Source organism: Vigna umbellata, chromosome 5 (assembly GCF_029865625.1).
Source record: "Vigna umbellata cultivar VRB3 chromosome 5, Vumbellata_1.0, whole genome shotgun sequence".
Classification (NCBI taxonomy): Eukaryota; Viridiplantae; Streptophyta; class Magnoliopsida; order Fabales; family Fabaceae; genus Vigna; species Vigna umbellata.
Genome location: NC_142169.1, coordinates 62,325,333 through 62,469,511, shown reverse-complemented (window position 1 = coordinate 62,469,511; position 144,179 = coordinate 62,325,333). Strand labels below are relative to the sequence as shown.

The 144,179-nt window shown below is 30.2% G+C and overlaps 14 protein-coding genes, 3 long non-coding RNA genes, 2 other non-coding genes and 1 pseudogene across 25 annotated transcripts in view; 14 read left to right on the top strand and 6 right to left on the bottom strand.

Moving 5' to 3' along the window:
* The window catches only part of LOC124845392 (transcription factor MYB108-like), a 2,318-nt gene extending 353 nt beyond the window's left edge, over window positions 1-1,965 (top strand). The window contains exons 1-3 of the mRNA XM_047322481.2: window positions 1-24; window positions 584-713; window positions 892-1,965. The exon at window positions 1-24 is cut by the window's left edge and continues 353 nt beyond it. Coding sequence (XP_047178437.1) covers window positions 1-24; window positions 584-713; window positions 892-1,603 — 866 coding nt within the window. The 3' untranslated portion in view covers window positions 1,604-1,965. The remainder of the gene's footprint in view (window positions 25-583; window positions 714-891) is intronic.
* A 20,944-nt stretch (window positions 1,966-22,909) lies between these two features.
* LOC124845407 (gibberellin 2-beta-dioxygenase 2-like) lies at window positions 22,910-28,025 on the bottom strand. Its single transcript, XM_047322501.2, has 3 exons — window positions 27,599-28,025; window positions 24,088-24,457; window positions 22,910-23,536 (listed from the first exon to the last, which is right to left on the bottom strand). Exons 1-3 carry the CDS (start codon window positions 27,958-27,960, stop codon window positions 23,264-23,266), a joined length of 1,005 nt encoding a protein of 334 aa, XP_047178457.1. The 5' UTR covers window positions 27,961-28,025; the 3' UTR covers window positions 22,910-23,263.
* A 12,604-nt stretch (window positions 28,026-40,629) lies between these two features.
* Window positions 40,630-41,952, bottom strand: LOC124841507 (uncharacterized). The gene is made up of 2 exons (XR_007029116.2): window positions 41,778-41,952; window positions 40,630-41,429 (listed from the first exon to the last, which is right to left on the bottom strand). It is a non-coding gene; the product is annotated as an uncharacterized LOC124841507 (long non-coding RNA).
* Window positions 41,953-47,945: 5,993 nt separating this feature from the next.
* On the bottom strand, window positions 47,946-50,023 carry LOC124841513 (uncharacterized). Of its 2 annotated transcripts, none has more exons than XM_047317812.2 (4): window positions 49,848-50,023; window positions 49,375-49,680; window positions 48,606-48,830; window positions 47,946-48,278 (listed from the first exon to the last, which is right to left on the bottom strand). In XM_047317812.2, the coding sequence occupies exons 2-4, from the start codon at window positions 49,621-49,623 to the stop codon at window positions 48,033-48,035; spliced, it is 720 nt and encodes a 239-aa protein (XP_047173768.1). In that variant the 5' UTR covers window positions 49,624-49,680; window positions 49,848-50,023; the 3' UTR covers window positions 47,946-48,032. The 2 variants fall into 2 exon arrangements, with proteins under 2 accessions (XP_047173768.1, XP_047173756.1); XM_047317800.2 differs by having other exon boundaries at window positions 49,375-49,668; window positions 49,848-50,019.
* A 7,684-nt stretch (window positions 50,024-57,707) lies between these two features.
* LOC124841544 (uncharacterized) lies at window positions 57,708-59,258 on the top strand. Its single transcript, XR_007029126.2, has 2 exons — window positions 57,708-58,137; window positions 58,838-59,258. It is a non-coding gene; the product is annotated as an uncharacterized LOC124841544 (long non-coding RNA).
* Window positions 59,259-60,486: 1,228 nt separating this feature from the next.
* Window positions 60,487-61,949, bottom strand: LOC124841536 (uncharacterized). The gene is made up of 2 exons (XR_007029125.2): window positions 61,532-61,949; window positions 60,487-61,192 (listed from the first exon to the last, which is right to left on the bottom strand). It is a non-coding gene; the product is annotated as an uncharacterized LOC124841536 (long non-coding RNA).
* An 11,842-nt stretch (window positions 61,950-73,791) lies between these two features.
* Window positions 73,792-75,675, top strand: LOC124841552 (F-box family protein). Its single transcript, XM_047317850.2, has 2 exons — window positions 73,792-74,165; window positions 74,266-75,675. Exon 2 carries the CDS (start codon window positions 74,276-74,278, stop codon window positions 75,356-75,358), a length of 1,083 nt encoding a protein of 360 aa, XP_047173806.1. The 5' UTR covers window positions 73,792-74,165; window positions 74,266-74,275; the 3' UTR covers window positions 75,359-75,675.
* A 4,367-nt stretch (window positions 75,676-80,042) lies between these two features.
* Window positions 80,043-85,428, top strand: LOC124841565 (Chaperone DnaJ-domain superfamily protein). Of its 2 annotated transcripts, none has more exons than XM_088116585.1 (10): window positions 80,043-80,339; window positions 80,563-81,449; window positions 82,186-82,315; window positions 82,494-82,939; window positions 83,137-83,217; window positions 83,300-83,398; window positions 83,976-84,134; window positions 84,312-84,398; window positions 84,546-84,617; window positions 84,889-85,428. In XM_088116585.1, exons 2-10 carry the CDS (start codon window positions 80,643-80,645, stop codon window positions 85,222-85,224), a joined length of 2,217 nt encoding a protein of 738 aa, XP_087972711.1. In that variant the 5' UTR covers window positions 80,043-80,339; window positions 80,563-80,642; the 3' UTR covers window positions 85,225-85,428. The 2 variants fall into 2 exon arrangements, with proteins under 2 accessions (XP_087972711.1, XP_047173818.1); XM_047317862.2 differs by having other exon boundaries at window positions 80,044-80,247.
* A 966-nt stretch (window positions 85,429-86,394) lies between these two features.
* LOC124841587 (Translation elongation factor EF1B/ribosomal protein S6 family protein) lies at window positions 86,395-89,758 on the top strand. Its single transcript, XM_047317885.2, has 5 exons — window positions 86,395-86,774; window positions 87,109-87,163; window positions 87,303-87,359; window positions 88,379-88,456; window positions 89,094-89,758. The coding sequence occupies exons 1-5, from the start codon at window positions 86,463-86,465 to the stop codon at window positions 89,549-89,551; spliced, it is 960 nt and encodes a 319-aa protein (XP_047173841.2). The 5' UTR covers window positions 86,395-86,462; the 3' UTR covers window positions 89,552-89,758.
* Window positions 89,759-92,428: 2,670 nt separating this feature from the next.
* LOC124841596 (desiccation-like protein) lies at window positions 92,429-93,804 on the bottom strand. Its single transcript, XM_047317897.2, has 3 exons — window positions 93,432-93,804; window positions 93,092-93,317; window positions 92,429-92,914 (listed from the first exon to the last, which is right to left on the bottom strand). The coding sequence occupies exons 1-3, from the start codon at window positions 93,764-93,766 to the stop codon at window positions 92,534-92,536; spliced, it is 942 nt and encodes a 313-aa protein (XP_047173853.1). The 5' UTR covers window positions 93,767-93,804; the 3' UTR covers window positions 92,429-92,533.
* Window positions 93,805-97,864: 4,060 nt separating this feature from the next.
* LOC124841604 (Rab5-interacting family protein) lies at window positions 97,865-101,574 on the top strand. 4 transcript variants are annotated; one of them, XM_088092023.1, is made up of 6 exons: window positions 97,865-98,022; window positions 98,934-98,989; window positions 99,320-99,455; window positions 99,774-99,969; window positions 100,767-100,817; window positions 101,256-101,574. In XM_088092023.1, the coding sequence occupies exons 3-6, from the start codon at window positions 99,346-99,348 to the stop codon at window positions 101,265-101,267; spliced, it is 369 nt and encodes a 122-aa protein (XP_087948149.1). In that variant the 5' UTR covers window positions 97,865-98,022; window positions 98,934-98,989; window positions 99,320-99,345; the 3' UTR covers window positions 101,268-101,574. The 4 variants fall into 4 exon arrangements, with proteins under 4 accessions (XP_087948149.1, XP_087948150.1, XP_087948148.1 ...); XM_088092024.1 differs by lacking the exon at window positions 98,934-98,989 and adding an exon at window positions 98,592-98,611 and having other exon boundaries at window positions 97,867-98,022; XM_088092022.1 differs by lacking the exon at window positions 98,934-98,989 and having other exon boundaries at window positions 97,871-98,022.
* Window positions 101,575-103,746: 2,172 nt separating this feature from the next.
* LOC148198786 (uncharacterized) lies at window positions 103,747-104,235 on the top strand. The gene has a single exon (XM_088092169.1). It carries the CDS (start codon window positions 103,760-103,762, stop codon window positions 104,117-104,119), a length of 360 nt encoding a protein of 119 aa, XP_087948295.1. The 5' UTR covers window positions 103,747-103,759; the 3' UTR covers window positions 104,120-104,235.
* A 4,753-nt stretch (window positions 104,236-108,988) lies between these two features.
* PAPS3 (poly(A) polymerase 3) lies at window positions 108,989-114,151 on the top strand. Its single transcript, XM_047317918.2, has 11 exons — window positions 108,989-109,118; window positions 109,291-109,519; window positions 109,624-109,701; window positions 110,534-110,641; window positions 110,822-110,884; window positions 110,967-111,128; window positions 111,318-111,431; window positions 111,671-111,733; window positions 111,823-112,125; window positions 113,048-113,212; window positions 113,546-114,151. The coding sequence occupies exons 1-11, from the start codon at window positions 109,027-109,029 to the stop codon at window positions 113,771-113,773; spliced, it is 1,605 nt and encodes a 534-aa protein (XP_047173874.1). The 5' UTR covers window positions 108,989-109,026; the 3' UTR covers window positions 113,774-114,151.
* A 1,026-nt stretch (window positions 114,152-115,177) lies between these two features.
* Window positions 115,178-115,249, top strand: TRNAW-CCA (transfer RNA tryptophan (anticodon CCA)). Its single transcript has one exon. It is a non-coding gene; the product is annotated as a tRNA-Trp (tRNA).
* Window positions 115,250-116,548: 1,299 nt separating this feature from the next.
* TRNAW-CCA (transfer RNA tryptophan (anticodon CCA)) lies at window positions 116,549-116,620 on the top strand. The gene has a single exon. It is a non-coding gene; the product is annotated as a tRNA-Trp (tRNA).
* A 573-nt stretch (window positions 116,621-117,193) lies between these two features.
* On the top strand, window positions 117,194-119,535 carry LOC124841631 (cell wall / vacuolar inhibitor of fructosidase 1-like). The gene has a single exon (XM_088091626.1). The coding sequence runs from the start codon at window positions 117,908-117,910 to the stop codon at window positions 118,526-118,528; it is 621 nt and encodes a 206-aa protein (XP_087947752.1). The 5' UTR covers window positions 117,194-117,907; the 3' UTR covers window positions 118,529-119,535.
* Window positions 119,536-119,707: 172 nt separating this feature from the next.
* On the bottom strand, window positions 119,708-122,271 carry LOC124841622 (uncharacterized; annotated as a pseudogene). Its single transcript, XR_015779773.1, has 4 exons — window positions 122,227-122,271; window positions 121,099-122,019; window positions 120,183-120,327; window positions 119,708-120,058 (listed from the first exon to the last, which is right to left on the bottom strand). The product of XR_015779773.1 is annotated as an uncharacterized LOC124841622 (transcript).
* Window positions 122,272-132,455: 10,184 nt separating this feature from the next.
* LOC124841409 (uncharacterized) lies at window positions 132,456-133,393 on the top strand. The gene has a single exon (XM_047317676.2). The coding sequence runs from the start codon at window positions 132,555-132,557 to the stop codon at window positions 133,194-133,196; it is 642 nt and encodes a 213-aa protein (XP_047173632.1). The 5' UTR covers window positions 132,456-132,554; the 3' UTR covers window positions 133,197-133,393.
* Window positions 133,394-137,065: 3,672 nt separating this feature from the next.
* LOC124841418 (uncharacterized) lies at window positions 137,066-137,721 on the top strand. Its single transcript, XM_047317686.2, has one exon. It carries the CDS (start codon window positions 137,101-137,103, stop codon window positions 137,719-137,721), a length of 621 nt encoding a protein of 206 aa, XP_047173642.1. The 5' UTR covers window positions 137,066-137,100.
* Window positions 137,722-143,279: 5,558 nt separating this feature from the next.
* LOC124841488 (uncharacterized) lies at window positions 143,280-143,969 on the top strand. Its single transcript, XM_047317770.1, has one exon. The coding sequence runs from the start codon at window positions 143,280-143,282 to the stop codon at window positions 143,967-143,969; it is 690 nt and encodes a 229-aa protein (XP_047173726.1).
* The last annotated feature ends 210 nt before the right edge of the window (window positions 143,970-144,179 follow it).

Below are 144,179 nucleotides of genomic sequence, written 5' to 3'. Positions count from 1 at the left end.
GGAATTCCCTTGCACGTTCTGCCGGTAACATAACATAACATAATAACTTTCTTTTTCTTTCTTAGATTTTTCATCCCAATATAATAAGAACTACTATACTAGTAGTGATGCACATATTTGATGATTGCAATTGTTGACGGTAATTAGTTCCACTATTTTCTTCAAGCACTGGCTCTCTCTATCTTCCACACCTATATGATTGTGAAAAGCTCTTAACCTCTCATCCCGTTTCGTCACCAATCAATTTGTTGGGTGGAAAAGCCAAAGTTTGCGGTTTTCTAATATATAAGTAGAAGGGCATGATGATATGGTAGTGGATTATTTTGGGTACGACTTTATAATGGCATATACTTGTTCGTGGTGGGGGCATAAAAATGAAATATGTAATTATAGGTTGTCGATACTTGCTTGGCCGCATCCCCATTTGCCAAAATTCAAAAAAGATGTGTGAATTGATACCACAACTAAAAAATCGCACACTCAAAATATAAAGTACCGTAAAGAAAAAACAAAATGCTCTTTCTTTATTTCCTTCGTTACTTCCTCAAGACTTTACCAATTCAAGCAATTTCTTGTATTGCAGGACTCAAACGAACTGGCAAGAGTTGCAGATTGAGATGGTTGAATTATCTCCGCCCTGATGTTCGTCGTGGCAACATCACTCTTGAAGAACAGCTTCTCATTCTCGAGCTCCATGGCCGCTGGGGAAACCGGTACGAAAACAAATCAAATATCTATAATTAACATAAATATCTTCTGCCTTTTCTCTATCTTTGCATTTACCATTTTTCGAAAGTCTGTACTCATGCAACCAAACGTTTGGCCACTTTTTAAGTTAAATTATATTTTCAGATTTTGATGATCATTTGCTTTTTTATATTCATTCATCAGATGGTCTAAAATTGCCCAATACTTGCCTGGAAGAACTGATAACGAGATCAAGAATTACTGGAGAACTCGTGTTCAAAAGCACGCCAAACAGCTCAAATGTGACGTGAATAGCAAGCAATTCAAGGATGCCATGCGCTACCTTTGGATGCCGAGGCTGGTGGAACGCATTCAAGCCGCCGCCGCCGCCACCACCGCTGCGGCCGCCGTCCGTTCTCCCACGGCTTCTGCCAGTGCTACTACAACCATCACCACCAACAACAATATAACATACAACTACGGCAGCAACAACAACCTTAACAACAGTTTTGAGGTGCACAGTGGGGACATGATGTTGAGTCCAGCAATTATGAACAACAACTTCGGTGGTTCACAAAGTTACACTCCGGAGAATAGTAGCACGGGTGCATCATCTGACTCGTTTGGGACTCAGGTTTCACCTGTCTCGGAGTTGGCTCAGGATTACTACAATAATGTCACAGTTAGTAACAGTAACAGTCACAATAACCCTAATCCTGATTACTACCAACAAGCACAAGATCAACTCAGTTTTTTGGATTGCATCACAAGCCCATCGGGGTTGTTCTCTCAGCAGCTGGATTTCCATTCCATGGAACCAAACACCCCATGGATTCAGAGTAATGGGGACACATCCAACGGTTTCTGGAACGTTGAAAACATGTTGCTGTTCCAACAACTCACTGACAACATATGAAACATTGGTCGGAGACGGGGAATTTACATAAGGGGTGAAAAAAAACAGAATGGGCAAGATCGTGAAATTTACAGAAGATAAAATCATATAAGTGTAGCTAGAAAAATGAGGAAGGAAATAGAATAAATTCATATGTAGGACACAGAGGTAGGATCCACGATGAACATAGATTTTAAACTAAGGATAATATTATAAGGGAAAAGGGAAGGAAAATGTGAATTACTTTACTTTGTACCAACTTTTTATTGTTCTTTTAGTTTTTCCTTAATTTAGAGGGGGTGTGGGAAATATTTGTAATTTGAGTTTTCTTTACAAGAGATTTCATTCTTTGAAATTATTAATCTTGTTCGGTTTTTATTTTATTTGATTCCGGCCATCTTAATACCCTAGCAAGGTAGCTAGCAAGAGCATCATGGATGCATGACAGTACAAGTAAATTAAATTATATGATAGCCTAAAGACGTGTGCATAAATGATTCCATAGCCGAACCCTTTTCTCATATGTGAAATCCCCATTATAAGTGTTATTTATTATATATAAGTAATAAGTAATCCCACTTGAAAAACCTTGTCCATGGGACCTGAACCAAAGCCCGCAAAGTGTTTCTAGATCGTTAGAAAAGAGGTGGAAAGCAAATGTAATATATTAAGAGGTGGTGTTGTATTATTGGCACCCAACGTTGAAGTTAGCCCTCGGAGACAAAACATAGAAAAGTTAAAACATAAGGCTCCATTATTAGGATGGTTAATGATCATAAAGGTTAAATTGCCACCTAAGTACGATTCCAACTCTCACGCCTTGTTGGATTTCGTACGAACACACCTCCACTGTGATCCAAAATCACCAACTTTCAGTCCAATCCATACAAACCAAGATGCCCTCAGGGGTTCTTTCGTAAAATCCTACACTGCACGTGCAGACTGTGAGTTGCAAAACGTGAAGGAATAGTAGAGAGAGAAACAAGATGGTCGTGGCGGCGCGGTATCTTTGTAGGCCGCGTGCCTACACCACAACCCTTCAATGTGGTCCCCAACAAAGCTCTTCAGAACTTGCCACCAGTTCCATTCTATTATATTAATATTATATTATATTCCCACTAAATCATAAAGTAAAGCCCAATTTTTATATAATAATGTAGAAATTTTTATTTTTTAGTTAACTTTGAATTCCTATCATTTTCCTCCAATATAAAATATTTTTCTAATAAAAAAATTTCTTCACTCATAAGACTTATGCTCAAGACTTTTCTTCAGAATTACGTGTGCCTACAATCCAAACTAATAACCACGTGCTTGTAAAGAAAATAATTATGTATACAATAATCATAAAATAGAATGTTTATTTCTTATATAATCAATGTTTTCGTAACGAATTGCAAAAAAAATGAATTTTTTTATAATTGGAACGTGACAAAAAGTATTATTCTTTTCCTATCGTCCAAAATAATAAACCGAGTCAAGGTGAATTAGCGGCGGCTAGTTCATTATATTAAGGTAATACTACATGGCTTAATTTATTCAAATACAGAAAAATGTGATTTAAATATTTGTTTATCTCGAGCAAATATGTTGAATATTGAGCGTTTATTGTTTATTTTACATTACATGAATTAATATTAAAATTTAGGAGTGAGAAAGGTATAAGAAACGTATTCGAGTGGTACAAAAAGAGGAAATACATAACTGGACTCCACATGAAAACAAAGAACAGTGCGAAGACTTTTTAGGCATTTATCGTGGAGCCACGTTTGCGTCGTTGCAATGTTATGTTTGTAGCTCACGATTCTAGCAGGAAGATGATGAGTTGGGAGTCAAAAAATGGGGCCCACAGAGGAACCACGTGTGCATCGAAGAAGCTAAGCAGAGCGGCGAGGAAGATATGGAAGTAAAGTTTGATTGCAGCATTAAGGTATCTGAAAATACTATGTATGATGTTATGCCCACACAACACAACATACATTCTTCCATCTGAACACTGTTGGAAAGACACTTCCCCACCGTTCCTTACAATGAACCTGCGCCCTTTAAACTTATCATTCAACCACACTCACCTGTCGCTTTCTTTTCCATTGCAACATAATAATACCACCTTTTTTATTTCTTTTTTAATTTCAGTTCTTTGTTTTCCTTTACAGTCATCAACCCTCCTAAGAATAAACCAACACTTCTTTTTATTAAAACCAACACCTTGCTTATCTTTAATTGATTCTTCGTTACCAGTAACCACGACTATTGGATTTTTAAAAATCATTGTTTTAAGAATTTGATACTTTTTATGTCAGAATTCAGCATATCAGTTTACGCAATCTACTCAAACAACTGAATTAGATTCCTTAATATTTTAAGAATTTCATGTCTATTTTTAATCATGTAAATCTAATCACGATCATTATTAATACTATTATATTAAAAATTATAAATATGTAAACTAACTAACTTATCCTATCAATAGTTTGTTATTATATCCTAATGTAAAACTACTTTATACTGTTAATTCGTAACTTTCTCTATTTAATCTAAATCACAATTCTCTTACAAGAAATCATATTTTATCAAGATAAAGACTGTTAGGAGTGTCTGAGGAGACTTTTTCAATATATTACGAAAATTGTACTATATATTAAAATTTAAAATTCAAAGTAACAAAATGAACCTAAACATTCACATGTAAGTTGATCATAACATTTAATGAAATAGAATCAATAGGTGCGAACCGAATGGCACTCTACTTTTGTATAGAGAACCAAAAGGAACATTTAGTCAATAAAAACTGCATATATACTCTTAAATTTTGGAATAATTTGACACAGCACAGTAAAATTTCTATAAATTAATAATAGTTATTTTATCGAGTTTTCTATAAATTTTCAAAGAAGTGTTAATTGATTTAATAAATTCATGATTTTTAATTTTTGAATATATTATTTTGCAATGGACCTCTTTTCTTGAAATCACTTTTAAATTTATATTAAAGTACACCTTTCTAATATCACTTGTAAATTAAATATTTATAATTATTTAGATATAATAGAAGAAAATATAGTAATATAACACCCAATGTAAATATATAACAGGAAATAAATATAAAACTAGTAGTAGGTAATCTATGTTACTGATTAATAAATTTATATTCATTTAAACAGAAATAATAAAAGCTAGTGTAAGAATATAATTATGTGTATATATAATATTTTATTTTTATATAAAAGGTCCGTCGTTCTCTTCTCTTCTAGTGGGCATTACTAGTCGGCGTGTTTCCTTTCAACCGATGGCAAAGGGAAAAGGTCCCCCGGTTCTGGTCCCTGGTCCCTTCCACTTTTCAACGATATTTATATAAAAATATGTACACACTTCTATTAATTAGTAGTGTATAATTTATAGACACAAATTAAATATGTATAATAATACGTATTACTAAATTATAATCTTTAAAACACATATATATAATTCAATTACGATGGGCTTAATTCACAGCAGATTATTCACGGGTTAGTCAACTGTAATTAAATACACTCGGGTGAGAGTACCCCATCCACTCATATATCTTTTTTTGAAACAAAAAAGAAAAACTCAGTCCACTATTTATTAAAAAAATCATAAGTACATGTATATATAAAGTAACTTATATATTTTATATTATATAATTAGTTATTATATTATACAACATAATAATGAATTTAATAAAATTATAATTATAAAAAAAATTAATAATAATCAGGATAATTTAACTATTTTATGATTTTTAAAAAAATCAATAAACTTAGTGATAATGATCAGTATTTTTTTTTTGTTTGAAAAGAGAACAACCATAATGGCGGCACATTGAAAAGTTATATTAATTTTGGGATATCTGTGGGACAGTTATAGAAGAAATGGATCCACACTATGCAACTAGGCATACAAATTTCTGAAAGCTTCACAGCAAATGGTTACAGAAATTTGGAAACATGAAATTTTTATTTCAAATGACAGAAACGATTTTTTTTGAGTGACATGCTTGACTTTTGATTGGAAGCAGTTCATCGTCACTTTCTCTTGTGTATCCGTCAAGTAGTATACGCTCGGTATTATTAACTACAAACAAAATCTCACATCAAATAAAATAAAAAATGAACATAAGTTTATATACACATAAGATAATATTATTAATAAGAAATCTAGTGACCCGTAAGATAATATCACTTCCGTGAAGTTTTGTGATCAAACAATCATAGGTAAATAAATAAAAGTGTTGAAACTTTTTGTAACATTTATCACATATTTTCAGGTGTGCTAATATATATGTTATCGAGTCAGCAAATACTGTGAATTAAAAATAAATAAAATCATGCCATCAAATTAAAAAACCTTATTTAATTATAAATAAAATAACAATTAAGCATGTATGGTTTTAGTTATGGGCAATTCAGGTCCTCTCAAACCTTCACGGGCACAAGTATACGCTAACAACAGTTAATGGTGACAAACTCTTTGTCAACTTTCATTGGTCATTTCCTCAAAATGTAGGAAAGTTGATTCCTTCCCGTAACAAAGAAAGCGGATGCTTTCCTCGGCCTTTCCTCTAAAAGGAAAAATATATTTTGCAATTAGTATTTACTTATCATTACATTCAAGCATATACAAATCTATTAAATGTTATGTATATTTTAATTTTAATTCAATTTTACAAAATTAATTTATAAACTGAAGTTGAAGCTTGAGACTAAATATTAATATGATCTAATAAATATATGGATTAAATATTAAAACTAAACATTAGTAAATGATTTTATATAGCGGTTAGAATAATAGACCCAACAAATAATAAGTTTTATTGCAATGTATGACGGTTCGGTTAATCTGGGACTGAATAATTTATACAGGAAAAAAACATCAATGAGACCAGCTAGTATCCGAGCAGCTATACCAAACAAGCCCAACGCTCACCCTTAAACAACGATTAGACTTGGTTAACACCAATTGGGCCATGAGGTCTTCAGTAAAGTTCATCGTCAAATCTATAAATACAAGTTTGAGATAAAGAAGTAGGGGATTGCATTTATTACCTATTAACTACTGAACTCGTTGAATCTTTACTGACTTTGACATAAGAGTATCTTCTACATGTAACCTCGGTATGAAGTCAAATTTCAGTCCGGACTTCGGTAAAGATGAACATCGGTACACTTAGAACTTAATAAACACATAACCACAACCCACAACTCTAATGTTAAGAAATAGATTTTAAGTTATCTAACTTTGTAAAATAAAATTTACACCAATTTATATAATGATAATGGACTTTTTTGTAATTGATGTGTCATTCTCAACTCAAAAAAATAATATGTTTCGGTTAAATTGGTCTCAGAGTCGATCGTCCTTCTTTGCTCTACTCTTTTTTGATTTTCAATCCTCTCCGATAATGCAATCCACTTTGATGAGTTGTTGACCTGCAAGAAGACACTCTGACGCTCAAGTCAGATATGTTTGATAAAGAGAGGTCATTATTTTATTATGATAGAAAAAAAAGATGATTGTACCTTGACATCAATTGTATATTTGACACGTAAGTCCATTGATTAACCTTTGCAATATAATTAACCATTAACCATTAGTGTCCAATATATTTTCAATATATTTTTAGGCAATCAAACCCAATAATACCATATATTTTTAAAGCGTAACATAATGTGACATATTAATACCTGTTAATTGTTCATAAATGACAATTAATTCCGATCGGTATATTTCAGATAGTATATAATATATCATAAACTTTTAAATAACTTTAATATCATTTTATAGGAAGACTTTAAATATAAATTTAATTTATATATATATATTATATTATTCAATAAATTACACAAAATTATTGTCTTATGATATATTTTGAAAATTATTATTATTATTGAGTGGTGGGTTTATATTAGACACAAATACTTGTCATGCAATGAATCCAAAATATCAGGATTAGGTGGTGGAAATGTACCACTATAGATTAGAATGAAATTCTTTTGTCCAATCTCTATGTTTCCTCCAATAGTATTTCTTTTTCTCTTAGTTGTTATTTCTCAATTATAGTGTGTTGTTTTTAGTCGACTTTTCACATCTACCTGCATGAGATATTTTTCTTATTTGCCTATATTTTGGATTTAGCTTCTCCAAAATAAGAAAAGTGCACTTCAAATTAATTGTAAATTAGAAAAAGTTATATATATCAACATCTATGAATGTTTTTGAAGAAAAATACAGATACAAATCTTACGAGAAAAAAATCTCTATTTATTCGTAATCCATCTTCATTGCTGCTAATGTTTTTTTACAGAAAACATTGTGGCCAAGCAGATTCTGGTCTATTATGCAGATTCTATCTTGTGCTTAGCCAAAAGGGTAGCTTAATGAAGTAAAAAGAAATAAACGTAAAGTAGATTAATTGGTACAACAAAAGGAAATAAAACCATGTTTTTATGCGTGATTAGTTGGGAATTAGGGAGACGTGTTCTTGGCCTGCATAAGGTTTTGATTAGATAAGACCGAAAAGAACTTTTATAGTCTTATTATTACGTGATGAAACTACTAGCTATTCACTATTCAGTTACGTCTTCTCCAATTCTCCCTTAATCCTAATTAAGATCATAACTAATCCTTTTAATTAGTTTGGCTCCAGATTAAGGATGCTCATCTTCGTACGAAATTACCATTTTAATACACAAGCTTATAACGTAACTATTTGAACCAAAACCCCATTATAAAAAAATATCCTCCTCAGACTCAGTATTAAATATATAATACCTACCATTTAGAACTGTTTGTTATAGAATCTCAAATTAAAACAATTTAATAATCATTGTTTAAAATGATTTAAATTATTTAATAACCTGGGTAACATAATAAATAATGTGTGGGGATAAGAGAGTAATATTTATTGTTTTTCCTGTTGTATGTGTTTTCATTGTCATCGTCGCTTTTCTGTTAGCATTTTGTCACCCCTTTTCAACAACCATTCGTACAATAAACTTCATAACAAGACAATGTTGTGATCCAAACTTTTCTTATATCATTCATAAAAGTTGAGTTGCCAACTCTCAAACCAGTCTTTTATTCTAACAAATAAAAAAATTCAATGCAAGAGATCCACCACACACAGAATTTTGATAAATATGTCTTTGAGCTTTACATATTTAATTAAAAGATACATATTTATATCACCTTGTTACTTATATAGGATATCTCTCTTTGAGCTTCAAAAATAAGAAAAAAAAAATTAGACAAATTTAAGTATGAGTTTAAATAACTTAAACAAAATCTACCTACATTAAATCATGAGAGATCACTTTACTGATCATCAAATTTACGGGTCAAAAATAAGATGGAACAAATTGGTATTTTTTTTTTAATATTATTTTTTATATTATATTTCTTTAAGGTGCTAATATATAACAGTATTTAGCTTAAATTATTAGCAATTACAACTAAATTATAATTATTAATTATAATAAAATAGTTTAACATATAAATATAGCAATTATATTAATTTATTTAATTAAAAATATTAATCAATCAATTAAAAACTTAAAAAATATTTATATGATTAAATATATTTTTAATATTTATATATATATATATATATAAATATTTTAAAATTTTAAAAAAATATATTGTGGGCTAGACCGTGAGCTTGCTAGCTCTTCTTCATAGAAGATCACTATTCCTTTTTATTATGATGGATCCATCTTTTGATTGTCCAATAAGAAACTAAACCCAAATGTATTAGACTAACTCGTTTTATTATTTCTATTTATCTGGGATCCTCACGAAGTTTATAATTACAATTTGACTTTCTTAAAAAAATTCTTATGATGTAAGGTATAAAAGGAATTTGTTATTCTATGTAATGGATACTTTTCTTAAATATTTTTTAACTTATTTAAAAGATTGTACACTTGCTAAACATATAAAAAAAAAATCCAAAAGTTGATATGCTTGGCAAAAGATCAATAAATGTGCAAGGATTATTGTGTTAGTCAACCTTAGAATGTGTATCAGCAGGCGAGGTTAAAGTCAAGTTGAATGAAAAGTATACAAACATTCAATTGATGTCATATGGACAATACATTGTTTTTAATTAAAAAATAATAATTATGTAATTTAATGAATTCAAAAGTAAATATTTCTTGGCCAATTTTAGAGACAATTAGGGAAAATGAAAAATACGTGGTCTGAGTTTTGACTAAAATTGGAAAAAAATAGTGATAGTTGGATACTCAAACAAAAGAAACTCTCCATTTATTATATATTTTACTAGATAAATTCATTCTTTTAAGAGAAAAATCATCATTTAATCTGTCTGTTTCAAAAGTTTAACATTCGATCCAATTTAAAAGGATTTTAATTAAATTGGTTTTTTATTTATTTCTTGCTATTATTTTTTAGAAATACTTCTATCTATTTATTTTTAATTATCGAAGAATCCAGAGGTTTATCTTCACACTTTAAATCACTTCTCGTGACATTTATTTTCTATCTTCCACTATGTTTTACCAGATCTTCTTCGTTGAGGTCTAAATTTGAACGAAATGGTACATTTCAAAGGCACTTTGACCCAAGTTAGTTTTCATTTATTTCGATTGGTTAGTTAGTTCTCAAATGTTTAATAAATACAATCACGTACCTTTCTTATCCAATATTTCAAAAACATTTTTTTATCTTATTAATCAAATTGTGTCATCCTAATATATAAGATATCGTAACCAACACAGTTCATGACCATTCGGCCAATATTGTTTTGAGAATTTCTGGAGTTAAAGTTCTAAATAGTTAACCAACCAGATTGCGTTGATCGATTAATCTATACAGTACAGCTAAATTTATAATTTTTGAATATTTCATTTCACTTTCTTTTATATTGAATCTGTTTATCGACACCCCAACCACTTATACTCAATCAGTATAAAATTATAATCCATTTCTACACTCTTCTTGAAAATAAGTGTAGGTATGTTTTTATGTTAACTGTAAACTTACACTAAACTCAACTGAATTGTAGGTAATTTATAAAGTTTGGTATTTTGAATTGAAAATTTTATTTTCATCTAATTCAATGTTAAAAATATTTATTTATTCTTGTTTAGGTAGTTTGTTTTTCGTTAATAAGGTGATGTTGTGACTGCATTTTGTTTATAATACTTAATTTATCTAATAACCCTTTTGACTTCGTTTTCTTTCGACTTACCTATTTAGTGGCTCAGTCCATATTCAAGAGTGGATAGTCAAATTGGAAAAAAATTGAAATAAAGAGAAGCAAACTGATAGACAAGTAAGAAACGGGAAGAAGGAAATGAAGATGAGATTTTCTTATTGGTTGCAAAACCATTTATTTTCGTAAAAAATCCAATTAAAAAGATCGAAACCAATAAAATATATAATAAAATTATGAACAACATTATAAAAAATGTGTTGTGATTAGTAATTAGGGATAAGATTAAGATGAGTGATGTTTGACTAGAAAGAAAACATAGTTGAGTGGAGACTTCTGTTTAACACCTAAAACGCGGGTCAAGCAGCGGATAAATTTCTTAATTCATATATGAATCATTGCTTACGTCATAAAACACACTAACCAACCACAGTTTCATTCTTAATTCTCACGTGCTTTGAATTATGCACCATACCTACACTAAATTCCTCTTTTGCCTCATAATACAAAATAACCATTCTTATTAAATTCACTTTTTTTTAGTTAGGTATATTTTCATTCAGCTATGGAATTCCACACATTTTTCATTTTTTTTAAAATAACATTGTTAAATACATTTAACGACTTTAATTAATACTTTTCTTTTTAGTTTAATATCAGGCACTAAATTCTGGATCATTAAGAGAAATAATTCGATATCACTTCTTAGTTAAATTGTGGATTTATATAAATATGGCGATTGTCAATTAAAAAATATCTAACCATTATTATTATTATTTTCTTAAATCTAAAGTTGCATATTAGAAGATAATGGGCCAGCATGATGGTCCCAGCCCAGGCCTATCTGGAGTGAAATACGAGTGGGCCATAAGAGTTGGAAGACACGTTCAACTCGCAATTACAGCTTGGGTGTTGCTCCCTCCACCACCACAGCCTTCTCCCTTCACCTCCCCTTTACTATTTTGCCTTTCAGTAAAATTTTATTTTTAGAATTATTGTTTTTTAATTTTATTCATTTATAACATATTTCACTGATAACCTACGTAGTTCCTTGTATGAGTAAAATATTTTTCTGCAAAGCTCAGTGATCGTGAAAAGAATTATCAAGCAATCTTCCTCTTGCTTTCGGTGCAGTACGTGGTGCAGTGCGTTTGTGGTGTAATGTGCTTGTCGTGGTTCCTCTCCAGGTACGTAGTCATAATCCTTCCAATAATCCTAAACCCTAAACCCTAATCCCTTCCAATAATCCTTCCAATAATCTTTCCAATAATCCTTTAACCCTAAAACGTAAAATGAAAACGAAGCCTAAACGGATGACATCCTTCAACGGATGTCAACATCCGTTTAAGGCAAAACGGATGTCGACATCCGTTTCGCCTTAAACGGATGTTGACATCCGTTGAAGGATGTCATCCGTTTAAGCTTTGTTTTAATTTTATGTTTCTGTTATTATTTTATTATATATTTTAATATTTTGATTTATTATTTTTGAATATCTTTTTAATGTATTTTAATAATGTATATTTATATTAGTTTATATTTAAATATTAAAATATTAAAATAATAAAATAATAAAAATAAAAAATTTTAACTTTAAGGATATAATTGGAATTAAAGATAATTGGGGAGGTGGAGGGAGAAGGGTGTGGAGGTGGAGGGAGCAACACCCTTACAGCTTGAGTGTTTGATCTACACTTTCGATATCTTATCTTGCATCTTCAAAAGTTTCATTTTTTATCTTTTGAGATATACACCTTCAACTTTTCGAAAAAATTTATTTTTTAATAAATATATTTTTATTTTCTTCTCTCTTATTAAACACACTTTAATAAATATCTTTTTTTTCTTATTAAAGTCCCTCTTGAACTGTCTTAATAATAATCTAATTTAATTTAAAATTTAAATATTATTTAATATAATTTTATTTTTAATAATTATTAAAATATGATTTATATCATAATAATAGTTGTATTAAATAAATAAAAATCAAATAACTAAAATAAAAGTAATAATGATAAAAATAAAAAATAAAAAAATAATAACAATAATACAAAATTCAATTTAATATATTCAAATATATTAAATTATATTAAAATATCACAATAAATTAAACAGTTATTAAATTTTAAATAAAAACAAAATTTTTAAAAACTTATTGATTGGATATCGTAAAATATGTTAATAGTTTTTTATTTAAAATTTAATAAATATTTAATTTAATTAAAAATAATATTATTATTTATTATATTGTTCTAATTTAATAATTATTAAAATATTATTTATATCTTATAATAATTTTATTAAAAAAGAAAAATAATAATAATGAAAATAAAAATAGTATTCAAAATCACATTAAAAATATTTAAATATATTATATTATATTAAAATATTAATTTAATTAAATAATTATTAAAATTTAAATAAAAAATAAATTTAAATTTGTTAATCGATACAGAAATCCGATAATATATGAATCGGATATGATATCCGATTAAGAATCTTTCTAAATTTTTTTTTATTTAATTTTAATAATTATTTAATTTAATTTAATAATTTAATATAATTTAACTTTTAAATATTATTTTTATTTTTATTATTATTTTTATTATTATTATTATTTTTATTATTATTATTATTTTTATTATTGTTATTTTTAGTAACTTTAATAAAACTATTATAAAAATATATATTATATTTTAATAATTATTAAAATATATATTATATTTTAATAATTATTAAAATATAAAAATATAATAAATAATAATATAATTTTCAATTAAATTAAATATTTATTAAGTTTTAAATAAAAAAACTGTTAGCGTATTTAAATTTTTTGTTTCTATTTAAAATTTAATAATTGTTTAATTTATTTTAATATTTTCATATACTTTAATATATATTAATATATCAAATCAAATTTTACATTATTATTATTATTATTATTTCATTTTTAATTTTTAATTTTTTATTATTATTTTAATTATTTTATTTTAATTTTTTTAACATAATTATTATTATAATATAAATCATATTTTAATAATTATCAAAATATAAAATTATATTAAATAATATTTAAATTTTAAATTAAATTAGATTATTATTAAGGTGGTGTAGAGTGACTTTAATAAGAAAGAGAAAAAAATGTTTATTAAAGTGCCTTTAATAAGAGAGAGAAGAAAATAAAAGTATATTTATTAAAAAATAAATTTTTTAGAAAAGCTGAAGATGTAGATGTTAGAAGGTTAAAAGTGGAATTTTTGAGGTGCAAAATGAGATGTTAGACGTGTAGGATGAAACACTATTCTTTTTATTGTGTATTTAGAATATAGTAATTGACCTTGATGTTTTAAAATATATTAAAAAATTATATTATACCAATATCAATTAAATTTTATATTATTATTATTATTTTATTTTTTATTTTTATCATTATTACTTTTATTTTAGTTATTTGATTTTTATTTATTTAATATAACTCTTATTATGATATAAATCATATTTTTATAATTATTAAAATATAAAATTATATTAAATAATATTTAAATTTTAAATTAAATTAGATTATTATTAAGATGGTGCAGACTTTAATAAGAAAAAAAAATAAAAAGGTATTTATTAAAGTGTCTTTAATAAGAGAAAAGAAAATAAAGATATATTTATTAAAAATTATAATTTTTAGAAAAGTTAGAGGTGCAGATGTAAGAAGTTTAAAAGTGAAATTTTTGGAGGTACAAGATGTTGGAGGTATAGGATGAAACACTCTAAAAAGAAATCAAGTTCTTAAGTAGAATATATAAGTCAGTCCAATAAGAGCCCAATATAATTAAAAGTTGAAGTGAAAGCAATATATACGATAATATTTTATTAACTTAGTCTTACTTTGAGAGCATTACTTATAAAACATCAAGAAATTGAATACTTTTAACAAAAAATGTCAAATTTAATTTATAAGATCACAACCTTTTATATTTTGGGATTTTTTGTTCTCATTTGAAGAAACCTACTTTATGAATGTATCTTTCATTATGCCTAACCTAAAATTGGATTTCTTATAATCTTTCCACAATGGTGAAGGTTTGTGAATCTTGTTCCTTCTTTCATTCTGAGAAATATCGGAGAGAGAGTAATGATTATAGGTTGATTTTGTATGTACCGTTTTAGAAATCTAACGCTTCAATGTTCAAGAAGTCGCCGTCCTTTTCTCCCATCAGAAAATGACACAACCAAGATAAAGTCAATAAAAGACAGTTTTAAATGACTAACTTAAGACCCTTCAGACAAGTCAACATAGTAACAACATAATTACATTACATAACAATCATAATACTTATTATTATTCACCAATTCCTTTCCTAACAATGATTTGCGGCAAACGTGAACCAATCAGAAAACTATTTATGTTTAATCCCGGCAGCGTCGATGTAGGTTTTAAATTTTGGGCTTTTTTGTTTCAGTTAGCATAATTTAAGGATTAAACAGGTTCATCCCGTGAAGGTATATTTGTAATCTAAATGAATTATACTTTTCTTTTTTTTCTCTTTAAAAATTAAATTAGAATTTTTCATATATTTTATTTGCATACTTTTTACTATATGACAGTTTTATGTCAACTAATCCATATACTGCGAGACCTTTTAAATCATAGAGATTAATGTAAATGTAGATTTCATTATCCAAATTTGTGTAACAGTTACAGGTTATTTAATATAACATTTATTGTCTTTTACTTTTACTATTACATCAGAACTTATAAATGATCTCAGTGATTTTATTTTCTTATTTAAAAATTAAAATACTTAATTTCTTACATTAGCTAAGTTTATTAGTTATAAAATAATTTGTGTCATATATAATCGAGATAGTCTCGTCAATTTAGAATAGAATCATATAAGCAGATGCATTTTGATCATAAAGACTTGACAATATAAAATAAAGTTATATAGGAAGGATATCTCAGCCATAAGAACAACATATTTCAATCTTGAATTTATACACATAAAATTTAAGTATGATTGACAAGAAAATTAAAACATAAGATGGATTAAAAAAACCTTAAGTAGTTTAAGAAAAGTAATAATCTAAATGATAAAAGACCAATCAAATAAAAAGCCATGAAATTACTATATTTACGAAGTAATTATTACTTATTTATTTTAAAATTTATTACATCTTTCACACAAATCTTAACAATGTGAGAACAATTTTGAATTTGATTTTAGATGAACATATACATATAATTTAGTGAGAAAATTTTATTGTTTCCATATATTCAATATTCAATAGTTTCGTACTATTTAAAAATCAAATTAAAATTAATTTACACATACCTTTTCTATTTTTAAAATATTTTCAAGTATAAATTTGTAAAAAGATTCAAATACCATTATAAAAATAAAAAATAATTTTTTTATTTTTGTAAACCTCGACTTAGAGAATGATTTAAATACGTTTAATAATCTTATATTGTTTATGTGTAAAGATAATTTATTCATTGGTTGAAAATCATGGTTAGGTAATCAATACTTACAAGGCACAAGAAATTAAATTCTACATTTTGAAAAAGGGCTTCAGTTCAATCATGGATTTTTTTGTCACATGGAGAAAGAGTTTGAATTTTAAGTCACTCTCGCCCTACTTGAACTTTTAAATCAATGTTGTAAAAAGCCGTTCATGATACGACTTGGAGATATTGTACTCAATAGCTATTTTTTCTAAGTAAAACTAGTAATACCCTACTTAATATATTGCTTAATGGGGGCACTAATGAAAGTTTAGATTAAAAAAATTGAATAAAATAAAGCAGGCAGCGTTGTTTATGTTATTTTCATTCACAAATTCCAACACTTTGACCCATCTCAGAGCAGTGCGAGTTGAATTAAGTTCCCAAATTTCAATGTGTCAATTATAAAAAGATCGTATAAGGTTCTCGTTTGACCCTCTCAGTGTTGCTTTAGTTCATCCCCAACTTCAGCTTAATTATCGCAACAAGTTTTGCTACTAAACTTGTGACAATCTTCACTGTTCAACATAAAATATACTACCAACATCTTTTCTTCTTCCTTTTCTCTTCCCACCACTACCCATCACCATCATTTTTTTCAGTAAAAAGTCCAAAATCTCGGGACAGAATTTCGGCTAAGTTTGAAACCTTTATCTTTCTTGCACACTGTTATAATAAAGTATGCCAATTTCATCATCGACGTTCTGGAAGGAAGCCAAAACTCAAAATGTACCTCATTCTTAATCATTGGAAACTTACGTGTATCTTTCCTAATATCTCACTCGGTGGAATAATTTATTAAGACTTCAATCAGATTACTATCAACATCTAGAAGAAAAAACAGCTCTACTAATCTAGCAATATTCGTTTTCTAATTATGGCCGTAATATTTAACATGTTCACTTTTGATTAATTATTTTATTATCAGATATTTAGCGTTTCTTCTATGCTGGCTAAGTATGCGAAAATATATGGAGAGAAAATAGTTAATTTTAAAGGAAAACAAGTTTGATATCTAATGAATCGTGTTAACAGACGTGTCAATTTGAGTTTGTATTTAATTATAAAGCAGGTTTATGATTAGTTTAGGTTTTTGCATTCACACCCACTCAGAAATATTCAATACCCTTATAATTTATACCCACTTGTTGATATAATTTATTATCATCATGCCCTAAAAATGCATATTAAATCAGGACGAAACTATGAGCGGAAAACAAAAACTGCATAAAATGGGCCCCTCCGCAACCCCATACTTTACTTTCTGCAACCCCATCATTTCTTCGAACAGCCCATCAAAATTTCAAATGTCAATTTTGCCTTCCGTGAAGTGACTTGCGGAATATATCTTCTGAAAAATATTTCTGGAATAAGAATGTTGGAACGCATGAAATACATTTTGGAATAAGCTTTTTAAATTGAGATTTCGGGTTAAATATTTTGAAACTCATAATACTTTCTGGAATAAGTTTTTCAAAACTACATATAATGTCTTTTGAAATGAGTTTTCTAAAATAATTCCACGCTAAATATGTTCTGAATTGTTTTTCCAGAATATATAAAATATATTTTGAAAAAAGCTTTTCAAAAATGAGTTTTTTTTTGGTCATTTTCTTCCTGTGTAACGTCTGTCTCTCCGGCAACAGTAATAACAGAAGCGGTGGTGGTTGGTTTGGTATAGTGATGAAGAATGTTTAAATTTTTTCCTATTATTATAGAGTGCAGTTAGTAACTGTGGAGATGCAAGAAGCAATAGTTTCTGAAGATTTTAATGTGGTTTAAGGCCCAACCAAAAAAACCGGTCGAACAAATTATTTGTCTCTGGATGCCCAAGGGATTTTAATGCCTATACCCAAATTTTCCTGATACGCCATTTCCTTAAATATCAATTTTCCGCCTTCAAAGATTCCTTGTTGTGATTCTCTTCTTGGGGCTATTGTTTTGGCAAAGAAAATTGGTGGAGAACAAAGTGTGTTTATTCCCCCAATGAACTTGATTAATAATGGAGGTGTTATAGATTAATCAAATAAAAAACCATTTTATCGGTGAAGTTTAGAATTATACAATTTTAAAAGTCATTGATTTCATTACGAACAATATAGTTTGTAGTTATAAAAAAATAAATTTTGATTTACACAGTTTTAAAAAAAAGCATAATTGTTTTAAGTGTAGGATTGATGATCTCTATAAAATACTTATTCACGCTTTACTCCGAGTCAACTCAGATAATTCTGGACGTTCTTAATCAAAATCATTTTTTACTCACATTCCAAACCATCTGGTGTACATGTCAAAAGCACTTTGACGCTGAAGTAAGTGATTAATCCGATCAAGGATCACAATGAAATCTTAAGTTCGCAATAAATGCAATTTTCTACCTTCTTACTTTGACATTTATTTATAGGTTTCGAGATGGACTCTAATGAGTGAAATCATAATCACAACACAATTACGACCCATTACCCCCACTAAATATTTCTTACCAATAACCTTTTTTAGAAGTGATGTTTAGGGGTAGTTGTTGCTAGCGGTCGTCCATTCCGTCTCTCATTCTTTCATGATTGTGCGGTTGGTTAATAACGTTTATTTATCTTGATTGCTTAACATGTGGTGATACTAACCTCAACCTATTCAGCCGGTCGTCCTTCCTCAATGTATGCATGTATTTTACATATGGACGATATGGATGTTTTTTACATATTTTAAGGAGATAGTATAAAGATGTATGTATTCAAATAATTATACCATTAACAAGAAAGTTTTCTACAAGATTTTTTTTTTAATTATCAACAAAATTTTATCAATAAAAATAAACTCGCTGTTAAACCCAAAATTATCTATAGATTTTAGAATTTCAATTATTGACAAAAAAAATTGTCGATAAAATTCATTGGTTAGATATGATAGCAAATTAAAATTTGTATTATTGATAAATATTTTTATCAATAATATAACCAATGAGTCGTTTCGTAAGTGAATTCCAGTAGTAAATTATAACTTAAAATTTTCGGTAATCATAGGTAAATTGAGAGATAAATTTCCTATCTAGTTTGATGGATTTTTTTTTATATATTAAGGAAAAATGTGTAAGAAAAAGAAGAAAATAAGAAGGCAGTGGAGGAAATGGTAAAAGTCAGATCTGGAAGAAATAAATTCAGGTTAAACTCAAAATTATCGATGAGTTTTACTAACAAAATTTATAACTTAAATTATCAATAGAAATTTTGTAAATAATGAATCCATCGATTATATACGACAGAAAATTATATTTTTTTATTATCAATGGATACTTTCATCAATTACCCATCCGACGATCTCTTATATTAGGGAATTCCATCAATAAATTATAATTTTTATTTTCAACGAGTTTTCCAACTAATTTGAGTGACAATTTTCCCACCCAATCTTATGGGATTTACTTTTTTACATATTTAGTCAAGATATGTGTGAAGAAAAAGAGAATAAGAAGATGAAAATGTGAATGAAGAGGAGAAGGAGGAGATCGGAATCAAGGTGACAACGGATAGTAGCATAGGCACAATGATAATAGCAACAATATGACGCAGTGGTAAGACAATTGTGTTTGTTGGAGTTAGAAGAGATGGAGGAGACGAGAATGACTATAGGGTTAAGAGGCCCAAAACAAACTTAAAAATAAAACCTTTTTATTAATTAATAAAACAGTTTATGTTAAAAACGTATCATAATTTATTTTAGCTTGTTGTTATGCAAAATTATATTAGGTTATCGTAACTAATTTTTTTTAAGAAATTTTTTCAATAGATGATTAGGTCAATCCCGTTCAATCTCAAATAACTATTCATGATATTTTAATTAAATTTTATTTTCAAACATAATTTTACAAATAATTTATATTATTTTAGAGTTGTGGAGGTTTTTTTTAGGATGCCTAAAGTAAGGGATTTTTCTACTTGAGCTTTAAGTATCTAGAAGGATGAAAAATAAGAGAAAGAGGGAAGAAGGAGAACGATGAGCCGGAGGTGAAGATAATCATGATTTTTATTGACTATATGTAGACTGTTTTAATTTATAATTTTTTATTCATATTAAATGATATTTTAGATATCGATAATTTTTTATTCATTAATTGATTTTTAAATTAATCATTATAATGACTAAGTTTTGTGTCTTTAAAATTGGTTCTTATTTAATGTTTTTCGTGTATTAATTAAAAAATGAAATTGTTCAAATTTATGAACTCAATTTTTTTCGATGGACATCTGAATTAACAAGCTTCTTAATTTGAATTCACTAGTACACTATCAGAATATGACACCGGTTACTTTTGGTTATAGGCACCGGTTCTACAACCGGTGTATATACCAGCGAGGTAAAAAAAGGTAGATTTTATGCCTCGGTTGTGAACTGGGTTAAAAAAGATAGAATTTATGCCTCGGTTTTTGAATAACCGAGGCAGTAACGTGTTTGTTTTTTAATTTTTTCTACCAGCCTCTGAGCCTCTGTTCCTGGAACTCTCACGCAGAAACCCAAAAATTGAACAGTCAAAAATTTGAAGTGAACAAGCATATTCAGATACCAAAAATTGAAATAAAAATTGAATCAGGAAATAGGGAACAAGCAGATTGATTGTTCTTGTGATCTTCATCACAGATGAATGTTTTTGAATCAGCAATACATGAATCCTGTTCAAATCCCTAACCCCCAATCCAGTCAAAACCCCTTCAAATCCCTAACCCCCAGATCCAATCAAAACCCCATTGAAATCCCTAACCCCCAAATCGGATGACCAACAACCGCAGAGACGCTTTGCCGTGACCACCACTGGCACCAGAAGAGGGCTGGACCGGAAGGGGGCTGGACTGGGTGGAGTGAGATCTGAGATCGCGTCCGGTGGTGGAGTGAGATCTGAGATCGCGTCCGGTGGTGGAGTGAGATCTGACATCGCGTCATGGGTTGGGGTTGCGGGGTGGGATGCAGCCATGGCTTTGGGCAGCGAAAACGGAGCGGCAGCGTTGAAGGAGAGGTGGCAACGGCGGAGCAACGGAGTGGTGGCGACGAAGAGGCGGAACGACGGTGAGGGTTGGACGAAGCTGGCGGTGGATCTGGACGAAGCAGATCTGGAGTGGATCTGTAGTGGATCGACGACGGTGAGGCAGCAACGGGGAGGCCGCGGCGGTGAGAGAGCAGTAGCGGGGAAGCGCGAGCAGGGGTTGGATGGCAGCGGGAGAGAATCGCATCGCCTTGCAGCAGTTCGCTTTTGCTCTGGTCGAAGAGAAAGAAGGGCTGGTGGAAGAGAAATTCTCAGAAACGAGGGTGGAAGACAGAACTGTAAATGGCTTTGGTAAAAATAAAGCAAAGGATATTACCTCGGTTTCATAGAAAACCGAAGCTGTATGTGAGCTACTAAAGCGGTTCTACACAAACCTGATGCCTAAACATCTTTAAAAAAATTCAAAATAATTATATATGCCTCGGTTTCATTCAAAACCGAGGTCGTATCGTATTTCCGTACCAGCTTTAACTAACCGAGGTCGTATCAGAGACTTTTATGCCTCGATTTCTTTGTAGACCGAAGTCGTATACCCTTTAGACACCGGTTCTGCAAAGGACCGAAGCGGTATCACGTATAGGCACCGGGTGTGCCAAAACCGAGACATATTAGACGCGTTCTAAAGCTGTTTTTTTACTAGTGATTTAAGGTAAAATGATAATAAAATACAACGTTTTCATATTAATGAAAACATTATGATTTGAAATAAACTCTTGAAGTTTGGAGCATGGGAATTGTTTCATTCTAAGTGAAAATAATCTAAAACACATTGTACATTGAAGTTTATAGTGTTTCTATGTTGATAAAAAGTGATCGACAAGAAATAAAAGACTTTGACAAAAAAAATTACAATTTCTTTCGACAAATTTTGTGAGTTGACTTTTTTTAATGATAAATATTCAATCTAATGCATGTTTTAAAATATAAAGATATTTAAGCTTAAAGAAACGAGGAAAAAAAATTGGATAAGAATAGTTTGACTTAAAAACTTGTATTTTAATGTAATAATTTTCGTTTTTTTATAATATCATTAAAGAAAATAATACATATAAAAATAATAATATCAAGAGTTAAATAGGAGTTTCATTCTTATACTATTTTTAAAAATTATGTTTTATCTTTAAACTATGTTATTTATCTGTTTTTTCCTTACACTTTATGAAAATTATATAAAATATTTTTTCTCAACAAACAAATGATAAAAATTATACTATAGTTTATTGTATAATTTCATTTATCATATGAAAAATGTCATTTACAAAAAAAAAATCTTATATGACATTCACAACGTATATAATTTATATTAAAGACACATCATATTTCTAAAATTAATGTAAAAAAATATATTTAAACTAATATAAACAACCCATTTAATTATATAATTAAATTAACAATTAATCATAAAATCAATCATTACTTTACATTATTATATTATTATAATATAATTATTTTACGAGGTTGGTAAAGTATTATTTTTTGTTCGCATACATTCTTTATTTAACAAAAACAAAGTTAATAAATTATCGTACAAAAATTAATCGGTACTTCATAACTAAATATTTTTTGTTATAAATGTGAAGAAGACGAAAAAGGTTGTAATAAAATAATATGAAAAAAAAGAAAAGAAAAATAGCATATACAAACGAAATCGAGTAAAAGTTATAATAAGCATTCAATAAACGAGAATCCCTGATATCACAACAACGAACAGCACCACCTGAACAGAAAGAACCTCAAACAGAGATTGGTTTGAGTTAAGAAGCAACGAGAGTGGTTAATGGGATCCAACGTTAGCAGTCCATCAACAAAAACTTTTTCTCTTTGCTTTTCCATATAAAGTTAATTCGCAGAGTACGAGGCAATGGAAAATTTGGTGGCATAATTTGGCAAAGTACATAAGAAACAGCATGACAACAACAATGGACACCGCAGCAAAACGCAGTGGTATTGGTCTTACGAAGAGTAGTTTTGAGTGTGGAGTTGCGTGCAGTTCCTGAAAAGGTCAATGCGGCGTTCTCCGAGCCTCATTGAGTAGGTGACTTTCTTGTATTCAGCCCAAGTGAAGGGTTTGAAGAGGGAGGGCCTCTGAGGTGTAACCATAACTGAGGGAGCAACAATGCATGCATCAAGCGGTGGACCCCCAAAATAAGCCACCGACATTCTAGACTTGTGTGAGTTTGTCACAGCCCTGTGTCTCACGCTCACAAATCTTCCATTTGTCATAACCTTAACACATCAATACACATAAAAAATCATTCACTTCCCATTTTTGTACCACCTCTTGCACACAAAACCGAAAGCTAATTCGTCACCAACGTTAGTATTCATTCCTTCCAGTTCTTAAGATGTTGTACATAACTAACATGTTGGCTGTGGTGTGTGACATGACATCTCATGTGTCTCGGTATACCCTTTTCTGTTTCATCACAATCGGGTCAAGGGAAAGTGGGATATCCAAATTTCCAAATCCATTACCACGTACTATGTTACATTACATTACATTACATGTTGTTGTGTGTGTGTGTGGGTGGGTATGTTTTTGATTCTCACAGTAAATGTTTATATGTGAACATGGAAGGGTTAATTTGGAAGATATATATGCAGATGGCAGAAGTCCCATGTGCGAGGTGTTAGAGAGAAGGCAGCCGAAGCAAAAGCAAAGGCCCCCCAGGCTTAGTACCCTGAGAATTGTGTTGTGCTGAGGAAAACGAAACCAGGTTGTGGGGCTGAATAAAAAAAAAAAAAAAAAAAGACGTGAAGGATAAGAAGACATATACCTGCAAGAGATCACCCACATTAACACAGAAAGCTGAGGGGTCAGGAGGAACTGGGTTCCACACCCCATCTTGAAGAGAGATTTGGAGGCCAGCGACGTCGTTGGATCTGAGGATGGTGAGAATCTGAGGGTCAGAATGCTCCCCAAAGCCAACATTGGTGTGGGTGTGGGAGGGAGACATGTCCTTATCCTTGCAGTTTTTGTTAAGTGTAGGTGGGTAGTGATTGAACCTCAGCACTGAGTCACTATCAACATCCCTGATCAACCTGCTCAAAAACCGTCTATCCGGAACCCCCAGACCCTCTGCCATTAGCTCCAAAATCTCACATGCCAGCTCCCGAACTCCATCTCTGTATGCACTCACACTACAGCTGTCATGTACAATCGCACAGTCACACACCAAAACCCTATAAACCTCTCAATGCCAATTCAAGAACTCCCAGAGACCCTTTTCATCTGCACCACTGAATTTAATACGCCTCTGCTTCACCACACACTACACTGACACCATACGCTTTATATCTTTCACTTCTAAGATTCCTTCTTTATACCAATCCTCACGTCAAATTTCATAAATATATATCATAAATTACTTTTATGTATATATATATATATATATATATATATATATATATATATATTAAAAGTGAAATTAGATATTAATGAGGTAATTAAGATCTGATAATATAATTTTATATTTAATGAATATAAAACTTGTAAGAAAGTTGACTTTTGATTTTGATTTGATTGGAGATACATGAAAGGCAGTGTTTTATCTAACAGAACTTTTTCTGACCTTTCCAATTTGATTGCGCCCTTTTTCCCAAATTAATCATAATGATGAGTAAATAAATCTCAAGCACGCAGCAGTGATCAGTGTTGACATGACAAAGACAGGAATGTCATTATAAAGTTTGAAGAGTAGAAAGAGGTAAAGTGAGTCTCTGACATATTATCCCACCTCCTAGGAGTACCTACTCCTTTTCCATACTCCCATGTGCTACACGAATGACTTCAAATCTCACGTGCATTACAAACCTTTTAACACTATTTTTATTCTTATATTCTCTTTTATAATTAAAAAAAAATAACTTTGAAATCTTGTAGGAATTAAATAAAATAATATAAACCCTTCTTTCTTTTCTTAGCTTTTCTTCTTCTATCCCAGACAGGTGAACAAACAAAACACAAAAAAAGAAAATTTGAATGAGCTTTTCAGTGTTTAGTATGATAAAAAAGTTAGCTTTTCTTTTACTTAATTAAATCAAATTATTATTTCGTTTTATAATGCAAAGAGATTTTCGCTACCTATATTTACTTTTTTGCGAAAATTCGATTGAATTTAAAAAAATTGGAAAGAAGAAAAAAATGGTACTTTCCTGTTTTTTTCTTATTTTTATGACATCAATAATAGCATTCAATCATGGCATTCTCGAAACAATTGTGTTATTTATGTGGCAAAGGACTGAATCTTCTCAAAGCATGCATCGGTATCGAGAGAACAAGACCATCTGTGTTGTCTGCTTTATATAGTACGACACTTCAAATAAATAAATATATTATTGCATGATGTGTTTCATTATAATTGGATGTTTTTAAATAATTCCTTTTAAAAGGAAACTGGTCATGATATATTTTATTAACTGCTTTAAATTGCTTAAAAATCATTCACCTAGTTTTATTTTCTTAATACAACAAACAAATTAAGACTTTTTATCTTTTGACTACAGACACGACACATGTTCGATTCACGTTCCTTTAATTCACATGTGTTTAAAATGAATTAACTCAAACGCGCATTGATACTTATACCAAATAATGGGCACAACTTTAAAGTGTTTAAGAACAAACACTTAACTGTATTTAAAAAAAAAAAACTAAGATAAAAAATATAAGATTTTTTTTATATGGAGAATCAGATTAATTGTAGTAAGGGATGGTTGGACCACATAAAATTTCTCCTTACTCACCATTTGTTCATATGCAGCGAAATGAAGTGAAATAAAATAAAGATAAAGAATGAAAAGTAAATCCCATTATTTATTACAGAGAAAATAGAAAATAAAAATTATATTTTCATTAAACTTAGGAAAAATAACACTTTTTCTTCATTAGTGATAAATGGAGGAGAAGTGATGTCTCTCCTTTCACATTTTTGTTTTATTTTCCTAAAATGTTAATTGATGTTTTTTTACATCATTGGAAACATAAAAAAACTACGTTGAAAGAAAAAAATATTATGAAACAAGTAATTACAATTTATTTGTATAAAAAAATGTAAATAACTAGTAGAGAATTTTTTTTTCAGACTCTTGTAATTTCTGTGTATATATCCATCCAAATGATACATTTCTTTTATTCCTCTGATTCTATATATTTCTTTTTTTTTCTCCACCCAAATAATAACTTATGTATATTAATTCAAACAATCTTTATTTCACAATCTTAACTAACAGTTTTATTTTATTTCTCCATGCAATTACATTTGTTTGGTTTAAAGATAGAAAATAAAAATCATCATCGTTTTTTTTTCTGTCTATGAAACTAAGGTTTAGTTGAAAATAGAGGGAGGGAGAAGGTGAAAATTTCTGATAACACAGATCTAAAGGACCACTTGCAATGTGCTGTTCTATAAAAAATGGTTGGCATAATGCCATCACTCAGAGATAGGAATAACCTTCAAACCCAAACACAACACACATTCTCTCTCCCTTCTTGTTGGTGTTGGTCAGATACAACTCATAGGGACGTACGTAACTTCAACCCACAAAAATAATAGATCCTAGGTTCTATTTTGCATGGAAAGAATACAAAAAGTAAAATAAAAAAAATATAACAATAATAGCAATAATAAATGTAATAAGTGATAGTAAAATTAAAATAAAATTATACTTTTATAATATTATATTATTTTTTTTAATGTGATAAGGGATTTATAACAATTAATTCTTTAAACCAGACATTATAATTATTAAGGTGGTCACTACTTAAGCTGGCAAAAGAACTTACTAGCTAGCCTGGTCCATATCAACAACAAATAAGAATTTATATGGTCACTCTGATGCTACGTACCGTGCAAGTTTTTCTTTTCTTACTGTTTTAGTTACATTTTAATGGTGTAAATGTCTTATAATTAAATTGATATTTATGATGTAAATCTCGAATTTGTATGAAAAAACTTATAAAAATAATTTGTTTGTAAACATAAAATTTATAATAAGATACATTTAATAAATGAACTCCATTTGAAAAAAACAAAAATATTTATATTTTTATAGTTGGTTTCTTACTTAGTAATGAGTCATGACCTTGTCACCCCTCAACTGTTAGTTTTGTTATTTCACCAGATGGTGTCGATCTTTTTGCCACACACACATCATCATGTACCGAAAATAAAATAAAACAAAAAGCATAATGAGTCCTTCTTTATCACACGATTCATCTCCTGAATTGGTGATGATGATATACTAACGAAGCATGCAGTGTTTAGAGAAAATGGAAATACGTGGTACCTGAAGTTTGAGGGGACATTTGAGATGTTGTTGAAGTGAGCAATGGAGGGAGGAGAAGCATTGAGGAGAAGGTACTCAATCTCACCCATGTCTCCATTGAAGCCTATGTTCTTGCAGCCATAAATGGGAAGCTGTTTCTTTTGGGGCAGTGGTCTGGCGAAGAAATCAAAAGCTGCTTCTTCCATTTTTGCTACAGTCTCACAAGGAACGCCATGGTTGATGACGTTGAAGAAACCGTACTCCTCGCAGGCTTTCACTATGAGTTTTGTTAGCATTGATCTTTCTGTGGATAAGTCCACAACGGGAAGGTTAATGGGTAAAATCTTCTCAGTCCTTATTGGAATTGGGGAAAGCAGCACCATATCTAATCCTAATTCTATAGCCAAGGAGTTGAATACGAGAAAAGGAGATTAGAAAGGTTGGGAGATTGAAGGGATGATGAGAAGGAAGGTAAGAAAAGTCTAACAACTGTATGGGATATTTATAGGGAAGAAAGGTGTCGTGTGAAAGATCAGAGTGCCGGACAAATCCATTTTCAGAATTAATCTCAAATGCTATTTATGCCTTATTATTCAATCAAGCCTTATATGGTTTACTATCACATTAAAATTAAAATGGTAAAATATATTTTTAATTTCTAAAATTCAACAAAAAAAATTAAAATTTGTTTTTATCCTAATTTTCTTACATTTTTTTCTTCAAGTATTAAAAATAAATAAATATATTTAATTGTGTGGTTTTTTTTACCGTGTTAAAGAATGCTTATAGCTTATGTTTTGTTAACACAATTTAAAACGTTTTAAATCAAAAAATATCAGCAATATTGTTTAACACACGTAGAAAAAGTTAAATTAAAATGATTATATTTATTCTTTTCAATTTAAAGATCAAAATATATCATTTGAAAAATAAACGAATTTTAAATTCATATTTAACTTTAAAAACTAAAAATATATTTAATTAAAATTAGAATTTATGTAATAAATACAATGTTTAATTATGTCTTTTGTCTCTATTTTTTTTAAATATTAAATTAGTTTTTCTATATTTATTTGTCTCAATTAGATTCATATTTAAGAAAAATGTGATGTAATTTGATGATTTTTTATTATTACTGTACCAATAACATTACAAACAAATTGACACATGTCAAGTCAGTACCATATTGTATTACTATTTTAATTCAATTTAGTCTCAATTTAAAAAAAAAGTTATGCAATTTCACTCATTTTCAAATTAAAACAAAATTTAATTTTTATATAAAAGTTATACTAATATTTTTATTAAAATTTACTTTAAAAATATTTTTAACAAGATTAAGTTTATTTTAATTTATATTTTACATTAAATGTTATTTAAAATTATTTTAAGATTTATTTGTTTTAATTTGTTTTAATTTGTTTTAAAATTTTACAATTGTTATTTCTAAAAATTAATGAATTTTACATATTTTAAAAATGTGCAATTTTTTGAAACCAAAATTTAAATAAAAAATTATATTAAAGTATAATGTATAAAATATCAATACAAATAAAGTTAAATAAAAAATATAAATTTTAAATAAAGTTAAATATAAATATAAATTTAGATAATCTTGTTAAAAATATTCAATATTAATATAATATAAATTTAATATAAAATTAAATTTTATCTCAAATTTCAAAAAATAAAATTACTCAATTTAAAAACAAATTATAATTCAATGAAATTAAAATAATAAAAACAAAAAACAAAACAAGATTAGAAGAGAAATTTCAACACATCATATTGTGACTGGTACGTGATACAAAAATAATTTGACATATAACTATTTTTAAAAAATTTTAAAGTAAAATATTTTTAACTGTGGTGTTAATACATCTAGGAACCAATTTGAGTTTTTTTTAAGGAAATAGAAACAAAGACATAATTAAAACTTAACACATTTATTATTTTTCTTAATATACTGCAATAAGTTAATTCTTATACATTAAAACAACTATTTACTTTTCAATTGAATTGGAGTTTTAACTTCAATAATAATATATTTAATTTTTTAAATTATTAAGAGTTTTTTTTAAATCTGATGCAAAAATTATTTATTTATATATTGATATTTACTCTTTTTAATGTATCTTGAAAATTATTATATTTAAAAGAAAACACATCAGAGAAACAATAAAAATTATATGAATAGTTAAAATTGAAATTAACTACGTAATATGGATTCTTTATATGTAATTATATAGTTAAATAAAATATTCTGAACATTTTTTATAATTTTGTATTTAATATATACTACAAAAAATTATTAAATAATAAATAATTTATAGATAAAAAATGATTAATCATTATATTAATTAAGCTAAATGTTATTTTATAAACTTAAAATTATTAATATTAAATATATTTTTTTATAATGAATCAATTATATAATATTTTTTAATTAATACATTTCAAAAAAATATTCTCTTAAATTTTATAATCCTCAAATTTTATTTACAATAATTATTTTAATTTAAAATTATTTGATACTTAGCCCACAATATTTGCATATTCGGATTTTCTTTTGAGCTGAAAATCAAATGATTTTAAAATATAAATCTAAAATTTAATTAATATCTGACTGAAATTTATGTCATCCACATTAAAATGTGATCTAATGTAAAAATAAAAAATATCTTGCATAAAAGACTCTTTTTTTTATTTTTTATAATTATTGTGTATGCATCTTTAATACAGTTATTACCATACAACATCTTATATATATATATATGTTAATTTTTTTTTCATTTGTTCATTTCAAATTTTAATTTTATATTAATATTTTAAAGTTATATAACACTTATTTTCTTTTTGTAAATATTATATTTCAAATTTTCTCTTCATATACTTTACCATCAAACATTTTAATCTTCAAACATCGATTCTTTAAATTAACAAGGTAGTAATGGTATATTAAAAAAGTAAGACAAGAACAACCACTAATGCAGAAAGACTTTGGATGATTCTAATCTCTCTACTTCCAAAATTTCAATTTTATTTTTTTTATTAATAAGCAGTTAATTAAAAGTTTTACATATTTCAAAAATCGTTAAAATTTTAATCAATTTTCGAAAACTGACAAGATTATAACTGATTTTAGAAAATTATGTAATTATTCGTTTTTCCTATACTTATTTTATAAGTATACTAGCATCCAAAGTGGAAATTTGTATATCATCCAAAGTGGAAATTTGTATATCAAATCTTCTGTATAACAAATGTTAAAACATTTACATATATTAGTTTATAATACATAAGGAAATGTAATTTTATTTCATAAATTAATTTTATAAAATTGAATTATGCTTAAACTTAATTTTGTAAAACAGAATCAAGTTCTTTATATTTTACCATAATAAGTTCATTGAGTCTTAATTTTGTAATTCCAAACATAAGATGTCACGAAATATCGTGTTAAAAAGCCTACATAAACTATCTTCTATAAAATTGAGTGTAGTTTTTTTAAGCATTAAATTAGGTACAAAGAAACAAAAAATTAGTTTGAAAATATCGAAAATGTGTAAATTTTAAAGAAATAATTTTATATAGAATTATGTTAACAGCAACCATTTCATTTTAGCATGAGAATTGAATATATACATATAAGTTTAATATGCTAACTAAAATTACATAATAAAGTTACTGAAAGGTCAGATTCATGAAATGATAGACAAAATTAATATTTTTAAAATGTGAATAATATATATATTTTTTTGGAGCTCATGAGTAAAACATGTGTCGTTGACTAGAACTCGTTTTATTTTGTGAGATGGAAGTACCTCCACCACTTTATAAACAGGTGACTTGTCGTACCCACAAATTGGACATTTGAGGTCCAAGCTTTGCTGGTTATGGTCACCGATAAATACCAATTATTTGTTAAATTAAAAAAGCAGCATGAAAAAAAAAATACCCTAAAATTAATTCTAAAGTAAGCTAAGGTATTCCTTGTTTGCTGAAGTATAATAATTTGTTTTGTTTTTTCTAATTAGAGCAGGTTGTGAAGTTACAGTGTGAGTCCACTTTAAGAAGGTGTTGTGCTTAAAAAAACATTACGATGAAACATTTGATGATGAATTGGGCAGTGATGCTTCATCTGGTAAGCCATTGGTTTGTATCACTTGTTTAGGCATGGATAGGAACTTATTGTCTTCTTCATTATAGTAATATATATCATTTGCAACATCATATACTTTTTAATAAAATTAATTGAAATATTATATTTTTATATTATTATTATTTATTATTATTATTATGTGTTATTTATTATTATTATTTTGTAACATTTATTATAAATTTATTATTATTATTATTATTTAATGTTATTATTATGTGTTGTTTTTCTTCTTTGAAGACATGATGGATACTTTTCAAACCATTTTCTCCTTGTTAACACATGCTTATCTCACCAACGCAGATCTATTAACCACCCACCACACGAACACCACAAACAAAATAAAAGCATCTACATGTGAAATTATACAAAACGATTTAAGGAAATTCAGTCAAAATACCCATCATCTATTGTAATTTCCCTCAAATCCCTAGGTTCAGCGCTTAAGTTATTGATGTTGAGCCAACGCTTAAGTTATTAGGGTTCAAGATATTTTATTGGACCAATGGTTTGGGCAAATAAACAACTAATAAATTAATACCAAATTGATTAAAAATATGATTAAAATTATTGATAACTCATTACTGGATAAGTAAGTTGTTTATGAGTAACAGACTGAATTTAAAGGTAAGTTCGTTTTATTTGACTTATGACAGTTTAGGATCCATGAAATAACGTATAAATAGAAGGCTACGCCGCAAAGGTAAGCAGGTTGAACTAATGATGACTACTTACGTACCCTCTATTGAATATTATCACTATTATCACGCAAAGTCACTAACTTGAACGTCAGAGTGTCTTTTGCAGGTAACATATAGGGATCTCAACCCTAACCCAAAACACCCCTCTTACGCCTAAGATACTCTCACCCGTCCATCTCTCAACTCAACTCTCACAAATGCATATAAATCCATGAAAAGAAACATAAAAAATCATAGTCATTCCGTAGGCTATAACAGTAAATATGTTAAAGTGAACATGACCTTAAATTGTTATTTAGCTTCTTAAAGAGATTTGTTTCGAAAAAGCTCTAGTATGTAGTAACTAGAGAACAATTCAAATCTCAAATACAAAAACCACAAATAATATATATCAAGAGCATCCACCAAACACCAACTTCTTTACTCATATACGTAGTTTGGAATATATCCGCAAAGGTTCACTTTGAAGAAAATTAGAGTTATGAAAAAAAAAAGTTTCAGTCAAAAATTGGCCTAACATAAAGAAACTCACCTAAAAAAGCGAAAATTTTTTTGTGCTTAAATTAAAAATAAAAATAAAAATAAAAATTTGAGAAACAAATATCAAAAGTGTTTGGGGGTGTATAAGTCAAGTCTTCCTTTTAAGTTGTCTTTTTCAATCTTTTACTTTGTGTTTTTCGATGTACATGCTAAACATATTTCGACATCTAAGTCGGTTCAGTATCAAACAGATTAACAATTACTATTATAATAAATGTGTCACAAAAGTTCTAACAATCATACATTTTACTCATATTTATAGATTTTTCTATGAATATATGATTATAATCAGCCTAACCACAACTCAGTTCCATTAAACTTGATTACTAACATGTTTAGCTTAATCAAATGACTAACTAGATCCGACTAACAATTATCGATTTCATCACAACTTTAGAAAATCGGTTTATAATGATACATACAGTACAAAAAAGTTATTCCAACTTTTTTTTATCGAAAGTTCATGTTCATTTTCATGTTATCCATCTAGTTTATTTAACAAAAAGATGAAGATTCATATTTACATAACATGTGTTAACTAAAATGATTAAGCTAACCAAGTAATCTTTAACTTAACTGAGAAAATTTGAAACATGATTATATAGATGAATGTTCTTAAGTTTATATATATATATATATATAAAGCAAATCTTATTACATAAAGCAAATTTTATTACACCTTAAAAAAAGTCTTAATATTAAAATAATACTAAAATAATACGCAATAAAATAACGAAAGATTTAGTGAGACATTGATCAAGAAAACAGTCTAAACTCCAATTAATATCAAGTACGAAATAATAGTAATATGCAAAATAAAAAATATATTCTAGCAATTTAAGTTACAAAATAACTTCTATTAATATTAATAAAAAAATCTAAATGACATTAATCAAAAAGTAGTTATTCGATGATTTTGATTTGATATTATCTAAAGTTTTAATGAATGAATAAAATCAACTCGATATAAATTCTTTTGCAAACAGTTAATAAACTTATGCTATATAGGAGTGTGTTAGTGTTTATGAATCTTTCACCAAAAAATATTTGTAGTGCTGTTAAAATAGGTTATTTGATCCGACCTGACTAGGCCCACCACGGGTTGACTATTTAATGAGCCAACTCAACTCGGCTCATTTATCAGCAAGTCAAAAAAATTCAAATTCGGTCCGGCCCATCACGGGTTAGTGAATTAAACAGATTGACTCATTGACTCACTTAATTACAAGTTTTTTCTAAATTCAAAAAAATTACAATTTTTTTAATTCAAATTTAAATAATTTCACTCTAAAATTATGTTAAACTCCAAACACCAAAATAAAAAATTAACATACAACTCAGATATAATCCAAAAGTAAAGTTAAATAGCGAATAAATAAGTTTATAACATTGATAATTTGTGTTACTTATCCATTTATAAAATTAGAGTATTGAATGGATAAATTTATAATATTTTGTTCTCTTAAAACATTTTTTTCTTTATTCCCATTTGCAATACAATAAAAAAAGTGTTTACTAATAATATTGAAACACAAAATAATAAATAATTAAATTAGACTAGGTGGGTTGGTGAGCCAACCCCTCACCATTGGTTCAACCCGGATTATAAATGAGCCGGATTGAAAATTGACCCGTATAAAACCTGAACTCGTAATGGACCTATTGACCTGTGAGTTCTAATCCATCTTGAGAGGACATGAACAATTCAATTATGACATGAATTAATTTCATAAATATCCTCAAATAATTAGATTATTTATTAATATATATTTCAATCAAGAACTCATGCAACCTTTTTAACAGTCATGTTTAGACGAGAAAGATACTGAAAAGGTATTACAAAAATGTAAATAGTAATAAAGTAAATTATGGAGGGTAAAACAAGAACTCTCAAAAAGTAGTGACCAAAATTATACCAATTAAAATTGGATTTGTCATTTCTTCCTGTTTAACATTTGAGTTTACTTATTTATATATTTTCCTGTTTTCTAACAATTAAATGATAAAAAATAAAGAAGGAAAAAATACATAAATGAAATAATTGCCTTAAATCACTCATGCTCTAGGTGTATGTGTACCCATTATTTTCATGTTTTGTAACAGTTATTATAAATAACAAAAAAAAAATCCTATTAAAAGCTCTAATCCAATCACATTGCAAATCAAACTCCAAATATTTTATTTCAACTTTGCTACCCCACGATGGCAAGAGTGAGAGGTTCCACACCCCCAAGACTCTTTGAATAAATTTTTTTAATTTGTGTATGTTATTTATTTTTTATTTTTTTGGCATGCTGCATATTCTCTTTTTTCGAAACTTCTTTTTTAATTTAAAAATGTCAGAAAATTTTACGTCTTAAAATTGCCAAGACTCGTGCTTAAGAAATTATATTTCACCATGTGATTGTTGTGTCATTCTTCTGCTCCACGAGATAATATGTCATGGGACAATTGTGCAGTGCTTTAAGATGATACTAGACCTGAACAAATGGATTACCTGACCCGTTACAGAGTAACCCCATAAAGACCAAGGTTATCTTATGTTGGGCCTAAACAGTTTGAATTGAATTTTAGGCTCTTTCCTTCAACACCCCATATTGTTTTCTTGCACCTTTGTATATATGGAAAAAAGGATTAAATTATGTATGGATACAAAATTTTATGGATGGTACAATTTATAATTATTACAGATTACATAATATGAAAATGTATTCTGAATTAAGTAGTCTGAAAATGTATTTTAGATTAAATTACATAATTTGAAAATGTATTTTAGATTGTGTAAGATGTAAATGAAATTTGAATTATGTTCTTTGTAATCTATAAAGGTATCTTGAATTGAGCTATTTAAAATGCATTAATTTATATCGTGAACCTCCCATCATACTTTCGTACCCTATGGAGTTATATGAAGAATTCATGAAAATAGACCAAGGAAGAGCACAAATTTTATTTAAATTTTGAGGGCTAGTTTCTTCTAGTACATCAATATGTTTCTTCCTGCGTCCATGTAGAAGAATTTTTTTTTTTTGGTATTATGTAATCTGGAATTAAAAATGACTTTTGGAAGTTAAAGAAGGTTAAAAAAGATAATTTTAGAATTCAAAAGTAATTTGGCTTCCCATTAAATAAACCAGAATCCGTTTTTAATTTTTAGACTTTGCAATCCTAAAATGAAAAAGAACATTTTTTTTTTTATATAGAAGTACATGAAGAAATATTAGGAAATGTAGGAAAAAACTGTCATTTCGAAGATACCCAGGCCTTGCCATGTGAGATGCAACTTTTTACTAAGTCACCACCTTGTGTACGGTTTGCACAAGCTTATTGACGTTGAGTTCAGTAAATTCATCATCAACCTAACCCATCTCACATCATGTTCATCATGTTAAAGGGTTTTATACTTTTATCTTTACGGTTTAGAAATTGTAATCTAAACATCTTTAAAAATTTTCAATCGTAAATTTAAATAATTGGAAGAGATAATTTAAGAGGATAATTTATTTATTTGAAGAATTTGAAATCTTTTAAAATAAAATAATTTGTTTGGATAAAAAAATTTAATAGAAAATTAAAATTGAAAATTTTTAAAAAAGTATTTCAAATAACTAAAATAATATAATTTAAATTCATTAAAATAAATTGAAATTATGTAAGTTGTAGGATTCTTTATTTATTAGGATGAACAATGACAACATGTCACTCATATTATCCTTTAATACTAATCGAATCGTATTGTATTAAATCAGATCAAAGTTGAGCTGAGTTGGTCAGTTTAAAGGTTAAGATGAGTAAACCTAAAACGAGGTTAAGAGGAGTCTGACCCAAACTGAAGGTTGAGAGGAGTCTGATCCGGACCGAAAGTCGAGTTAAGTCGCCATAAAGTCTAGCCAACTCGACCCAGGCTAAAGGTTAAATAAAGTATTTGGGGGTAAAGGTCGAATTGAGTCAACCGATAACAAAGGCCAAGCCAATTTGCATGAACAAAAGATCAAAACAAGTTTATTTGAAACAAAGGTTAAGTCGAGTTGATCAAGGTAAAAGGTCAAGACAAGTCAATATGGGTCGAAAGTCGAGTCAAGTCAACCAAAATAAAGATCGAGCCAAGTCAATCTAAGACAAAGATCGTGACAAGTCAACCTTAGACAAAGGTCGAGCCAAGTCAAACCAAAACAAAAGTCAAACCAAGTCAACCCAAGACAAAGATAGAGACGAGTTAGCGTAGTCTAAAGTTAGAGACGTGATGGCCTAAGACAAGTGTCGAGACGAGTCAGTCTAGACCGTAAGTCGAAGGGAATCAGTTGTACCAAAGCTTGAGAAAGTATGCAAAGAATGAAGTTAAAGTCGATTTGGCACAAGCCAAAAGTCAAGACAAGTTAATATAGTTTGAAAGTCATATTAATTTTATACTGGTCGAAGCCAATTCAAGTCGAAGATGAAGACGAGTTAAATCGAGAGTGAAGACAAATCGTTATAAATGGAAAGTTAAACTAAAACAACTTAGATTAAAAGATCGGACGAGTTATTTAAATATTTTTAAAATATATTTTTTCTTAAAAGAAATTTAATTGTTTTATCCAAATACAAAAATTAAATTTTAAGATATTTTTATTATTTCATACAAACAAATTATTTAAGAAATAAAGTGAATTTTATTATAAGTGTTTCAAATACTATATATTTCAATTTTTTAAAATTGTTGAAATCTTTTTGTCCAAACACAAGTAAGAATTTTTTAGTAAAGGACAACACTAAGGATGGCTCCAGTATAGTATACCTATTCGGTCATAGTCGGACAGTGTACACACTGCGAAGATTGGTCCGTCGAACTAAATCAGCTTAACTTATCATCCACTTAAAAATTAAATCATGATTGTCCTCTTTGATTTTTTAGCGATTAGTTTTGACTAAACTGGTAGAGAAGATCATACTCATCGTGAAAACAATGAAAGAACTGAAAAGTGGGACATTCGATGTGAGATCGTTAAAATGTTTTTGATATAAAATCTAATAATCTATTTCAACTACTTAACATTTAATAAGATGATTTTGAAATTAATTTGCTTCGGTTGGACTAACCGGTCTCCAGCGTTTAGACCATCCTGGCTACTGATTCGCGGTCACTAAACAGCTATACTGTAAAGCTTCCTTTACTGAGAGGTATAGATATAGGCTTTCCAGACTCTGATATTTTAGAGTATAGAGAGTAGTGTTGAATGTACTAAACTTGAACTCATACTTTCATGTATAATAAAATACTTTCAGTGTTAAAAGTTGCAAAATTGCATCACTGATGGACTGTCATGTAATTATTTAACAAAACTAAAATCGCACGGTCTCCTTGACATGCTAGAAATGTAATAATTAGTTTGTAGCCCTACTAGTTGCACAACTGAGAATCGTCTATGTATGTCAAATTTGGAATAGGCCCTGTGATACACAGTGTCTGAGTTGCTGGAAAAGAAGCATTGAATGAAATAATTTATTAATTGAAGCATATGTTTTTTCCATGAAGGCATTATTGAGATGTCACTCCCTTGGTCTGGAAAGGGTCATGAATGGAATGATGTTGAGGAAAAAGTAAGAGGTAATGAAGGAGCCATGTTCGCATGTAACCTAAAGGTGGAAAAAGGCTTGACCAAGATGGGGCCAAGGGTGGTAGTACCTAATGCCAAATCACCTCAAAAGGAATACGTGAAGCATATTATCACTGTAACTTAATTCAAGCTCAGCCTTTATGTTGTCCCTCTCTCAATGCCACAAACTACAAACACAAAAAAGAAAAACAGGGTCCCATTGGTGGGGTGAGGGTAAATAGTTACTAACTCAAACCCTAGGGAAAGGCATTTAACTTTTCAATGTCCATTCATAGACATCATCATTTTGTGCCACAAGTCACCTACTTTGATCCCTTTTGGGCACATAAAAAATGTATACAAACCCTTTTTCTTATACCTTTACTGCCTTCTTTACCTTCCACACTTCCATATAATCCATCCCAGTCAAACCTTTCATTCATTCCATCACATTCAATCAACATTTTATCTTCACATTCATTTTCCTCATCTGCCTTTTATGCATGTAGAATGCTTCTTTACTTCTATGTCAGAATTAATACTTCACAAATCTCATTTATTGCTGCATACTATTTTGCCACTCTACTTCTACACCCTCAGGTCTATATAGAGAAAATTCCCATTTATGCTCAATTTTAAAATATGGTCGCCGTCGCGGCTACGTTTCAATTAGTAAAATCCAGAAAAAATAAAGTATAGCAGTGCATAAAAGTTGATGCAGTACATCTGTGATTAAAACCTGAAAACCATAATAGATTATTAAAGTCAAGTATTCAGTTGAATTGAATTTGTATGCAAAAAGGTTTCCGTAATTGATGCGTCACGATTTCTTTCTTTCTTTTTTTCTTTCCCTAGAATTGCATAACCATCGCAGAAATCGTGTCAATACACAAAATTTTATGCATCCGTTTTGGAATATACTGCATACAGTATGTATACAGAGAAAAATCTTTGTCTACGCTATTAGGTTGGGCTACCACGTGCCGATGATTGATGGAAACAATGTGTTAGGCATCTGAAATGGAATATGGTTAAAAACACATCAATTCCACCCCCACCCTCTTGTTTTTTTTTATGATGCCGACATGTTTGATATTTTGCTGTGTAGAAAATGAATTGAAGGAGAAAGTGGTAATTTGAGAGGTATTATTCTTCACTATTTGAGGGTGGTAGGTGTGTGTGGCAGCCCCATCAAAAACATTGGGGTGTGTAATATTCCTTATGGGCTCAGGTTGTATTCTATCCCAAAGTGCTTGTCCTTCCCCTGCCATGTGAAAGGAATGGCTGAAGCACCCTTCCAAATCAAGAGAGCGAAAGGGAAATTGGGTTTTCAGCGTCAATTTTGCTGTCATCTCACTTGCTACGAAAGTTATCACACTTTCACACTTGGTCTATGCTGTAGATAATTGAACATTTGCATTTCAAATTACACTAGAAAAAAAGGAAAAGAGAGAAAGAAAGGACTAGTACTAAGCAAGAGAAGGGTGGTTCATTCTTCTGCTTCATATGATTCAAATGGAGGGATGCATTGGATGGAGAGATGGGGCTCTAGCAGCCTAGCACACATGTAGTGCCAAATTGAGCTTACTCATGACATTTATCTTACTTGTCTTGCATAAAAGAAGAAAACAAATCAACAAGATAGGGAAAGATCAGGGAATTATCTCTCTCTCTTTCTCTCTCTACTTCATTCTGGGTTTTTGTTTGCTTATTTCACCATTTACTAATTCAATGCTCTTTGGGTGAGGCTCTATGATTATGTTGGGGGTGGTGAAAAAACCTATAAACAGCAATCAGCTTTATTGTATTGTATTTATGTATGAGGGTGAGCTCGGATTTTATTTTTAGCCTTTTTTTTCAAAAAAGAAAAATGTAAGGCACAAAGCTTCTGAATTTCAGAGAGAGAGAGAGAGATAACTCCAATAATACAGCGGATATTTGTACATTGGAGCAGTCACGAGGGAGACCCTTGCTTAGATCTAAAAGAATATGTATGCAGTTGCACACTTTCTCAGCCAAACAACATATAAAACAACGAAACAGATGTCTGCAACAGCATAAATATTCTGCACACAATGATACAAGCGAAATTGATTGCCTTAACAGAAAATTACACAGAAGGCTTTTGAATTCCTCAGAATACAAGCAACATTGATTTATTAACTATGGCCAATCTTTACAACTTACCATACATACCTACCTACCTTAAGGACCACGACCAAGCATGCTAGCTGCTGCACAAAGTACAAGCTACATTGATCTCTCGCAAATAAAAGAACAGCAAATAAAATATACCCAGTTGTACTTTTGGAAGCCATGGTCTCCGAATAGCTAGCAGATTTGAAGAACATTATTTGAGGGAGGTTCTAAGGCTTAATCATTTTGTTAGAAGCCATGGCATGATATTAGTCGTTGCATCTTGGTAGGCCAAAATTGTAACAGCTCAGGAGGGATAGACAAGGAAGGAGAGGATGAGTTGGGTGGCAACAGGGAAAGAAGGAGATCAAACTCTATATCAGTGGATTCTGATATAGGGTCTTCCACAAAAGCAAAAACAAAGAAAACATATAGGGTGTGAGGTCTTACAAGGTCAAGAAAAGGTCTTACAAGGTCAAGAAGAGTCCAAAGAAAAACAAACAAGTGTGGTAGAAACTAGATGAAGAAGAAAGATGAGAGAAGGTAGAAAAGCTCAGATAGGATAGCACCATATTAGAATGAAGCTCCTGCAGCTGCTGCCAGCACTCCAGGAGAATTGTCAGCTCCAATTTCAGAGCCACTAATGGCTTCTTTTTGGTCACAGCTCCCAATTCTCAGAGGGTTGACCATGGCCACCTTGCTGCTAGTCACGTGCATGATGAGAAACCCCTTATATGGACCTGCATCATGTATCATGCTCTTATTTAGTGCAGAGAATAATGAAGAAGAATGGCAGGGCCAGAAGCAGGAGCCAGCTTTAGATTAGATAAAAAGTAGCTAAGAGAGAAAAAAAGTAAGTATAAAACAATTAAAAGAATACAAGAGAATATCTTCCGTTTACCATAAAGTAAAATAGTTGAGTCAGTCACAGAATAATTATCTTATACAGCGTAAGCTGAGCTAGTACAAAAAATTACACCTCTAACAGGAATTACACATATTAAAAAGGTTCAAGATAACTGTGCAAGCTATGACTCTAGGTGATGCAAATTTTATTCTGCAAGTTCAACTCATGCTAACAGTGGTACCTTCAACAAAAAACCCGTCTTTTGGTTTCATCTTTGAGACCCTTTTTTCCTCTCTACACTATTTGAAGAGCGTGAAAGGAGAGAGAAAGAGAAGCACAGAAAAAAGTGAGAGTGAGAGTGAAAGAGAGAGGGAACTTTTTGTTATGGTAAGATGGGAGGGAATGGAGGAAATGCAGAGGTTTATATGGAGGAAAAAAAGGAAAGATGAGTGCATGAGGCGGCCAGTGGGCTTTCCCAATGGACCTGATTGCGACAGGTCCAAGGCCCAGAAAGATCTAAACGGACCTGTGACATCATCAGGGCCCAGTGTAAAGGAAAAAAATGTTAAATGTTGGAAATGTAGTTTTCTCTGGCTGACTTAGCAAAGGAGAAGATGAAATCTTTTTTTTTTCATTTTGCTTTTCAACAATTTCTGTTTCTCATCAAAGTTATTAAGCAATTATGATGCTTTCCATATAAATATTTTTATAAGCAGTCACATTGCTAAAGTAGTAAAGTGGAGAACATTAGACAGTGAATGAGAGCATTTTTCAGTAAATAATAATATAAATATTAAGTGATAAAGTTTTACTCATAATATTGTTAAAATTATTTTATTGAGTGCAGTGTTTGTGCTTGAGTTGAAATCCGTACTTTGGAGGACAAAAGGGTCTTCAGGTTTTGTGTGGGCCATGTGGTGGCTGTAGCTGTGTCCCAGTGTTTGGTCGTGTGGTTTCCCCAAGCTCTCATATTTCTGAGTGCAACTTCAAACTCACCATAGCAGACTACCACTTCTGTAACCTTTTCAATTTTTCATATTTCTTTAATCACAAATCTCACTCCATCTTCATGTTTTCAACTCAATTTCCCTTTTTAAAATTGTTCTTTTTAATGTAACCCGTTTAAAAATTAATGTATACACAACCATATTTTTTATGAAAATTCTTTTGAAATACTTTTGGATTAATTATAGGCATTACAATTTTAAATGTACTTTTTCTTTTCTTTTCCTCCCATGTTTCCTAAATTTTATAAATTGATTACATACTCTTTTATTTATGATCGTAACATTTTATTGTTAGAAGATATCAAGAAAACGCATTTTGTTTTGATGTTTACTATCTTATATAACTGTATTTAGGACAATAGGGCTCTATATACTAAATTTTAAGATAGTTTCTATACCGTCAATGAATTATTCATATTTTAATATTTATTTAATATATCCATACAAATCATTAATATTTTTAATTTTTAATATATCCATTTCCGATTTTGTTTGATATAATACTTTTAAATACGTTATCAACATAAAGTATCTAGTTATTCAATACAGTAACATCCAAAATATTAAAGAAATGTGTATACATGAAATTGTGGAATTATGACATCTAGGATTTAAGATTTATAGTTAAGTATCTTTTTAGTTACACGAAATTAAAATTTATTTTGATTTCAAATTTTGATTAGGTCACAATTTTAAAAATAAAAGGATATAATTTTTTAATCTAATAAATTAAATTATTTTTAGGTGTCAAATATGTTTCATTGTGATTTTTGAATGATTTATACTGCTGATTGACTAGTTTTGAGTTCAAATATCAATATAAACATAAATCCAAATAAATTAACGTTATGAGGTTAAAATAATTATATTTATTTATTTATTAAGTTTCAAGACCAAAATATATAAAAATTTGGAACTGAGACTAATTATAATTTCACTTTCAAGTTTATAAACTAAAAATATATTTTTAAACCATCTAAAACAACTTAATTTAGAGATATTTTCAAGAAAAGATGAAATTATTATACTTTTAATTTGTAGATGGTAGAAAATATATTATGTTACAGTGCTTTAAAATTTCATTTTGCTTTTGGCATTCTCCAAGATGTTTTTTTATTTAATTTTACGTAGTTCAAATAAGGTTATGTTAGAATTTAATTTATTACACAGTTACAATGTATGTTTATTATATTGTATTTTATGGGGGTTTTTTTTTTCATGACCAAATATGCTTCTTTTATATACTCTACATGTTTTTTATACAATAACTAGACAATAGAATGTGAGAAAAAAAAGAGAGACTGAAATAATAGAAAGATAAATGCTAAAAGTAGAATATAAAAAAACATAGTGGGTCTACATAAAATAGGGACTTATGACAAATAATTTTTATATTTTTAATATATATTACTTGACTTTACCATTTGGAAAAGAAAATGAATTGAGCAACATTTATATCTAATATGATAAACATACATACATGTGGTAGATGAAGCCATGAAGGGTGGTTTAGTCACAATGTAGGGTTACACATGGTTGAATTTAAAACAGAAAATAATAATTTTTATAGAAGTGTTAAAATTGAAGCAACATCTTTCAATCATGAATGAAAAATTACAAGTATTATTATTAAACTCTAATCATCCCAATAGCTTGTATTATTGATAATAACAATAGCAAAGGAACAAAATGGTTGGTTTTGAATAGGACGCATGTGGTGGAGTTGGAAGGTTGGTAGAATGTAATATCTAGTGAGACAGGAACATGAAAATCCATTAATATAAGATATTCTGTTTCCTTGTTGTAGTTTTGATATCTGTTAGTATTACCACACTTAATATATTCACTTAGTTTAAGAGTAGTTTTCAGACACTTTAAATATTTTTTTAGTTTTTATCTTTTAAGATGTTCCTTAAAATTAAATTTTTATGTTTTATACTCTAAAATGAATAAATATCAAATAGTTTAGATACTTGTTCTGTTCCTTTTTTTCAAAATGTTTTTTAAAAATAAAATCGCAAAGACATTTCATCCTCTAAAATAAACAATATTTATAGTTTACTAACTCTGAGGGAATTTGGCTATAGTAGATGTAATGTCAAATCATATAAAATTATGCATCAATTATGTAAGGGTTTTAATTAATACATTTCAAAAGTTGTTCTTAGCTTAAATTTTATATTCCATAATTTGTATTTACAAAATTATTTTAATTTAAAACTATTTGACACTTAACCCACAGTTTAGTGCATATTTGGATTTCCTTTAAATCGAATATCCCAATTTTCGATATACATAAAATAGAAGTCAACAATTTTATTTTGTTTTTGTGACTTATGTTGAACGTATCTAAACATGGTTTTAGTGGTTTATAAACTAAAAATTAAACCACAACTTTATACAAGGGATAAAAGTATAAGGTTAAAATATTAAATATAAACTTATTGTACAATTTAAATAATGATTAGTAAGTTCAATTCCTAACTCATTTACTTAATAGTTAAGCATATGACCAATTGAGTTTTAATGAAACTGTATGGGAGTGTGTACATGTGTATCTGCATCCTTCTGTGTGTTTTAAGTTTTCATGTTTTTATACATCTATTATTTTCATTGTAAGAAAATATTAATATTGAAATTTTGTCAATGAAAAAAAATTGTTGGTGAAATAATATTTACTGATGAATTATACATCGATAATTATATATTTTTTAAAGTTATAGATAATTTTATTGATAAATCCTTTAGTAAAATCATTATCAATTAAATAATGAATTTAATTGATACGATGGCTTTTTTATTGAATTTTATGAAGCATTTGGTATAAATTAAATAAAAATGAATAAAATTAGAAGAAGTAAGAAAATAAATAGGAGGAAAAAATAAAAGAAGGAGAAAAGAGAAGAGGTGATATCAATAACAATGGTAGTTGTGGTTGTAACAATGATGACAATACAAACAAAAAGAAATGGAAGAAGAGAAAAAAATGAAAAGAAAAGAAAATGAGAGACTTAAAAAGACATTAGTAATACAAAGAGAAAAAGGAAGAAGAAAAAGAAAAAGAAAATATAAAGAAGAAGAAGATGGAAGTTTAATTTAAAAAAAAAAAATTGACTAATATATTTTAAGAAATGAAAGATTTTAGTATGGAAAATAATTTTCATCAAGGAATCATAAATTCACAATTAACATTTATGTTTTTATTTAATCTATCTATACCTATATAAATTTTTCATTTATGTACACATTTATTTTCTATTTTTACTATTTAAATAATTTTTTAAATTTAAATAATTTTTCTATTAATATTATCTTTTAAATGACCATATATTTCAATTTAACTTTTTTTATTTGATATTTTTTAAACTTAACCATTTTTCTAATTAAAATTACATGTAAAATAAATAAAAATTAATTATAATAAAATTATAAAAATTATTTATATTTAACTTTTAACAATATAATAATTTTATTATTTTAATTATTATAAAAAATTATATAAAAAATTAGTTTTCACTATTTTATGATAGATTTCTTCACATATTTATTTTTAAGTTTTTTAATAAAATGTTCACATAATAACATAAGTCTATTTAAAAAAAATATCAAATTACAATATCTATTGATAAAAAAAATATTTATCATAATTATGGACAAAACTGTGAACAAAATTTGTATTAGTCAGTAATTTTGTTGTATTTGTTAATTTTATCTACCAATAAATGTGATTTTTATGTGTTTCTTTCAAACCTTAATTTTATATCACCAATTTAAAGTTGTATCACAATTATTATCATTTTGTAAATATTATATTCAAATTTTCCTTGCCTTATATTTTACTCTCAAAACTTTTTAGTCTTACCAATTCTTTTAAATTTACAAGAGTAACAATACAAAAAAACAGAATAGCTTCCTTTTTTTTTTCTCAAAACAACTTCAATTTTACTTTGGATGAGTAGTTATCCTTTCTTTCTCAAAAAGAACTTCAAAAATAGTATAAAATTACTATTATAAATTATTTAAGCTATCTTGACTTCCAAACAATCATCAATTGTTTGTCATATGATTACTTTTTAATAAAATTTAAATTAACAAACTTATCACAATAATTTTCCTTCCTCACAAAAAACATAAAAAACTTATGTTTCCAAATTACAATAATAGACATCATCTTCTAAAACTTTAAAAAGCTATTTGCTTGATAAAAAAAATTATGAAAAACTAAAATAAAATCAGTCTTTAACTAAAAATTCTGAAAACACTCTTTCCCAATATGTTCCAAAACATGATCCACAAATTCATCATAAATAAAAATCTACACGCTAAAAAAAATTAAAAAACTATCCACATGCATTCTAACTTCTTTATAAGCACTATCATATATAACCAAACCTTCCATATATAGATAAAATCACAAATCACTCTACCGTCTTTGATTGGAATATTAAAAAATTCTAATACCAAATAATCAGACACAAAATAAATCATTTGTTTCTTGGATTTATTTTCAACAAGATTGTTAACAAAGCTCAACAAGTGATTTCTTTTCCTTCTTTCTTACTTACTTTCAGATTAGCAGTATCTTGAGCAATGGGTATGGTTTAGACTATAAGCTGCTTCACCACTAACTGAAAGCAAAGAAAATATTTCTCTGCCAAATGGACTGAGATCTATCAAAATAGATGAAATTTAAGTAAAATATTTAGAATGTTTAACAATGAATCTAACAAAGTTCGACCAATTTTAAGGTTTCAGAACTACTACCCCAGAATCCTATGGTAATAATTACTACAATGCAGACTGGAGTATTAGACAGGCTACCCATTTGACAAATCCTACACAATGTAGACTGGAGTATTACACAGGCTATCAATTTGACAATCTGCACACTGCAAGAACAAACTTCACAACAGCAACTCTAAAAAAAAAAAACTAAACTCAGAATTACCTTAATAACATTTTATACTCTAGCTTATTGGAAGAAAATTGGATTAAGTGACATTTCATTACTTCCCAAAAATATGCAGACCCAAGCATCCAACTTTTCTGTTCATCAGTTTTGCAACTGGCTAGCAAGGAGTTTCTTGTAAGTCATGAAGAATTCATTGACCTCTTACTTTGAGAGCAAAATATGAAAATCTCTAGATTGTTCTTGAGAATCTAGCTATGTTTAGCATCACCCCAGAAAAGGGTAAAACGAGTTGAAACAGGATGCTCGGAAAATAGATATGACCAACCTAATCGCACATAGCAAAACTCACTAGACGCTTGAATTCACAAGAAACTGTAGGTGTCTCTTGCTAGAGTATTCCCTATAGATGAAAAACGTTGTATACAAAGAACTGAAATCATTTTATTTACCTGTTATATTCTCGAATAGTGATAAGTCAGCAACCTAAGCATACTATTGAATGTATACCAAAAAATTATATTGAAAGCACTCTTTGACCTAAAGAAGAAAACAGGTTTATAACAGGTACAGAAAAAAATTATTCATGAGTTGATTTCAAATTATGCCTACTGACACCTCGGAAGAAATCAGGGTCGAACCAGCATGTGCAGGCTTTCTCCAATCCATTCTTAACAGCTTCCTTCTTCTCCATGATGTTCTTGTAAAGTTTAACCCAGTTGTACATGGCTCGCTTCAATCGAGCACTCTGGCCTCTACCAGACGCAAACTTGATGCAGTCCCTAGCTAGCTTTATAAGTTCTAAGCCATTGATGACAAAAATATACTGGAAAAAGAAGTAGGGTATTATAAAATGGGACATGGCACAAGCATCCTACCAACTTTGTTAATCAACTAATCATATCTAAGAAGGTAGTCAAATATCATCACCAATCTTGCATATAAGTATATTTCAAGCTCAACCACCTTATGCATTCTAAATAATTCAGAAAAAGTACAGAAAATTATATTTGCGGACACAGTTAACCACAGTTATTATCTTAGGATCGTCACTTTGGTTTCCTTCATTTTTCACACAATAAAACAATAAAGAAATCTTAGACTAAATGAATAAGTAGACACGCACAATTCATGCAACAACGACAGACCTTACCATTATTACAAAGCAAACTGTTGCTAAAACAACTTGAAGATTTTCGTTTGACATCCCATCTGATCCCCCAGAACTGCCCCCATCGCTTCTGCCACCACCGCCACGGCGTCCTCCAGGAGGTAAGTCTCCACTGCCTCCCTTCTGCATTTGCTGTCGCAATATATCCTCTATGGACTGTCCCTTAAATTGTTCCATAGCTTCTTGAAGAGATTTGCTCTGGAAATCCTAATTATATTTCTAGTATTTAGTAACTAAAGAACAATTCAAATCCTAAATACAAAAACCCCAAATAATATATATCAAGAGCATACACAGAACGCCAACTCTTCTATTCACACACTTCTATTCACACAACGCAGAGGTTCACTTTAGGAAGAAAACTAGAGTTATACAAAGAAAAGTTTTTCAGTCAAAAATTGGCCTCACAAAAACAAACTGGCCCCATTTCTCTACCTAAAAAAACAAACTTATCCATAAACTAAAAATTGTTCATGCATTAATTAAAAACAATTTTTGGAGCAACAAATATCAAAAGGCTTTCACAAATTTTTATCAAAAAGTTATTTTTATTTTAACCATATAATTTGTATCTTCTATGAATATTTCTGAAGCAGTACAACCGAACAAACACAATACCAATAAAAACGCTCACAGGATGCAAGATACATTTGATATCTTTAGCAATATCAAAGTTTTCTGAAGGAGCATCTAACTGGAAAAAAAAAATCAATAACTAGCAATGTAAAAGAAAAGATAGGTGTATTCGTACCCCATTATTTTCCATCATTCCTTGTCCACCGGCCAAACATATATGAAGAGGTTGGCAAAATTTAAGGACAGGTTGGCCTTGAGAGCGAGATAAAGATTTAGGTCTGAGGCAAAGTGAAGTCACATAGAGAGGGTCAAAAGCCACCGGCAATGAACATGCTCCAGAATTAAAATCGCGTCGCAACCTATACAAGTTGGGGGCATGAACCCCACGAACACGTGGACCAGGACTAACTTTTATGATGTTCATTCTCACCAAACAGAACCAGCACCTCAAAATTCACGCATTACATACCTGAAAACAAACCTTGTTTTAAGGTAGATTATTGAGCCTTAAAATAAAAGCGTGCATGTTCGAATTGAATGAAAAAATATGCTGCTAGCAGAAAATAATCAAGAATTGATGAACAGAATGAACCCGTAGAGGGAAAATGAGAAGGTAATGAATGGATAGAATGAAAGGAAATGACTCACCCATGGAAGGGTTAGACGATGCAATCAAGAAGGATTTGAAGTGTGTCTTCTCCCAACACGGATTAAAAGGTGGATTCTTCTGCAATTTAGCTAGGGCTGTGTTAAAGGCGGTGGCCACAGAGAAGAAAAGAGGGTTCTAGATTCTTTTGCTTGGGCTAATGGATTCTTTTTAATATCAAACTCCAGCCGTTGGATTGAATTTTAGTTTAAGGATCTCTCTGCAAAAAGAGTTTCTACAGAGGGAGGTGGAGAAATTTATGAAATTTTCAGCGTCTCTTCAGCAACCTATCGATACATCTGATGGATCATATTAAAAATTGAAAATCAGCAAAGGCAAAACATATTGTGACCCCTTAGATCCATCTCACGGTTGAAAATTAAAAGTTAATTGTTTCATTTTAATAAATATATGTTTGATACTATTATTAGGGGAAAGAAATAGATAAATTTTAAAAGTAAATATATTTAACAAGATTATTAGAAGAAAGAGATAAGTAAGGTTGAATTTTTATAGAAATTCAAAAGTTATTCAAAACAAAATATCAAAAATCTATTTTGAGATCAAGGTCAAATAAGTAAATATATAGATAGAATTAAAAAAAATAAAGTGAAATTCCTTTTTAAAAAACTAGATTGCCAATTTTAACTTACAAATATATTTATGATAGGGTGTATATATGCTATAAATATATTATCATTTTTATAAATAAATTTTAATTTTTTATTTTGATTATAGTAACGTGATGTTTAAACTTTGATCACGAAATCAAGGTTATGATATTAAACCGTGCTTGTGATCAAGGATAAAAACCATTTAATTTGTAAGGTATGAAAAAATAATACATCAGTGGTGAAATAAGCATATTGATCAATCTTATCAAAAGATTCTGAGAATTAACAGTATTTTTCTTATTTTATTTACTAGTTTATATTGCAAAAAAAAATTAGTGTTAGACAAACTTCCACGTGTCATTCTAAACTATTACAATTTCAACCAAATTCACAAATAAGTCATATGAAAATATATAAGTATAATCAATCAATTAATCAATATAAATTATGCAAATTATAATAAATAAAAAATAACGTTCACAATATAATTTGTTTTGAATTATAATTAGTTAAAAAAAAATTGTTTTTAAATTGAATTCCTTCACCATTTCGGTTAGAAATCATAATGGAAATTGTGCATGCACTTAAGTTGAATATAAAAAAAAATCAATTGCTTTGTTATTAATGTTAATGATTGACATTGTTGATATTTTCTTTTAATAAATTTGTGAACCACTTCATTTTATAATAAATTTATCACTATAGTTTATATGAACGATTTTGTCACGTTTCAAATAAGTTTTATTCCATTTTTTAAGTGTCCCAGACACCTAAACTAATTATTTCAAAATGATATATAATAATAAAATAAGATAAATAGATAATCAATGAATTAAATGAAAAAATCATTTTGGTTGTAAATTCAAATAGAGTATTCAAATGAACTTTGAATGTGTTTTTAATTTTCTTTTAATATTTTATATTTTGTATACTAATATCACTTTTATTATTATCAAATGTTTGAATAAAAGGGTTGAGAAAATATTTTAAAAAATGATCGCTTACTGTGAAAAAAATTCAATTTTTATTCAAAGTTAATGTTATATATTAATTACTATGTTTTTCTTTTCATTTTATTAAACTTTTAAGATAATCTTTTAAATTATTATTTATTTTGTAAGAAGCAATAAAATTGTCTTTCTAGAATTGGTAAAGTGATTAAGCAACCAGACTCTAATATTTCAATATTAATATTTCAATATTAAAAGTTTATAGTACAAAATAGAAGTTTTATAATTTCATTAGTTCAAGTCACATCATTTCTGTTAAAACATTTTCTTCTATTGTTATTCCTTTTCTTTAGGTGTTCTACCTGCTGGTCATCAGAATGCTCAAGTGATTACTGTAACAAGATCTTATAATATAGTTAAACAGTTATCTTAAAAGAGTAAACAAATTTTTATTCTTTTTCTTGAGTTATAGGAATCTTCCATGCATGTGAAGATTTGTCTGTGCCATATGTCTTCTTAGTTTTCTAGTATGTTCTTCTTTGTTGATCAGTGGTTCTAATTGCGTAACCTAATCATGATTTCGTGGTTGGTAAGTGTAGATAGAGTTCTGTGAGTTGAGGAAGCGGTTTTATGTCCTTTCGAATTGTTTAAGCTTCTATCAGATAAGGGAAACTAAATACCAAGTTTTTAAATTTGTAGTAAATTGATAATCGGATTTAGAATGTGAAATTGTATAGAATCATTGTTGAATCTATATTGAATTTTATGATAATTTATTGTATAATATGTCAAATTGATGGTTTAGTGTGGTGAATCTTGGTTGAAGACAACTTGTTAAGTTGAAATTGGTTTGAATGAGTTAGCATGATAGAAAATCTGTTTTAGGTTGGTTTTTAGCTACTGAAATGTGTTTTAGTAATAAATTAGAATGATGGTGAGAAATTGGTTAAGAATTAAATGGTTTTTTTAGCCCAAATTAGGGTTTCAACAAAAATGAATTTCTATAGGAATTGATTTGGAGGAGAACCTGATGTTAAGGGTTTATTGTTGAGTAAATTGTGACTTGTTTGGTTATTTAGTTTATCAAAATGAGATTAGAAATGAAGAGAATTGAATAACGAGCTTTTAAATGATGATTTGGATATTGATGAGTCTAATTGATGGGAAAATAGTTTTAGTGGTGCCTAAGTTTAATCATAAACATGTTAGTAAGTTACATTTAGGGTATAAATTAGTGGTTTGATTCATATGTTTATTGGGAAGTACATTTGAGGTAAGTAAGTTTAAGGTTGGTAGGTTCAAATTCTATAGAATTGTTATTCTACAGTCTAACGGAGCAAAAATATAGGTGCTGAGCGATCAAAATCCATGTCTAACTGAGTGAATATAGGCGTTGAGCAAGCATAACCTATTATTTTTGTACTCACTAAGCGAGTATAGGCGTTGAGGGAGCAGAACCCACAAATTTTGTATTCGCAAAGAGAGCTATGAGACGTGAACGAGTTAGTTTGAGGGAGAAGCTTGTTGTAGCATTGGATAGGCGAGAGTACTCGCTGAGTGATAAATTTTTCTTTTCACTGAACGAGTATAGACGTTGAGCAACCTGTTTAGATCATATGTTTTGAGTCTTTCTTTCTTTTGCTTTCTTGTAACTTTAAGTTATATTAGGGTTTTGAGGATGTTTTTAAAGTAACTATTGAATTACATAATGGTTTATATATATTAATTACTTACTTGTGTGAAATTAATGAATGTTTTATGGATGGTAAGCAGGGATCTGCCTATGGATTTTAGTATGCATTATATGTATGATGATATTCAAATGAAATGGAAAGTATGGATTAAGTATGATGTGAAAAGGATTCCATGAAAAAATCCTTATGATTGTTATGTTGTGTAGTGTATTAAGGTAAGAGCTCCGGGATTCGGGAATGATTTTGACACTCTCAACAACTCTCAATCTCAAGTAGAGATGAAGGGTTATGTCGTGAAGAGTAACATGAGGTCCTTAGTCTAATGGTCATGTATTGATCATAAATGTTTGACGGATTACTTGGTGTGTGATAGTTTGATGGAGTGGTACTATGATTTTTGGCGAGTTGTTTCACCACACACAGGGCAAGTCCCTATGAGTCTGACATCAATACTTGTATCAGGATGGTCGAAGTTCAAAATTGATATAATTATTTTTATATTGCTTGATTTATATCATGAATATGATATTGTTGTGAGGATGAGGGAGTAGACAAATAAAAAGTGCAACAACCAATCTACATAAAAAGCCAAAAATGAAACTAATCGTGAGGATGAGGGAGTAGACAAGTATCGCTATAAGGGTGAGGAGAAGACAACCACCGTCAGAAAGGGAAAAAAGAGAACTCAACGATGCTCCAAATGGTGTTTATGCACAAAACCAATCAGTTAAAGGAAATGATACATAGAGCCATCAATCAACAAACATTTGTGTTAAGTGGAAGAAACATTAGCTTTGTTGGCGTTGAAAACTTCCTCAAAGATGTTTGACCCACAATGAAGAAAGTGTGCACAAAAATAGTGAAGCAAGTGTTTTTTCTCACGCCCTTAAAATATCTTCACGCTGAGCACCGATAGACGTTTGTTCTTTAAGCAACATACGTATGATGGGTCTCTCTTAAAACATTTTTACGCTCTAATTTTTTAAAATTTGAACACCAATAGATGTTTATTCTTTAACTAACAGACATCAAAAAGACAATTAACATATGTTTCTTTAACTAACCGACGTTAATCGCATGATTTTATTTACGATATTGTTACTAATCATTTTTAACGTTGGATGCTTGGTTGTTAGATGTTGTATACTTGATTGTTAGATGTTGTATGCCCATTTTACACTAGTGGTGACAGAGCTAAAATTTAGAGTAAGATGTATCATAGTTCTATCTTTGTTTTATAAAATCTTTATTATATTTTTGTTTCAGTATAATATATCTCCTGATAGTATAATATATATATATATATATATTATTTATTGCTACTATATATGAATAATTATCAGTTTATATTTTTTTTAATATTTATTGATGTTTAAAATATTATATCTGACAGTAATAAGAAGAAAATTTGTAAGCAAAACATTAATGCTTACATGTGACTCAAATGTGTACATTTTAATATTCATTTATAATATTTTGTATATTAAATAACAAAAAGAGTTAAATAGTTTTTATGTAACCAAATTTTTCATTCACTATCCACATTTTCTTCTGAAAAAGTTTGACATATTTTATATAACTATGTTATATTTAGGTACAGAAAAAAAAATTAATTATTTCTATTTATATCACAAATTATTGAGTAGAACAAATTTCAAACACTATTTATATTTATAATTATAATAAATATTCATATTTTAAGTAATATTTGTTTTTATGAATATATAATATTTTATATTAGTTTATATATCTATGTATATATATGAGAGAGAGAGAGAGGTAGATAGAGATATAAGAGACTTTAAATATTAATTTAGTCCACGTAATTAAATGTAATTAAGGATTTTCATTTTAGTGTTTGAATAAAAAATCGTTACTATTTTCTTCTACAAGATTTGAAATTACTTTTTTAATCTTTATAAATTACTTAATTTAGTTTTATTCTTTGTAAAATATTTTCTTTAATTTTATTCTTTAAAAAATGTTAAATAATTATCTATAATCTTTAACACAATTTAGTATATTAAATTAGTATTTACCTTTTTAATCTTAAAAGTTTTGTTTGATATGATGTGACATTTAAAATCATCATCTAAATTTGTGTTCAATGAGTGTTGTAAAATAAAAAATATAATTTTCTTATTTTTATCTTAATTTTTAAATATATTTCAAAATGAGATGATTGATGTTTTATTTAATATATTAGCATTTAATACCATAAGAAGAAAATTAATGTTCTAAGCATTGATCTCCATTTATAATAATGTTTTAATATGTCACATGTAAGAATTAATGTTTTAAAAAAATAAGTATAACAATAATTAAGCATGAATTACTGGTATCCATGTGAATGCTTACTAATTTCTTTTGTTTGTCCCTTTATACCAAGTTTTATAAAAGAAAATAGTAAAATATTTTTTTTTACACATGTTTTTCTTTTTGTTTCTCTCTTGTACCAAGTTTTCTAAAAGAAAACAGTAAAACATTTGGTGATCACCTTCTAATAATATCTTAATAAGATAAAAGAGAAAGTAAAAAATAGAATGCAAAAAACAAATTCCACATCTTACTTTTCTTCTTCTTCCAGTGCATTTACCTTCCTATTTTTTCTCCTCTATTTTACTTACAATCACATTTATAATTAAAGGTTTGTAGTCAGATAAATAATTTGTGTATTTTTGAGAGAAATTTGAATGTCATTTTTTTGTTGTTGTTAATTTTTCATTGTCTTGGTAAAATAGTAAAACTCTATATTTTACTTTATCAATTGTTGGATGAGACTGAATTTTTTAAACATTTGTAATACAGTTTTTTTTTAATTGTTGGAATTATAAGTCGGATATATTTGTTTTATAATCTTAAGAAATTTTGTCAAAACTTAAAGGATGAACTTCTATAAATATTGTGTTAGAGTAAATGACATGAATCCTTACGTGGTATTATGAATTGTTGTATCTCTTAGGGTGAGAGTAATACTTTAATGTTACCTTATCATGGTCTGGTTATGATTCTAAGTTTTAATTCTCAAATCTATAACTATATTTCCTAAAAGGGACGAGAGACATGACACGTGCAAAATTTCTTAGTCACTTACTACATTAGGCTTCTAGAAGAAAATTTCAAATATCATGTTATTATGAATTATTTATGAGTATTAAGTCATGAGGATTGTATTATATAAATATTTAGTGGTTCTTATTGATTGTGTATACTATAAAGAAAACATAATATGTTGGATATTAATTAGAATTATTGAAATTTTTTGATTATCGAAGTTATGGACTATATTTACTGGTTTATTTTTGTATTTCTGTAAATGTGGTTTTCACTTCATATATTTTTGTATACGTGAGTAGAAAACTGAATGAAAATTATTGTAGAAAATCTTTAAAAGTGATAATAGAATGATGAAAATAATTTTTCTATCATATTATAAAAAATGAAAATATATTTGTGTATTAAATATTGAAACTAATTTGATTATACTAAGTTAAAGATCTATCGTAAAAAATTTCATATGTATCATAAATAAAATATGTGTTAAACTTTATTAAATAATGTAATTAGTAGTATTACCTACTAATTTGGGTTTGGGTTGTCCCAAAAAAATAACAATTTTCAATTTTATAAAGGTAAAAAACAAGAAAAATTACACAGATTAAATCTGGAATAAAAACTACAGTTTTTATCATTACATAGACTTATTAATATTTATGTCCTAATCAATACACTTTTATCCAAGAAATTAATCTCATGCAAAGAATGTGTATGCATAGAATGTGCAATGAAGTTGAGAGAAGTCTCCCCTCCTACGAAAATCTTTTTAGTGTTCTCATTCCAAAAGAAATAAAATTCTCAATTTTAATGAAATTATTGATTGATGAATGTTAATTACCGTCTTAAGAAAATATCTTAGTGTTCTAACTTTTTATTCAATAAATACTACTAATTAATTAACATTTTGCTCTACAGACATTAATATTTGATGTTAATAATTATTTGATGAACTTTAAAATGATAAAATAACACTATGTTATTATTAAAACATCTATTCAATTATGAAACTGAGATTAAACTTTGGTGGTACTTAATTAATGAAGTATCACTCTGTTTAGTGTGAAACAGAAGTTGTACTATAAGTTTGAAATTATTTATTAAATTGTATTATCTTTTCTCAAACCTTTTAATTCAATTTAAAAAATAAGAATAACAACATTAATGTACAAATAATTTTTGTCACTTATTAATCCAACTGAACTAGTTTTACATTATTTATCTATTTTGTTTTTTTCAAACATTCTTTACTTTTAATTTTTATTATTTTATTATATTATATATCTTATTATTTTAATATATTATGCTAATATTTTTATTTTTTTATTATATTATATTATATTATATTATATATAATAATTTATATTATGTTAACTATATAATGTAAAATTATTATATAGCGTAACTGATAAATACTAATAAAATACGTGCAGGTATGTACATGTATCAACCTTTTAAAATACTAATAAAAATAATTATAATTTTTTTAAAAATAAAATAATAAAATAATTTATATTAATAAAAATATAATTAAAAAAATATGTCACAAACCAATTGGTTCAAATGGAATAATCCATTAGACTGAATTTATTATTTTTATTTTTCTTTTCCCGTTTTTTGAATGGCTTCGACCAGTGAAGCATAAAATATAAAATTATGGAATAGGGTTTGGGAACTAGATGTAGGTCCTGGTTGAAGTCTATTATAAGCTTTTATAGAGCTCTAATGGAAGCCTTATCTCTTGTGATATGCTTTCTCTTACAGTAAATGGAGCTTTCCGCTCTCGGCATCTTCAAAGCAGATTGTAATGCTTTCTTAATCTCATTTTCTTCTAATCTACTTTGCAGTGGTTTTCCTTTCCTCTCCGCCGCTGCGATTATGGCTTCTGTTGGACTCCCGAGCCAAAACCATTTGTTCGGATGAAGATGACAGCCGCTGCATCGGAGTTAGCACTCCAGCATCCAAAAGATTAATATTTCGGTAGTGTTGTCTTGCATTTGTTTTATTTTGGCTTGACATTTCTTATTGCTGTGTATATTTTGACAACTTGATGCAGCACATTTTTGAATTCTATTCAATTCTTCTATTGATTCTAATTTCATTCATGGAAGTAATAGGCATTGGTTAGTGATGGTTTTGGATTGACTTTTGACAAGATCCAAATGTCTTTAGCGTCACAAGTGAAAATTCTAATTTTATAATTTTATTATTATTATTTTTAATTATTTTCATTTTCTAAATCTAAACAATCCCTTTTTTTATTATCTTTTTCTTTATTTTCATTCTTTTTATGTCAAACTGAAAAAATCCGGAAAAACAAACCCACCTCAAGAAAGGTCTCCTTACTCAGGTATAGATATAGGCTCTCCAGACCCTGATATTTAGAGTATAGACAGTGGTGTTGGAAGTACTAAACCTCAGCACAGACTTTGTGTACAATAAACTCTTTCCAGTGTTAAACCTTGCAAAATTGCATTAGTGATGCACTGTCCTGTAATTATTTAAGAAAAATAAAATCACACGGTCTCCTTGACATGCTACAAACGTAATAATTAGTTTGTAGCCCTCCTAATTGCACAACTGAGAATTGTTTACGAATGTAGGTTAAATCTCAGTTGCTGGGAAAAGAAGCATTTTATGATATTATTAATTTATTCAACCATCTGTTTTTTCCATGAAGGCATTGTTGAGATGTTATCCCCTTAGTCTCCAAAGGGTCACGGAATGATGCTGAGGAAAAAGTAAGAGGTAATGAAGGAGCCATGTTCGCATGTAACCTAAAGGTGGAAAAAAGCTTGATCAAGATGGGGCCATGGGTGGTAGTACCTAATGCCAAATCACCTCAAAAGGAATACGAGAATCATATTGTCATTGTAACTTAATTCAAGCTCAGCCTTTACGTTGCGCTCTCTCATTGCCACAAACTACAAACACAGACATAAAAAACAGGGCTCCTTTGGTGGGGTGAGGGTAAATAGTTACGAACTCATACCCTAGGGAAAGACATTTAACTTTTCAATGTCCATCATAGACATCATCATTTCGTGCCACCTTTGATTCCTTTTGGGCACATAAAAAATGTATACAAACCCTTTTTCTTATACCTTTACTGTCTTCTTTACCTTCCACACTTTCATATAATCCACCATCCCAGTCAAACCTTTCATTCATTCCATTACATTCAATCTAAATTTTATCTTTACATTAATTTTCCTCATCTGCCTTTCATGCAAGTAAAATCCCTCTTCAGTTCTATATCAGAATTTATACTTCACAAATCTCATTTATTGCTGCATACTATTTTTCCACTCTACTTCTAAACCCCACAGGCCTATATAGAGAAAATTCCTATTTATGCTCTATTTTAAATTATGGTCGCAATTGCGGCTACGTTTCAATTAGTAAAATCGAGACAAAAAAGAGAGTATAAAAAGCAGTACATAAAAGTTGATGCAGTACATCTGTAATTAAAAACCTGAAAAACCAGAATACATTATTAGTCAAAGTATGCTGTTGAATTGAATTTGTAGGCAAAAGGTTTCCGTAGTTGATGCGTCACAAATTCTTTCTTTCTTTTTTTCTTTCCCTAGACTTGCATAACCATCACACAAATCGTGTCAATACACAAAATTTTATGCATCCGTTTTGGAATATACTGCATACAGTATGTATACAGAGAAAAATCTTTGTCTACGCTGTTAGGTTGGTCTACCACGTGATTGATTGATGGAAACAATATGTTAGGCATCTGAAATGGAATATGGTTAAAAACACATAAATTCTACCCCACCCTCTTGTTTTTTTGTTTATGATGCCGACATGTTTGATATGTTGCTGTGTAGAAAATGAATTGAAGGAGAAAGTGGTAATTTGAGAAGTATTATTCTTCACTATTTGAGGGTGGTAGGTGTGTGTCGCAGCCCCATCAAAAACATTGGGATGTGTAATATTCCTTATGGGCTCAGGTTGTATTCTATCCCAAAGTGCTTGTCCTTCACCTGCCATGTGAAAGGAATGGCTGAAGCACCCTTCCAAATCAAGAGAGCTAAAGGGAAATTGGGTTTTCAGCGTCAAATTTGCTGTCATCTCACTTGCTAGGAAAGTTCCCACACTCTCACTTGGTGGTGTGGTCTGTGCATTAGATAATTGAACATTTGCATTTCAAATTACACAAGGAAAAGAGAGAAAGAAAGGTCTAGTACTAAGCAAGAGAAGGGTGATTCATTCTTCTACTTGATGTGATTCAATTGGAGTGAGTGTGTGACTTTAATGCTTTTCAGTTCTATGTATTGGATGGAGAGATGGGGCTTTAGCAGCCTAGGACACATGTAGTGCCAAATTGAGCTTACTCATGACATTTATCTTACTTGCTTTGCATAAAAGAAGAAATCAAATCAACAAGAGGGACCACGACCAAGTATGCTAGCAGCTGCACAAACTACAAGCTACATTGATTTTTCACAGGTAAAAGAACAATATACCCAGATTGTACTTCTGGAAGCCATGGTCTCCGAATAGCTAGCAGATTTGAAGAACCGCCATTGAGCGAGGTTCTTTGAAGCCATGGCATGATATTAGTTGTTGCATCTTGGTAGGCAAAAAATGTAACAGCTCAGGAGGGATAGAGAAGGAAGGAGAAGATGAATTGGGTGGCAACGGGGAAAGAAGGAAATCAAACTCTATATCAGTGGTTTGTGATATAGGGTTTTCCAAATAAGCAAAAACAAAGAAAATAGATAGGGTGTGAGGTCTTACAAGGTCAAGAAAAGGCCTTACAAGGTCAAGAAGAGTCCTAAAAAAACAAAAAAGTGTGATGGAAAATAGATGATGAAAGAAGGTAGTAAAAGCTCAGATAGGATAGCACCGGATTAGAGTGAAGCTCCTGCTGCTGCTGCCACCAATTCAGGAGAATTGTCAGCTCCAATTTCAGAGCCACTAATGGCTTCTTTTTGGTCACATCTCCCAATTCTCGGAGGGTTGACCATGGCTACCTTGCTGTTAGTCACGTGCATGATGAGAAAACCCTTATAGGGACCTGCATCATGTATCATGCTCCTATTAGTGCAGAGAATAATGAAGAAGAATGGCAGGGCCAGAAGCAGGAGCCAGCTTTAGATTAGATAAAAAGTAGCAAGGAGAGAAAAAAAGTAAGTAAAAAACAATTAAAAGAATACAAGAGAATATCTTCCATTTACCATAAAGTAAAATAGTTCAGTCAGTCACAGAATAATTATCTTATATAAGCTGAGCTAGTACAAAAAATACACCTTTAACATGAATTACACATTAAAAAGGTTCAGGATAACTTTGCAAGCTATGACTCTAGGGGATGCAAATTTTATTCTGCAAGTTCAATTCATGCTAACAGTGGTACCTTCAACAACAAACCCGTCTTTTGGTTCCATCTTTGAGACCCTTTTTCCTCTCAACACTATTTGAAGAGGGTGAAAGGAGAGGGAAAGGGAAGGACAGAAACAAAAAGTGAGGGTGAAAGTGAGAAGGAACTTTTTGTTATGGTAAGGTTGGAGGGAATGGAAGAAATGCAGAGGTTTATATGGAGGAAAAAAAAGGAAAGATGAGTGCATAAGGCGGCCAGTGGGCTTTCCCAATGGACCTGATTGGGACAGGTCCAAGGCCCAGAAAGATCTAAACGGACCTATGACGTCATTAGGGCCCAGTATAAAGGAAAAATGTTAAATGTTGGAAATGTAGTTTTTCTGTGGCTGACTTAACAAAGGAAAAGATGAAATCATTTTTGTTGTGCATTTTCAACAATTTCCGTTTCTCATCAAAGTTATTAAGCCATTGTGATGATTTCTTTAAAAATATTTTTATAACCAGCAACATTGCTAAAGTAGTAAAGTGGAGAACATTAGACAGTGAATCAGAGCATGTTTCAATAAATAATAATATAAATATTAACTGATAAAGTTGTACTCATAATATTCTTAAAATTCTTTTATTGAGTGCAGTGTTTGTGCCTGAGTGAGTTTAAATCCGTACTGAAGGAGGACAAAAGGGTCTTCAGGTTTTCTGTGGGCCATGTAGGTGGCTGTAGTTGTGTCCCAGTGTTGTCGTATGCTTTCCCCAAACTACCATTTTTCTGAGTGCAACTGCAAACTTACCATAGGAGATTGCTCTCTACAACCTTTTAAATATTTCATATTTGTTTAATCACAAATCTCATTTCATCTTCAAATTTCCAGCTCAATTTTACTTTTTAAAATTTTTACTTTTAATATAACCCATTTAAGAAATAATACATCACCGACACTCTAATGAAAATTCATTTTAAATACTTTGAAGTTAATTATAAATATTATTATTTTAAATATATGTATCGTATGACCGCGTGGTGAGTATTGGACGAGTGGCCTACGATCAATGTGTTAGTTTGGTCAGATTTCGAGAATGACCAAACGGTCACAAATCTTTAAAAACTTTAAATACAACTCATGATCAAGTTTACAAGTAAAGTGTACTTATTAGGTATTAAAACATTATTAGGACTATTCTAATCACAAATTCATCTCAAAACCTAGAAATATAAATATGAGGTAAAGATATAGGTGATTGCATATATTATAAATTTAAAACTTTATTATGATAACGTATCGATCATACCACTGACTTAAGCATCATAATGTCTTTGACAATTAGACACCCATATGGCTTGGAGTTGGAACACTAAGGATCTAGGGGAATTTTGTAACGAAGATTGAAGACGATGTTAAGATACTTGGAGAAAAGGTGTAAATAAGTGTTTTGATTGTGATTCTTGGCTCCAACAAAAACAATATACATTTTTTTTTAATTTTTCAACCGTGCTTTCTAAATTTTATTTAAATTGATTACGTTTTTTTTTTATGTATGGTTGTGAGCATTTTATTGTTAGGGCATATTAAATAAAACATTTTGTTTCGGTGTTCACTAAATAAGTGTATTTAAAACAACATATTTCTACACACCAAATTTTAACATAGTTGCAATACCATCAATAGTCATTAATATTTCAACTTTTTTTATGACCATTTCAAACTCTATTTGATATAATACTTTTAAGTACTCCACCGACATGAAGTATCTAGCCATTAGGAAAGTTTAATACAACGACATATAAAATGATTAAAAGAAATTTCTATAGTTATGAAAGTGTAGAACCATTGTATTTTGATAAACTAAAAACAAACTTAACGTCTTATGGATTTTTTTAGGACAAATGAGATTCATACAATTTTAATCTGTACATAGTAGGAAATATATTATGTTACAATGCTTTATGTTGTTTTTAGGAATGTCTAAGATGTTTTTAATTTGACATTACATAGTTACAATAGTATATTTATTACATTATATTTTAGGATTTTTTATGCGTGCCTAAATATACATTCTTTACATATTTTAATAGATTGAACAATGGCCCGTCCTATGCACGGACAAAAGAAAAAGAAACTGAGATAATAGGAAGATAGATGTTGAAGAAAGAAAGAAAAAACTACACATAATAGAGACTTGCGACAAAAAAAAATTGATATCATTGCTATAGATTATATGACTTTACTAGTAGATGAATGCATGAAGAAGGATGGTCGACACAATGTGGTCACAGTGTAGGCTTACGCATGGTTGAGTTTAAAACAGAAAATATTTTTGATAGAACATTAAAATTGAAACAACATCAGTCAATCTTGTGTGAAAAAAAACATTATTATTAAACGCTAATCATCCTAATGAGCACGAAGATGAAGCTTGTAATAATAATAATAATAATAATAATAATAATAATAATAATAATAATAATAATAATAATAATAGCGAAGGAACAAAATGGTTGGTTCTGAATACGACCCACGTCGTGGAGTTGTAAGGTGGGTAGAATGTAATATTCATTGAGACAGTGACACGAGACTCCATTAATGATTTCTCATATCGAATATAAGATCCTGTATTTCTTTGTAGTTTTGGTATGGTTACTTGGAAACTTGGTTAGAAACTCAAGATTGATTTTTTATATGATTAAACTCAAATTTTGTTGTATTTTTTTTAGTAAATATCTCTTGATAAATCTAATAAATAGGCTAAGGAAAGAAGGAATCTTAGGTGACCGAAAGAAAAAATGTTAAAGTAAAGGTGAGAATTCTAAGCACTCAAAGAAAGTAGGATGAGAAGGATGATGGCAGTTGAAAATCTTAGTTGCAACACAGTCTCCAAAGTAACATGGTCAAACAAGTTACAAAGTCACACCCTCCCCAATTTCTTGGCTTCCTAACTTGATAATTAAATATGACTTTGTATTGGTGCAGTGCTTTTTGGAGTGAGGTATGGCAGTAAATTAATTAATGTGAAGGATTTCATAGGTACTACTTATGGATTGACCAAAAGTCTTTGTACCCTATGGTAGGGTCAAGTGTCCCCACATTCTGCTAAAGTCCAATATCTGAGACACTGGATAAATGTTAGACTCACCAAACACATCATAGAATTCAAAGTGTGTAGTGTGGTGCAGTGGTCATGCATATCTTATATTTTGTAGAATTTTAAAAGTGAATAACAACGCTCATAAACATTTACTCTTCTGTTATTTCCCACTGCTTTCGAGATATTTATTTATTTTAATTGAAAAATGTATTTTATATTCTGAAATTTGAAATGATTTTTATTTTTTATTTCTTAATGTACAATTTTTAATGAAATATAAATTTGTATTTCAAATTATAATAATATTAATGTTTCCGTTTTGCTTTTGTATAATTCGAAATGTCTGAATTTAACAGTCTCAAACTAAAACTGAAAATGAAAAAAGAAAAGGTCCTCCGTTCTTTTATTCATTGAGATGCACTTTAGGCCCAGAACATTAAAAAGCGACCAAACAATGACGTAATAGATCCAATGCAGATCTAGACTAACAATAATATATACAAAGATTTTACTTTTGGCAGCCGCAAAATTTCTTGGCACATCCTAAATTTTGAAAATGACTATTTTATCTTTTAGGCCTTGTTCTTTTGAGTGGATTTGAGGGAAGTGGAGAGAATTTGAAGATAAATTTTTTTGTCGTTTATTTGAGTGAATTTGGAGGTAAAAGAGAGTGGATTTGGAAGTGAAGTTTGTGAGAATTAGTATAGGATTTTATTAACGTGACAAATTAAAAAAATTTACTTCCAAATCTACTCTCATTTACCTCCAAATTGACTCAAATAAACGACAAAAAGATTTATTTTCAAATCTTTTCAAATCCACTCCCTCAAATTCACTCAAGAGAAGAAAATCCTAGAAAAATGACTTATATAGACTCTTTTCCATGGAATTGCATTTAGTAATTGTGGGTGTATAAATCAATATATACACAATTGCAAAACAAAGCACCTTTTGGTTGTAGACAGAACATTTCTTTTACTGAAGAATTATGTGTAACAGAGAGGTTGCTATAAGAGATTGAGAATGATGTCGTTAGATTCCATTGTTGTGACAGTATCAGGAAATTGTTTGACAAGTGAGGTTGCAGAGAACAGAGTGACAAGTAAACGAGCAAGAAAGATGTCAGTAACGAAGTAATTATTATTTCTGTTCTAATTTAAACGAAAGTATTTTCCACGTTTTTTCTATGTTGCATGAAAAGATTAAATATTATCATATGTATTATATTTATATTTATATTTTTGTGACCATAATATTTCATAATATCATACTTTTCTATCGATGACATTAACTATTTTTTATGAATAATTAATTAAAAAAGTAGAAAATAATATAATTTATAATATATTTAATTTTGTAAAAATACTATTACAAAATTACATAGTCATTATTTTCTTAAAAAACTATCTTGTTATTTTTTAAATAAAGATTATTGTTTAAACTATAGAATTTATAATTTTAATGTATATTTTTTTATAAAAAAGGGTTACTTTTTGAGAATTGTTTTAGACTTTTAGGACCATTAGACATGATGTACAGGTCAAATTAACCCATTCTATGGGACTTGGCAAGAACAAAAAAAATTTCTTATTAAAAAATTTCTCATAGTTAAATATTCACAAAGTCCTGTAACTTAGAATCAATCCATAAACTTTCTTCTTTTAACATAAAAAAGATATAATAATAAATCATAAATCAAAATATAATTAGATATAAGTATAAAATACCACAAACTGTGGTTGTTGCCTTAAGATTGTTGCATTAAGAGGGGTATCCGAAGCAGTTTTAAGGAGTTCATTTACCATCTTAGGACAACACAACCATTAGATATAAGTATAGAATATATAGAAAATATAGACAAAACAATAATAAAAACAACCACGCACCAGCATAAATGTCGCACAAATAAATACAAGAATAGAATTATAATAAATTTCTGCTTTCAGTCCAACTCTTATGAAAAACATCATCCTCTAACATTTTCAGGCCAAGAACATAGAATTATAATGAATCCAAAGCTATAAACATCATCCTCTAATATTTTAATATTCCCCTCAAATCTCTACTTCCTTATGAGTTTGTGTGATGACAATACCCAATAGTGAATCACTATTGAAATCTTGCTTATGGCACATTTTTTCTAAAGGAGGCACCCAACACTAGGATCTTTTTCATTTGTTTTTTAACTTCAATAGAGTGTGAATTCTTGATAGCCCTAACGAACATTCACGTAAATCCTATCTTCACATTCTAACCTTCTTTAAAAGTACAGTAATTTGCTCCTTCTGGAACTCCCTCCAAGATCTCAACAAAACCATATTCTGATGATTTACTGCAAATTGGGAGAGCTACATGCAACAAAACTCAACTTTAGGGGGTTTTATACAACAGATGACGAGATAGTTCTATATTAATATGTTGTTTAATCTATTATGTGGAGTGCTGAAGAAGCTTTTCTTCTAACAAGTGATGACTCATTTTAGGACGTGATTTTCCTTTTTGCTTCTCTAGTGCTTGGTTAACAGTCTCTGCAATGGGTTGTTTAGCAAATACTACATAAGTGATTACAGAGCTTTATTGTTTGTCTTGTTTGTTTGATTTTTCCGTTTCTTTTTTATGCCTCTGCAATGATATCCATCCTTGTGAATAATGTTCACAGTATGTTAACCATAACTCTAAACATGATAGTAATTCTTGTATGCTGGATGTTATTCAATTGTTCATTCTATGTTGTATTTTTCCTAAGTAGATACTTCAGTTGTGATATTTAAGTTTTATTCACTAATTTTGAATTTTATGAATATTCATTTTGATTTTGTTGTCGAGTGAAGGTATTATAATTTTATATTGTCCTTTTTAACCATAGGAGTTGAATCATTTTGGGATCAAGTAACTTGCCACTTTCTTGAGGTCTCTTTATTTTTCTTACTGTTTCTTTGGTGTGGCAATGGCAGTTTCATTTTCATCTCACTAGATATTTTGACATGCTCTTTCAGCTAGCTCATCATTCTAATCCACATTTGAAAAGCATGGCACTTGATCAATTTATATATGTTGTCTTGGGTTCAAATAGGTTGCAAGACTATAAACAATCCAAGTCTCTTGAAACATCACAGGAAGTGAGACCTTCTACCATTTTTATTCTCAGTCACACATAAGTTATTAAAAGACGACTTAATGTGTGTTCACAATATTCAAATGGAAGTCGATGTGGACAAGTTCAGGTCTCTTGAATGTTCAGTCATATCTCCCATAAAGTTTCTTTATTTTTCTACTAAAGTGTAGATGTTCGTGTTGGATCTTTGAAAATTCTTTTGCACGTCTTAGAGTCACATATATTTAGAACTTGATTTAAGGAAATAAATTGAGTACACATTGATGTAAATGTTTGAACACATGATATGTTGTCCAGAATTTTACTCTAACGTGATTCATGAACTGATAACGGTAATTTTTACCATTATCTGTGGTGCAATTTTCTTACCAAATCGACTCTCTTGAAGCTTGAAACATGCTTAATCCTCTCTTTTATCTAACTTTGTGAATAAGTTTAGCTTAGGTTATACATAAGAGTTTTCATCACTAATTCCTCAAGTTTTGTAGGCAATTTGTGTGCTTTGGAGGAGCATCTAAACTATCAAGAGTGGGAGCCTAGGAAAAGCTACAAAAAGCAAGTGTTTTGAAGGATCATGGAAGATTTCTCACGCCAGGGCGCCCCAGAAGGGGGGCTGAGCCCCATTTTCTGCGCAGACCTCGCGTCTGGGCGCCCCAAACAGGGGGTCGAGCGCCATTCTTCACGCAACTCCTGCGCAGAGGGCTGGGCGCGACTTTTGCTGACATGACACCCTAGACCTATTTAAGGCTTCCATGCAACGAGGGTGCCATCTGCTTGGCGGCTAAAGCTCGAAACACCATTTTTGGACCTTTGGGAGCTGGTTTTGAGTAGTGGGAACTCTCCATTATTCCTCCTTGGGTCTCCATCTCTTCCATTTTCTTCCATTGTAAGCTCAATATGGAGAGCTAAGTTCATTTTGTTGGGGAATGATTTAACTACGAAACTTTCTTGTAAATGCACTTGTGTTTAATGAATATAAGCTTCTTTCATTTATTGTGAGTGTTTATTTCCTTCTCTTAAAGCTTGTTGTGACTTGATCAACCATAACATGATTCTTAGGTTTGCTTGATATTGGAAAGTATTGTGTGAACCTTGAACTAGAATACACACCTAAAGGAAACTGTGTCTAGGGATAGAGATTGGCCCTTTAGTTGTCTTAAACCAATATTCTTAATGCAGATGAACTTTTTAGGTTACCAAGGGATTGGAATTTAATGAGTGAGTCTAGGCTCTCTCTACCAAGGGATTGTGTTTGAGTAATGTAGTAGGTTGACGTGAGCAATTAAATGAAGTAGTAGTAATGTGCATTTGCATGAGAGTGTAATAGGTAAAATCATTCTCCACATCTTCATTCCATATCATATCATCTTTAATCAATTAATTTTCAAGTGTTTTAACTCCAAGAAGTTCAATCTATCACTTATGTATGATGTTTATTTTCATTGCACTAAATTCACATTGAATGGAAATATTCTTTAGTCTAAATTAGTTAGATAATTATACGATTGTAAAGTGTCATACGAGTCTCTTGGGATACGATATCCGGTCTTACCGGTTTATTACTTAAAACGATTTGGTACGCTTGCCAAAGAGTTAACATGAACCCCAAATTCAAAGAAGCTTCTCTTAAATTTTCAATAGTAATCTTTTATTTTTTGTTATTTCAATTCAAAATAATAAATATTAATTCAATCATTATCATTTCTAAATTGATTTTGGTAAATAATTCGGATTAGACATACAAAACACAAGTCCCTTAGGAGAACAATACTTGAAACTTACACTTATCACTTGAAACGATTTGGTTAACTTGCCAAAAAGTTATCAATAATTGTAACGACAACGACAACGATAAGGGGAATGATAACAGTAACGATAATAGTAATGATAACGGTAATGATAATGATAACGATAATGGCAACGATAATTGTAACAGTAACAAAAATAGTAACCACAACATTAACGATAACGATAACAGTAACGGTAACGATAACGATAACAGTAATGCTAACCATGAAGGTAACAGTGATGGTGATGGAAACCATGACAGTTACGGTGACAATGACAATGAATGTGACGGTTACAATGACAATTATAGTAATAATGACGATGAGAATCACGGTGACGATGACGGTTATGGTGGTGAAGGTGACAATGACAATTACGGTGACAATGATAGTGACAGTGACAGTTACTGTAACGATGATGGTGACGGGATGGTTACGGTGACGGTGGTGAAGGTGACGATGACAGTGACAGAGACAGTAACGGTGATAGTGAGAGTGATGGTGATGATTATGGTGACTGTTACAGTGAGGTGACGGTGTCGGAGACAGTGATAATGACAGTGACGGTGACAGTGACGGTAATGATGACGATGACAATGACAGTGACAGTGACAATGACAGTGACGGTGATGATGACGGTGATAGTGACAACGATGATGACGGTAACAGTGACGGTAATAGTGACGGTAACGGTGATGATGACAATGATTGTGATAGTAACGGTGATAGTGACAAACACGATGACGATGACGGTATGATGCAGTGATGATGATGATGACGAATACGGTGAGAATGACAATGACAATGACAATGAGTGTTGCATAGATGGTGATGTTGCATAGACGGTGACGGTATGACACAGTGACAATGACGATGACGAATACGGTGAGAATGACAATGACAGTGACAGTGACAGTGACAGTGACAGTGAGTGTTGCATAGATGGTGATGTTGAACAAATAATTATTTGTGAGTCTCATTTTCCTATTAACACAATAATTAAATTGTTTTGTTAGCTTTACAAGGTCAACGAGGGAAATACTTTATATTCTAAATCCTACTCCTTTATCCTTTTTCAAAAACTCAAACCGTATTTAGTGTTCAACAACAATACTTTATTACAGAGGACCTCTCAAAAAGAAAACTATCACGGATAACCCATATGGTTACGGTTTATACTTCACATTAGACACTCCTGTCACCATGTCAATTCATCACAAATTCATCTTTAGTGAGCTTCTACCAAAAATAAGCCTAAAAATACATTATAGAGACCGCAAAATAGTAACTGAAATTGATTACCTTCGTCCCGTAAGGATAGTTAAAAACTTTTTTAGATGATAGATTGAAATCAAATAAGATAATGATGTTGCATAAATTATTAGTCGCTAGAAAATAGTTTAACATATAAGCCCATCTATTATATGTCCCAATATATTGATAGTAGCGGTGGCGATGATGATGACGGTGACAGTGACAATGACGGTGATTGTGACGGTGACGGTGACAATGACGATGATGATCAAGATGATGGTGACAGTGATGGTGACAATGACAATGATGGTAACAATGATTGTGACAGCGACGGCGACAGTGACGATGACGGTGATTTTGACAGTAACAATGACGATTACAGTGACAATGATAATGACGATGACAGTGACAGAGTGACAGTGACAATGACAGTGACGATGACAGTGACAATAACGGTGATTGTGACAGTGACGGTGTTTGTGACGATGACATACGTGGTGACATTGACGATGATGGTGTTGATGACAGGGACAGTGACAATAACGATGACAATGACAATCACGATAACGATGACAGTGATAGTGTCGGTCACGATCATGGTAACGACGATGGTGACGTGACAATGATAGTGACGGTAACAATGATGGTGATAGTGACAATGACAATGACAGTGACGGACACGGTGACGGTGACAATAACAATGATTATGATGGTGTGGTGACACTGAAGTAATAGTAATAGTGACAGTGAATGAAACGATGACGATAATGTTGACAAACACAATAACGGTGATAAACACGGTGATAGTGACAATGAGTGTTGCATAAATAGTGATGTTGTATAAATGATAAGTTGTTATAAAAGAGTCAAACGTACAACCCATCTACTATATGTCTATATACTTTGAAATATATTAAATTGTTCATCCAAAGAAAATATATACATCAAAATCTCCACCTAAAGAATGGAAAAATCTAAAAATTGACTTATCTGTATTCAAAAGAAGATATAAGATTTAAATCATAATTATTGTAATTCTTCGATTTAATTTCATTTACAATCATATAAACTATATTAGGTGTAATTACTTTCATTTAATAAATAGATTTTCTATAAATATATACTATTTCAATTTCATTATTATGAATTCTCTAATTAAACAAAATATATTTTACAAAAAAGAAAATGAAACTAAAACAACTTATTTAAAATATTTTTTTTCGATGAACTTTTTAAAATGAAAAAAAAATTAAAAATCTTCTTTACTACTAACATTAAGTAATTCTTTTTACATATCTATTAATAACTAATTTTCAATATTTAAATACTCAATTCCAAAATATACATTCATCTTATTATTAACTTTTAATAATTATTTTTAATAAAAAAATATAACTACATAAAAATTAAATTTTTTTTTTTACAAAATCCAACCATAAATATAATTTTTCTCATCTTATATATATAACATTTTTTCATCCAAAATTTTACAAAACACTACAAATGTTCCTACATTATTTTTCCCCATATTAAAATATTATATTACTTTATTTAAAATATATTATTTTTAATTAATTTGAAAATAAAAAATAAAAAAACCAATTCAAAATTTGATTGGTATTCCGACAAAGATACTGCTGAGGCAAATATAGAAAACACTATACTATATGTGTACTGAAAAGAACAAACAGTGTCCTGTCAGCATAAAAAATCCCATAATAAAATATTAAATATGAACATTATAGGGATTAGAAATGGCTTGCTAATATATCCTTTTAATTTTAGCATATGTATTTTGAATTTTTTTTCATTGGGTCTCTCTTAAATTATTTTCAAACTGAGGTAGTTAAATTTTAATTTTTATTTCATTGTATAAAATTTATATATATATATATATATATATATTAAGAAAAATAGATGAAAAATATTGTTAAACACACCCTAAGTTGTGTATTCTTTTTAATAGATAATAACAACAAAGCTTGATATAGGTTAGGCGAAATTTTCACTGACAAATTACTACATATCTTATGTCTAAATACTGTCTAAACACAAACTTATAAGACGAAATATATATGTGTTGCTTTTGCATTTGAGGTTGTCGGATGAAACATTTGTGTTTGATGAAATATATAATACTTAAAATGTTGAACGAATATAGTTTATTAATTTGTTTTGCAATAGATGATAAAAACAATGTTACAAATATATTCTATTAATCTGTTTTGCAATAGATGGTAACAAAAATGTTTGATACATGTATATTTCCACAATTCATTCATATTATTGTATGCAATAAATAAACTTTTTAATCAAATTAAATATATTCCAATTATCGTTTGATCACAAATTGTAATTTAAAAAATCTCATATTATTAAAAAAGAACTAAAATGTATATTGACAAGATGAATACTTTGTCATAGAATTCAATTATAAGAAACTTTTAAAAGATCATTAAAATAGGATCCTTTATTGAAAATACAAACATATCAAATTTAAAGATAATTATTAACTATAATGTTAACTGTATAAGTCTAACCTCTTTCTTCACCTACTTTGTATACTTTAATTATTCTCAAATATAATATTTTTTTTTTACCGAGATACAATTAATTAGTTTATTATTATTCTATCTTATACACTAGTGCATTCAATTGTATCATATATGTGGAGATTTATAATTCGTAAATTAAATTTATAGTGCCCTTTTAAATATCATGTTTATAGCAATTTCTTAACTAAAATTTCAGTTTGATAGCAAACAAGTAAAACAATAAAAATGATTATTTTTGTTTAATACAGTTAAGCTAATAGTGATTATTTTAAGTAGTGTGATTCAGTTAAAAATTAATTTTTAAGAAGTTAGATATTCCTTAATTAATAAAATATTTATACTGTTGAATATTAGAAAAACACCATAATATTATAATTAATAAAAATTTATTAATTATATAATTTTTTAAAATTTATTTGACAGAATACATAGTTCTTATGAGGTTACTTGCCAGATGAACTAAACAAAATAAAACCCTCTATTGGTCTTAATTCTGCATTCATCACATCAAATACATCCTAAGTTTACTCGTTTATGTCTACTTTTCATTCTTCACATACCAAGTTCCTTCGATTCGATCCCCTTCTCTTTTCTTCTCTCTTCTCTCCCTCTATTTTCATTGTGCGACCAAATTCATATTTCATGCTCCTTCTCATTCCAATCATTAAGTTCTGAACGTTTTCGGGTAAACGCTTAGCCATATTATCTATTCAATCTTGCTTGTGTGGCGATAATGACGACATATCCCCCATTATTTTTTTCAAACGTAAACGAAATTTGAAGACCCATTGTTCGCTTTCCCATTCTCCAACCATCGCAAACCCACCACCGCCCCAAAGTTGAATCCTTTCTTCATCGGATACCCCGAATTTTGTTCCGGTAAGAAAAGATCGAAATTTTAACTTTGTTCTTTTGGGTACCCGAGCGTTTATTTCGTGTAAAAAAAATCTGCTATTCATGTTCTGATTTCGTATTTGAGGTTCTCCGTTATGGATATGCGAGGAGATGGGATTTTCCCGGATGAGGTTGTCATTCAGATTCTTGCAAGGTTGCCTGTGAAGTCCCTTTTCAAGTTCAAAACCGTGTGCAAACTGTGGAATAGGTTGTCTTTGGATAAGTATTTTGTTCAACTCTACAATGAGGTTTCTAGGAAGAACCCCATGATTCTGGTCGAGGTTTCTGATTCGTATGGGTCCAAATCTAGCTTAATATGTGTTGATAATTTAAGGGGTGTGTCTGAATTTTCACTGAGTTTCTTGAATGATAGAGTTAAGGTTCGAGCATCTTGTAATGGCTTGCTGTGTTGCTCTAGTATTCCTGATAAGGGTGTCTTCTATGTCTGCAATCCGGTCACTCGCGAGTACCGGTTGCTTCCCAAGAGTAGGGAAAGGCCTGTGACTCGGTTTTATCCGGATGGTGAGGCTACCTTGGTTGGCTTGGCCTGTGATTCTTCTTATCAGAAGTTCAATGTTGTTCTGGCGGGCTACCATCGCACTTTTGGTCATAGGCCGGATGGGAGTTTCATATGTTTGGTCTTTAATTCTGAGTTGAACAAGTGGAGGAAGTTTGTCTCATTACAAGATGACCATTTCACTCACATGAATAAGAACCAGGTTGTTTTTGTCAATAATGCTCTGCACTGGTTGACAGTTAGCTCTACTTATATACTTGTGCTTGATTTAAGTTGTGACGTTTGGAGGAAGATGCAACTACCTTATGACTTGATTTATGGAAATGGTTATAGGATTTATCTCTTGGACTTTGATGGCTGCTTGTCTGTTATTAAAATTTCAGAAGCATGGATGAATATATGGGTGCTAAAAGATTACTGGAATGATGAATGGTGTATGGTGGATAAGGTGAGTCTGAGGTGTATCAGAGGAATGGTACCAGGCATTTTCCCGATCAGTCAGACAGGTGAATATGTTTTTTTGGCAACTCATAAGCAGATTTTGGTGTATCATTGCAAGAGTCAAGTTTGGAAAGAAATGTACTCTGTGAAGTATAGCTCTACACTCCCATTATGGTTTTCTGCTCATGCATATCGCAGCACAATGTTCTCATGCAACTGAGTCACGGTGACTTCATCAAATAACTTTTGTACATATATTTTTAGTTACAAGTGTTTTATATTCATTTAAGCCAATGTTATTTGCTTTAGATATCATTTGTTTCTGTAGTCATGTTAAAACTATGGTGTTGGCTTTGCCATTGAAGCTCCATTATATTGTTCCACCGCTGTCTCTTGTAACTGAGTTGTGGCTTCAATAAATAGCCTTTGTACATATATTTGTGGTTGCGTCTGATACTCATTTAGCCAATTATTGTTTGCTGGAAGATATTGTATTTTCTGATACATTTTATTTTAAAATTATTTCATTGACTTTGCCATGAAGGTCCTATCACAAAATATTTTAGCATCATCTATTGGATTTATCTGTCACTCGCACAAAGTACAAAACAGGTGAGATTTATCTCTCTATCAACTAAATCTTGTGGCGATATTGTTAGCCACTTTTATGTGTTTGATGTGGTGGATACCTGATAATTCCACAATGATTAGGATTGCTAAGGGGAAGAACTGAAGTTAGCTTCTCTTTTGCATAAACTAAATCATAAAAGTTCTCTCATATAAACTTCTCTAAATTTTTAATTTGCACATAAGCTAATTTTAGCTTATGGAGAACTTAATTTCAGTTTTCTCTCCTAAAAGAGTCTATGGAAAAGTTTGTCCAAACAAAACCCTTTTTTTATTTAAATAGTCAGCTATTTTAGTTTTTGTTGTTTATTTTTCTTTCCTTATCTTGATAATATCCGCATATAGAATTCCTGATTTCAAAAACTTTATATCATTATATTTTGTTTGGATAATTGTTAGTTATGATCCTATTGATCATAAATTTCTTTATTTTATCATTTAGGTACCATATTGTTAGAGATTTTATCCTTCAGGCACCATATTGTTAGATATAGTCCTATTAATTTGGGTTCTCTTTCTCCCTTGTCAATTAGGATAATTCTTAGTTATGATGCTCTTAACGAGGGACCTTTGTGGCCTTTTATAGGACAGACCTATTTGGAATATTACCAAGACAAATTATTTTTCAGAAAAGAAAAAAACTTACGTTTGTCAAAACTATGAGTGGGATAATTTCTGAACAGTAACACTGTAAAAAAATTTAAACTAGGAGTGCATGTAAATTATATGTAGTGTATAATACCCTGTTCACTGAATAGCCAGTTATGTATTTATTCTATTTTATGTTATCTAATTTTCTTTTCAAGCTTAAACAGTCCAACTTTAGCATGTCTGGCTTCAGGAGCCTATAACTAAATACTGGGTTTGTTATATTTATTTGCAATATTCACATGCAACTTCCTAAATTACATACTATTTTTCTTTTCTCTTGGTATGAAACAACATGAACACTTCTTCTTAGTCTCATGCACAAAAGACTTCTTCCAGGGATGAGTTGAATTTATTGTTAGCGCTTGGTAGATATCCAGACTCTTCTATTTTACGTAGGCGAATTTAGCATTGCTATTTAAAAACAGGTGTGCTTGTGAATAAAACACTTAAACACTATAATCAGTGAGTCAACACTCAGCATCAGTTTATCATCACTGCAAATTCATGCTCATTGATAACACTTGCTGGTTGTTACATGAAATGACAATTTTTTTCACATGCGGTATCTATCTAACTTCTTCAGTCCAAACTATCACTATTTTGTGACAAGCACGAAACACTTTTAGTAGCCATTCTTCTGATTGCGTAGTATTTTTATCTAATAATGTCATATAAAGCCTATGTAAATATTGATCCAGCAATGAAAAGCACTAGTTGTCTAGGACCTGCAGATTTCACTTTGTTCTGTTTGGAAATTTAATAATGCATATTATGAAATGCTGCAAGGCAACATGGATCTCATGTAGCGGTTTCATGCAACAAAACATTTCTTTGAGACTTTTGGGTGGACAGAATAAAAAACTGTTGGATAGACTGTATGAGCAACACAGTTGAATCACTTCCCCCTAGCAGAATGAAGAAGGTTTGATCTTTCACATAGGTAGGATTCACATGTGATTATGTGACCTAAAGAAAAATAAAATTAGAATTGATCTCATGGTTGTTTTGTGCATGTCAATATAGTAGTCAGTAGAGAAAAATATCAGTTTTGGTCTGTATTGGTTAAATGAAGATACGTTTTTTCATGTTCTTGTTTCATTTGACTGAGTGTCCTATTTAGGATGTTTTTGCTATATATTTCAAACTCCAGTTTTCTCTAGAGGTTGTTTGGAAGGTGTGAAATTCATTGGAAATTTGAGTAAAGGTGACCAAACATACCTTATTTTTTCATTAACATTGTTATAAACAAAAGAAAATTATATGGTAGATTCACATTACTGCACGATCCTTTCTTTCTCGTGAACCTTGGACATTTCCGTTTTCTGCACATTCTCTTTTTACACGTCCCCTACCTCTTGCTATGTGCAGTTGATAGTAAGCATACAAGTCATTAATTTAGGCCTATATAATTAAATGTCTATATCATTTATCATTATTATTATTATTGTTATTATCTGTATTAGAGTGTTGTGATCTGGGTAGAGGTTATAGAAGTGATAGAAATAAATTGGTAATTAGCAACTACGCTAATCATGTTGGTGATAATGAAGACAGTCAGTATTGCTCAAGTGAGGGAGTTACTTAAACTAAAAAAACAAATTTACAATATTTTAATATTTTCAAATTAAATGTAAAAGTTTTTAAATTTAATTTAATTTAACTGCATTTTATTCTTGCGTGCTTTATTTTGGAATTAGACGTATGATACGTTATTTTACAACTTTTTCTTGTCATAATCACTTTAGATGGATGCTTAAATAATTGAAGAAAAAATGTTTACGTTCAAAGAAACAATTTTACAGTGTAGGGGCGTGAGTTTGAAAAAATATAAAATTTATACGTATACTAGAAAGTAAAATAAAATAAAATGAAATATAATATATATATATATATATATATATATATATATATATATATATTAAATATACATCTCTCAAGACACAAATTATATGGCCATTTAAAAAAATAAAATAAATAATAACAAAGGAAACACTTTTTCCTTTGAAAAAAAAAACTTTTACATACCAAAACCCATTAAATCCTTTTCTTTCATTTTTAGAGCATAAAAAATTAAGTTTTGGACAACATTTTCCGTCCCAATTAAATAGAGGGTTTTTTATTTCTCATTTTTTTTTAATTTTTATTTCTCCTCAGCAGTCAAAACAACCGGAGAATATTTTGGAACCAAAACAAAAGAAACTAAAGTTAAAGGATATACAAATAAGAGTAAAATAAAGGATAAATAAAATAAAGAAGGTTCATATTTTTTTTATTAAGATTAAATTAGGCTTAGCATGATTAAAATTACGTTATACTTAACCTCATCAAGATTAGTTTAGGCCCAACATGATAAATAACAGGTTAAGTATGACTTAAGTCAAGTTAACTTGAATATTAGTCAAATTGAATTGGTTAAAGTTTATGTAATATTATTATAATTTAAATGATTAACATTCATAAATTAATTTTTTATTTTAGTATAATATAATAATTTAATATGTAAATGTAATAATTATTTTTATTTATTTAATTAAAAATGATAATTAATCAATTAAAATTTTAAAAAATTTATATACGATTAAATATGCTTTAATATATATAAACAAAAGATAAAAAATTAAAAAAGAAAATAACGGCCAATCCATCCTATAAAAAAAACAAGTTGAGATTTATGATTGTTTTTTTTGTGACTGACCAAACTGATTTTGACAAATAAAAAACAAAACGGATCAAAATGGATTAACTCGTGTTACCAGTCTTATTTATACGCATCCATTTCCAACGACAGCAATACCAATACCCATTTGTAACAAAATTCTTATTATTATTTGACTTTTCACTATTGAGAATTACCTTTTTGTGTCATGAGTAATATATTGACTTGTAAGAAAAAATAAAAGTTGAAGGTTATTGATTTTAAGATTTTCTTTTAAAATTTAATGTTGCATTTTTAATTACTTAAATTGATGACTCGATTCAATTCCATATTAAACAAATAGGAATCTCTTACTAAACTCAATGCAATTAAACCAATTTAATTTGGTCACTCATATTCCTAAAATACATAAGAAAAAAAACCAAAATAATATTTTATAGCATAAAAAATATTTAAGCCTATTTATAAAACGAAACACATGAAAAATGTAAAGGGAAAAAACTCACTTATATTTTGTTTTATAAAACCACAAAGCCATTTGACATGGAGTTGGTTGGGTTTTAAATGAAGAAACAAACTTATTACAGTAATTTGTTCAGATAAGAGTAAATTTATCTTTCCATTATGACCTATTTTTTCTAAATAAGGCAAATACACCTCATAATTTCAAGAGAATTTAGTACCATATTTGTTAAAGAACATTAATATTTGCTAAAGAACATTAATTAAGAAAGAAAAATTAAATACCTACCTCATTTTGAAGTAGATTAGGACAGATAAAATTTTGATATTTTTGTGAAAAAACAATAGTGTAAAAATAATGTAATATGCTAATTACTGATAATGGACTATAAAACTTTGTTGATAATCATATTAATTATCATGAAAAGGTAGGGGAACACGTGAATTAAGGTGTGTTTGGTTGGTGACATGGTAACTCCGTTTGCATTAAAGTGGTTTGCGTTGAAAATGCGAGTAGTGAGTGGATGACACATTAGCCAGTCCTCGGTCAAGAAACAAGATGCACAAATTGTTATTATCTTTCTCTTTTTCTTTCTAATTCCCTTCTCAACACTGATTCTCTCTCACAGAACTCTCTCTCTCTGTCACACACACACACACGATCCTTCTGCGTTTAGGGTTTTTGATACTCTTTCTCTCGACGTTCTCTAATGGTAACGCAGCGTAGTTCGAGTTACTCGTTCTTCGCATGATCTTTTGGTTTTACCTGTATCGGCGGTTTCTTTTGTGTGATCACTCGATTATTGTATTACTTCCTTATCTCGAACCCTAATCATTTCCTATTTTTAATTTATTCACGTGGTGTACGGGATTTTATCTATTCTGTGATTTTAGGGTTTATTGTGCACATGTGATGTTGAATGTCAATTTTTTTTTTCTGTGGAACTACTTGCTATTTGGTCTTAATGTGTGGATGATTGCGGCACGGTGATTTTGGGCTTAATCTATCGTTTTCCTGTTTTAATCAGGGCGTAGTGCTAATGAAGTTTGGAATGGTATGAGTTGGAGCCTTTCTTTGGAGTAGTTTCCTAAAAGTTTTCATAGCTACATGGCTCGGAAGGGTAATCAGCAGAAGAATGGAGTGGACCGTCAGGGATTGAATCACAAAAAGGGGGTTTCTGGTAGTGTGCTTCCGGGAATGAAGGGCCATGTTAAAGGAGGGCCGGTGAAGGTTTTCCCGAGAGAGGACTTCACTGACGGTGATAGCGGTGTTGCGCGGACTGCATGTGATGCCAGTTCTTCAGGTGATGACTTTAACAATGAACAAAAGTCTGAAAATATTTCTCTGAAAGAGAAACAAGGGATGGCTGGAAAGCATGACCTGGAAAAGTCCTTGCCCTTTGAGAGAGATTCGAGGGATGACAGTTTGAATTCCGAAGGTTCAGTACAAGAAGAAAATGGGACTTTACCTAGAAGTGATCAAGGTCTTCAGAGTATAAATAGTAGATTGAGCTGTATACTGGATAGTTTGCACCTGAAAAGTGTGGTGGATAAAGTAGACCTTGCCGATAATGTGATAATTAGAAGATTAAGGTTTTCACTGTTTTCCATGTTCACAGCAATTTCAGAGTGGCTAACCAGGCAGACTCCATTGTTTGTATCTCTTAGAACCATCATGTTTAAAGCCTATCATGATTTCAGAACGAAAGTTGTGCAGGCATATCCTGTTATTCTGAAGTGGCTCATGCATTTTGGAAATGTAGTGCTCCTATTATCAGTATTTTGGTTGGATTGTGCACTTCGGGGTATTGATTCATTTGTACGAATGGGTACAACGTCCTTCTTCTCTGTTATATGGTGTAGCATATTTTCTGTGATTAGTATGATAGGGGTGCTCAAGTTTCTTGCTGTCGTGGTAAGCCTTGTCTCACTTGTCATTGTTTTTTATTATCGAGTTAATCTGATGAAAATAATCTCAATGATTGAAGGTTGTGTTAGCTATTATAAGTAATTAATTTTATTCTATTAGTTTTTTCGAAGACACTCTCACACTACTTGTGTAGATGCACTATAAGTATTGTCGTATTTTCTGTTGGTTAATTTCCTACCATTGAATTTAATTACTCTAGGAAAGAGCAGTGAGATGAAAGAATGTTCATTGAACAGGTAGATTGAAATTCTATCTCTTTTTCTGTAGACGTGCATCTTATTTCTTTATTATATATGCATTTCTTTTTTATTTTTAGTTTACTGTCTTAAGATGCCTGTTGCAATTTTAGGTAAGATATGGTAGTGATAATTCAGCGAGAGGGAAGAAAATGTTTTGCCTTGTCCAATTAATGAACAACCGCGTGGGCTGGGAGTGTGCATAACAAATTACAAAATCTATTGTACAATTTGTTTCAGTTTTTGCATAACTTAACCAGCTTGGGTTGCACCTTCTTGTAACTATTTGACTTTTGAACTCCACATGTAACAAACATGATAGTTTGGATGAATTTAGGGAACATGTTACTCTTTAGTTCTAGGTATATTTTCTTACATTTGTATTTGGGATGTTTCGTGCATTTGTTCATTCTATTTGTGTTCTAAATTGGGGCTTGTATTTTTCTTTTCTTCCCATCATACTGATAGCTTTTGTAATTGATTAGGGCCTGGCTGCTTTGATTGGATTTTTTCTTGGGCTTATGCTTGCAATTTTGATTGTTGCAATCATTGGAGTTGTTATCTTGTGGTTTTATGGTAGCTTTTGGACAACGGCATTTTTCATCATCCTAGGAGGTGAGATGTTTGCCCTTCTGTTTACATTTGAACATAGTGTTTGTATTTGTGGCATTCTCTCTAGATAGTTGGATATGCATGTTATACAGCCTTATGTATGTACATACAATATCTATTTACGCTGCTTGATGTATCTTCTTTCCAAACTTACTAAATGTTTAATTTTATTTGAATTCAGGATTGGCATTTATGTTTAGTCATGAACGGGTGGCACTACTTATCACCACAGTGTATTCTGTCTATTGTGCATGGCTGTATGTTGGGTGGCTTGGTTTGCTGGTGGCTTTTAATTTAGCTTTTATCTCTAGTGATGTTCTGATATACTTCCTCAAGAAAAACATAGATCAACAGAGTAGATCCAATCCTTTTGAGCAAAGAACTGGAACGTATGGTCAACCTGGATTCAGTGACGGATCAACACATGCTTCTTCCTCTGAAAATGGACCTGGACCATCAGCAGATCGCAGTGCTGGGATCCCTTCAACTAGTGGGGTTGATTCTGATGTAACTTCTGAAGATGAAGTAGTCCGTTTGTTGAACTGCTCTGATCACTATGCAGCACTGGGCTTGATGCGATATGAAAATATAGATGTTTCAATACTAAAGCGGGAATATAGGAAAAAGGTTAGTATTCTATAATATAAATACATGCAGCCATTCTTTATTTTTTACGCATCTCTCTAAGATTTTGTATTGTTTTGAGTTATCAGTGGTTGGATATTGAGCTGGAGGATGAAAGTATAGTTTTCTTCTAGAACTCGTACAATTATTTCTTGTACCTGATAATTCTCTAAATAACCTCTGTTTTCACTGATTATCAGGCAATGTTGGTACATCCTGACAAAAATATGGGTAATGAAAAGGCTGCTGAAGCATTTAAGAAACTTCAAAATGCTTATGAGGTGAGTTTTAAGTTTTTTTTTTTCATCCTGAAAATCAAGGGATAATTCTTCCCTAATACTATATGGTTGTAATGATTTCCAGATTCTAATGGATTCCTTGAAGCGAAAAGCTTATGATGATGAGCTAAGGAGAGAGGAGCTATTGAGTGTCTTTCGTAGATTTCATGACGCATCTGATAAGGTATGATTTATGATATTTTAGTATTTAGGAAGTTGGAAGAGAACATTATGGGTCATGGAATCATGATAATATTGACACATCGTGATCAGGATTAATATTCATTAGTATTTGGGATAAGATCCATGGAAAAATAAGGATGAATGTTGTTGTTTGTGAATGGTAACAAATTAGTGAAGTTTTTCTACTCTGATGTATATATGTCTGTGTGTGTATGTATATATGTAGGTAGATAATAATTTTCTCACCATTACTTTTGAAGTAACCTAACCTCTCCGCGTAGGAATTTTTTTATCACTATTGATGGCATGGCTCAAGTTAAGAGACCAGCATCCCAAACAATGCAATTGTAATGACTAATGTTTTAATGCTGATTTTAGAATATTTGTACATAACTTTTTGGGATATGCAGCTGACTTTTGCTCATGCATTTATTGTTCTGTATCGGGAAGGTGCAGTTAGCTGTTTTTCTTTTTCCCTAGACATGCTTGTGCAGACCATTTAGAGAACTTTGCAATTTAGCTTTTGATTTAATTATACTCTTGTCTAACTCTTGCTGTGAATGCAACTAATTTGTCAGAATGGTAGGCATGGATTCTTTCCTTCAGGATTTGCACGGTCTGATGCAGATGGCAAGGACCCATTTGGTGATTCAAGGCGAATAGCCTGCAAAAGGTGTGGTGGTTTTCATGTCTGGATACACACCAAGAAACAAAAGTCTCGGGCAAGATGGTGCCAGGTTTCTTCTTAATCTTTTTCGTTCTCAATCAAGCCCAGCTTTCTTAACTGACAATTGGCATCATATATCATTAAATTGCATAATATTTGTCAATATTGTTATCTACATATTTTCCCTACGGAGTATTTTTCACAAATATGATAGCAGTGTTTTAAGGTGGGGTCTTTTGTTTTAAAGGATTGCCAAGATTTTCATCAAGCTAAGGATGGGGATGGATGGGTTGAACAATCTTCCCAACCATTTCTTTTTGGCTTATTGCAGAAGGTAAGAATCATTGTATTTTTTTTGAGAAGCTTATTGGAGAACACCTTAAAACCTATAGTTTAAATTTTATCGTGAGCCAATTCCTGGTTCCCGGAGATGCAGTCAGAATACAGTTTTGCTTAATGCTTTGAATTGTTTTTACTTTAGGTGGATGCTCCTTCAGCGTATGTGTGTGCTGGTAGCAGGATATACGATGCCACCGAATGGTATATCTGTCAGGTAATTTATTAGAGGATTTATATGATTGGCTGATTATCAGTCTCTTTGATTATTAAATGGACCAATGAGGTATTTGAGCGAGGAATTGATATAAAAACTGTTTTCTCTAGCAATGAAATGTAAAATAGTATAGTTTCCGGATGCTAGATACGTCATCTCTGTCTTCTCTGGTTGTTAACAATTTCACTTGTTCATGCTGCATAACTTACTCATTGAGACTTATGAGGAGATTAGATTCACAAGGCATTGCTGATGAACAAATTTCTTGCAGGGCATGAGATGTCCAGCGAACACTCATAAGCCAAGTTTCCATGTTAACACCAGTTTAATGTCCAAGAATAATTCTGGTAAAGGAACTAGTTCAGGTCAAAGAGGTGGGCGGATGCCAGCACCTAATATCGAAGAAACCATGACTGAGGAAGAATTCTTTGAATGGTTACAAAATGCAGTCCAGGCAGGTGCGTTTGACAATTTTAGTGGCACTGCAACAGAGAGCCCATCACCCAAATCTGGAAATGGGATGAAAAGTCCTAGTAGTGGTGGTGGTGGTGCTAGTGCTAGTGGCAGTAGCAGCAAGAGAAAGAAAAAGGGAAAAAAGCAATGGTGATAACCAGATAATGTTATATCTTAGAGTATGGCAGTATTGCCTTGAGCCCTACCGAGGCTTGAAAAGCATGTGACTTTCAAAGCCGCTATCTTTTAAATGAAGCCCCAAAAATTGAGTTGGAGCCACATTGTACAGCGTTGTTTTTCTCGAAAGTGTAGATTTTGTTGTCCAATAAAGTTTTTGGTAATCTTTTAGCCTTTTTAATACAGCCTTGTACCAATGATTCTCCTGCCCATGATTTTCTTATTGCAAAATTAGAAAATGACCATCGTGAATCATGACCTATCTCCGCCGAAGGAACACTTTAATGGTATACCTAAGAACAAAATTGTATCCATAAGAAATTCTCGACAGCCACGGTATTAGCTTATACCATACCATTGGCCGTGTTTTGACTACATACATAACTATGGATTTCTGGCCAGTGAATTAAATATTTAGTTAGTTTAAAAGTCTTTCTAATTGAGTTCGGACAAAATAGATTTCTAATTTAGTTGACTAAAATTGCTTTCTTCTTGTTCCTTTAGATACTTTTACAATACCCAAATGTTTACTATTTTTGTAAACTACAACTATTTTTCACCAGAAGTAAATATATACTTTAATTCATATAGCTTGTGTTATTTTAATCTTTTAAATACCTTATTACATAAATTAGTTTCTAAAGTGATCAATATGTTGACAAGTTCAGCTGGAGAATAATTTGAACAAAATCGAAAAATTTGCTAGATACTTGTAACATGTTATGTGGCATAATTTTTATATTTATGTAAAACAAATTCTTTCAAATAAAAGCTATAAGCTAATTTGCAACTTTCTCCTCTAAGAAAAGTATGCTACTTGTAGATTTACTAGAATGATTTTTTGTAAATAAAAAGAAAGGTAGAAATGACAATTAATATATTATTTTCATTAATAAAATTAAAACCCTCTTCAATTAAATTTCCTAAAAACACAACAAAAGCATATTTTAGTTAAATCTATATTTAAAACTAATTCTGACACTCGTTTTAATTATAGTAAAAGCTTAGATTAATTTTTCGTCAGCTTTCGAACACATGTACCCTAAACTTACAATTGATAAATTCCGTTGAACCGTGATTAAATTCATAATTCATGAAATAAAATAATCATACAGATATGGATTATGTGTCCAAAACAAAACGAACCCCACTCGGTGTTAGCATTGTATCAAGTCACTCGAAGCCTTGAAGTGTGTTTAACTCACTCCACTCTCCATGGACGCGAAGTCACTGCTTCAGGGTTTTTTTCTTGCACCTTCTTATCCCCTCCCTCAGCTTTCAAAAACCACCATGACGACAACCAACTGCGTTAGCTTCAATTTCAACCACAACCCATGCCTCATATTCGCAAATAGCTATCCCACTTCTTCGTCTTTGCTTCCATTTTCTGTTCACAATAAGCCCAGAAAATCAGCATCTCTGATTGTGAGTGCCCGCAAGAAAGACAAAAAAGACGATACCCATAGCTCCGTACCCCAACCTGACGAGGCCACGGGTTTCTTCCCTGAAGCTGTCTTATTTAAAAAGGTCACTTTTTTACCCAACCCTCCATTTGCTTTTGTCTTCCCCTCTCAGTTTAATTTGATTTTATCGGTTGGTTCAATTTTTCATGGTTGGTTCAATTTTTCATCAGTTTTGTTTTTAGGGCAAGACACCCTTTTGAAGACTCGTTCAGCTTAAACTTGGGTGTTTGTTTGAAGGGAAGGGAGTGTTCCTAACAGTCTAGAAAATCTTGATGTTTTATGACACTCATTATTGCTTCATTGTCTGTGGAATTTAAAGTTAACTCCGTTTATTCTTTATGGGATGGAGATGAAGTTTCTTTTTCATTGATTTCTTTTTTCGGGATTGCGATTTTCAGAGATCAGTTGAGGAAGAAGGGAAGCTGCTCCCGGAGTTTGAAGATGCCGAGGAAAGTGAGTCGTCATGGTTCAGCTATTTAATCTGTCCAGGAATCTTAGGGCTAGTTACTTGCATCTGTATTGTTAGGCTAAAGTGTTCGGGATTTCAGAGCTGAGATTATTTCGTTTGATAGTTTTTAATTTTGATTTACAGGAGAACTCTTCGAAACGCTGATGCTTGAGCTGGAAAGTGATATGAATGGTGAAATATGTACGTAGATTCTTTTTCCTTTCTGCCAGAGAAGACAATTTTATCGAAGTAGAAACTTTGTTACATGTCTTTCGTAATTATTTTCATTGTTTAATTCTTTTAGTTGTTTGTGAGCCGTCTAGTCTTGTATGTATACTGTTGTTCAAATAGTATACTCATAATGTGATGGATCGTTCCCTTCGAAGATTTGGTCTTTGCAGGGTATCCAGAGCTCACAAGCTTTGATCATCAACCACAATCTGTACAGTTATTTTTTTCTTTATCCAATGGCATCTGTTGATTCATACAACATCAACTCCTCCAACCCTCTTCCTTCCAATGACTACAAAGACCTCTTCCACCGGATTGAAACTTCAATGTATATTCTTGTTAAACTAACTAGTGCCAACTATCCTGCCTGACAAACAACGGTGTTCTCTTCTTGTTGTCCAATATCTTGTGAAATAGATTGGTTGTACCAAACCATCCTCAACTGAAACCATCAAGGCCAATGATGTTACTGTGCTTAACCTGCACACAACTTGAGTTGCCCTGAGCAACTATTGTATCTCAATCTTCTTAGCTTGTATCTAAATCTCATTTGTCAACGTTTAATCTTTTGCGCTGAACTTGTAGATGTTTGCCCACATTATTTTATAGTTTTGTTACAATCAATTTCCATACATTCTGATAATTTAAGTTACATTGCGTGCGTAGAGGGTAAGTCCTGATGCAACAGTAAGGTTGTTGTCTTGTTTCCTGAAGGTCATATGATCAAATCCTGGACACAGTCTCCCCACTTGTAGGGATAAGGTTGTGCACATCTACTGTTGACTGACCCTGCTTATTGGGAGCACTGTGTAGGGACTGACGCATATGTGCATGTGCTCGCTTGTTTTCCATTTAAGATGTCATATGGCTTCTTATTATAGTTACCAATCTTCCGTCAATGCATAGTAAAGTAAAAGATCTCAGGTGCTAATCTTTACCTATATTTCAACTGCTCTATCTCACACCACACTGCTTTCTTACCTCTGCAGTACGCCACTATGAGGTCATGTACTTAATCCATGAGAAGCATGAAGATGAGGTTGCAGCTGTCAACGAGAAAATTCAAGGTAACCTTCATTGTTTACTCTGTATCATTTTTTAACTGTTCATATTCCCTGATGTGATGTGGAATGAGTTCAATAGTTTACCATTTCTATCAGCAAGTCACGTTCTGCTGTAGCCATTCCTAAAGTGGCTAGCTGGTTATAAGGTGGAGGATGGTGGTCTATGACAAATGGAAACCTTTATAATTGGCTTGTTGTTTTCTTACTGCCCTTATTATCGAATTAACTCTAATTGTATTTTTTATTCTAGCTTTGCCAAAAGTTTACAAGTCATAGGTTCATAGCTGGTAAATATAGTCTCTAATGCCCTCTCCTGAAATTTCATGAGGGATTTCAATACTTTTGTTCTTATTCATTCAGTAGGACAAGATAGGGCTTAGCAAAAGTTCTGCACTCGATATACTTCATCCTCTTTCAAGATTAGGTAGTCTCTATGATCCATTGAACTGGTGGTGGTAAAATATGTAACTTGTTGAATTACAACGAACAAACAGTCACTATCTGATAATTGGATTTATTTTTTTGGCATCAAACGAAACAACTGCGGTTCCTTGATATGATAGTAGTGGTTTCTTAAAACGTTGCTGCGATCTGCAGATGAAAAAAAAGATGTTCTGACTAGTTTTTCTCATATTGACAGACTTCATGAGGGAGAAGAAAGGTCAGATTTGGAGGTTGAATGATTGGGGTATGAGAAGGTTAGCTTACAAAATAAAGAAAGCTAATAAAGCCCACTACATGTTGATGAACTTCGAGCTGGATGCAAAATATATCAACGACTTGAAGACTTTGTTGGACCAAGATGAAAGAGTTATTCGGCATCTTGTGATAAAGAGGGACGAGGCAATCACTGAAGATTGCCCTCCTCCTCCGGAGTTTCACACTCTGCGGGCAAATGCAGATGATAACGACGATGAAGAATTTGATGAAGAGTATGATGATGACTGGGATGGTGAAGATGAGCTTGATGATGATGATGGTATTATATACGTAGATGGTGATGACGATGATGACATGGATTCAAGAAATGAGGCATCTGCAAATATTAGACAAGCAGAAGATATAAGAGAGTTGAGGACTGAGAACATAGGTAGGTAAGTAGGTGTTATCATTTTATTCTTCATTCTTTTCTTCCTTTGATTCCATAGAAAAATGTACGTAGAGCAGTTATAAACGTTATGCATCTGAATATAGGATGATAACATCACTTGGAAATGATTTGAGTATTAGTGTTCTCGTGTTCACTTGGAAATGATAACATCACTTGGCTTAATGCACAACCATAAGAATCTGTTTTTATTTTTATTTTTATTTGTTCAAATATGCTTTTGAATCACTTCAGCTATATAATGTGAGGATGTCAAAAAGCTTTGTATTCATCTATAAAAACCGCCGCAATAATACTAATCATGAATATCTTAATTATCTATTTATTATTGTGTTGAAACAAATATCATAATATGAATCCCCATATTTATTAGTCATTAGTAGTTTTTCTTTTAAATTTTTAATTATTTTTTGAAATCAAATTTAAAAAAAAGTAAAATTATTGGCAAGAAAAAATTACGTACACTTTAATTTATAAATTTATAAATTTATATTTTGAATTGCATTTATTTATTTGTACTAATGAATATAAAATAATTACAGGAATGGATTCAATAATTTTTCTGCAAAAAGTCACGTGATTTTAATTAATTTTTATGGATTGAATGGACAATTTCATTTAAAAAAAATATAAAATTGAACAAAGTTAATTAAAATTATTTCAGGAAAAAGTTAAAAATAAGTAAAGTTAATTAAAGTTACTGTGTCTTTTTCTCGGAAAAAAATAGTCACTTTTCTAATAATCATCGGGTAATATTGATTATCTTTTACTTGTTTTTTTTAGGTTTAATAGGTTCGGAGGTCCCTATATTTGCAGGTTTGTTTCACTTGGGTCCTCCAATTTTAGAAGTGATCAATTAGGTTCCTAATTTAACAAAATTGAGTCAATAATACCCTTTCCGTTAAATGCACTGGACGGCGTTAACTTGTTAAACAGGTGGCATGCTGAGTCATCAATTTATTTGCAGGTGGCAGAGTTTGAGCTTAATACGTGGCAATTTCTGCAATTTTTAATTTGGATTCAGATTCTCTTTTCCTTTCTAATCCTAATTGTTTAAAATTCGCCAAATTGTTTAATCCTGAAGTTTTCTAGGACAAGGTTTGTTCTTTCAGTACATCCTTCATAGATCCATTCCTGGACAAAGAACCTTCAGACCCCTCGCATATGGCCTTCGCCTGTTTCTGCATCTCAGCCAGGCCTTCGCATATGGCCTGAAGCTTCGCGTCAACGGAGGAATGGAGCGGCTTGTACGCGGCCTTGTCGTACGCCAGAGCGGCTTCCTCGGCGGTGTCAAATGTTCCCAGCCAGAGCGTGGTCCGATTCTTGGGGAGTCTGATCTTAGCATGAATAAATTATATATTGAAAGGTGTTGAATAAATAGTAAATATTTTACTTATAATGAAATAAATCAATCATTCAAACACGCAGAATTGAACAAAAATGAATAGCCAACACTGCCAAGTTGGAAGGAGTGAACCAGTAACCCCACTGGTAGCGGATACAGCAAATCCATACCCACATCATCAACATACCAAATTTAACTAAAAACAATGCTTACAAAGAATATGCGACGAATACATATCAACATTAAACAAATCAAGTAATTTAGCATGGCTTCTTCCCCAATGGTGTGGTATGCAGCAAGAGCAATCTTTCTCTGGAGTCCCCTTCGGTGATGAATTCTGGAGAAAGAATAAAGCCCGGCACGGCATCTTCTAACTACATAGTACCCACTTCTATGCCTATTTACAGTAAGAATCTCAATTCGAAAACTGAAATTTGAAAACTTGCTTTCAAAATACAACTCCATCCGAATCAATCTTCCAAAACCCAGGTTCTCGTGGAACTTCTTCTTCTACTGAAGAGCGAAGTTGAAAGGCTACGACTTGTAGTCAAAGCCCCAATTCTCCCAAACCAATTCCGGAACATTCTGCCAATTCCACCTCGACTTTCCCTCACTCTCCCACTTCCAACTGACAGAGAGATTCTCCTAGAACCTTCGCTCAAATTCCCACCATTCTCCATCTCCGTGTACACCACCGGCAAGTGGCTCTCACCGGCGAACCTACCCACGGCGAATCCGCCGCCAGGCAGCCTCCATATGGTCAACCCTACCGCTTCCTCTTCGATCTGGCCAGCAACTCTGCTCTCCGATGACGCTTGCTCCGACGGCAGCTCGTGGCGGCACACGGCTTGAAGAAGATGAACCACAGAAGACTGAAAGCTTTGAAGAAAACGAAAAAAGAGAAAAAAATATCTGTGAAGGCCTCTCGTCATTCCTGGTTCTGCCATGTATTAAGCTCAAACTCTGCCACCTGACTCAGCATGCCACCTGTTTAACATAACCCGCAAATATAGGGACCTCCGAACCTATTAAACTTTTTTTTATTACCCTCATCATTCCTTCTCATCAGTTAAAGTAACTAAAAATCCAATACCATTACTTGGAGTTTCTTAGTTAATTGTGAAAATATCTAAATATTGACATTACTTAACGAACAAAACGAAGAAATAAAATAGTCTATTCAGATTTCATATTTTATTGAAACTAATCCAAATCCAACTGAAGTTTACTCATATTTGGATAATCTAACTTTTATGCTTAAAAATTTAAACAAACTGTGGAGTGCTCATTCTTGTTTCTTCTTCTTCTTCTAAATCATTCCTTAACTCAAATGCATGTATGTTTATTTATCTTAATTTTAATTTTTAATTAATTAAATAATTTTATAATATCTTAAATCAAAATCACGATATGAATTCAACTGAACCAAATTCACTGACGTTACTCGCATGTCATACACTGACTTAGATACATTTTTTTTATAAAATATGTATTAAGAAAGACAGATAAGTTGTTGATAAAGTGTAACCAAAGTAGAAAGTAGCATTCTTATTATACTAGCTTACTGCAGTAGAATAACCACAACAGTTTGATTGAAGCCACAAGTTGTAAAGCAAATGCTGAAGCTTTAGATGGAATGCTTCAAGTAAGGTGTTGCTATGCGACCACTTGCTCCTTTAGGGTAGAAGCCACCAGGAACATGTTCATCACCTGTTCCATATATTATCCTCAATATTTCCTCTGGGGTTCTTGAATATGCCAATGAATCTCTGTCACCAGCCAGAATGTTTCCATTAACTTCCGTCTCAGCACCATACTCCTTAGCAACCACAAGACCCTCATCTTTCAAACCTGCTTTTCCTAGCTTGTTCCTGAGACTTGAAATGCGATCTGTGAACTCTCCCACGCTCAATCCATAGGGATGCACCGATTGCGTTTTCCGTTCATACAAAAATGCTCTTATAGCTGCATCTTGTCCTGATTCTACTCCCAGGAGCCCTGCCACAAGCTGTTCGTGTGCATGCACATATTGTCATTGTGAGAGACATAGAGTAATAATAAGAATGCAGTTAGTGGCATCTTCTATAATAAGAAAAGAAATAAGGCAGATTGTGTAGAATAAGAGTGACTACATCTAAACTCTAACACATGAGAATGATTAACAGTGCAGGGTTTGAGAAATTACCTTCCTGGAAGTAGCATTTTGCAGCTTTGGATTGGCACCAACATAGCCAGTGAGGCCAACATAGGGAATAACGTAAGAAGCAAGAAGAAAGTTGATTGAATTAGCATAGGGGTCAAAGGGTGGACTCAGAGTTCTCCCAACCGCATTATCCATTACTTTGGCAAACGATGAAGGGCTTAGATCCAGCAGAGGCCTGGGGAATCCTTTCACTGTGCTCTTTATGGCCCTGCAACAAATTAGACTCAACAACACATCGCAAATCTTCTGCATAATTTTTCATTTCTTGCCTTGAAAGTATAATTATAACTGCAGAGAGTAGTAGTTAGAGATAGAACAAAACCTCAAGTGTCCGACTTCTTGCAAACCAAACTGCAATATGACATCCTTGAAAAATTTGTCAAGTTTGGCAGCTTTGGCACCGATGGGAGGAGGTCCTCCCCCGGCCAGGTTTGGAGCAACCACATCCAATCCATGACCCAAAGCTCCAAACAAGAAGAACTCAGCCTCCAAGTATTCTAAGTTCAGAGGGAATTCTAAAAGATCAACATCTGATTTTGGGGCTGATTCTCTTGCAATGAGCACAGAAGAAGAAGAAGAACATTCTGGGAAAAACAAGGGAAGGACCAGGGAAGCAACCAAAACAGAAAAAGAGACTCTGGAAATGCGAGGTGCCATTTCAGGCTTTTTTCAAAGTGATGATGCAGATGCCGATGATCCAGACACCCTTATATAAACCCTTTCGTTTCATGCAGCTGTACAAGAAAATGATACGTGTCAAGGTGTGCAACTTTCTCTAACTTTTGGATTTGCTACGTGGGATGATCCTGGCCACGTGGGTTTTGTACATCATATAGGTTTGCGTGCTTAAATATGTGTTGTCTTTTTTGGAAAAACCAAACCGTCTCCTTCTCTGTACCTGAATTGTGCATGCTTGTGGTACCATGTTTAGTCCTCTTTTGGTTCTTGCTTTAGTTTCAGTCAGAGTAATATCACGTACCATATATTACATTCATTTCACATAAATTTTTGTATTTAAAAAAATAAAAGATAATGTGAAATGAATATAAAAAATTTATGTGTGAAATTATTATTACAATAAATCATGCCTAACTTTTTATTGACTAAATTACGTAAACTTATAATCAAGAAATCCTTTATAATCACGTAATCGCGCAAAGTTGCACTAATCTTGGAAACAAAATGAAAAAACATTCAGTTATACTAACAAAGAATGAAAAGTCCACAAGTCGACCACCCATTGTAAAAGTTTTAATCTTCAAATTTTTCGAAAATTCAATCTTCAATCAACCCACACAAAATTCTATTTTCCTACTCTTTTCAATCTTCACAAAATAAGACATTTTCCACCTCAATAACACAACTCACGCGATATCCAACTAAACTCAAAATGTTGCATATTAACCATGTTTTGCTTTGTAGTTAATCGTTGCAACAGTGTTAACAGATGGGACCACATTAACTCTTCGTACCAAAAGTAAGAATTACAATAAAAAAATTAAAACCCAGGTTGAATAATTATGAAAATAAATTGTGATAAAAAAATCATATTAACCTTTTATTATAACTTGATTTATACTTTTACTCAGTACGTACTCCTTCTCGACCATTTATATATAAATAAAAACTAGTATAAATATATACTTTATATTTACATATTATTACTAGTATAAATATATACTTTATATTTACGTATTATTACTAATATAAATCAATTATTCAAACAAAATGTAATACTAAAAAAATAGCAATCAAATCAAACAAAACATTTCAAATTAGAATTTTGACAATTTAAAACTTATATTTAGTTTTTTTATAATTTAAAATATTTGTGTTTAGATGAGAATTATTTATTACACAAGCATAAGGAAGAAAACACTAAAAACACAACATAATAAATGTACTTATAAGTTTAATTCAGTTTTACAAAATTGATTCTTTTAAAGTAAATTTTACATTTATATATATATATATATATATATATATATATATATATATATATATATATATATATATATTATAAATTGATCTTATCTCTAGTTGGTGTAAGACTTCAATATATCTCTTTACATAGAGGTATATATACATTGAGCTTGAACTAAACACTAATGGATGATTTGATAACGAGTGGAACAATAAACCTAACAAACAACAAGTTTTGTTAAGATAAGCTCTAATCCAAGAATTTGATATCATGTTAAGAAATAAGGGTGAAAATATGGGTTAACCCAACTCGTTTAAGCCCACCGCACACTTGGTATGCAATATGTGGGTCAAACAGTCCGCCTCACATTGGTATTAGCCCATGCACCTGTTGCGAGAAGAGATGCATTGTTACGAGAAGAGATGAACTACTACGAAAAAGACAAAGGAGAACAAAGAAAGGTGAGTGAGAGAGGTTGTTGTGTTGCAAGAAGGACAAAGGAAAACAGATAAACAAACCTGAGTAAGTGAGGAGGGGAATTGTGGGAAAGCGGGCAACCCGCCTTACTTCATCCTAAGCTTGGACTGGCTAAAGATTAATTATACGAGTCGAGCTTCTAGGGGCTAACAGGCTCAAAATCTCAATCTGCTTGTGTTTTTTTATTGTAGACAAACTAGCTCACGTGATCTGTCTCGCATTGTCACTTCCATTAAGAAGTTAACTTTAAGTTTAACTCAATTTTCCAAAATCAGCTTGTATTATAAATCAGTCTTATCTTTAATCAATAGAAAACTTTCACCAAAAATTCCTAAAATTATAACAAAACATAAGTAAATCAACCAAAATAATCCAATCAATAAAGTTAACAAAACTTTAAAAAACTCACAAATAAAAGAATTTTATAATAAAAGAAAGGTTTAATGTCTCAATAGGTCCCTATTTTCACCTAGAATTTGAAATAGGTCCCTTTCTTTTTCGGCATCTTAATTGAGTCCTTATTTTTGTAAAATTGAATCAAATAGGACCTTTCCGTCAAATTGAAATGACGCCGTCATTATTTTCACCCAGAAATAAAGCATATTCTTCTTAACGGCGTCATTTCAATTTGACGGAAAGGTCCTATTTGATTCAATTTTACAAAAATAAGGACTCAATTGAGATGCCGAAAAAGAAAGGGACCTATTTCAAATTCTGGGTGAAAATAGGGATCTATTGAGACATTAAACCTAAAAGAAAAACCGTTATTCAAAAATTGATCACTTGTAAATGACACATGTTAATCACTTTTCTAAATGATTAAATATGTTGAAGAAAAGGATAAAAAAATATTTTAGAGTTACTTTTATTAAATGACTATAATTATTGCTTCGTTTATATAATATAATTATGCAGGTTGGTCCTTCTTTAAATCAGATAGTTTTATCAATCATGAAAGGACTTCAAAGAGTAATTTTTTCTCGAGTTATTGCATACTCTTTTTTCAATTTTACTCTTTAATTAAATATTTTTTAAAATTAAAATATATTTTTTTTATCAATTTTCCTTTTTTTTAAGTAATTATTTCTTTAATTTTATGTTTTTTTTTCATTTGACCATTTTTTAATTTAACTATTTTTAATTATAAAATTACTTACAAAATAAATAAAAACTATTTACAATAAGTTACAAAAACTACTTTAATTTTATAATAATATTTTTATTATCATAAAAATATTTGAATTTACCTAAAGAAAATTCTTATTTTTTATCTTTACATTTGTTTTACTATTTTACCTTTTAAATTAATTTTTAAAATTAAAATAATTATTGTATCAATTTTATTCGTGATTTTATTTTTTAAAATTTAAATGTTTTTTTAGATTTGATCTTTCTTTAAACTTAATCATATTTTTAATTAAAATTACTTATAAAATAAATAATAGTTATTTATATTAAAATTATAAAAGTTATTTATATTTAATTTTATAATAAGGATGATAATTTCATTATTTTTTATTGTCATAAATACAGTAAACACACATAATATATGTGTTTTTATTAGTATATAATAAATAATTTTGATTGTTTGTATAATTATAGTTTTAATTATTAATCTTATTTAGAAAAACATTGAAATTTAAGCTGTAGGGAAAATATTTAAAATGATAGATTAAATGAGACAACAAATTAAGAAAATAATTAATTATACAAATAATAAATTATAACGAGTATTAATTGATAAATCTTACCGTTTTCTATCATTTGTCTCTTAACTCAATATTTCAAATATTAAAATCATATTTGAAATGCAAAAATTAGAAAAATATAATATCTAATATACTGTTATGAATAAATGATTGTTAATTAATTTGCAACCATTAATTAATTACTTTTTTACAAGATTTAACTATTTCTAATTTGAGTTTATTCTTGGGTTATAAATAAAATTCTTCCTCCAAAAAAAAAGATACACAAAATTAACTTTTATTATCTCTTATAATCTTTAATTTTTTTTTCTCTTTATTATCAACATTATTTATAAAATATATTTCTTAATAAGATAACTAATCGTAAGATTTTCTTCTTAAAATGCTAAAATTTTAAATTTTCACTACTTTATAAGAAATTATATTAAATAATATCGATTGAACTCAATTACTTTTTAAAAAATTTATATTATTTTAAAAATATTAAATAAATATTTAAAACTTAAAAAAGTACTTTTCTTTCTCAGAACAGTACATGAAACCCTGTATATATTTCACGCAACCGGTTGCAGGTATAGTAGTATCACAACCGTTAATTATAATATATAAATATATATCTAACGGTTCCAGATCGAATTTCATCCGTGTGTCACATTCCGGAGATTCCACCCTGTATCTTCAAGTTTTGAAGATCTGTTAAAATTGACAAGAAAGAAAGGGCTAAGGAGTAAAAGGGTGGTGTAAAGTGTGTGTTTTCTGCGCGCACAGCATCAATAACAATTTCTCAAACAGCGTCGCAGAAGGTAAAGGTTTTTAGGTTGTTCGTTTTTTAAATCTGGTATCGTTGTTTTTGTCAATCTCTGATATTTCCTTCCATCGGATTTCATTCGCAATTTCGATTCAAATAATGGCAATTTCCGGTCGATTTTTGCTGGTTATTAGGAGACTGCCTTATGTATGTGTGACGGTTCTGTGCTGAACTAAATTAATAATTTCTGGTTAAGTGTTGCCGTAGGACAAAGCTGACGCACTTGATCGGGATTTACTTCCTGCATCTCGCTGAGACTTTCGCATTGGTGTTTGTGTGAGTTGCGGGAGTCTCTGTAGCTGAATGTTTGATTTCAATTCTCTATGTTAGCGCTTAGCAAGTATTTTAGCTGAACTACATAGGCCACGAAACCCTAAATTGTAGCTTTTAATTTTATTAAATAGCCGTTATCTATTATTTTGTTTTTGTTCTTGACAGTTTGTGCATTATATGATATGATATATACAAAGATATATATGTTTATCCTTTTATTCTGTTAATTTTTCTATGGGGTTGAAATTTTACTTGAACACGGGAGTTTATGTGCCAATTTTGAATGTTCAGGTGGGACGGGCAGCATTGAGGTATACTGAAATTTGATACTAAACAATTTGGGGATTTTGAGAGTTATTATAGTTGGCTTTTGGGACGATTTGAGTTCCAGTTGTTTAATTTTAATTTTGTTTTCCCCTTTTTTGTGAGTCAAGCGACCTAGTTGTTAGTGACGCAACTAGTTAGGTCAGTGGTCGAGAGTTTGTGGCTCATCTTCTTTACATTCGACCATCCCTTTGAAATTACCTGTTGTTAACCTCAGCGTACTCTTGGATATTGAATTCAGAATTCAACTGCATGATTTAATATGTATTATTTCTACCAAAAATCATTTGACTCTGTTTCTATTTACAGAAACACATTACACTAGGCAGATAGGTATGGCTGTAGGTGGGATGGGCAGCATTGAGGTATGCTGAAATTTGAAGCTAAACAATTTGGGGATTTTGAGAGTTATTATAGTTGACTTTTGGGACGATTTGAGTTCCAGTTGTTTAATTTTAACTTTTTTTTTCACCTTTTTTGTGTGAGTCAAGCGTCCTAGTTGTTAATGACGCAACATAGTTAGGTCAGTGGTTGAGAGTTTGCGACCCATCTTGTTTACGTTCCACCATGCCTTTAAAATTACCGGTTGTTAACCTCAGCAGAATTGCTCTTGGATATTGAATTCAGAACTCAACTGCATGATTTAATTTGTATTATTTCTACCAAAAATCATTTGACTCTGTTTCTATTTACAGAAACACATTACACTAGGCAGATAGGTATGGCTGTAGATTCAGCTTCATCAGAGAAGAAATCAAGCAATGCAGTGAATGAGTTGCTGACTTTTAATGCTGAGAATATGCAAAGCAACATGAAAACTATCTATTACAGGTTTCGTTTGACTGTTGGTTATGAACACTATTTTGAATACATAATTTAGCTTGAAATGTTATATTTGGTTTGGACCATGGAACTGAAGGGTTTTTTTTCCCTTTTTCTCTTCACCTAATTATGGAACATGGCGAGTTACCAAGCTGTTTGGGGTGTAAGTTTTAGTATGGGTGGAGTTGTTTGATTTTATCTGTATGAAATAGTCATCTGAGTTCATGGTATATAGATGGAGAAAAAGGGAACTGGTTGGAGGTATGAAAACAAACACCAATATAATGTCCTCTAAGGTATACAATTGAATCTTTTTCTCTTTTGCAGCCGAACATTTTTATCTATAATTGGTGGAGTTGTTGCGGGTATTTTGGGATTTACAGGCTTGAAAGGATTTGTGTTTTACTTACTTCTCATGGCACTTACTTCACTTGGGCTCATTGCGAAAGCAAGTTTTTCAACCCACACATACTTTGACTCCTGGAATCGAGTGCTACTTGACGGCTTTCTTGGTGGCTTAATGGTATGTTGTTTATGTTCATTTCATCTTTCTTTTTGCTTGGTGTATGGGACAGTTTATTTTTTACTAAAGAAGAAATTATTTTGGATAAGATGGTTAGAGGCGAATACAACAAAAGAATGAATATCACATGAAAGAAAGGCACACAGTTTAGATTAGCCGAATTTATGAAGCATGTATACTAATGATACCCTGTAACCCAGCTAATGAGGAGAACTGCCATCTGCTAAACTTAAGCTCTAAATCAATGCAAGTGTAGGAAGATCTTTTCCCTAGAAAAAAAATAAACATTGTTTTTCAGCCAGAGACATCAAGGAATAGCATACCTAGTGTACTACCAGAACACATAAGCTTTATAATACTGATGCTCTCAAGCCAAACCTCTGAAAGAATTTAATTAAAAGAAAATGCTTCAACACTAAAGGTACACGTACACTAAGCACTCACCAAAGATACACTTGCTGATTAGCTGTTCAGTAATGAAATAAAACAAAGAAATATTATAGAATTTTTCAAAGTTGGAGTTTCACATGACATATTTGGAGGCAAAAGCTTTGTTGGGTATCTGTAACATATCATTAGAATTTAGAATTGATCTTGTTGAACAATGCAGTCCAATAGCTCCTTGATGTTTCTGAAATTGCATACTAGACTAGCGTTTTATGTTATAATAATGAAATTTTTGGATAGGTCTATATATTGTCTTACTGGTCTTATTTGACCGGTTCAACCTTTGATCATAAGATTATGTTGGGGTTTTTCTTCTCTCTGTGATGTTTAGCACTTTTGAATGTGTTCAGCATTATAACTTTCCTTTTTATACTTCTGCAGTCGTTCGTGCTTTTCTGGACGTATCCTTCTCTTTAATAATACTTTGGTGGTGATTTATGACTGAATACTGGTTTAATTCAATTCAATAAATTTTCTCAAAAAATAGAGCACTTTTTTGTCCTCAACTGTACATAATGGGATAAGATTTTCTGAATTTAACCAGAGCATAATTTACAACTTCCAAGTTTGAAAAACAACTTGATTTGGTGGGGAGTGGGTATTTTCGTAATTTCAAGTTTTAGTAACAGGAATAACTGCCAAATGTTGAGTAAAACTAGAGAAAATTTCCGAGTTTCTTGAGGAGCAGTTCCCGTGTTAACTCAACTTGTTCTATGTTTGTTCTAAACTGTGGTTGCTCGAGTTTGGCAGTCAATAAAACACAACATTGTTCTTAACTTGCTGTGTACATCTCTTCTGTCGAAATTCTTGCCATTATGTTGTTCTTTGACAAAATAAAGATTTGCCTATGACATTGTCCACATATTTTGATGGATGGAATGTGCAAGTGTTTCAAGTGAAGACTATTTGGACACCTCTAGCTCTTACCGATCCTTACTGGAATACAGTTGCATTCTACAATTACTAGATAGCTTTTGATGATATTCTCGTTTCTAAACTGAGGTTTACTACCAGAGTTTTGTCTGTTTATGTATTATTTACAATAGTATCTCAAGTGAGAAGGAGGCTTAATGCCGTCCATTATTTGTGGTTGTCAGATTGGCTCTAGGTTATTGTTTTTGAAGTTTGTTTCCTTATATAGATTGCAATTTCGTCAAATTTTATTTTAGGCTTATTGAAATGTTAGACTTCTGGTTTTTCTTTAATAACGGAAGTGCGAATTTAATTCTGTAAATTTAATCTAGATTTTAATTATTATATCAAAGTCGTTTCTTGTTTTCTTTCGCGTAAATCTTCCCATTTTTTTTTAATTCAAAACATTCACAAATTAATTTTATGAAATGGTTGTGAATATAATGCTCAAAATGTATTGCTTAAAATATCAATCTTTCTATGAGATTGAAGCTTTCTTCTTGTCACTAGATCGTTTAAGTTTATAATATTTTTTGGTTAATTGCCCACTTTAAACGTTTGAAGTTCTTTTTTTATCTTGAATTTGTCATGATTCTTTAATCATCTCAAAAGAACGAGATTTTAAAGGTGTTCTCAATAAAAAAAATTGGGCTCGTTTGCTTGCTAAAGTTTATCATTCTTCCGCGTTCTTTTTTGCGTCGATAAAGTATAGAAAGACATCATGATGAGTGTTATTGTCTTTTGTTTTGGATTAGGGTTCGAGGTTAAGTTTCTATACGAATAACCTTCATATTATAAGCTTAGTTCAATGTTTTATTCTTTGGTTTTCTTTTTCTTTTGGTAGGATTGAAAAAAATATTTCGATATTAAAGTTAGTGTTTGATCAGTAATAAAAAATGCATAATAAAAGTAATTTACTGAATGTCAAATCTATATTTATAGATTGAGATGAGTTTTTAATTAGTATAATTTAATTATGATCTAATTTTATAATAACTGAAATTAGGATTAATATGATTATTCTTTTTGTTAATCTTGTTTGTGGTTTTCCTATAGTGAAACAAGGTGTGTAGACGGCTTAATCTATGATTAACCGGGTAATTATACTGTACATAACTTCCTATAGTGAAACAAGGTGTGTAGATGGCTTAATTTATGATTAACCGGGTAATTATACTGTACATAACTTCCTATAGTGAAACAAGGTGTGTAGATGGCTTAATTTATGATTAACCGGGTAATTATACTGTACATCTTTGATGTTTCGACCATAGAATTTATGACCAAAATTTAAATATTTTAAATGCCCCGTACTGCTTAAAAAGCTAATTATACTTTAAGGATTTTTTTGGCAGTTTTACCTAATTATTTCGTTGGATTTGTAAAATTGCACAACGAAAATGGTGTTAAGCTGTGTGTTTTAATTCTCAAACTTTGAATTTGATGAGTAATGCAAAAGGACGCACGTAAGATGAATGTTTTTTAATGATTTTACAAGAGGAAGGTAAGAAATGAATCCATGTGACATAATCAGAAGGTTTGAGAGAAACATGTGAAAGTCACTGTACTTAGATGGCCTGCCAGTCCACATAGAAAGCGCAGATACCTACTGGTCCAAATAAAGATATGATATTATAAGTATTACTGGTATTTATTTTTAATTAAAAAATTATTTTACAAATATGATTTTCATGCCTATAATTACAATTTATTGTGGTTAATATAAGTAGAATTTAGTTTTAATCTTTTAAATAAAATAAGGCGTCAAATTTGAATTTTTATAAATATAAAAATATAATTTAAAAAGGAAAATTGATTAACTCAATGTTGGCACGATTGACTTATAAAAAGGGAGTCCAGGCATGGATGCGTGGAAGGATATAAAAAGAAGGTTAAAATTTGAACTAAAAAAATGAGAAATTCATGTTATTTTTTCATGGAATTGTATTATAGAAAAAAGAATGATAACATGTTTGAGTGGAGAGTGTAACAGTGGCAGGTGACTATGTTTATTTCGGTTTGATGTAAAATTTCATTCATATTTTATCTTTAAAATTTGATGGGTATTAAATTATAAATAAAACTAAAAATGGGAGAGAGAAATACTTATTATAAATTTTGATATAGCTATGTCAGTACATAAAAAATATGTTGCTAATATTTTTCATTTCAGTAGTACCGAAGATGGAAGGAAAAGTAAAAGGTGTAAATTAAAATAACCTACTTTATATTTTAAATGTAATGTATATTTGGGCAACAGAGCCTTTTTATGTAGACAATATTATCAATAACATATGGAAAAGTATACTCACGATTATCACGTAATTAAAAGAAAAAAAAATCTGGGGAGTGGAATTTTGGGTTTAACACGTGTTAAATCATGTTTGTGTAGTTCCTATATACGCCCCCACACATAAAAGAAGACTAATAAATGCTCAACATCACAATCGAAAGTGAAATTGTAAGGGAAAAGGATAAGAGGGAGAATAAGAAAAGGGTAGAAGAGGAGAGGAGGATGTGGTGGTGGTACACGTCAAGTTTCCGGTGGCCGGATTTAAACCTTTCGGTGCCGTGGTCGATTTTCAGGTGGCCGGAGTTAAGCCTTTCGGTGCCGTGGTCCATTTTCCGGTGGCCGGCGTTGGACTTTTCGTATTGGAACGTAGAAGGCGTGATTCAGTGGAACTTGTCGTTGGTTGATGACGTGTTATGGGCCTTGATTACGGGCCTTGAGTCCATAGCTTTGGTCGCCTTGCTCTGCTACTTCTTCGTCTGTTGTGGTTGTACTCTCTAATCTAATTCTCATTTATTTATTTTGTTTTTCTCTCTATATATATTTTATATTTAAAAAATGAATTGTAGTTAATATATTTCTAAAGTTGATTGTAGCGGAATTTTATCCTTTTTATATGTGTTGTTGTGCTGTGAATTTGGTAGCTTTGATAACTTTTTGGGTTGTTTTGGTTCTGCTTGATGAATGACAAACGGATAAAACCAGTTCTTTAATGAGTTTCATTTTTTTTTTATTTCTTTGAATGTGCTTGATTATTACAGTTTCAGCAGACATTGTCATATTAATATTGCCACTATAAGTTTATTGATTTTATTATACTTATAATAAAAGTTACATTTGCAATAGTTTATAATTGATTGATGAAGTAGGATCAACACACCACCTTACTAACACTGACATTTATTTCCGCAAAATAAAATTTTAGTTTATCATCTAAATTTTAGGTTTTTGATTTGATTTTCTATATTTTTTTTAAAAAAATCATTTCTCAAAGAAAAATTACGTGTTTTGTTTGTCAAAAATGTTTTCGTTACAATTACATATATATTTAAATATTACGTAACTTTAATGGTTATACCTATTTGTATTATAATTGATGTGTTTAGTTAGTTTGTAGTGTTTATCTGCAAACTAAGCTCCACCTCATAATTAAAAATACTCAAAACTTCTAGATTCCTTGCGTTTTTTTTTTCAACGTTAAATTTAACGGACTTGTCACATCCAATTTTTTGCCCTGAAGTAGGCACCATACCGAATTTTCTGTCGGCAAAAATCGTGTGTGAAAAAACTTAATCCAAACTAAGCACATTCACTGTGATTTCTTCTTTCAATAAATAATACTTATGATGTAGTATTTATGGCAAGTGTAAAATAAAAAAAATTAAGGTAAAAATAATATATAATTATTTAAATTTGAATTCTCACTTTTCCAATCGTGAATATCGCATTAACATGTATTTAATTCTATGTAGTATTAGTCAATATTTTTTAATTTTGTTTATTATAAAATTAAAATAATTTGATAGATTTTTTTGAATGAATATAGTTGTACTGATTGAATTATATTTTTAATATTTTAAAAATATTAATTTTTTTATATATTATTCTTAAAGTATTGTGCTGGCTAACCTTATTAGGAGATTATATAAATGTTTGGTAAATGAGATTCGTCGGATTACTTTAATATTATTTATTATTATTATTATTTATTAATTATTACTATTATGGTTTTAGTTCATAAAAATGAAAGGATTATATTTCAAAAAAAAATTAAATAACATTTTTAATCTCAAAAAGTGGGGACCTTTTTATTTTACTATTACAAAATTGCTGATTTCTAATGTTCAAATTAATAAGGAAGTAATAAAATTAGCATGAAATTTGGTTTTGACGTTGCAAATCCTGATCTACCTCTTCATTATTCTCCAAATATTAATATAGTTTCTAGTACGTATCGTATGTGGTAGTATATGGAAAACTTTTTTAAATCCAAAAAAAAAAAAAGAGTTAATGTTGGGAATCACACATTTCAATTATGTTATTAAAAATCTATTAATAATTTGTCTTCACCTAAAATTTTATTAAAAAATTAAAATGCAAAATACAAAACATGAAAAATTATAATAAATTATTGATAGAAACTACACTCTACCATAAACCAATTATACTTATTATGAAAAAAATAAACTAAATAAATATATTGATGAAAAACGTCAAATTAATAATTTTTCCTTTTACAAAAATACATATCATCTTTTTATAAAATTACAAAAAAAATCACTTATTAATCCAAAAAATCTAACATATTAAAAATTATTCACTTTCCAACTAATATCTCTAAAAGTCTTTTCTTTCAAGCATGTTCCAAATCATAAATGATGTCCATAAACTCAACATAAATATAAATATGCATTCATAAAAAGCTAAAAACTATCTACATATTCATCTAACTTTCTTTAAAAATATTAATACATGAAACCATATTAGAACAACTCTTAATTAGACTATTAATATTTACTTTAAGCTAATTTGTAGATGAAACTTGTCATATTTAAAGTTTACATATGTTTTTGAAAATATTTTTATTCTACTCTTTCAAACCATTATAACACTGCAATTTCCTTTGCATAATCAACCCAAAATAACAAAAAAAGTAAGAACATTCAAAGAACTATTAATAAAGGAACGACAATCTAGATGATACATTCACAACTTTAGAAAACGAAAAGAGGATGATTCAAAAACTTAGAATAAGAAAGAAAAAAGACATATGAATGATAATTGAAATAGTTTCGAGATAGAATTGATTATCAATAATAAAAAAATTGATAAGTACTTTGATGGGAAAGTGTAATGACAAATAAAAACAATATATGAATCGGAGTCATTAGTCAATCTTCACTCACATTATCACTTTATGAATGAAAAGATGCAAACTGATTATGAGAGGAAAACATAGAAGTAAGATAAAACGAAAATAAAAAGATTTTTTATCTCTGCATCCCTGTAGGATACGCAATGCTCGATACTCTAACTTTGTTAAATACAATGGTAATGATATCATTTCATATAGCATTGTCAAAAGTGTCATATTAATAACTGAAATCATTGAACATTAAATTAAAAAAAAAATACATATTTACGTAGATTAAAACGAAAATAGCTAACATACTTATAGGAATTAAAACAATAAGTGAGATATTTAAAAAAGTTGGAAACAAACATATTATATTTATAGAGAATAAAATAAAATAAAATGCAAAATTTCCCGGATTAAAAAAATAAATGTACATAAACAGAAGTACTATGTTTACAAAAAGAAAACAAATTAAGCATTATCCTAAAACTAATATTCAATCACAAGAGATTTTAGGTAGAAGAAAAACTAGATTTAGGTGATGATGGTCTTGAGTTTTCAACTTATGTGCTGTCATAATTAATTGAAGGAGGTAAAGAGTCTAAGGTGATAAATAACTGTAATAAATCAGGAAGAAGTTTGAGTGAGAAGTAAAAGTCTACGCATGGAATGTAGTTAAAACCACATTTTCAACTCAAATATTAATCCTCTATCACATTTTTTGAAGTTATTTCTCAGTCAATTTATTAAGTATATAATTTCTCATGTTGCATGTACTGTTTTTTATTTTAATATTTGTAAATATGTTTATTTTGTTAGCTATGTATTTATGTTATTTTTATTTGAATTCTGGTAAAATATTTCATTTTTTAAGTTTAGTCTTACAAAACATTCGTTTATATATATATATATATATGTGTGTGTGTGTGTGTATATATATATATATATATATATATATATATATATATATATATATATATATATATATATATATATATTCTTTTAAATTTGTGTAAGTGATGCATTAAATTTTAGGAAAGAGAAATCTTTATTCTATTAAATCAAATATTTTTTAAGACTTGTTTAGTTATTTCTGCTCATTTTTAGTATTTTTATTTATTATTTACTTTTTTATATAATAATGTCTCAATTTTAATGTCTACGTAAACCTTTACTATGTCTTTTTTATGTTAAATAGTTAATAATATCATTGTTTTATTATCAGTTTTCTTTTTTATAAAAAAATATTTAATTAATGTTTAAAATAGTAAAATGATAGATAAAAAAAACACAAGTATAATCTTACAAAACAAAAATAAAGATGAAATAAAAATTTCAAACACATTATGAACAAAAATTACCTTACTTTAAAATTAAGGACAATATAGTGAAATTAAGGACACTCTCATTATCATCAAGCTCAACAGATTAAGCCGATAAATGGAAAATGCTTAACGGATTAGTTCACATCATTATTAAGTCAACCATGTTATAGTCAAAGAATACGAACTGTTTCATGTAGCTAATACTTTAATATTGTAATAATATTATTATGATTATATCTGGTACTTAACTTTTAATAAAATTAATTAAAAAATATGAAATATATGGTTTAAGTTGATGGACTAATAATTAATAATTTTTAAAATTTAAAACTGTAGATCGTTGATAAAAATAATTAAGGTGCACTTTTTTTATTTATTTTATTATTTTGTTAACAATAAAATACAAATAAACACGTTGAATGTTAAGATTAATGTTATTTTTTTATATTAACAATAAGGTTTAATAAAATGAGATTCATTAAATCTGATCATGACTACATAAAAATTATATGAAATATTTGAAATAAAAATGATTTGAATATGTGTTTAATAATTTTTTTAATAAATTTTAATGTGATAACAAATAATTAATGGGTAAGATAAAATGTCAAAGTTTACAATAATGTTTAACATAATCGTATTTAAATGAGTTTGTCATCTTATTTTTTTTATCTCTGTGTTAAAATTACCAGGTTTTGATATAATTAATACAAAACAACATTAATATCAAAATAATATAACTATAATATTATTTTATATTTTAATAAAAACATTTAATAAAATTTAATTAAAAATATCTAAATTTATAAAATCTAAAAGTTTTAATTAAATTTATTGTATTTATGTATAAAAAATAATAATTAAATAAAAAAGTAATACACATATTTATAAAATACTAAGTCAATAAGATTAGATGCTACATTAATACTTATGAAATGAATGTAGTATATTTAATGCTTTGTTAAATATAGTTAAGTACATTAAAGCTTATTAGAAGTAATAGCAATATTTTGATTATACAATAAAGAAGAAAAGAAGTTTTGGAGAGTAGAAAATGGTATCAATCTGAGTAGTCATCCTCAGTAGTGAACTGACAGTTGGCTTCAAAAGGTATTGCCACGTAAACAATTTTTTTTTTATATAACAAAATATTCTTCATTTAAATAACAGAAAGATAGATCTTCGTTAACCATATTTACTTCCCTCTTATTTTTGTTTGAAAAAAAATGCAAAATGCTGCCATTAAACGCGTGAACGTTAGCAGTTTGAAGACTGGGAGTGCACAGCAAAAGAAAAGCAAGAAGACAGATAGAAGAAGGTAGTGCTATTGCTAAACATAGGTTGCAATGTTCTTATTCAGAATGGTCGCAACGGAAAACCGTTTTCTTTGTGTTTCTTTTTTTGTTTTTAGAAATTCGTATAACGACCGAATCGCTGTTTCTTTTTATTTTAACTTTAATTTTAATTCGTTGTTTTATTTTTGGGTTTAGCAATTTCGGAAAGAGGTTTTTGTCATCTTGCATGGAATTTCAATCCCCAACTTCTCGCCCTACCAGCAGTGATGTCGTTTTGAACCACCATCCACCATTTCCGATCATTCACCAGTTTCTGTTGCCGCCGCCGCTGCTGCCAACGCCCTCCACTGTGCTGCTTCCGGTACCTTTCAACCCCTCACTTTTCTTCACGATGGATAATCAAAGGTCCATATCTCTGCTTCAGGTAAACCTTTTTGGTTTTGGGTTATTTTTTTTTTTTTTTGGGGTGTTTGGGTTTTATTTAAAGTTTATGACTTTTTGTTCTGGGGTTTATTTGAATATACGCAGTTCATGGTTGATGAAGGACTTGTTCCGTCTGTAGAAGAGGAAGATAAACGAAAAAGTGTTATTCGGAAGCTTAAACAGGTTTTCTTGTGCAGCATTCCCCTGCTTGTTCTTAATGCGTGGTTTTTACTGCGACCTTTTAATTCTTTGTTTTCTTTTCGAATGCATGGATTGCATTTTGGATGCGTTCTATGTTTTCCTTGAAGGTTGCTTCTTTATTTTTTTTTACCTCAAGCTTTATTTGCATTTTCTTGATTTTTTTTCCTCGTGTATGACTGGAAAGTGTTTATTGTGTACGACAACATTGTCCTTACTGGTTACTTCAACTAGGTTTTGTTTATCCTAGAAAGAAGTGTGTGTTTGGCGATGCATTCTGAATTTAGTTTTTCACGTTTGAAGCGAGGAGCTAGCAGTTTCAGCAAACGTAATAATGTCACCTTAAAATTTTTTACCAGTAAGCATGGACAGAAAATTTATAGAAACTTGTCGTTGCTTGTTGTTTTAATAGTAATAAATTGTTTTAGGTAATGAACTATTTTCTGTGTAATTTATATTAAAAAACCAATAAATAAGTAGATTTATTACTTAAAAAGATGTTACTTTGTTCGTAATAGTGGTAAGATTTTAAAACTGTGCGAATTATTGAACTCATTTACTAATGGCAACACTTCAACAAACAAGTGCACATTTTCCCAACAAGTATAACTTTTTAATTTTGTGTGAATCCAGGGATAAAATTTAGCAAATCCCTGCATTTATTATCTGTTTCTTTAAATTTAGTTTTCTCAATTTGCATCATGATATTTGGTTAGGCACTTACAGTACTATCTTGATGGTATTCCAATTAATCACAGATCCTGCATTTATATTTTATTATCTAATTACCTTATTTATCATGCTATTCACGTTGCAGGTAGTCTCATCGTGGATCAAGAAGGTTGCATGCCTGCATCAACTACCAGACCACCAAATTGCTGTAACATCTGCCACAGTATTGACTTATGGATCTTATGGCCTCGGAGTAAGTTCTTCCATTTGTTAATCCTGTACCGTTTGATTTTCTTGGTCTATAATAAGATGAGAAATAAAAAAAAAAAGTAGTCGTATCAGGATTTCTCTTAATTTGCTTGGATGTGATTGTTAAACTTTTTCACATATCTAAAGCTTGCTTTCTCCTTTTTTTACTTTCAATAATGTTTAGGTTCACAGTTCAGGTTCTGACATTGATGCTTTGTGTGTTGCTCCTTTCTTTGCTTCAATTGCAGTAAGTTAATTGTGTTTCTCTTGTGTATCATTCCCTTAGGCTCAGTAACATTTGCCTTAATTTTTACTGATGATCTATACAGGAAGACTTTTTTATTGTGTTGCACGACATGCTTAAAAGAAGACCTGAAGTATCATATATTCACTGTGTCAAGAGTGCAAAAGTCCCTCTAATGCGATTTAAATTTGAAGGGGTTTCCATTGATCTTCCATATGCTCGGCTTAACGTACTATATGTTCCTGAGGTCAGTGTGAGGAAACATGATGCAGTTCTCAAAATGTGAAAATACATTGACAAATGTTAGGAGTTTTGCATGTGTGAAGACCTTTTCCAATCATTATGCTCAATATTCCGTCAAATTAATGTCATTGCCTCTTTGCGCTATGCATTAAACCATTTTTATGGTAAACAAACAATGCCGTTTATTTTGCAGAATGTTGATATATTAAATCCATTTTTCATGAGGAATATTGATGATACCAGCTGGAAAAGTTTGTCTGGGGTACGAGCAAATAAATACATTCTCCATCTAGTTCCTAATATAGAGGTAAGGTGCACACCAATAATTTCTTTTCTTAGTAAAAGAGAATAGCTAGATTCATAAGCAATTGGACAATTATCTTGATGATCCAAAGGATGTGAAATACATCGATTTTTGTTGACGTTCTTTGAGTTGAGGATAGGCACTAAGTTCCCTTTATATTTGGTTCCATGCAAGTGGGGGTAGTTTTGCTTTATTGTTCTTGTGCATTATCGTCTCTTTAATGCAACTCTCATGTATTTCAGAAATTTCAATGCATTCTACGATGTCTTAAACTGTGGGCAAAAAGGCGAGGAGTTTATGGAACTGTAAGTGCATTTGTACTTTCAAGTAATGGTTGCTCTTATAACTGTGCTTTAATTTTATGCTTAACATAAAGTAATATTTTCCTTTGCAGTTGCTTGGTTATTTGGGAGGAGTTCATATGACAATTCTTGCAGCATATGTTTTTCTGAGACACCCTGATGCCACCTTAAACGCTCTAATTATGCACTTTTTTCAAACATTTGCGTTTTGGCCCTGGCCTACACCAGTGATGTTGCAGGAAGGAATGTTAACAGTTATAGATGGGATAGAGACACGGTCCTACATGCCTATATTTCTGCCATCTAGCCGCTATGAGCATTGTCATACAAATATTACTAAAAGCACTTTCTTTCGGATCAGGAGTGAGTTTCTTCGGGGACATGAAATGACAAAGGTATGTTGCGTTGCTTAAACCACCTAGGACTCCTTTTGATATACATTTTACTTACCTGTGTTATACACATTTTCCAGAGTGACTTACCTGTGTTATTAAACACATTTTCTGGGGTGACTTAATCATAATGTTGTGTGGTAGAATCCACACGGTTTATATGGCTGCTAGCTCTTAAGAATTCTTCGATACAAAATATAACGAAAAGAACTTTGTATTGGACCAGGACTAAGTTTCTTTACGGACATAACATGACAAGGGAATGTTGTGTAGTTAAACTAGGTGTCCTTTTGGTATAAATTTTACCGGAATAATATTTTCACTTGTTGTATGACTGGCAGTAGATATATAGTCGTTCACATTATCTCATGTGGATTATATAGTAGAAAGAATAAAATACTTACTGAAACATTTAAATGATAATAAATTTAGTTAAAATCAACATAACACTCTAGAATATCAACCTGTAATTTACACTACCTTCACTTGTTGTATGACCTCTAAGGGTGAAGAAATACACTTATGACAACTTATATTCTTCTGTGTAATATATAGTATATTAGTGAAAGAATTTCAAAGCTAAAAACATCAATTCATAATATTTTTCCCCAAACAAGCTGTTAGGTCACAAACTATGTAACTTTATCTTCTATTGTACTTGGATATGCAAGGGTAAGGGCTCGCCCTTTTTAAGCTGAAAACGATAAATAATAACTAAACACTTTGTACTAGATCAGGACTAACTCTATTCGTGGACATAATGCGGCAAGTGTATGTTGTGTTGCTTAACCTAGATCTCTTTTTGGTATGCATGTTTCTTACCTGTGTTGTTATTTATATTTTATCCTGAGCGACTTAATCACAATGAACTGTGATGATCCTATTTAAATAAGTCTCTCATTTTCTGTATCTGGCTGCATTGAAGGATATTTTGAAGCCAGATTTCCTCTGGGATAATGTATTCGAGCCTTTCCCATACACAGAAAGATACTCCCGATTTCTCAAAATTTGTCTCTCTTCTCCTAACCATTATGCACTGGTAGAATGGGTTGGCTGGGTAAAGTCACGCTTTCGAGCTCTTCTTTTGCATGTAAGTAGCTCAAATGGTAAATTTTGTTTCTCATATAATTAAACTCAATTTTACTTTAGAAGTGACTATGATCCATACCATTCATTATATCACACTGGAGACGCTTCACTATTTATTTGTAAATATTTTTCTTTTACGAGACATGATGCTTTCCCATTTAGACCATAACTATATTAAGGTCACTTTTATGGGCTTGGCATAAATATTTATGTTGTAAAAATATCCTCTGCTGCTGTTAATTTTAATGTTACTTTTGGGAACCTCACTCATAATGATGAATCAATCACGAATGAATTTTGTTGTCATTTCCTCATATAGCTTTGTTTGCTGCAGCTGGAGGCTACTCAAGGATTTTGTGACCCTAACCCTACAGAATATGTTGATAGTGAGAAAACAGAGCCAAATGTAGTTTTCTATTGGGGTTTGAAATCTAACAAGAATAATTTCCTGGACATCGATTCGGTAAAGGGGGAGTTCATGAAGATTATAAAGAATGGCTATGAAGGTTCTCCTGGGAGGATGGAGATGTCCATCCTGTTAGCTTCTCAGCTGCCAAATTGATGATAAGAAAAGGAATCCGGGCTTCCATATTGCCTTGTTTGCAATGTTTCACCAGTTCCAGTGAGGATTATAGTGGCTAGATCTATTTTATTTTGATTTATCTGCTATCTTGTTGTACTATAGACCTGTATATTCTTGTTCCCCTTTCGCCACCTCTTTTTGTCTTCTAACTTCTGTAGGGTCATAGGTTTACTTAGGAACACCAAAAGGATGAGTAGTCTTTTAGTCTTGCAGTAGATGACAGAAATTTTTGAAAAGTCAAAAGAGTTACAAGGGATTGGACATGTAAAGTGAATAAACCTTCTTTTTCCTTTCAAAATATAGAGTTAGATAAATCAATGATTAGTTTGAACTTGGAAATTTATCACTTGCTTGTTTAGTCATAGTATTTCAAGATACTAAGAATTTTAAGACAGATCAATAATATAGCTCTGAAAGAATTAACACATCATATTTATGTGTTTTTAAAGCCATTAATTCTTAATATAGAGTTTGATAAGTGAGCCATTTATTTGGCATGTCAGTAATATGAATTTCTCTAGTGTGTGGTCACATTTCACCTTATTTTCATTAGTTAGGCTATTGAGTTACTTAGTTTTCTTGATTTATTTTCTCAGTATGTTATATTTCCTTTATACTATTTTAGTAGTTTCAGCTACTGTTTGAATATAATGTTTCCTTTATTATCTTTAAGTTATTTTTACATTCCAATATAACTCTAACTAAAAATGTTAGAACAGACATTAAAGGATAAGATAAAAAGTATATTTTGACACGTAACTAGCTTTATTGATTAATTAGAATTCATTATCAATTCATCAGTTAACTGTTTATCCATTATAATTATGAAAATTAATTGCGGTAGAGATTTTTACAGTTTGTTTTAATTTTTCACAATTATTTTGACAAAATATAATATATGTATTGATCATTTTGTTTTCTATATTTGAAATATTAAAGTGAAAATTATTTTTTAATCAAATAAAATAAACATAAATTAAGTATAAAATATACAAAAAATGAAAAAAGCTCTTTATCAACTCGTTTTGGCTGTAGTATGAAAGCTCAGAAGAACATAAACAGGTCACATAATTTATCCCGAGGTATAAATTCTTTGCGTTGTCGGTCATCAATATGGTTTGATGCATATATATTTATATTGCGTCATTAATTAAAAATGTTAATTAACCTATTTTGTTATGAATGTGTTAACTCATCATTGAATATTATCTATATATATATATATATATAACAAATTTATTTGTTGTTTTCTTTAACTCATTTCACTTAGTAACTTCTGATAAACTCTAAATTCCATTATCAACCATGTAGTGCCTGTTGTTTGCTGACATATGTATGTGAAATTTGAATATATTATAAACAAACGATAAAAATAACATCAGTGGATCTGTGGCGCAATGGTAGCGCGTCTGACTCCAGATCAGAAGGTTGCGTGTTCGATTCACGTCAGGTTCAATTTCCTTTTTACATTTTCTAAACAAGTTATAACGTAAAATGGTTCGGTCCAAACTAAATGAAAAGTTAAGTTTTTAATTATTGAGAAACTTTGGATGTTAATTACAATTAGCAATTGATGATATCACTAATAAGAGAAATCAGCTACTCAATATTTGGCAAAATAGCAAATGCCAAAGAGCATGAGAAATCTTAAAGTTTTCTTCCCTAAAATCATAAACAGGTCTCAACGAAGAGAATACGAAAGGTAAGAAATGTGCAGTTCAAAATTTATATAACAATATTTTTAATGTTCTATAGATCACGTAAACAAGATAAGTGTATATTTCAAATAGTAAATTGATAGAAAAAATTCATAAGCAATGTGATGAAGTTTGATCATGTAATGATTCCAGTAATCAAGTTTCCCCGTATAAGTATAATGATCATAATATTGAAAAAAAAATGAAAAATTATTATCAAACAGAAAGATGATTCCCAAATTTTTATTTTTTTGATGTTTTTTATGAACTAAACCCAACACAATTTATTGAGCAAGAGACAATTATTTATATTTCTTATACTCTAGACTTCACTGCATTATTTATCTTTTGACTCAAAAATAATTAGAAGATATATAAAATAAATATTAAATTTGTCATAGTACTTTGAAAAATGAAATATATATTAATCAACCAGGAGAATATGTAATAAGAGGAAAAGAAAAGAAAATTTATAAATTAAACAAAAATGAGTCCAATAAAGGACTAAGAGTATCGTCAATTGATCTCAATTTTTGTAGTGTCAAAAAGTGAGTATTTTTTGTCAGTTTATCTACTATCGTCCACAGTGCATCCTATCCATGCACACATTTTGACAAATATGTGATAAAATCAATTAAAATGTTGTCTCATTTTCATTGAGAAATATCTTACTGCTGCATCATACCTCTTATATATTATTTTTTATATTCAATTTTAATTTTTTGACATACCAAATAATAATTACACCTTTTTTATAACACATCTCCAAATTATTGTATGAAAATGAAGTGTATAGATATCAAAGCTATTGGAAATTATCGACTTGTGTGTTTCTTATTATGCTAGTGTGATAAAATTGGACGGTCCAAATTTTTTTATGATTTAATGTGCAATTCTTTTAATATGAGCGACTAACATATTATCATATCATAATTTTAAAGTGAATTTGGAATTTCATTTCCAGCGTCCACTCTCAGTTTGTCAAGTACCAAAAAGAAATTTATTAATAGTATATAGCATAAGTCATCATATAATATATTTTCCAAATATTATATGTGGATCCGTGGCGCAATGGTAGCGCGTCTGACTCCAGATCAGAAGGTTGCGTGTTCGATTCACGTCGGGTTCAATTTTCAGTTTTTTTTTTCTTTATAAGTCAAATTTGGTTTATATAAATTAATTTGTAAAATATTTATATATTACGTTAACCTCTTTGAAAAATCATTTTAATTTATAAAAAAAATTATCTATATTACAGATATTTATGAAGAACTATTTGTCTTTGGCAAATGAAAATTCTGCCTATCATAATTAGAGAGCATCAGCATGAGCAAATGTCAAAAAAAGGATTTAAAGAAAATTAATTAAAGAAAATTTATATAAACCAAATTTGACTTAAATTAAGCACAAAATAGATACATGATGAATTCGATTGTAAAAAAAATTAATTAATGTTTTTTCATGATATCATTCCAAAACCCTTTTTATTTAATTGCAATTATATTCTTATTAATTTTTTATTTATGATATCAAGTTTCAATGAATAAAATGAAATAGTATTAATTACCTTTCTTAATTAATCCAACTTTTTGTTTATTTTGGTTATTATTCAAGTTGAGAATACATAATCAGTGCACCCTCCAAGGTAGAGTATTAAAGTTTCTTTCTTTTATTGAAACAATAATTTCATGGCAACAACATGAGAATAGCTTAAATGAGTTAGAACTAACAAGAATTGAAAGTCTCAAGGAGAGAAGCAGACGACAATGTCGGTTATTCTTGTTAACTAGCACATGTCTTTGGTGCCTACTTCATGATTCGGCTTCGATCTTAGAAAAACAGAGAAACATGGGGCTGCTTTGTTTTAATGAATGAAATCTGCTAGCAAAACAGTGGTCGTGTCTGTCTCAGGCCCTCTTTTCTTTCTTTAGTTCCAAAAGAATGGTTCAATGAAGAAAGCATCCTCTAGAAAGTTCTCAAGTTTGGCTTCTTGTGGTAAAGCAGGGGACACAAAAGAACACGTGGCGTTCACCATAAAAGCCAAGAGAATAAGACACCCGTGAACCATTGCCTAAGTCACTTTAAGCAACAGATATATCAGTATTTAACATAAAAAAAAACTGCAACATTTCAATAGCATTGAAGGTCCAACAATCTTATTTTTTAGATGTAGAAATCAATCTAAGGCATTGGCATCTTCTAATGTGCTTTCTTTATATACAAAATCTTGAATATAAAACTTGTGATCACATCTTTATGTTGAAGAAAACTCTGTCAACCACAATAAAGTATGCTTGTAGAACCCTGTTGTTTTACACTAAAATTCTTACATCCACTTCATGTTATTTTTCTCTCTTTTGTTTTACCCTATTAGAAATCCATTTCTCTCTGTTCCCATGTGAGGTATATACTCCCAATGATCATTGTGACCCTAAATATAGGAGCCAAGAAAGAGCCTACACCATCACCACAAGAGAAAATGAAGAGGATCTCAAGTTGTGTGTCTTCTTTTGCAATTCAAATTATTCTTGTAGCTTCTATTTCTGTTCCCTTCACACTATCCCAACCATCTTTCCATGGGGATGGTGACTTGGTAGACCAAATATGCAGAAAAACACCCTTTTACGACCTCTGCAGCTCCATCCTCCACTCAAACCCACTGAGTCCAAAACCTGATCTCAAAGCGGTGGCCCTCTTGATGGTGAACAACATTGTGGCAAATGCAACTGATACACTGAGTTACATCGAGGGCCTCATCAAGCAGACCGGAGACCGTGAGTTGGAGCAAGCCTTGGCCTTCTGTGCCGAGTCATATATCCCTCTTATCAAATACATTCTCCCACAAGCTGCTGATGCTATAAGCCAAGGCCGTTTTGCCTTTGCCAGTTACTGCATTTCTGATGCTCTCAAAGAAGTGAGTAGCTGCGACAAGAAATTCTCTGCCACAACTCAGGCACCCTTGGGGGACAGAAACAACATCGTCCAGAAGCTTGTGGATGTGGCCTCCGCTATAATCAAACTGCTGCTAAAGGGTTGACTTGTTCATCTCTGCTTTGTCTTCCATTGCTTGCAGTTGTAGGTAGTAGCACTTAGAATCGTACTATACTAGCAGTAGGCTCTTGTTATTCTTATTCAGTAAAGGCATTTAGATGGTTGATTTTGCATAGTGTATGCTTCATCGATTCATTGTTTGTGTACTTCGAAGCAGCTCTTGATAAACCATACGATTACTTCTCCACAAAGAAAGTGCTGTGCAACAAGCATATGAATGCAACTCACATTACATAAACCAAAACATTTTCTTTCACTATTTCAGAAGTTTCTTCTTCCACAGATTGAGAGCTGTCACAAGTGTCAATGTTCTATGCTGACAAACTCAGAGCATCCTTCTCTGTTTATTATTATTTAACTTTCAGCCCCTAACTTCTTGTTTGATTGCTAGTCAGTCCTCTCTTTTATTGCACATTAAGAGGGAAATGAATGGAGGAGATTTAGAATGTGCAAGTCAAAAGTTACTTTCTGTTTGATTGATATGCAAATACGGAGAATAAAAACGTACGTTACTCATGAGAATAAGGTCAGTTGGATTGATATCTTTTCTTTCTATAGAAAAAAATAATATTAATATTGTATCTTAAAACACAAATAAATTTTTTATTGCGTTTTATATTTTACAATATCTAACCTTGTGTGGCCATGTAATTGGACCTGAGATAATAATTAGCAAAGGACTTTCCTTCAAACACAGATTGTAGTAATTTGAAATTTTTGGGAAACCAGCTTTATAATATAAAACTGATGAATACAGCTAGCTCATCCTTATTTCTTTCAAAAACAAGTCCAACTATGAGCACTTACTAGAAGCACGTTAAACGTCTCCCATTTGAAGATAAACTTTACTTTATTTCTGTTGTTGGGATCCCATATGAAGCAATTTCACGTGTTTATGCAAATAAAAGTCAAACTGGAATCGCATAAAGAGGGCCACATCTGACACCTTTTTATTATTAATTGAAAGTTAGAGTGCCACACGGCTGAACCAGAATTTTTCTTTCTGAAAAGATAAGTAATTGATGAAGCCCCTTCTGTTGTGTAATATGCTTGTTGTACGTAAAATATTTGTCACAAAAAGCACATGATTACATACCAGTTGTCTTTGTGATAACAAAAGAAACCAGAACAAATAAATAGAATCATTCATTAGCTTGGTCGCGGCTTCAAAAGAATAATCTCCAACTCTCATTGAGAATAAGCAAAAGAAAGTTGCTGACAAGAAAAGTAACACGTGTTTGGCCCAAGGCAATGGAAAATTCTAGCAGCAACGTTCTGGTTATTTAATTCACCCCAACATTGATTAATATACATAATAGGGATAAATTAACAATATATAAATAAATATATGTTCTAAAAGTCAAGACAAAGAGGCTGTAGGAGAAACAATACTACCGTTTGTCATCTTTGGTTTGAATACAGGAAAATTATATTCCTTGTTATGATAGAAGTGCATTATCCTGAACCTCTTCTCCATTTTTCAGGCAAATCTGAACCGACCACCTGCTGTACAAAACTGCAAGGTGTACCATTTTCGAATACCAGCAATGAGCAAAATTGATATTGGGGAAGAAAAATGAACCAGCAATGTGTTTTTATGAGGCTAAAGAAGGGTTCAAATATGATGCATTTGAGCTTACTCGTGAGATTCTGAACCAGGAACATTTGAGTTGCTTGCAGAAGGATTGAGTTGGTACTCAACTGAAATTAGACCTCCCTCTGATTCTACCGTAGACACAGGAGATCCCTGGAAACTTGCCACTGAGCTTGTTCTAGATGGCACGCCTGCAAAACCAACGTCTAATTAAAGAAAATCAAGAAAGCTAAAATGTTGTCACTCGACAGAAAATCAAAGAAACATGACTATTGGGAGTTTTTTTATTCCATCTAATCAACCTCTAACTTAAACAAAAAAGTAATAGATGATTGATTCATGGTGTGTCATGGAATTTATAGACTACACAAACTTCAAGAGGATCAACTATTATCAACATATAGAGAGATGAAGGAAACTGAACAGCTGGGAGCCTTGCTGCATACTAGTAATAAAAAGGAGAAATTTGAACAGTTTCATTCCAGGCAACTGGAATGAGAAAGCAAAATCATGTGACCTTCATTATCTCAGCAACTAGTTGGGCAAAATGTGATTAATTTAGACCAAAAAGAAGCAGATTGATGAAGATCGTGAAAGCATTAAAAGTACATGCAACCATAGTTAAAAGGTAAGTGCTAAAACCTTGTCTGGTTAGCCAGAAGAATAAAATCCATATGCAGTACATAATGTGGAAAAGAAACAAGTTCTGTAGAGTATGTAAAAAAATTTCTAAACAGTTCAGGTTCCACAAGATTTTCAATTAAGTTAACGATTGTCTTGATGTCTGACAGAACCATGTTTTAAATGGAAGTTTTATCACAAAATAGTACGTAAATATCAATCTGAAAATTAGGAATCGCCTGGCTTAGGTAGCAAATGCTAAACCCCTCCTACATGTTGTAAAGTGCATGCTTATAATATAGCCACAGCCGTTACAAATCTACTTTCATCCCAAAAGTTACCTTGGAATATTATCACAACAAAGAAGACAACAGTGAAAACCATAGCCAAAAAGCTGGTACTGGAAGATGATGATGATCGTGATTTAGCAATTTTCATCTTCTTCAAGGCTTTCATTCGCTCTATCCTTGCGCGTTTCAACATGGCAAGTTCAGATATCTCTCTGATTAGCTTAAGGTCAGCTGCATCCAATGAAGGAGCTTGTGGAGATCTTGGAGGTTTCGGAGCCTTCTTATTAGAGGCCTTTTTCCGTTTCTCCTTCGTTGGGGTTTGCAGTGCACGGTTCCCCGAATCTTTCCCCATCAATGGCGTGCTTGTTACTTTCATCAAATCGCCGGAAACTTCACTAAAACTTGATTCGTTGTGGATTAAACTTGGCACATCATCACCTTTGATAGAACCTCCAACAATCCCACCAGAAACCTTAGCAAATAATGTCTTTCCTTGTTTTGCATCACTTGGGACAGAGACTTTCTTTGAATCGTCTCCAATTAGTGGCAATCCACTTTCAAGATCAACTTCGATATTCCTATTTTTTACACTTTTACTATCCATCCAAGAACCACAAAACCAATTTAACTTCTCCTTGCTTGTTATCCTATAAATCACAAATATACTTGAAACTGCCTCCACAAATTCAATGCTTGAACTCAACCCATCATACAAAATGACCTCCTAATCGGATATTATGTACTAAGGGTTTAATTGCTCGTAAATCATCAAGAAGGCAGTTTTCAATACATGTCAACTCCGATTCGGATACCTTTCTCTGCTTCTCTGGCTTTTCCTAACATTACACAGATCCAAGCAATAATTGCCCAGCAAAAGTTTTTCTTTTCCTTCCCAGGGTCTATTTTCCACAAGCAATACCACTCTTTCAAGATCTAAAGATAAAAGAATGTAATCCCAGGAACAGACAGACCCTGCATCATAAATTAGAGACAAAAATTCAATCAGCTGAACCTAACCAAATTAGCAATCTTACTATAATGATACACCTTTAAGCAACCGAAATCCCCGATTCAAACTTTTAAACAGAACAGACAAAGAAACAATCATTGAGATAAAAAAAAACATAAAAAGCTTTAGGGCACAAAAAAAGGTGGAGGAAATCTAAGCAAGGGAAATACACGAATGGTTCTCAGGCAGGAAAGAAGCAACGGCAACACAACAAATTATCCCCAGAAAGATTATATTCATACATTAATACCCACCCACATTACATATACATATACATATAAACTTACACCGCAACGTGCGACCACATATGATTAAAAATGGGCACCCATGAAAACGAAGAAAGTCAACAACTTTAAAGTAGTCACAGCCATGGCAACATAAATAATATAATAGAAAGAAGTAAACAGAAGAAAAAGAAAGTGGAAATAATACCTTTACCTGAAGGGGAAGGAAGGATAGATCCAATGGCGGAAGAGTTTGTAATTACAGAGAGCGAGAGATAAGGTATGAGAAAATACAACAGATAGCGAAAGAATAGGGAAAAGGAGCCAAAATTACAGCAAAATTAAGATTTGTTCAAACAAAAATCTCCCTCTGTTGATTTCATGTATGTGCTGTCTTCAAAAACTGTGTATTTATAGAGCGGAGATTGAGGAGGTGATGTAACCATTATAGACAACACTTGTAGACAGTTGGCAACTCCAAATTTCACAGTGGCCCCTCCTATGTACTGTTTTCTGTCCTTTTTCTTTACACTTTTTCGCCATTCGTGCTTCCCTCTTTTATGCCATTCAACGTTACAAAGTTTATAATAACAATATTCTATTTAATCAGCTCAATTGGATTCCATTCTCTTCGTTAGAATGTGTTACACTTTGTTCATACAAATGTGTATAAACTTTTCCATAAAAAAAATTAAAATTTTATTTAATTAAGTAGGCTATCCCTCAAAACATGTTAGACCGGATTTTGAAAGGTTTGAGTTTAACTTTCATCAAAAAAATAAATTATTGACATTTACCGTAGATATTTTTTAAATGTTCCATATGTATGCGCGAAAGTTTTTAGGTTTAATAGATTAGTTTTATAATTTGTTTATACTATCATGATATATAGTATATCTATTATATATACATAATTACAATTATATATAATATGACATAATAAATTAGTTATTTAAAAACTTATTCAAAATAAAATAAAATTATTTTCGAGTTTCACAATTATATAAATGTACATGTTTAATAATTAAAAAAGTGAAATAATTTCATCATTAATATTTATAAATGACAAGATGTGACCCAATTAAACTTTTATAATTATAATTATAGTTATATATATATATATATATATATATATATATATATATATATATATATATATATATATATATATATATATATATATATATATTAAATAGACTGCTTAATTGGATGTAGTTTCTTTAATAATTCTGAGCACAATCTTTTTAACGAAATATATATTTTCTTGTTATTTAAATAATTAATGAGTATGTTGTAACTACCATTGAACCAAAAAAGGAAGAAGGAACCCAGAAACAACTTTTATGCCTTTGTTTCCTTCTCTTCCAATGAAACACAGGAACATCTAATCCGCAATCTTTTTCTAAAACGGAGTCTTTTTAAAACGACACTTCGTTTCTGGATTTTCCTAAACCAATAAACTGTGGTCCCGAATTCAATGGCATTATATTTTGTATAGATGTCCCCAATTTCAGTTAACCTAACTTTTATGAATTTTGTAACACTCATACTATCTTAATTATTCAGATGAATCTAAAGTTCTATATGAAATATATATCCAATAATAGAAATTGATATAATCAATGTACTTTAGAAAGTTACAATAACTATAATGTAAACTATGGTTCAGTTACACCAACTCAAATCAATATTATCTACACATTTTACAACACTATTTCTTTAGAAATGTAACTTCAATGAATACACAATAATGTATAAATATTTTTATGTGGAATATTTAGTTTGGGTATGGTTTTTTAGAAAGCAATACCTAACTTATTTAAACAATTTTTTATCTAAAGGCTGGGTAAGTTCGTTATACAAATAATTATATACAATTAGTAATATTTAACAATGATGAAAAACTATCCACATGCATTTCTTAATGTCTGATGTTGATATCCATATATGTAATTTAAATTATCAGTAAGAATATTTCTTTTCATTAATGTGTGAATGTATTTAATACTACAAACTATATATTGATTTGCTATATTACCTTATGTGTTTGATCTCAAACCAACACAGCATGCTGAATTTAATGCATTTTGTAATTATTCAATTGCAAACAAAGTAGATTAAATGCTACACCATTACACCATTACACCATTAAATATTACACACGGTAGATTAAATGTTAGGTGGTATGAGCAAGTAGCTATCACTTGAACAATACTCTCTTAAAATAGAGTTTGCTAACTATCCCTCATTCAATCTACAACATGGTAACTAAGGCTATATTTGACCATTGCTTATGTCTCATGTAATAGGGGAAAAAACAGTTAAAATGACACTAAAAAGCTTTTGGTGGTTTAAATGAAGCATCATCGAATCACCCAAAACATAAATAAAAGGATAAATTAGTTCAGAGAATGAGACTTCTCAAAAAAAACTAGTAAAACTGTCATAACAAATAAATTCAATGAAATTAAGAATATTAGACTTGTTGAAGTTCTTCATTCTTCCATTGAAGCTCTTCTTGCGCTCTGATATCATCTTTCATTCGTTGGCCAAATTCTTTTGTTTCTTAACGTAATACTTTCTGTGCTTGTGATCATGCCACATTAGCTCTTTGATTCTTCTCTTGATTTTGTTGTCTCTGATAATTCATTATAGACATGATCTTTTGCATAATAGAGGTGTCATCTTTCTCTGATCACGGAATATTCTTCAAGTTTCTTACTTGTTTGGTTCAAATTTTTGTGTGAATGGTTTTATCTATCTTCCAATAAACACCAAAAATATATTATCCAAAATCTTTATAGAATTACTACTTATTTTCCTTAATATATAAATGTTTATTGAACATGCTAGATAACAGCAAGTGATGTAACATGATTCAGTGAAACTTACAACCAGAGAAGAAAATATTATACCTGTCCCACTAATATACGAAGACCTTGGTTACAAAGTCTTTGTCTACAAATAAAAAAATTTAAAAAAAGAGAGTCAAATAAAAGATCTTAATGGATTAATTAAAGTTCCCTTTGACTTTGACGAGAACAAAATCTAATTATACATTCCTAATATTATTATATATGCCTTCAATTAGTTGATGGAAGGAAAAGGAGTGCAAAATCTTTCAAGCGTTTATTTCTGTTACCTGCTTTGTTTCTTCCCTCGCACGTTTCCTAAGGATGGACACGGTCACCGTCTCCAAACCACATTTGTAATGCTTTTGGTAAAATTTTAATGGGTTAAATATAATATTATATTATGTTTACGCGTGATAAAAACACAGTCACGAGATGTAGTTGTTACTAAGAAAAACACAGTAATTAGATGTGAAGTGTCTAATGCCAGAAGCATCCGAACGTCATTATCCTTGTTTCTCACAAAACAAACATAAAAGTGGAGAGTAATAGGTTCTGAATCTCTTTGTGTATTTGGATGGTAAAAACTATGGTAAAGAAACGAAAATATAGGAGTTGAAAATGGTGATGTGATGAAAATGATATTGTTGGAAGGAATGAGGAAAAACGATGAAGAAATATAGTTTCTAGACAAATTTAGTTACTTTCAAAAATATGTTAAAATACTTATATTTTAATATAAGCAGTGTGCATGAAAAGAGAGAGAATAAGATATAGGGAGAAAAGTGAAAGAATGATTTGGAAGGGAAGATATGGAAGAAACAGAAAAAACAAACATGGGTCCCACAAAAAATAGTTTCCAGTCAAGACGGGACAGGAATGCGCCGAAATACACTCACTATTGGAGGTTTTCCAAAAATGGTGTAATTTTTTTAATTTATGGAAAATGAGTAAAATCTTACCTGTTTGTTATTTTATATTGAAAAATTATTTATTTTGTTATAGATAGCTTCTTATTTTAAATTTTTCTCTTAAATTTCTTGATTGATAAATTAAAATTTAATTATAAACATTATTAGGTATTTGTTTTTCAAAATGTTCAAACATATGTATATAATAAAAAGAATCACATATAAAATTTAATAATTTAAAACTTTAAATATATATATACATATAATATAAAGACTAAAAAAAGAAAAAATTAAAGAAAAATATAAATTCTTTATTTTTATTTATCAATCAAATCATTAAAAGAAGATTTGTGAAATTTTAGAAAATCAATTAAGAGTAAAAGTTTTATAAATCAAATTTATATATTTCATTAACACAAAAAAAAAATAACTTATTACATCCGTAAATTTATGTATGCAAGTAGTATATATAAAAAATGTGTGGTGTTTCAATTAAATTGGTATGAGGGTCGGTCGTCCTTTTTTGCTCTGCTCTCTTTTGATCTTTCATTCTTTCTTAGAACGCGATCCACTCTAATGGGTTACTGACCTGCGAAAGATACTCTGATACTCAGATATGTTTCATAAAGAGGTCTATATTTTATTGGGATAGTAATTGTATTATTTATAGAGTTTGTGGCAGTCATGTTCATTGATTAGTTATAGTATATTTTTAAGCAAACAAACCCAATAATCAATAATTAATACCATATATTGGTAAAGCCTAAGGTAATCTGACCTATTAATATCTCATAATTGTCCATGAATAACCATTAACTCCGATCGCTATATTTCATGTAGTACATAAGTCTCCCAAGCCCAAGCAAGCTCTTTTATTCGAAAGAGGTGCGTAGGGATTATTATGAACTTTAAAAGAGGTCGCTCACATTGTATTTAAGGAGCCTATCTTCGATGCTTTAAGTCTTCATTGCTCTCTGTACCCAGCGGCCAACTCTAGGAGTTTTCTTTGGATCTTCTTTTGACACTTTTTCCAATGCAAGAGATTTTCACTCCAAAAAATATGTTTTTAAATAAAATAAAGTAAAAGCTTCAATATTTTATAATTTATTTTTATAATGAAAAGGCATTCGGCTTGAGACAGGAGTTATTTTTCTAACTTCCTACGTTGAGCGGGAATTTCTGAAGTCATTTTTCTGACTTCCCCCGAGCGGTCTTGAAGTAGGAGTCATTTTTCTGACTTCCTGCGTTGAGCGGCGATTTCTGAAATCATTTTTCTGACTTTTCCCCGAGCGGCTTGAGGCAAGAGTCATTTTTCTGATTTCTTGCGTTGAGTGGGAATTTCTGAAGTCATTTTTCTGACTTCTCCCGAGCAGCTTGAGGCAATAGTCATTTTTCTGACTTCTTGGGTTGAGCTGGGATTTCTGAAGTTATTTTTCTCACTTCTCATGAGCGGTCTTGAGGCAGGAGTCATTTTTCTGACTTCCTAAATTGAGTAGGGATTTCTGAGGTCATTTTTCTGACTTCCACCAAGCGGCCATTATAACCTGATACAGTTGAAGGTACATCTGAACCTTTCTGCACATGATATTTTATAATTTAAAATTAAGAGTTGGTAGTATCTGACCAATTTGAGGTATGAACCTTCCTGCACATAATATTTTATAATTTATAATTTAAAACTAAGAGTCGGTAGAACCTGTAGAACCTGACAAGGTTGAACGCATCTCTGAACCATCCTATATGCATAATATTTTATAATTTATAATTAAGAGTTGGTAGAACCTGACCAATTTAAGGTATGAACCTTTCATGCACATAATATTTTATAATTTATAATTTAAAACTAAGAGTCGGTAGAACCTGGTAAGATTGAACGCAACTCTTCTGCATAATATTTTATAATTTAAAATTAAGAGTTGGTAGAATGTGCAGCTCTTAACCATCTTGTGCATAATATTTTATAATTTAAAATTAAAAGTTGGTAGAACTTGACCAAGTTGAACGCATTTCTGAACCATCGTGTGCATAATATTTTATAATTTATAATTTAAAATTAAGAGTTGGTAGAAGCTGACCAGGTTGAACACATTTCTAAAGGTTCTTGTGCAGGATATTTTTACTCACAAAAATATGAGTTAAACAAAATAAAAATTATAATTTATAAATTATAATAAAAAGTATTGGAATCTCACAAGGTTGGATGTAGGGCTGAACTTTCTGAAAGTTCTCAAAACAAAAGAAATGCCTTTAGAAATTATTACGGAATTTTGTACTCTTGTTGCAAAACCAGGTATTGATCCGAAGCAACAATGTCGAGGCCGAGCGCACGTCTACACGTCTGGTTTCTCGTGGTTTCATGGGGATATTGCTCAGTCCCACGGTTCCAAAATGTTTCGATTGAATTGGTTCGAGGGTCTGTCGTCTTTCCTTGCTCTGCTCTCTTTTGATCTTCAATCCTCTCCGAGAACGCGATCCACTCCAATGGGTTGTTGACATGCGGAAGACAATCTGACGCTCAAGTCAGATATGTTTCATAAAAAGATCTATATTTTATTGGGATAGTAAAAGATGATTGTACCTGTCATCAGTTGTATTATTTATAGAGTTTGTAGCAGTGAAGTCGATTGATTAATTATCAGTATATTTTTAGGGAATCAAACTCAATAATCAATAATTAATACCGTATATTTATAAAGCGTAAGGTAATCTAACCTATTAATACTCCATCGATATATTTCATATAGTACATGTGGTAAACATTTTATAATTAAATGGTCAATATTTATATTTGACCTATAAATATTTTATGTAATTTTTTTTATGTTTTATGCTCATAGAAAGAAGTAAATGTTTAAAAACACCTAAAACATTCATTTCTCCTCATTTTCTCCCCTAAGCGAATTATTATGTATGAATGGAGGATGGACAAGAATTTGACGCTAATTTAAGAAAAAATAAATAAATTATTTATGTTAGTTATAAAATCAATCAATATAAATTTATGTCTTCCGTAATTATGATTGACCTACAAATAAACATGAAAAAACTTAAAATAATATAGGTAAAAAGTATTTTTTGTGTGTTAGTGTTTCATTATTAAAAAGTCAAATTATACATAAAATTTCAATAAAACTAGATGCATTTTATAAAAAACTTCATTTCTATAGAACTTTTTTATCTAAACCTCGTGTAACTTTTTCTTTAGATCATAACCTCTCCTCTTATTTGTTTGAAAATTTCGGCCTATCTTATAACTTTTGGTATTAAGAAAAACAAATTTGTTCAATCATATTTGTTTATTAAATAAGTTTTCTTTTATTCTTTTCTTGAGTCAATTTTAAATATTGTTGCATGAGACCTCTAAGATATTTGCATGTTCTTTAGGTAGTTGTAGTTATTTTTTTACTCTTTTGTGATCATAAGGTATGTTGAAATCATTAATCTAAGCTTTCTGTATGAAATTAGAACTTCATGAGAGTTTTAGTCTATACGAAATCCTTAGGAGGGAAGACTCTTATCTAAGGTAAGAGGGACTAGTTTATTTATAATTATTGAATTGTTTTTACATTGATGAATTGAGTATGGTGATGAAATGCTATGGTTTTCTTGTTTGAATTGTTGATTTTTTTTATTGAATTGAAGTCATTATTTATGGAGTCAATTTGACCTGGTTATGAGTGTCTAATTTGCTTTATCAAAGGGTTATTTTGAACTAAAATAAGGTATTATAAAACTAAGAAATAGATAGAATTGCTTAGATAGTCAAGTTCAAAAATTTATCTCAGTCAAATTAGAAGTTGAGAATCTGATACGTACTACCAAACTGTTGGGTGCTATTCCCAAGACCCAAGTTAGCGAGCTTTAATGGTCTAGGGTGTCGGACATTACTTTGGGGTCGTTGGATTCTCATAAGTCAATCACTTCCAATAGTCCAAGACTTTGGGCACCATTTTGTGATGGTATCGGAGGGGGTATTTTTTGAAGAATATACCGCAGCGGAATTAACACTCAGAGAGTGGAAAGCGTATTCGATCACAATTAAACTTAATTTGGTCCTTTTAGTAAAAATAATTTTCTTTCAGAAAATTAATCAAACAGTTGATATACGTAAAATAAAATGAGTGTAGGGAATAAGAAGATCAAGACAGAATTTTTATCCTGGTTCGAATCAAAAGATTCTACGTCCAGTCGTTAATCACTATGAATAGTGATTAACCTTTTTTCACTAAAATATGGTTTGCAGATTACAATCAGATAATCAAAATAAGCAAAGAATAGAAAACACCTTCCTTCGACAAACGAACGGAAGAACCTGCTCAACCAACTTGAAGAGAACTGCTCCGACCTTTGACACACAAAACGCGAGCTTCTCCTATTCACAAGACCAGGCAAGAGCACTCTATCACTTTGAGAACTTCCTCAGACAAACTGTATTCTCAAAATGGCATAGATCCTTTTCACTCACAGAGAGCTTCCCTTAGGCACAAAGCTCTAATACTCTCAATTGAAAAGTTACTTCTAAGAGTTGTGAAGACCTTTATTTATAAGCCTAGTTTCGTGCAGGGTCAAAAACTGAAAAGACATCTCCCAACTGCCACTGATAATCGATTATCATAAGTGATAATCGATTATTTGTGTCCGTTATGGGGTTTTCAAAATGGTGATAATCGATTATCCTGAGCAATAATCGATTATTCCAGAGACTTGGACAAAATTAAATGAAACAGTGATAATCGATTATTCTGTGTAATAATCGATTATTTGCGCAAGCAACTCTCTTTTAAACTGGCTCGTGATAATCGATTATACCTCTTGATAATCGATTATTTGTGCAATGACTCACTACATACGAAAACTTCTAAGAGTTTTTACATCATTACATTTTATCCTGTACATTTGTTTCTACAAAATGCGTTTAACAAATATGCATTTAGAGTCTTCAATTCTTCAGCTTTTATCATCATCAAAACTTTACAGTAGCTTTCAAGATACCAATGCTCCTCATTGGTAACATTTTGGAACCACTGGACACTCACTTAACAATGGGCATCAAGGAGACCTGACTTCAATTCCAACTATTCTTAGGACTCGCTCGAGAACGTTCACTAGGCACCAACCTCTATTTGTGTGTAATTCAAATTTTTATGTTTTCTTTTAAGCATATATATTGATATATGGTTAATAATTGTTGATTTTAACATAAAAAGGTGTTTTATTGTATGGATGATGCTTGTGTAGAGATTTTCAAGGAGTTGCTACGTTGATCTTAAGTTAGAGTTTATTGAATATTGATTTTCTATACAAATTATTATGTCTTTACTATCATACTTACTTAGATGAATATATATCTAGTTATGAGAATTGAAAAAAATTTGTTTCAGTTTAAGGGGTTGAGGATATGCCTTCTTACTCAACTGATCTTCTGCCTCTAAACTTGATCGTCAAATAATCTATAAATCCTTTCGAACTATTTGTTCCATGTGGGAATTAGCTACAGAGAGCACTCTGAGGCTTAAGTTAGTCATGTCAGATATTTTACTTAATATTTCTGTGATAAAAATGGATAATCAGAAATAATTATGTGATCCATTAATAAATTATTTGTACTATTTTTATTAATTTCCAATTAGTGGCTATCATTCTTATTAATTGTCCATTAATAATTGTTATTGTTTAGATTAATTATCAATTAATTATTATTTTGGATCAATCAATTATTTCGTTACTGAACAATCGATTACCTGATCTTGACTCATTAGGTGGTCAAACAGTATAAGATTTATATTTGAAATTTTGATAAAATACCAAATTTTTAAATATCGAATTCACTTTGTAAAGTTGTGGAAAAGAAAGTTGTTTGACTTTGATATGTAATTATAATTCTTGTAAATCTCAATGAAAAATACATACTTTTAAGTCTACTTAATATATATATTTTTTGAATTTTAAGTTAATTTTGAGAGAAAAAAAACAGAAATTCAAGATATTGATAAGTATTTAAAGATATTAACACCATAATATAATTTTAAACATTAAAACTCAATTAAATAAAATTATATTAAAAGATAATTAAATACTTGAATATTAGAACTAAAGCATTATTTAAATCTAATACAATAATATCACATGTGCATTTTAATTTTTTAATCAAAATTCTCTAAATAATATCAATGTTAATTTAAAAGAAAAAATCACATTAAGTTTTTCTTATTATAAAAAATCAATTAAATAAAAAGTAAATGTAAAAAAAATTAAATAATGATTAGAAATTAAATACAAAATTTTGATAAAAACAAAATTGTTAAATATTGTTTATTAACTTGTAAATAAAAAAGCTTCGTAATCATTAGACTCTACATATCTGCTTCCATGCGTAGGGTCGTACACCACTGAGTGGCAGTACTGAGCACAGTGTGCAGTCATGCAGACACGACAAGCTGCTGCTAATTCTCAGCATAAATAAACCCTTTCATTCATTTTCCCCAATTTCTTCCCTCACACGTTTCCAAACATGGCCAGAGTCATAAGCCACACGCACGTTTCCGGGCACGACTTCTACACCATCGACGTTGACGGAGACCCTGTCAAGGTCACTGTCACATCCACCGCCTCTGTCGTGCGCCGTTGGATCACCTCCATTGTCAACCAACATCGCCGCCACGTTTACCTGCGGCGCCTTGTTGTCGGCCTCGGAGTCCAGTGGTCTCCCGGCGGTTCAGATCCTCCGGCGGATACGTTGCAGCTCTGCGTTGGTCGTCGCTGCCTCATCTTCCAACTCGCTCACGCCGACCGCGTGCCGAGGAACCTCCGCACGTTCCTGAATCATAGGTCTCACACCTTCGTCGGATTCTGGAACCATTCGGACCGCCGGAAGCTGGAGAATTCGGAGCACTGTTTGGATATGTGTCGCGATCCTCTGGATCTGAGGTATTTTGCGGAAACTGAGAACGATGACTATCTCGTTCAAGATTCGGTGGAGGAGATAGTGGAGAAATGCCTTGGTTACATAGTGGAGCAGAGGAGGGAGATCAGCATGAGCAATTGGTATAGAAAACATCTTAGCAACGAGCAAATTGCTTATGCTACCGTTGATGCCTACTGTGCGTTCCTCGTTGGAAGAAACAGCAGAGTGTGGAACGTGGAAGCCCGTTAGGTATTAGGTAACTCATGCTACTTTCTTACTATAGCACGAATGCTTCTGGTTCATTTCTTACTTTACTCATTTCACAGTATTATGGTGTTTCCTTATTTTGGATATGTTAGCATGAGAGGGTTTATTTCTCCATTTTAGGCATGTATATTGCGTTCACTACTTTCGAACGGCATTCGGTTTGATGCTTTTTTCTCATTGGAATCGCTGAATTTTTACTAAATAGGTAGGACTTCTGATCATACGACTGCTTTTATTACCATGGCTGAAGAAGAAAGGAAATTTGAAATTTGATTTGTACAGAAAATAAGTAAGAGTTTTTTTTTTTAATTTCAATCTTCTTTTTTTATACTACTTTATTTTTTCTGCAATCTAATAAATATATATTTTACCACCGTCCCTCATTACAAGATATTATCATATATACATCTTCTAAAAGAAAATCTTTCTTTAAAAATATTCTAACCAAAATGTAGGATTCTTTGCTTTCATTATTGATTTCGAATACTAAAACGGTTCATTTTTCAAGGGCTTTCTTTATGTTATTACTTGATCAACTAAGTATATAGAAAAGAAAGCTTGCTCAAGTAGGAACTATAGACATTTAAGAGAACATTATTACAAAAGAAAGAAACTCCGCATTTTCAAATAATAAAGACAGTATGTATGTGTTGGGGGTCGGGAAAATTAATTTTGAAGAGATGTAATTCATGTTTACATTTTTTATTTCAAAATAAATTTTACAACAACACTAAATGACTGTTTGTTTTGAATTAATTTGAAAAACATGCATGCTACTACATTTTGTACCTCAACTTCGAAAAATATCATAAGCTAACCTTTTATACATAATTTTGGATGAGCAACTAAAAAGATTATATTTTTTAAGTAATGTGTTTTTGGGTGAAAGACCTACCATAATTTATATTTAGACATAGTTAAAAAAAAGCATGAAACAAAGTAACCTTTTGTTTACCACCTTTATTTAAAGTGTGTATTAATTAAATAAAAACAATTTAATGTATATTATTGTTTTCATTAATTTTTTAAGTAATCATTTGTAAAGTTCTATTAAAATGTTAACCTAGCTAAACATTCCATAATCTTGACTTGCATCATCTCACATAAAGAAACACTATAGTCCTTTTTACACGAGACGCTAAGACTAATCCATATTCCGAATCCATGTTCACGACAGACGTTAAGACTGATCTCGTTAACAAGAACTAAGATCCAAACACTATTTTCGTTTATTTTATTCTGTTTGTATCTTTCACTATATTATAACAAGGTAGGCACGATTCTTGATCAACTATGTAACATGATAGTTTCAAAAAAAATTGAACCAAAAAATTGAAATTTCCTTATTAAATAATGGATTTGGTTCATATGAAGCAACTGAAAATCCGATTAACTTGTCTTAGGTCTCACGTTTTTTAATGCTTTCCCTTTTCTTACTAATTATCAGTCGTTACTTCCCACATTTCTTATAAAGCTCATTACATGACATGTGTTCAAACATTATGTTTTAAAATTTACAATCACTTCTACCACTCTTAAATTTATTTATGGTAGATATAATTATATATCTTACATTATAAATAGTATCAGTTTTTATGTTAGATTTAAACTATTATTTTATTTAATAAACATAAATATTCATATTCATTTGTCTTGTGTTTTCCGTGGTCATATATATATATATATATATATATATATATATATATATATATATATATATATATAAAATTTAAATTATTTGAAATTATTAAATACCAACAAAACATATATGATCGATTATATAAAATACGTCACTGATTACGATAATTTCATTTCCTAATCAGTATTCAATTCCATTATTAAGAACGTATGTATTGAAATGCTTAAAAGAATTACAGTAGAATAAGATTGAAAACTACAACAAAAACATGTTAAGAGATATTCTCTTTTAAAGTTTTTTTTTTTTTTTAGATTGTGTTTAGATTGAGGAGTGAAATTGAGTGTGAAAAAAAAAACTAAAGAAAGGGAAAAAAGAGAGCAAAAGGTGCAAGCTGAAAAACTGTAAGTTATATTGTTGTGATAAAATTAAAAAAGAGAGTTATAAAGTGATATATTATTATGTGATTAAAATATCTTTCTGTTATAAATTAATTTTAGTTAAAGATTAAATTATAATTATATTAATTTATTTTGTATGAATTTATTTTAATTACAACCACTTTTAATTATACTATTTTATGATTTTATTTATTTTTAATACAAATATTTATTATTTTGGATCTTGTTGTAATATCTCATTTAATAGTGTAAAACTAATAAATAAAACATTACAAATGTGATAATTGATAAAAGTTAAAATAACACATGACTACATTATTAAATCATCCAAAATAATCATGCTAGTATATATAAATTCTCTTACATCAAGACCTTAAGGATTTGAAAACGAGTATTAGTTTTCCAAAAGGTTAAAAAAAAAACGTAGTTTCTATAGTCATACATCTACATAATTACATCATATTCTTTCTAAGTAGCTCAACCCCTACATCCTCATCTACTCAAACCAATGAATGATGATTATTGCACAAGAAAAATGCACAACCTACAAAAAGCACAAACATATACGAGGGTAAACCAGTTTTAAAAGAAATATTATACATTAATAAATAAAGTTGTATTACAATACAATGCACTAAGTTAAGTCATATCATAATTGCAATTCAACCTAAACTAACCACAAAACATTCATAAAACATACATTTCACAAACAAGGTAAAATTATACTAAATTATCCATATACAATGCATTGACGCCAAATTCATTAGAGATATGTGCTTGTGGTGACCTCTATTACTCTACAAAGTCATTGTCAATGTGTTTTGCTTTATTATTCACAAGATTAGTTTCGTTCGTGTCTTAGGCCATTATTATGTCTTTATATTATGACTTGTCACTCCTCTCACAACATAACTTATTCTACTTTATATGAGTGTGAATACTTATTAGAGTGCCAAGATATCTCCTTGTTTGAATCTATACATTAATGCATGCACTAATGAAACATACATCAAAAGGATTTACTCTATGAAATCCATTACATTCTCATCTATTCATAACTCATCATCATACACACTTTACATTCCATATCATACATTTTCAAGTGTATTGCACAAATTTAACAACACATATACAAATGGTTTGAGATTTTAAAAAAATAAAATTGCAGCTTCAAAAAAACTTAGAAAATTATATTTTTAAATTCAAATTAAAGATAATTAAATCAAGAACGTAATGCAAAAAGAACCAACCTAATTAGATAACTGTGAAAAATGTTATGCACTAAGTAACAAAGGTAAAAATGTTAACGATCTAAATTACTATAAACTTATGTTTGAAGAGAATATGGACTCCAAAGACAACTTATGTTTGAAGAGAATATAGAATTTATGTAAGTTAGCAAGGAAATGGAGATTGAGAGTAGAGTGTTTTTTATAAAGAAAAGGAAGAACTCCCTTTTGTTGCGTAATGTGCTCCTAAGGAGGGCATTTAAATGATTTCACACTTCTTATTATTATTATTTTGACATTTATTTATTATTACTTATAATTTTATGATTTTACTATTAGTATTATTAATCTATTGTATTATTTAACATGATAACCAATTTTTATAATTAATATATTATGGAGTGAAGGTTTGAGTAGAAAAAGAATAAGCATGAGAATATAATGAAAGAATGTCATATAATTACATTCTTTCATTTTTTTTTTCTTTTTGCATAGAACTGTGCATGTATTATTTTCCTATCCGGGCCTTTATCAAGCCCTATATAATTGAAATAAGGTCACTTACAAACCTCCGCTCACTGGAGCCAAAACAGTATAGCAGAAGCACTGAAATATAAACCATGGCTATACTCCTTTCCAAAACACACTGCACAACTCACCAATTCTACTCCCTTTTCCTCGGCGGCCGTTACTTCAACGCCACCGTCACCGCCAGCGCTTCCATCGTAAAGCGCTGGCTAGACTCCACGCTCTACTTCAGCCGCAAATACGTCTACCGTAACTGCCTTGTCGTCGGCCTCGGCGTTCATTGGACTCCTGGCCCCGACGACCCGCCGGCGGAAACGCTGCAACTCTGCGTCGGCAGCCGGTGCCTCATCTTCCAACTGGAGCACGCCAACCGCGTACCGAGTAACCTCCGCACCTTGTTGAACAATCCTAACCACACTTTCGTCGGATTCTGGAACCAGTCTGACCGGCGGAAGCTCAAGCTTTCGAAGTTTGAGTTGGAGATGCACAGCGATCCTCTAGATCTGAGGCTGTTCTTCCCGAACCTTACACAGGCTTCGGTTGAAGAGATCGTGATGATGTGTCTCGGTTACGAAGTATCCCAACGGAGGGAGAATAGCTGGAGCATGTGGTATGATTTTGTTCTCAGTGACAAACAAGTTACTTACGCCGCAGTTGACGTTTACTGTGCGTTCCTCATCGCTAGGAATTTCAAAGTCCGGAATTTCAATTAATGTCAACAACAATAATACTTCATTACAGGTAACTAACTTTTTTTTCATTAATTTCTTAACTAGTGATACATCGATTGCAGGCAGCGTATTGTAGTTTAATTCATGCATGCTTTTGAAATTTTCCGGTTAAACACAGTGATGAAGGTAGAAGTGGTTAAGTTCTCGGAGACTGCAGTAAATCTGGCAGCGTTTTTTCAGATTTCACTCACGGCGTCTTTGTTCACAACGATTGGAAACTCCTGTGTAGATTTGTAATGAAAGTGGGAAAATCAATGTGCAAAAGCACGAAAACAATGTATTTTCTTTTTTTGAAAAACTCTGTAAGATGCTAATAAAGTCGTGAAATTCAACACAATACAGACATAATTGATTAAAATAATCAAATAATCGATATCATAAAAACAAGTTAAAATTAATTAATTTAAATCTTGATAATTTATTTTAACATATTTTAAGTAAATTTACATTTTTCAAAAAATATTAAATTAGAATATTTTTTAAAAAATATTTTATTAACTATTATTTAAATATAATAATTTATTAATTAAATTATTTACAAATGTTCATTTATTTTATTTGTTTACACTTCTCGCTATCTCTTACCAACGAGTTTTTATAGACTAAATAAATTTGTCTATAAATTTAAAATTGTTGACACATTTTACCTACAAATTTTTTAAAATAAATTAAATGTGATAAAATTTAATTTTTCTTTAAAAAAATTGATATATTTTCCTGAAAAAAAATGTGAAATAAATGAAATAAAGTTTCCAAGGAACAAGTTAAAATATAAAAGTATCAAGGTAACAAATAAATTAAACTAGGAAAATTTAAAAATATGGAAATCAAAATTATTTAAATGACATGTTCCACCAACAAAATTACTTTTTGCAAAAATTCTTTCCAAAAAAAATGCAAAATCATAATAAGACCCTTTCAATCCAATCATAGGACCAAATACAGAGAATCATCTCCAGTTGCTCCGTTCACAAATGGACATTTTCTCAAAAAAGACATATATAATACTTAATGCGTATTAAGTAAAACAATAAACTAACACTTCTTTATTTGAAATAAATAAAAAAATGTTAAATATTTTATGTTAAGTTATCTTAAGAGTTTCTAATTTATAAAATATATATTATTTTAGCTGACTTTTAACCTATAGTTTACTTAATTGACCATCTTTTATATTTTAATACATTTTTATTATCAATTTTTCAACATTTTAAATTACAAAAACATTAACAATACAAATTAAATTAACATGTATTTAATTATGGGACACTGACTTAAAATTAAGAATAATAAAATTTATAAAAAATAAATTTAGTTTATCAGTAGTTTAATTTAATAAATAAATAAAATACTTTTGTGAAAACAAAAATTAACTAAAACTTTTCCAGTAAACTCATTAAAAATAAATTAAATCGATTAAATAAAAACATAAAGAAATTTTATATAAACATATTTTTTATATATTTTCAGTTTTAATTTCAATATTTTTATTACATATATGTTTTTATCATAGTCTTTTGATAACTATTAGAGTTTAATTTAATTTCGGTGTTTTTGTTATAATTTTATACCATATATATATATATATATATATATATATATATATATATATATATATATATATATATTTGAACTCTTTTTTCAGTTAGAATATTTTAGTAAATTTTGTTTAGTAAAGTGTATCGGGTTTAGTAGACAAAAATATCTTCATATATCATGGATTCTAAATTTTAAGGTCAAAGGTATTTGAATAATTTTCATTCTCAAAAAATAAAAAAATAAAAAACTCTCAAACTCTTACTTACCTTTCTCTCATCCCTTTAATTCTTTCTCTTTCATCTCTCTTACTCCAACCTTCTTTCATTCTATAGTAATTCCAACCGAAAAAAAATAGAAAACACCCACCTAACCCTAATTGAATAAACGAGGAGGAATGTGGATTAAGGTTAGGCGAATGTTTCTGATTTTGTAAATTGGGGCTACTGTAGGATGTCAGAGAAAAGATTAGAGTCAGAGATGAAAAAGAAATGGTTGAGAGAAATGAGGGATAAGAGAGAAGTGAATAAGGGTTTGGAGGTTTTTTGTTTTTTTTTAGTTTTGAGAATGAAATTTATTCAAATATCCTTAACCTTAAAATATTTTTATCTATTAAAATCAGGTACACTTTATTAAAATCAACTGAAAAAAGAGCATAAGTAGATTAGCAAACCATATATATATATATATATATATATATATATATATATATATATATATATATATATATATATATATATATATATATATATATTATATTAAAGCATAAAAGGAAAAGACTAATTATCTCTACATTTATATTAAAGCATTCTATCAACTCATCATGAATGAAAATTCAAAATAACCTAGAAAGTAAATAACAAACTACATTGTTTCATATCAACTAGCATGAAACTTATGCGTACGCACCGACTCGTTTTTCTTTTTGTAAATTATTTTATATCTTTTAAGGTTATATAATCAACATGTCTTTGAATAAATAAGCTTTGAATTTAAAGACGTACAAAAAAACAATTTTATATATAAAGTATTTAATTGTATTAATAGGTTCATGAATTTATTTTCAGTAATGGTCGGCTAATTAAATAATTAAAATGAAAAAAAATTGGTATGAGACTCTTTTGTAAATTCGGGTTTTTTTTTCTTTTTCTTTTTGTCAAATTTGATTAATATGTTTATTTCATTTTTATTAATTTGCTACATATTTTTTTAAAATTGTATTTAAAATTTGAAATTATGTAAAATATTTAATTATAATGTTTGAATAAAGTTAACAGTATTAATGTAATAATTAAATAATAAATAAACTTTGATGTATATTACTTAAAAAATAAACATAAACAATAAAAAAAATGAATTAAAATAGAAAATAGAAATATAAGTTAAACATAATCTAATATTTATCAAAATATATAATATAAATAATTATTGAAACTAAACTTTTTTGTCAATTTAAATATAATCCAATAATCGAATCACAAATAAATAAATAAATATTAAAATATAATTAAGTGAAAAAAAGTTAAACATAATCTAATATTAAAATATAAAACAATAATAATTATTATAATTAATCTTTTATAGAATTAAACGCACTTCAATAAATATTAAAAATATATAGTAATTAATCGTATTTTAATAATAATCACAGATTATATATATATATATATATATATATATATATATATATATATATATATATATATATATATATATATATATATATATTGTAAATATAAAATTGTTGACGAATTTTATTAATAAATTTTTTATTAATGAATTTTAAAATTTAAATTATTAACAAAATTTTTGTGAATAATAAATCTCTTAATGAAACTTTTGAATTAGATTTGTGGAAAACTTATAGAAATGCGACGATGACGCAGAGGTGTAACGAAGGCGGAGAAGAAAGAGAAAGAGGAGAATGATACAAAGGTGTAATCTGATTATGTATTTTTAAATTTTTAGTATTTATAATTTGCATATAACATTTATAAAAGGAACAAAGAACAAATTCAACAATTTTAATATCAAATAATGTAAATTAATAAATCATTACAATGTCATTTGTTCTAAATAAGAAAAATAAACATAATGAAAAATTAATAATACAATGTTTGATGTTAATAATTTATTTATTTTTATTAAGAACACTTTCTTGAGATACGTAATATATAAAAATAATGATAATGTATAACTTTCCACATAATATAAAACATATATTAATTTAATTAATTTTTAAAATCTGACTCACTCTTTTCCCTATAAAATTGAGAAAAAATATGACAGATAGCCAGAAATATCTGTTCCTGCTGGAGCTATTGGGATCAGTAGATTAATGAGTATTCCAAACCATGACACTTACAAATATCTTAATTAATGGATATGTTTTGATAGGTTCTGTAATGCATGAGCGAGTGAGAAGTTTTAGTCTACCTGTGCTCCAAGTGTTTCAAACTACAATGACTTGCTTTAACAGAAGCCATATGATATATACATATATGAATTATCAATGAAGTTTGGTGTTTGTTTCTCATTGAACTTCACGAGCTCTGATAAAACTATCCCTCCACTCTGATATTAAGCATCAGGAGCTGAGTCTAATGCAAAGGAAAATATGAAACAATGTTACAAAGACAACCGTTTAGTTGGTCTTACAAGGAACATATAAAACCGTTTAGATAAACACTGTAATGGATCAATCTTATTCTACTGAGTTATTCCCTTTTTTTCCTTTTGCCATATAAGATATTTTAAGCACTCTTCCATTTCAGACTTTGCCCTCATTTGGCCATGAACCTCAGCTTTCCGCACACGAAAATATGAGCTTTTAGTTACAGTTTTCCTAACAGTACTAATATAAGTATCACCCTTTCTTCTTCATTTCACTCATAGAACATCCCAAAACAACATAAAGAAACTAGTTAAGAAATTTTATTAACTTCTTGGGTTAATTACTATGCCTAGAAATGGAGGCTTCTTTGTATCTTTCATCTTTCCCTACTATTCCTACGGGTCTTCATCAGAGCAGAAGAAAGGTTCACATATAACGTTAGAGTTCTGAGAGCATTGCTCAAACCTTTTTCTGCTTTCTTATGAAATTTTCATTCTCATTCGACTTCTCCTATTAAACTCTCGAACATGATTTCTCAAAAACTGAGAACCCATAAACGAAAAACCTCATACATCATAACATCATGAGGTTCAAACTTCTGTGATGATGGCTACAATATTATATATAAATATTTATATTAGTTAGCTGTATACACTCTGATATCAGTTTAAGCTTAGATCTATAAACAACTTTTTTTTCTTTGTTCTAATTGGAAGCCGGAAAGTTCTGAATAACTTTTGTCAGCATCACAAATTAACACTAGCCCCAACAACCAATTAATTGACTTCTCAATTAATTGGGTTGTTATTCACAACGGCCATGAGGATTCACTTTGCTATCTTGGCCTTATGCAGTTCTGCAGATTATTAAGCCTAAGAACCAATTAATTATTAAGACACAATATTAAAAGTATTAAAATACATACCTTCTACTGTGTGCTTATGAACTCAAGGAAATCAATTCTCTTAATGTTAATGATTTTAGTCACAATATATATTATCCTTTTTATGTTTCTTAGTTCGACTTATGGCTATATAACCAGGAAGATTGTTGTTTGATAGGTTCCTAAATAAACAGGAATTGGACTTTCTTGTGACTTATATTAAGTTAGTGGTGGAGTACTTTAAAAGGAATTTTAAAATAATATTTGTTTCCATGTAGAGAGAGAAAAAGAGAATTTTATAGGAAAACTGTTAGTTGTTGGATACAAAGTTATCTTCCGTGAAAGAAGGATAATATCTGACCCAGTTCTACCTATCTCCGCATATCCTCTTCATTGATTTCGACCATGGACGTTTTTAACACTTAATATTCGGAATCAAATTGAAGTTTTTATAAATACATACTATTCTTCTCCACATTCATGAAAACCTCCCAAAGACACGGAATAATGGAATTCCAAAAAGATTTCCTAACACTCTCCCTAGCAGGTTACACCGACGATGGTGGTCATGAAAATGACCCTGTGACAGCTTTGTTACTCGCAACAAGTCCCGTGTTATCACCACATACAGCGTCCGGCAGCAGCAGCAGCAACAACAACTCAGATGACTACGGTGGTGCTCCTGTTCCTGCTCCTGAAAAAACAACAAAGGGAACCATTCCTCCACCTTTTCCATGGGCCACGAATCAGAGAGCGAGGATCCACAGTTTCAGATACCTGATGCTAAACAAGATTAATAGGATCAGCGGGACCGTTCAGTGCAAGAGGTGCTTGAACGTGTTCGAGATGGAGATTGATGTGAGGAAGAAATTATCTGAGTTGAGGAGATTCACCGAGGGGCAAAAAGAGGACATGAAAAATAGGGCACCCGTTGAGTGGATGAAGCCAGTGTTGCCAAAATGTGAGCATTGTGGCCGAGAAAATAGTGTGACACCCGTCCTTGCCGGTGTGAAGAAGAAGGCCATCAATTGGTTGTTCTTGTTTCTCTCTCAGACGCTGGGCTGTTGCACCATTAAACAACTAAAGTATTTTTGCAAGCACACCAAAAACCATAGAACTGCTTCAAAAAACCACCTGGTTTATATCGCCTATTCAGGACTCTCCAGACAGTTTGCGTCTGAATGCTTCGATTTTTGATCGTACGTGTTCCGGGTACGAGAAAAAATTATCGTATGGTCCGGAACCATACTTGATCTCTTCTTCACAAGCAGTCATCTATTTTAGTTTAAACCCAAAACAAATATATATATTAGCCTGCTATATATTAGTCTACTGGGATCAACCATTTGATCCCGGACCATAAAATAATTTTTTCCTTCAGTACCTAGGCTTTTTTTTTTCTTTTTA

What these genes read in the sequence shown, in the direction of transcription:
- LOC124841488 (XM_047317770.1), top strand. Translation starts at nt 143,280, where the DNA reads ATGGAATTCCAAAAAGATTTCCTAACACTCTCCCTAGCAGGTTACACC.
- LOC124841587 (XM_047317885.2), top strand. Translation starts at nt 86,463, where the DNA reads ATGGACGCGAAGTCACTGCTTCAGGGTTTTTTTCTTGCACCTTCTTAT. An exon ending in TGATATGAATGGTGAAATAT is followed by an intron (nt 87,360 to 88,378) that starts GTACGTAGATTC and finishes TTACCTCTGCAG; the next exon opens with TACGCCACTATGAGGTCATG. An exon ending in TGTCAACGAGAAAATTCAAG is followed by an intron (nt 88,457 to 89,093) that starts GTAACCTTCATT and finishes TCATATTGACAG; the next exon opens with ACTTCATGAGGGAGAAGAAA.
- LOC124841604 (XM_088092023.1), top strand. Translation starts at nt 99,346, where the DNA reads ATGGCTGTAGATTCAGCTTCATCAGAGAAGAAATCAAGCAATGCAGTG. An exon ending in ATGAAAACTATCTATTACAG is followed by an intron (nt 99,456 to 99,773) that starts GTTTCGTTTGAC and finishes TCTCTTTTGCAG; the next exon opens with CCGAACATTTTTATCTATAA. An exon ending in GCTTTCTTGGTGGCTTAATG is followed by an intron (nt 99,970 to 100,766) that starts GTATGTTGTTTA and finishes GAATGTGTTCAG; the next exon opens with CATTATAACTTTCCTTTTTA.
- LOC148198786 (XM_088092169.1), top strand. Translation starts at nt 103,760, where the DNA reads ATGCTCAACATCACAATCGAAAGTGAAATTGTAAGGGAAAAGGATAAG.
- PAPS3 (XM_047317918.2), top strand. Translation starts at nt 109,027, where the DNA reads ATGCAAAATGCTGCCATTAAACGCGTGAACGTTAGCAGTTTGAAGACT. An exon ending in GGCGAGGAGTTTATGGAACT is followed by an intron (nt 111,734 to 111,822) that starts GTAAGTGCATTT and finishes TTTCCTTTGCAG; the next exon opens with TTGCTTGGTTATTTGGGAGG. An exon ending in TTCGAGCTCTTCTTTTGCAT is followed by an intron (nt 113,213 to 113,545) that starts GTAAGTAGCTCA and finishes TGTTTGCTGCAG; the next exon opens with CTGGAGGCTACTCAAGGATT.
- LOC124841409 (XM_047317676.2), top strand. Translation starts at nt 132,555, where the DNA reads ATGGCCAGAGTCATAAGCCACACGCACGTTTCCGGGCACGACTTCTAC.
- LOC124841552 (XM_047317850.2), top strand. Translation starts at nt 74,276, where the DNA reads ATGGATATGCGAGGAGATGGGATTTTCCCGGATGAGGTTGTCATTCAG.
- LOC124841513 (XM_047317812.2), bottom strand. Translation starts at nt 49,623, where the DNA reads ATGAACATCATAAAAGTTAGTCCTGGTCCACGTGTTCGTGGGGTTCAT. An exon ending in GAATGATGGAAAATAATGGG is followed by an intron (nt 48,831 to 49,374) that starts GTACGAATACAC and finishes AAATATAATTAG; the next exon opens with GATTTCCAGAGCAAATCTCT. An exon ending in CAGTTTGCTTTGTAATAATG is followed by an intron (nt 48,279 to 48,605) that starts GTAAGGTCTGTC and finishes TTCTTTTTCCAG; the next exon opens with TATATTTTTGTCATCAATGG.
- LOC124841565 (XM_088116585.1), top strand. Translation starts at nt 80,643, where the DNA reads ATGGCTCGGAAGGGTAATCAGCAGAAGAATGGAGTGGACCGTCAGGGA. An exon ending in TTTTTGGCTTATTGCAGAAG is followed by an intron (nt 84,399 to 84,545) that starts GTAAGAATCATT and finishes TTTTTACTTTAG; the next exon opens with GTGGATGCTCCTTCAGCGTA. An exon ending in CCGAATGGTATATCTGTCAG is followed by an intron (nt 84,618 to 84,888) that starts GTAATTTATTAG and finishes AATTTCTTGCAG; the next exon opens with GGCATGAGATGTCCAGCGAA.
- LOC124845407 (XM_047322501.2), bottom strand. Translation starts at nt 27,960, where the DNA reads ATGGTGCTGCTTTCCCCAATTCCAATAAGGACTGAGAAGATTTTACCC. An exon ending in AATGTCCCCTCAAACTTCAG is followed by an intron (nt 24,458 to 27,598) that starts GTACCACGTATT and finishes TGTACATGACAG; the next exon opens with CTGTAGTGTGAGTGCATACA. An exon ending in ATGTGGGTGATCTCTTGCAG is followed by an intron (nt 23,537 to 24,087) that starts GTATATGTCTTC and finishes TGATGTGTTAAG; the next exon opens with GTTATGACAAATGGAAGATT.
- LOC124841631 (XM_088091626.1), top strand. Translation starts at nt 117,908, where the DNA reads ATGATCATTGTGACCCTAAATATAGGAGCCAAGAAAGAGCCTACACCA.
- LOC124841596 (XM_047317897.2), bottom strand. Translation starts at nt 93,766, where the DNA reads ATGGCACCTCGCATTTCCAGAGTCTCTTTTTCTGTTTTGGTTGCTTCC. An exon ending in CAAGAAGTCGGACACTTGAG is followed by an intron (nt 93,318 to 93,431) that starts GTTTTGTTCTAT and finishes AATTTGTTGCAG; the next exon opens with GGCCATAAAGAGCACAGTGA. An exon ending in AAAATGCTACTTCCAGGAAG is followed by an intron (nt 92,915 to 93,091) that starts GTAATTTCTCAA and finishes GCACACGAACAG; the next exon opens with CTTGTGGCAGGGCTCCTGGG.
- LOC124841418 (XM_047317686.2), top strand. Translation starts at nt 137,101, where the DNA reads ATGGCTATACTCCTTTCCAAAACACACTGCACAACTCACCAATTCTAC.